At 37.6% G+C, this 102,364-nt stretch overlaps 1 protein-coding gene across 2 annotated transcripts; it reads right to left on the bottom strand.

Annotated features, from left to right (window-relative positions):
- Positions 1-13,492: 13,492 nt before the first annotated feature.
- Positions 13,493-84,536, bottom strand: UHRF2 (ubiquitin like with PHD and ring finger domains 2). 2 transcript variants are annotated; one of them, XM_020904573.2, is made up of 16 exons: positions 84,083-84,536; positions 77,448-77,681; positions 69,017-69,276; positions 49,170-49,388; positions 39,248-39,357; positions 37,198-37,384; positions 31,638-31,761; positions 31,149-31,256; positions 28,809-28,913; positions 26,845-26,951; positions 23,290-23,452; positions 22,469-22,609; positions 20,581-20,674; positions 20,091-20,248; positions 15,513-15,611; positions 13,493-14,514 (listed from the first exon to the last, which is right to left on the bottom strand). In XM_020904573.2, exons 1-16 carry the CDS (start codon positions 84,233-84,235, stop codon positions 14,368-14,370), a joined length of 2,409 nt encoding a protein of 802 aa, XP_020760232.2. In that variant the 5' UTR covers positions 84,236-84,536; the 3' UTR covers positions 13,493-14,367. The 2 variants fall into 2 exon arrangements, with proteins under 2 accessions (XP_020760232.2, XP_070336559.1); XM_070480458.1 differs by lacking the exon at positions 49,170-49,388.
- Positions 84,537-102,364: the final 17,828 nt, after the last annotated feature.

Below are 102,364 nucleotides of genomic sequence, written 5' to 3'. Positions count from 1 at the left end.
TAAAGGGTTTAAAGAATCCCTGGGAAATAAGGTAGGAAGAAAGAAGATGAGGAATAAAGGCTGGGGTTGAAGAAAGGTGTTGGGAGTATTTCTGAAATCAAAAATGGGAAGGAGGGATTTGGGCCTACAGTCAAGATCATAGGGGATGAAAATGGGGTCCAGAGAGAGAAAAAAAGGGGCCCTGGCTCAGGATGGAGGGCTTTGAGGGAAAAGGAGAAAAGGTATGGGGGTGAGGGGTGGGGTTTGGTCCTTAGGTCAGGAAGGGAGGGAAGGATTTGTAACTGGGGAAGTGGGGAGAGAGAAATGAAAATGGGGGAAAGATGCAGGTTAGAAATAGGAAGGAAATGGGGGAGGAGGTGGTAAGGGCCTATAGTGGGGACGGGAAGGATTCATATGCGGAAGGGGAAAGATCATTAGCTCAGTGCAAGACAGGTAAAAGATAAATTGACAGGAAAGAAAAGTCAGATGACGGGGTAGGGGAGGTGGGTGAAAGTGCTCCAGGGTGAGAAGGGAGTCAAGAGCATGAGCACTAGGCCCAAGTAAGCAGGTGGGAAGGAGAGGAAATCGAGAGAATGGGAAGGGGGATGGTTAAAAAGCTGACTTGAGAGCAGTCTCATAAAAGGAAGGGGTGGAGGCAGGAGACCCAAACTTGGGAGGGAGGCAGGCTGACAGAAAGCAGAGGAAGACGAGAGGAACAGTCATGAGGGGCAGGCGGCACATGGAGGGGGCAGAAGAGACCTAGGGTCCAAGTTCTCTGGATGAGAAAGAGGCTGGGAGGAGGGCCCAGATTAGTAGGGTGGGGAGGCCCTTCGATAAAAAGGGTGGAGGGAGGACCCCATGAGTAGGAGGGAAATGTGTGTGGGAGGGAGGGCCCTGAGAGAAGAGGAAGGACAGGAAGTCTTTCTTAGAAGCCAACTAGGCAGCAAGATGTCTGAATTGAGGAAAGCAAGTTAAGAGTGAAACCTAAGGCCAGAGGTAAGGAGGTAGGCAACAGAGGAGTGACTATCTTAGGGTTAGAATATCTGTGAAACTGAAAACTGAGAGTCCAGAGAGTGGCCAAGCCCTGAAGACAGGGCTAGTGGAAACTTCCCAGGAAGGGAGTCTGAGGGGCTGGCTGTGGCCACAGAAGTAGACAGGGCCCTACTGCACCTGTGTGGGCGAGTGATGTTCTCCTACTGCCGCCTCTTCTTACCACTTGCTTCATTGACTACTTGATCTCCTAGTCCTCCCCATTCAGAAGGGCCTCCCAGCTGTGGCTTTACCTGGCCAACCAACTTCAGAGCCTTAGCACACATTGTTCTTCTGGAGGTTTTCCCAGGTCTCTGTTCCACCTCTCATATGTATAACTCCCTGGGAATGGGGAATAAGTCCCTGATATTAAAGAAGCTACAATACCTGTTCTCAGATGACCCATCTCAAAGTTTTGGAACACATCGTCAATCTGGGGGAGGGGGCAGTCTCTGGTGCCTGGAACTGGGAAGGGTTACTAGATACCTTTTCTGTGAAAGCAGTGCTGCTTAACTATGGTTTAAGAGGCCTTTGAAGGCTAGCCTGGAAATCTACCTCTTTCCTCTGTATCATTGTTCCTACAGGAAATATTTATAAAATTCATGAAGAGATTTCATTTTCTACTTACATTAAGGTACAGGTTATGGCCATCATTCTTTTACAAATTAAGTTCTAAAATGCAGGTTGGAGAGTGCCTGCAACTTCTGAATTCAAGGGAATCAATGAATAATGGAAGGTTAAAAAAAAAATCAACTACAAATTATTTTTTTAATGGACCTCGATGACTCTCTATATGGGTCTGGATCTCTGGGTCTGGTCTAGGATTTTCAGAACCAATGCAAGAGAATTTTAGTGTGCTTCTGATCCATTTATTGCATTGTACTTTAACCTCACTAGTAAAAGCTTTTATATAGTTGGGAGTATGACATCTGCAATTTCCTACAAAAGCACGTCTGAGGAGCATTTGAAAAAACAAAACAAAATCTTGGTGAGATTCATAAGATTTAAGTGTTTTAAGTCAGAGCCAAAGTCATAAATTCCCAGAAAACAGGGTGGAATCCAACAGTACCAGGAGTGATGTCAGTCATTCCCCAAAAATGCAGAATTTCCCCCAACAGTGCTGCCACTGGGAACTTGATCCAAAATTGCTACTCACTGCAGTAGGAAGCAGCCAAAGCAGAATTAGATACAAACAGATTCTTTCTTAAAACTCTGGCATAAAGAGTGGAAAAAGATAACTTGCTTGCATTCAAGACATTTTATCCAACGTGAACTACATAAGAATATTAAAGTTCCCTAAAATAGAAGAACTAGATGTTTTTATTGGTTAAGAGAAGTGGCTTCAAATGCATTCCAAAAGACAATGAAGAAAATACTTTCCATGGAAGGAGACAGTTGGGTAGGCTATTAAATAAACTTGCAAATAGCAAAGGAGTGAGTATAGTGTGTGGTGCTAGCCATGTTGTGGGGAGGAGCGGGGGAGAGTCAGCACTATTTCTGTATTTTGTCAGAAAGACTGCCTTTAGCCTGGGACAGTGCCTGCCATTCACAGAAGTGCTGTCAGTGTGGGGTGGGTCTAACTCTCCTGAGGAGCAACAGGCAGTTTGGAGACAAGAGGCTGAAACAAGCCAGTTAAGCAACCTCAGTACCATCCTTATACAACTTTGTTATTTCCCAGAAATTAGTTGCATTTAGGAATGAAGTCCAAGGCTTTTATATGAAAATGAGAAGAGTCTCTAAAAAGAAACAAGTGCCATGCAACAACCATTCAAACATTTTCAGATGAAATTCAGTCAGGTTACACACAGGTTCTCTTTAAATTAGTGTCCAAACCTGGTTTTCAAAGAGCAAAAGGATTTAATATAAAAATACTGGAGTTAATAATCAATACAGTGAAGCAGATAAAGTAGTGGTTAAGTAACACAGCAATGAGTTTCAATTCTAAGTCTGTTCCTAACTACCTTTAGTGACTAAGGGTGAATAACTCTCATCTCCAGTAAAGTGGAGATGATGCCATTCGCCTCACAGGGTGTGTATGAAGAGTGAGCTGGCATGAAAACTACCAATGGTACTCAATTCTTTTTGGACACAGAATGAACATACATGGGAATAGCTGCTATCCCTGCTCCAAAGACATGGATATGCAGTGAAAACCTTCTCTTCCCCCCGTTTAAAAAAAAAAAAAAAGGTTCCAGGAAGAGAAAACCTCCAGGTGGCAGAAATGAAGAGGGAACCGAAAGGACCTAACACTGCGAGGCCAATTGAGGTGGCTGGACTGGATGTGTCTTAGGAATTGGCGTTCCAAAGATGCCAGGGAAAAGAGATGTTAGGAGTTGAGGCTGCAGGTATAGTGGATAGTAAGAAGTAGAGATGGGGTATGCTTAGAATCGGGAAAGTTCTGTCCCAGTAGGAAGACTGAAAACTTAGTATCTCTAGCTCAGGGTCACAGCAGGAAAACAAGCTTTCCCTCCCAGGCCATGGGTGGAAACAAAGTCACTAACAAGAAGCTTTGCTACATGTGAACACGTAGGTCAAATTCATACTAGCTGCATTGTGAAACAGTCCCATTCAACAAAATTAACAACTGGTTCAGTTAAACAGTGGCCTAGACTCAGAAAATTCAGTAAATTAGAAGATCTAAGGAAACTACCAGACTGTAGCACAGAGTGGGTGAAGAGATAGAACCTGTAAGAGATATCAAGGTATGGAGAGTAGACTGCTCTGAACTTCTAGGAGGCTGAGAAAAAATGGGAGGAGCAATTATTTTTAAAGGAAAAATTAAAAATTCCAGAAATGCATTTTCAATTTAAAGGAATACAATGAATCCCAAGCAAAGCAAATAGAAATTAATCCACACCTAGATAGATTTTAGTGAAACTCAGAAGTTATTAGAGAGAAAAACATACATCCTTCAAAGAAATGATCAAAATGACATCCAACTTTTTTCAGCAATAAAAGATGTCAGAACACAACAGAATACCTACAGGATGCGACAGAAAGATAACTGGGAACCTACAAGTCTAAACCAAGACAATTTATCTTTCTAAAATCAATGTGGAAAACAGACACTTTCAACCCACGAAGAGAAAACTTAATGTTCACAGACTTTCACTGAAAAGTCTGGTACAAAAACATCTTGTTTTATTCAACAAGAAACTGAGTCAATAGACAAAACTTATCAAGTAAGTCAGTAAGTCATATTTAAAATAACTGGAGTTTTAAAAGTAAGTTATAACAAATATTAAATATTAACATGGAAAATAGGTCAGAAAAGATAATTTGGAGACAAAAATATACTTTTATTCAGGAAAAAACTGAGCTATTGACTATTTTATAAATATTAGTATCAATATGCTCTTGTGTGTAGGTACACTGAAAGATTAAGGATGATCACAAAATGATAGAAACATTACCTTTTTGTCGTGGGTGTGTGTGTTGGGGGGTCAGGGGGAAGATAAAATCTGCTTTAAATGTCAGAATAAGGAGGAAAGACAAGAATCATTCCTGCATACTCCATTACAACAACTGCAATCACAGGAATATACATGCCAGGATAATAAACACAGAGATACTAAGTTTATCTATTAAGATAGATAATGTATTAAGATATTAATATTAGATAATAATATTAAGATAGATACCCCAAAGCATCAAATCCTATGAAATAAAGTGTCAGATTTCAACATCTGAAATACTATATTTTGTTTATGAATACCTAAGTATAAAAATAAACAGAAAAGGCAACACTGAACTCATAATTTCTTAGGGGGGGGAATGGGCAAGCTGATTGATTAAAGTACGTCTTTGTTTACAGTATTTTATTTAAAATCTTAAGAATGATCCTAAAATGATCAATACTAGATAGCTTATATATATGCTAGTTTTATACTTTTTCATACTTTAAAAACGAACAGGAACTTCCATGGCAGTCCAGTGGTTAAGAGTTCGCCTTCTAATGCAGGTGGTGCAAGTGCGATCCCTGGTTGGGGAACTAAGATACCATATACCTCAGGGCCAAAAAACCAAAACATTAAAAAAAAAAAACAAACAAACCAGAAACAGTATTGTTAACAAATTCAAAAAAGACCTAACAATGCTCCACATCAAAAAAATCTTCAAAAACAAACCCCAATAGGTATAGAACATAGCATAGATGTTACTTTCCTTCCATTTCCTGAGCCCATTTCTTTGTAATAAAAGGGAAATGTCTTCTTTGTTGGGTTGCTGCAAAGTTTCAGTATCACTCATAATGTCTGACACATAAATGCTTAAAAATGTGAGCTTTCTCTCAAGAGTTCCTTTATTGTTAAAACTGTTTCGTTTTCTGAGTAGATGAAAATCTGTTTTTGAAAGGCTTCTTGGTGGGTATGGCATAAGCCCTCTTGGAGGAGGTCACCATTAACCCCACCACAGAGCAGCCAGAACTTACACAAGACTGGGAAACAGACTCTTGGAGGGCACAAACAAAACCTTGTGTGCACCAGGACCCAGGAGAAAGGAGCAGTGACCCCACAAGAGACTGACCCAGACTAGTCAAGTGTCCAGGAGTCTCCGGCCAAGGTGTGGGTCGGCGGTGGCCTGCAGGTTTGGGGGCACTGCATGCAGCAGTGAGAACATGCGATCTTTTGAAGAAGGTAGTCTTCATTACCTCCACCATAGTGTGGCCTCAGGTCAAGGAACAGGGAGTGAAAACAGCCCAGCCCATCAACAGAAGATTGGATTACAGATTTGATGAGCAAGGCCTCACCCATCAGAACAAAACCCAGTTTACCCCTCAGTCAGTCTCTCCCATCAGGAAGCTTCCAATAGCCTCATCTGTATGCAGGTCAGGAAGCAGCAGTCAGAACTGGACATGGAACAACAGATTGGTTCCAAGTCGGGAAAGGAGTACATCAAGGCTGTATATTGTCACCCTGCTTATTTAACGTATATGCAGAGTACATCATAAGAAATGCTGGACTGGAGGAAGCACAAGCTGGAGTCAAGATTGCTGGGAGAAAGAGCAACAACCTCAGATATACAGATGACACCACTCTTATGGCAGAAAGTGAAGAAGGACTAAAGAGCCTCTTGATGAAAGTGAAAGAGGAGAGTGAAAGAGTTGACTTAAAACTCAACATTCAGAAAACTAAGATCATGACATCTGGTCCCATCACTTCATGACAAATAGATGGGGAAACAATGGAAACAGTGACAGACTTTATGTTTTTGGGCTCCAAAATCCTGCAGATGGTGACTGCAGCCATGAAATTAAAAGACGCTTGCTCCTTGGAAGGAAAGTTATGACCAACCTAGACAGCATGTTAAAAAGCAGAGACATTACTTTATCAACAAAGTCTAATCAAAGCTATGGTTTTTTTTCAGTAGTCATGTATGGATGTGAGAGTTGGACTCTAAAGAAAGCTGAGTGCTGAAGAATTGATGCTTTTGAACTGTGGTGTTGGAGAAGACACTTGAGAGTCCCTTGGACATCAAGGAGATTCAACCAGTACATCCTAAAGGAAATTAGCCCTGAATATTCATTGGAAAAATGAAGCTGATTCATCATCATTCATTGATGATGAAGCTGAAACTCCAATACTTTGGTCAACTGATGTGAAGAACTGACTCACTGGGAAAGATTGAAGACAGGAAGAGAAGAGGATGACAGAGGATGAGATGGTTCGATGGCATCACTGACTCAATGGACATGAGTTTGGGTAAACTCCAGGAGTTGGTGATGGACAAGGAGACCTGGCGTGCTGCATGCAGTCCATAGGGTTGGAAAAAGTTGGACACGACTGAGTGACTGAACTGAACTGATAAGCCTCTTATCCTTCTCCATCAGAGGGCAGACAGAATGAAAACCAGAGTCACAGAAAATTAACCAATCTGATCACATTGACCACAGCCTTGTTTAAACTCAATGAAACTATGAGCCATGCCATTGTAGGGCCACCCAAGATGGATGGGTCACGGTGGAGATTCCTGACAAAACATGGTCCACTGGAGAAAGGGAATGGTAATCCACTTCAGTATTCTTACCTTGAGAACCCCATGAACAATATGAAAAGGCAAAAAGATAAGACACTGAAAGATGAACTCCCCAGGTCGGTAGGTACCCAGTATGCTTCTGGAGATCAGTGGAGAAAATAACTCCAGAAAGAATAAAGAGATGGAGTCAAAGCAAAAACAACACCCAGTTGTGGATGCGACTCGTGATGGAAGTAAAGTCCGATTCTGTAAAGAGCAATATTGCATAGGAACCTGGAATGTTAGGTTCATGCATCAAGGCAAATTGGAAGTGGTCAAACAGGAGATGACAAGAGTGAACATTGACATTTTAGGAATCAGCAAACTAAAATGGACTGGGATGGGTGAATTTAACTCAGAATACCACTGTATCTACTACTGTGGGCAAAAATCCCTTTAAAAAAATGGAGTAGACATCCTAGTCAACAGAAGAGTCCCAAATGCAGTACTTGGATGCAATCTCAAAAATGACAGAGTGATCTGTTTGTTTCCAAGGCAAACCATTCAATATCACGGTAATCCAAGTCTATGCCCCAACCAGTAATGCTGAAGAAGCTGAAGTTGAACGGTTCTATGATGACCTACAAGACCTTCTAAAACTAACACCCAAAAAATATGTCCTTTTCATTATAGGGGACTGGAATGCAGAAGTAGGAAGTCAAGAAACACCTGGAGTAACAGGCAAATTTGGCCTTGGAGTACAGAATGAAGCAGGGCAAAGGCTAATAGAGTTTTGCCAAGAGAACGCACTGGTCATAGCAAACACCTTCTTCCAACAACACAAGAGAAGACTCTACACATGGACATCACCAGATGGTCAGTACTGAAATCAGACTGATTATATTCTTTGCAGCCAAAGATGGAGAAGCTGCATACAGTCAGCAAAAACAAGACTGGGAGCTGACTGTGGCTCAGATCATGAACTCCTTATTGCCAAATTCAGAGTTAAATTGAAGAAAGTAGGGAAAACCACTAGACCTTTCAGGTATGACCTAAATAAAATCCCTTATGATTATACAGTGGAAGTGACAAATTCAAGGGATTAGATCTGAAAGACAACTGCCTGAAGAACTATGGATGGAGGTTTCTGACACTGTACAAGAGGCAGGGATCAAGACTATCCCTAAGAAAAAGAAATGCAAAAAGGCAAAATGTTTGTCTGAGGCGGACTTTCAAATACCTGTGAAAAGGAGAGAAGTGAAAGACAAAGGAGAAAAGGAAAGGTACACTCATTTGAATGCAGAGTTCCAAAGAACAGCAAGGAAAGATAAGAAAGCCTTCCTCAGTGATGAATGCAAAGAAACAGAGGAAAACAACAGAATGGGAAAGACTAGAGATCTCTTCAAGAAAATTAGATACACCAAGGGAACATTTCAAGCAAAGATGGGCACAATAAAGGACAGAAATGGTATGGACCTAACAGAAGCAGAAAATAGTAAGAAGAGGTAGCAGGAATACACAGAACTATACAAAAAAGATCTTCCTGATCCAGATAATCACAATGGTGTGATCCCTCACCTAGAGCCAGACATCCTGGAATGTGAAGTCAAATGGAACTTAGGAAGCAACACTGCAAACAAAGCTAGTGGAGGTGATGGAATTCCAGTTGAGATATTTCAAATCCTAAAACATGATGCTGTTAAAGTGCTGCACTCAATATGCCAGCAAATTTGGAAAACTCAGCAGTGGCCACAGGACTGGAAAAGGTCAGTTTTCATTCCAGTCCAAAGAAGGGCAATGCCAAAGAATGTTCAAACTACCTCACATTTGCACTCATCTCACACGCCAGCAGAGTAATGTTCAAAATTCTCTAAGCCAGGCTTCAACAGTATGTGAACTGTGAACTTCCAGATGTTTAAGCTGGATTTAGAAAAGGCAGAGGAACCAGAGATCAAATTGCCAACAATGTTGTACCATCAAAAAAGCAAGAGAGTTCCAGAAAACATCCATTTCTGCTTTACTGACTATGCTAAAGCTTTTGACTATGTGGATCACAACAAACTGTGGAAAATCCTGAAAGAGATGGGAATACCAGACCACCTGACCTGTCTCCTGAGAAATATATATACAGGTCAAGCAGCAACAGAATTGGACATGGAACAACAGACTGGTTCCAAATCGGGAAAGAAGTATGTCAAGGTTGTGTATTGTCACCCTGCTTACTTAACTTATATACAGAGTATATCATGAGAAACGCCGGGCTGGATGAAGCACCAGCTGGAATCAAGATTTCTGGGAGAAATATCAATAACCTTAGATATGCAGGTGATACCAACCTTATGGCAGAAAGTGAAGAACTAAAGAGCCTCTTGATGAAAGTGAAAGAGGAGAGTGAAATAGTTGGCTTAAAACTCAACATTCAGAAAACTAAGATCATGGCATCTGGTCCCATCACTTCATGGCAAAGAGATGGCAAAACAGTGGAAACAGTAACAGACTTTATTTCTTGGGCTCCAAAATCACTTCAGATGGTGACTGCAGCCATGAAATTTAAAGACACTACTTGGAAGAAAAGTTATGACCAACCTAGACAGCATGTTAAAAAGCAGAGACATTACTTTATCAACAAAGGTCCATCTAGTCAAAGCTTTGGTTTTTCCAGTGGTCATGTATGGATGTGAGAGTTGGACTATAAAGAACGCTGAGAGCGGAAGAATTGATTCTTTTGAACTGTGGTGCTGAAGACGACTCTTGAGAGTCCGCTGGACTGCAAGGACATCCAACCAGTCCATCCTAAAGGAAATCAGTCCTGAATGTTCATCGGAAGGACTGATGCTGAAGCTGAAACTTCAATACTTTGGCCACCTGATGTGAAGAACTGACTCACTGGAGAAGACCCTGATGCTGGGATTGATTGAAGGCAGGAGTAGAAGGGGACAACAGAGGATGAGATGGTTGGATGGCATCACCAACTCAATGGACATGAGTTTAAGTAATCTCTGGGAGTTGGTGATGGACAGGGAAGCCTGGCGTGCTGTAGTCAATGAGGTTGCAAAGAGTCCGACAGGATTGAGTGACTGAACTGAAGTTGGTGGACTCTGAGTACCATACAAGATGGAGTATATATATTTCACCTTATTCCTGCTGCTAAATATAACTAAAGACCATGGATGAATTCTATAAAGCTATCTAAAGATCTTGAATGGTAGGGAAAAGGTGGTCACCTGGGTAGTCACTTTGGAACTTGAGGAATGAACTGGAAGTTTCCTGGGTGTTTTCTTGTTTTTTTTAACCTGGGTGTTTTCTTATGCCACATTTTTACTTTCCTTTGACTTGGGTGCAAAAAACATCTAAAACCTGAAAACATCAGTGGGTGCAGATGAAGAATACTAAAAGCCTGCTCTTATCAACCAAAGGATGGGAAAAGGGTGATATGTATGAAATTATTAATTTGATTATACCTGCCCCACTCCAAGTGAACATACATTCCCCAGTCACTGGATGTGGGCAAGACTATAGGAGGAGCCCTGTGGACCTTCCTTGCCCTGAACTGAGTGACCAGCCTCAAAAAGGCAGCATCTCAGCCATCCTAACTACAGAGACTGAGGGAGGATTACAGAGACAAAGAAGCTAGAGAAAGGGTTCCTTTAAATGTGTTAATGAAGTCCTGGGCACACCCTCAACCAGACCACACAAGAAAGTCACCATAATCAACATGGCAAAATGAACTATGAGTGGACTGCTGCCCAGGTTTCAACTGGCATCAGGTAGCATCCAAGTTGAAGAGGACCAGAATACCACTGCAAAAGCCTTGAAAATTGACACTGAGCCACAAAAGTGGGGCTGAACCCCACTGAACCTGAACAGTTGGCCTTATAAAATAGAAGATTTAATTACAAGATTTGCATAATACTCAAACTGTGTAGGATCCAATGCAAAGTTACTCATCACATAAACTTGAGTAAGAGATATATGGAAGACCCAAGCAGGAAGTTTGGAACTAAAAAATAAAAAAAAACTTACCGAATGGGTTCAACTGCAGCATGCAGATGACAGAGGAAATCATCAGCAGACCTAGAGATCATTAAGAATTACCTCATTTGAACGATTAGAAACTATAAAGTGAATAAAAACAAACAGAATTGCAGAGACTTGTGGGACAATAACAAAACCAACATTCATGTCATTAAAGTTCTGAAGGAGAGGAAAAAAATGTTCCGGACTGAAATCACACTTGAAGAAATAATGGCTGGAAAGTTTCCAGATCTGACAGAAGATAAAATCTAGATTCAAGAAGCTGAAAGAACTTCAAACAAGATAAACCTAAAGAAACCCAAGCTCAGTCAGATCATAATTGAATTTCTGAAAATTTAAAAGACAGAGATAAATCTTAAAAGAGGGTAGAGAAAAATAACTACCAATAGGGGATGAACAATGTGAAAAACAGCATATTTATCAAACATATACTTGAGTCATAGAGGCTCAAGCCTTGGGTGGAGGAGAAGCCATTTCCACGCTCACCTCCTTGCTGGCTGTTGGTTGGAGACATCCGTTTCTTGCCACATAAGCCTCTCTGTAAGGTAGTTTAAAACATGCCAGCTAGCTTCTCCCAGAATGAGTAAGAGAGGGTGCCCAAGAGGAAGCCACAGTACCTATCTTTGGAAGTAACACCCCTTTGTTCATTACCTTACATGAACAAGATGAAAGCATTCCAGCCCACACTCACAGAGGGGAGATTACAAAGGGCATGAAGCCCAGGAGGTAGAGATCACTGGGGACCATCGTAGAGGTTGCCTACCACACTACCAACCAATTTATCAATAGCTTTATCAACTAATTTGGATATTTAGGAATTTAGTTTAAAAATAGTAGAAGTTGTAGTTCAAAAATATTAAAAAGATCAGTTAAATTCAATCTCCTATCTACTGGTTGCCTGAGGAGTTTAAGGATGCTATTAGTCAGCAAAGGCTGGGTCATGTGTTAGAAACTCAAAAACCTTAGGCTCTTAAACTGTACTTCACACTTGTATTGCGTGTATATCACAAGTTGGCTGGGGACCCCACTTTGATACAAAACATTTATCTGGATGCTACTTGCCTCCATGGAAGGGAGAAAAAGCTCTGGAGGGCAATTAAATGGTCTGCCCAGAAGTGACACAGCACTTATGTCACAACTAACTGGTCACATAGTCCCAGCCAACCACAAGGAGGCTGGGATATATAATCCTAACATATGCAGTTGAGCCGGAAACAGCTGGTGGAAAGTATAGCTGATGGTCACCACAGTCATTCTGGTCACTGAAGTAAGTTCTAAAACTAGAGGCTCTGCCTACTCTAATTAGAAAAAAGAAAATTCCTAAACTCTTGCCCTTAAGAAAGTGGCTAAGTGCTTAGCAGTCGCTATAACTTACTAAGTGTAATGGAATCCAGTAAAAATCTCATTATTCAAACTTATGCCTAAGAGACAACCAAATATGCTCCACCTTCCTGATGGACAACTCCAACACTCATGAAGAAGTCTTGCTGCCTACCCAGCCACACTTTTAAGTCTAAATCTGGTCACTCTTGAATTCTAACTACTAACTTACAGAAAATAAAGGGAAACAGGTTAACTGTACCACATGGTTACTACTGGCAAAATCTATTCTGTTTGAAAGGCTTTTGACATTTCAAAATGCAAATTGTAAAAGGCAAAGAAAAAAAAAAGATTCAGGAGATAAACACAAATTAAAGATACTAAGATAGCAATTAGTAACAATTTAAAGTCTGTTTGGGTCCTGAATCAAACAAACTTAAATATCCATGTATGATATTTGAGACAAGAGAAATTTGAACAAATATTTACTAGATTTGAGGATATAATTACCATTAAATTTTTTAAACTTCCTATGCTTTATATTTATGTTAAAAAAACTTGAAGTCTTTAAAAAAAGCTTGAGCAACATAAAACTGTTTAGCTTTGAGACATTCTTGACACTTCTGAACATGTTAAACTGTAATCATTTTTTTATTCATAGTCTATCATTCTATAGCAAAGTTAAATAAATAGATATCATAAATGTGGGAATCCTTTATTTTCCTAATAAAAGTAGTAAAACCAGATCAAGTAATTGAAACTGGAAGGCATTCCCCACTCTTCATGCATCAATATGATCAACACCAGATGATGCAATTTAATGATTCATTTTCAACCTAATTTATTCAAAATAAAAATGACTCCAATGTTTAAAACTAGCCCTCACTGACAGTAGCTCCAATCACCGTGTTTGAGCTTAAACCACTACAATATTGTAATTAGCCTCCAACTAATAAAAATAATTGGGGAAAATAAAAAGAAGATCAAATTCAGGGTGAAATCTGTCCTTGAGTACTTAAGATTTCATACTAGTTCTCAATACCAAAAATCAAGAGTAAAAAATTGTGCATAATGTCTGTTTCAGTAAAAACACACACTGAAATACTCTGGAAGTGACTGATTCTTAAAGATACCTACAAATATAAGCCAGACAAATGTAAAAAAGCAAGATGAGCTATTTTTTTCTGATCATAAAATATTTATTAAGGTATACTTTAGGGAATATAGTGAATATAAAATTTAGGATCACAATATGAAGCAATTTCAATCCTCTCAAAAACTCAGCCCAGTCCTCAATGCTCTGCAGATGTAAAACCACTGGTGAGACTCACTAAAAGCAGTTTGACTAGTACAGAAGAGGCTTTTCATGAAATTTACAACTAGATCATCTGAATACCTCTTTTAAGTGCAAAACCACACCACATTACACTAATGCAGCAACAATGCATTCATATTGTTTTCATTAGTAGTCAACTTGCATAAAACACCAGAAAAAAAGCACAATGGAGCTCACAAAATGGGCTAAAAAATGAACCTGTTCTTGCAAAACACACACTGTAATGGAAGAAGACATTAAAAATGTATTATGCACACTACAGAAGCTGCGTTCATTCCAACAATCTCAAGTGTCACTTCCTTTTCTAAAATCAAATTACATGAACCAGGCACAACTAATATTTGGGAGGCAGTGTGTAGCTAAAATTTCATTTAACTAATTTCTCAATGATTTAAAAAATCCCCATAAATCTTTTCTGTCCTGAGGTAGTTGCAAAATAAATCATAACTTGGATATCAACTAGAGCTGAGGCTTTGTCTTCTTACTCATTAAACTAGTTGTTAACTGACAAGAACTACCTTTTGATATTTAAAAGACAGTTGAGAAATGGGCCTCTTACTACACACACAAGATGATGGCTATGTAGGAAAGAGGATTAGCTGCTTCAGAACGTGAGATATGGTCCACCATTGCTTCCACCCCTCCCAACCACCCCCAACCATTTTAGATTCCTTATTGTCCAAAAAGCCACGAGGAGCAACAGAGTAGTGGATAGATCATCGTCCTTTGCTGTAGCCAGGGAAGAAAAGGTCAAGTAGAGTCTGCAGAACCGCATTGGGAATCATGATGTAATTCTGGCCAAGATCATGCCGGCAAGCAGGACAGGAGAACACCTGAGCCTTAAAGGAGCGCTGCAAGCAATCCTAAGGCAAAACCAAAAACAAAATGAAAAGTAAACACATCTGATTTCATCAAGGGTAAAGCATATAGAAAATACTCAACAATTTAGGCTTTTGAATAGAACTAGAAACTTACTGTTTGGAAACAAGAGAAACATAAAAGATGAACAACTGTCAAGGCCTGAACCTGCAGTATGAAAATGAACTTACAGACAAGGCTTCAGTTCCACCTCTAACACATGCTGTGAGACTTCAGGCAAATGACAATTTTTATATAAATTTCCACATTCAGGGAAATGAGTGTTAGAATTCTGCATGGTTCCCACTAGCCTCACCTAGGTTGGATTTTAATCCTTATCTTTCCTGATGGGGCACGAAAGAAAAAAAAAAACAACTCAGGAATTCCCTCCTTAAAACTACATTATCTATTTTATATAATGTGTTTTCCAAAAAGATATTATTTAACTGACTCAAGGTCAGATACAAACACTTATGTGGAAAGTCTGTTTCCATTTTACAAAAGAAACTAAACCTCAGAAGTTAGGTCAGGACATATAACCACCAAGCAGTTGAACAAGATTCCAACCTTGGTTTGACTGAAATTCAAATTCCTTTTATACCACACTGATAAGACAATACACAACTCCTCTGAGCATGCTGCCAGACAGAATTTGTTCTAGATTCTGTTAAGTACACAGAATTATTCCAGTTTGCACTATAATATATGAGACATACGTAAGTTGTAATAGAAGACACCAGCAACACCTTACCTTCTTTTCCATTTCAACTCATCTTCAATAATTTCAAATGTGATAGAATATAGAGACTATATAGATTTGAACTGCTGTAGAATTAAAATATGCATTCACCACCAAGATGAAATTAAATGCTTCCTATCCAGCAAGGTTCCTTATCTATTCTGCTTCCTGAAAAAAACTGCTTTTTCATGAGCTAAAAACAGGTTTGGAGGTTAGTGTGCCTCCTAGCCTAATAAGGGAAAATGAGAAAGGAATTCTACTTACTTTACAGACATTGTGGAGGCAATCTGTTGTCACAGGCTGGTAAACTAGCTCCTGGCAGCATACACACATAAAAGATTGTTCCAATTTTTTCAGAAAATTCTAAAATGGTACCCAAGCGGAAGAAAAAAAGGTTAGCATTTCATAATATACTAATAGAATTCCAAATAATTGGGGGGAAAAGTGTCAACCGCATTTAGTATATATGCTTTCTATCAAGGAAAAAAAAAATCAAGTAGTGGTTGTAACTACAAGCAAATGTGTAATAGGAAACTGCAGAAATCTCATCCATAAGATAAACATATTAGTTTTAAATCTTAGGATTCAGTTGCAAAGGTTGCAAAGTCAAGATATGACTTTAAAAAGACAACCTTATATTTCAGAGATTACTATTTTTCACTTGAAAAAATCATGAACAACTTGTTTCAAGGTCATTACATACAGATCTATTTTCAAAAAGCTCCATGGTATTCTAATGTATCTATATATATTCTAATATATCTATTCACCCTTCTCTCTTATAAACCTTCAATACTTATTTTTTATGCTGAAAAAGATGAAACTACTTGGCGATAATACTCTAGTACAGAAAACCCCAAAGAATCAATGTATTTATATTCCTAGGATAATTTTCTGTGATATTTTGCCCCAATCCAAAAATCCCCTATTTTCCTAATGCTAACATTTACTCAAACTGGGACTAAATTATAGAAGGTCAAGCTTTCTAAAGCAAACATGATCAAATGAGTACTCTATAATCTTCAAAAGCCATTACTGGGTTCTATTTTACCCAAGCTGTTTAACCTAGAAGGAAAAGTAGTTTTTTGAATAGTCACCAAGATAATCCTCCACTCAGTTATTTTTTGGTAGTAGGGGAGTGTCTTTTATATTTGTTCTTTCCATTAGTAGAAAAAGTAGCAAGAATTTCAGGTAAAAAAAAAAAAATATTACATTTTATATTTATATCTTGATACTAACTTTTTTATAAACCTGAATTATAAAGGTCAAGTGAATTATCAATAAAGTATTATCCAACACACTAGAAGAATATACCGGTTCTGGGGAGATGTGGAAAAAATTTTAATACCAAGTCCCTCTCTCTGTCAAATGACTTTATTTCCCCAGTACCTTCACAGTGTAATATAAGCATATGTAGTATCAACATTTGAGTTCCTACAATGTGCTAGGTACTCATCTACAAAGAGTAAAGAAAACGCCAAGTCTCTGTTCTCATAGAACTTTATATTCCTTTAGGAGAGCAGATTTTTAAGACTTCAATTTCAGATAGTCATAACTGAGGAAACAATGCAAATTAAAGCAACAGAGTAAGGGGGATCTTCTTTTAGAAAAGATAGCTTGGGAAGCCCTCTTTGGGGCGTGTAGTACTTTGTGGAGACTTACAGGATATGAAGGAATGAGCTACATGAAGAAACAGAGAGGAGGATGCCAGTCAGAGAGACAGTGTATGTGTGAAGGTCCAGGAACAGGTTCCGTGTGTTTAAACAGCACAAATGCCACTGTGGCTGAAGCAATTTGGAGGGAAAGAGAGGCAAGAGGGGAATGCAGAGGTTGGTAGGGATGTCAGATCAGGTAAGGCCTTGGGAAGGTGTTTGGATATAAACATACATATGTAAAATATGCACTTATTTAAAAGTCACATCTGGCTAAAATCTGATTTGTTGTTCTTGGTTTATCTGAAAAGAATGGGCATGAAACCTATTCAGGGTAACCACTAGCAGCAAGGTTACAGTCACCTGACTCAGGTATGTAAGATCCTGCCACCAGAGGGCAGGGTTTTCATTGTTTGTTTGAGAACTGTCAAGTGGTGACTCACATAAAAGTTACACTGAAAGAAGAGATTGAAAAGTATGCTTGATTTGCACATATCTAAGAAGTCCTGCAGGATTTGACAACTTTGATTATTTTTTTAAATTGATAAACAGGATATATCAAAAGCCTCAGATTGAAGCCTAATACACATGTTCCACCCAGACAACAAATGTGCAAAACAGAACTTTCATGTGCACCCAGATGTCATTATCCTTCACCTGTATCTGCTACTTTGTCTTCTGCCCATTCACAGCTGGGACTCACCTGAGTTACCACTAACCCAGCGTATCCTCTCCAAATAGAAAATCAGACCATAATCAACAACTGCTTGTTGTTTCTTACTTGCTCCAGGTGAAAATTACTCTTATGCACCAGAGTCAAGATTCTATATGCCTGAGTCTCTGGGCTAAAAAGCAAGTGAACACTTCTCACAGAGCTAACTCACTTTTCTCTGTCCTCCAAACATGTAAGTCTCATTCTACCCAAGGACAATGAAAAATATTACATTTATAGATGAAACAAACAAACAAAAAAACTCTCCAATATCAATCCTAAGGGTATTTCATAAACCCCATTCATTCCAAACCGTGAACTTTCAGATGTTCAAGCTGGTTTTAGAAAAGGCAGAGGGAACCAGAGATCAAATTGCCAACATCCACTGGATCTTCGAAAAAGCAAGAGAGTTCCAGAAAAACATCTATTTCTGCTTTATTGACTATGCCAAAGCCTTTGACTGTGTGGATCACAATAAACTGTGGAAAATTCTGAAAGAGATGGGAATACCAGACAACCTGACCTGCCTCTTGAGAAACCTATATGCAGGTCAGGAAGCAACAGTTAGAACTGGGCATAGAACAACAGACTGGTTCCAAATAGGAAAAGGAGTACGTCAGGGCTGTATATTGTCACCCTGCTTATTTAACTTATATGCAGAGTACATCATGAGAAACGCTAGGCTGGAAGAAGCACAAGCTGGAATTTAGATTGCCGGGAGAAATATCAATAACTTCAGATATGCAGATAACACCACCCTTACGCAGGAAGTGAAGAAGAACTAAAGAGTCTCTTGATGAAAGTGAAAGAGGAGAGTGAAAAAGTTGACTTAAAACTCAACATTCAGAAAACTAAGATCATGGCATCCGGTCCCATCACTTCATGGCAAATAGATGGGGAAACAGTAGAAACAGTGGCTGACTTCATTTTTGGGGGGCTCCAAAATCACTGCCGATGGTGACTGCAGCCATGAAATTAAAAGATGCTTATTCCTTGGAAGAAAAGTTATGACCAACTCAGACAGCATATTAAAAAGCAGATACATTACTTTGTCAACAAAGGTCCATCTAGTCAAGGCTATGGTTTTTCCAGTGGTCATATATGGATTTAAGAGTTGGACTGTAAAGAAAGCTGAGCACAGAAGAATTGATGGTTTTGAACTGTGGTGTTGGAGAAGACTGTTGAGAGTCCCTTGGACATCAAGGAGATCCAACCAGTCCATCCTAAAGCAGATCTGTCCTGGGTGTTCACTGGAAGGACTGGTGTTGAAGCTGAAATTCCAATACTTTGGCCATCTGATGTGAAGAGTGGACTCATCTGAAAAGACCCTGATGCTGGGAAAGATTGAGGGCAGGAGGAGAAGGGGACGACAGAGGATGAGATGGTTGATGGCACCACCGACTCAACTGACATGAGTTTGGGTAGGTTCCGGGGGTTGGTGATGGACAGGGAGGCCTGGAGTGCTGTAGTTCATGGGGTCGCAAAAAGTCGGACAAGACTGAGCAATGAAACTGAACTGAACTGATTCATTCCTTAGTCTAAAAATAGTTATCAGGAAGATTTTTCCATAATAATGACTAAAAGCAACACAAAAAATATGAGAGTTTCCCCTAAATCCACGTAAAAGGCACATATAAGATATGCATTAACCCCGTTTCAAACACACAGAAGTTCTGGCCAATGCCCTCAGAAAATGAAGAAAACATAGGAAGGAAGGAACTACTAAAAGGTGATCAAATGGAATTTCAAGAGAGGTTACTAGAGTTCACCCACAACACCCACACATCACATACTTTGAAGGAAAGGAAACAGAAGAGTAATGTACTACACCTGACAAGGGGCTAATAACTAAGAAAGTTGAAGAATCAAATTTATAAGCAAACTGAGAGACAAAAGCAGTGAGCCAAGAATGAAGAGACAATTTATATTTGGAACCTTTACCTTCTGGGATTTGATAATAAAAATTCATTGCAAAACACAGCTTAACACAAAACCCAAACATCAGTTAAACTTGAAATTCCTTTCACTTTAAAATGTTATGATTATCAAAGAAAACAAAAAAAAAAAATCAAAAATGTAGGAAATACTTAAATGCTGGTTTTTATTTTACTCCTAGGCTGAACATATGAGCACTGAAAATTGTGCTGAACTGCTTAAGACTTATTCTATTAGGTAACTTTGAAAAAAATTTTCCTGATGAGTTTTAGATTAAATTGAATGTGTTCCACAACTGAAAGTTCTACCTATGAACAGTACCTCATACAGTTTAAGCACAAAATGGTCAAAAAACCACATCTAAGAGGCTTAAAATCAACTTAAAAGCATGTGAGTGTTGCCGCATTTCTGAAAGGAGCACTGAGTGAGAAGACTGGATAAAAGGATTAAGTTTTAACTGCCTTGTGAAAATGATAATTCATAGGGAAATTATTTTTCATCATTTGTTAATATTAGAAACTCTTTTAAAAAATCTTTACATACTGGTCCTTCCACAAGAGATGCAAGAACTTCATCCCATAGCTTCTGGTTTTGATGATCTTCTCTGATTAGATGTTGCTGCTGAGGTGTTAGTTGGAAAGCCTCAACTGCTTCTGCTGAATCTGATGGTTTGAGGACTTTGGAGGCACTTGGACAATCATCTAGATTTATTTAAAAATATATCAGCAGACTACAAGTGGTTCTAAGCAGAAGAGTTAATTGGCACCAATTATGCTTAGCATGAAGATGACAGCATAAAGCAGCATCTAACTTTCCCATAGTTTAGGATACTTCGTGGTTTAGGCTCTGACATTTTTCAAATACACAAATATCCCACCCCACTCCACCCCCACCATACACACACACACACACACACACACACACACACACACCCTTTTTCTTTTCATTTCTTATGAGTTTTCAACTTACTTTTAGTATTTCCCTTTATTAAAAACTAACTTATTTGTATTTATGTTCTTAGATCATTACCTACCATCTGCAGATGGCCTTTTTGAGGTTCCTCTGGCCTTCTTTGACTGTCCTTTAGTCTTCTTCCCTTCCTTATCAGAAGGGTAACCTACTGGATACTGATGAGGGGAAAAAGTGCAATGTAGATTTAACCTTCATAGAGAAGAGAGGTTAAAGGAAAATGGGGAGGTATCTATACTTTCCCTAAGTTAAAAGGATTTATATAAAGGACACAGACATCGAAAGAAACAGAATTCAAAGGACAAAAGATTATTAAAAATCCCCCAATTCAGTGTAAGATTATATAGTTTTGACTGTTAAGATATTCCATTTTACAACGTCATGATTTTAGTTTCAGACTGAAAAGAGAAAAGAACAGTTTACAAGTTGTGACTAGGGGGCTTAAAAAGTTTGAAGAAAAATGTAGAATTAGATAGCAAGGTAAGTTTCTGTCTCCTAAAATTAACAGGCAGATAGGGTGAGGCAGGAGAGCTTTTAGAAGACCTAAAGCCACTACGTTACTGAATTCTTTATCAACTAAAAGGTAAGACTTTAAGTAATAAATTCTACCCAATTACCCTTGTGTTTTATTGGCTATACATTTTTTTGGACATGCTTTGTGATAACACTCATATTTAAAGCTCAAAATGTTACAAATCTCAATGATATTAACTTATCATAGATGACTGGCTTACATGCTTCTTTCTGTTCAACTGTTTCACAGTTAACCTATCTAGAATACTGCTCTGTTGAACAGTAGACCTGAAAAAAAAAATCTTCTGAAAATGGATTTAACAATAGGTTTTGAAAATATTTAGTTATAAAAGGAATGATTTTGGCAGTTATTTTAGCAGCTGACAGATCTCATTTAAACAATTCCACGAGTTTAAAAAGAAGAAACAAAACAAAAAACAGACTTGCACTAGAAGAGACACACTCACCTGCCTGGGTGGTCAGACACTTGCCCATAGTTCAGCCCCTACACATGCAGTGTGGGCAGAGCCAGGGGAAATGACAAAGCTGGTAGTCTTTACGAGAAGCACAGTGATGGGCAATGATGGAGGATAAACTCAAACCATGCTCTGAAGTCAGTGTCAGGGACAGAGTCTAGGGTGTATAGGCAGTGGAGGGGGAATGTAGCCATACCATCCATTATGCACACAAAACTAACGAAGTCTTACATGGGTAAACAGCTGAGCATGGGCAAAGAGAAAAAAAAAACAAGGCAAAGCACTAAAGGTGGTGACAGGACAAGGAAGCAGCTTGGAGGGGGAAGAGAGAAAAGGGGTGAGGAAAAGTGAGAAGGGTAGAAAGCAGACCACTCTTATAAGCCACCTCCCCCCTTCCCCTACCAGAGACACACCCCCTGTGCCCTCTAGCATAAAACTTCCCTTCTCAAGGTCTCCTATACCTCAATTTCAGGTATCCCTTTCCCTCATGCTTAAAGTCCAGAGTGAATCAGAAATACAGTTGACCCTTAAACAATGTAGGAAGTTAGGGTGGGGCCAATTGTACAGAAGTAAAAAATTCCTGTGTACCTTATGGTTGGCCCTCTGCATCTGGGGATTTAACCAACAGCAGAAATATACTGCAATATTTGCTACTGAAAAAAATCCGTGTGTAAGTGGACCCAGGTAGTTCAAGCCTGTGGTGTTTAAGGGTCAAATGTATTTTACTTTTCATTGTCAAGCCCAGTTTTCCCCAAGCACAATTCTTGGTCTTAGGGCAGTTTGACACCTAGGAGGCTGCTTTTTTACTTCTTTTCCTTTCCTATACTTGTGTGATCTCATTCCTCACCCCTTACAGTCCACTGACCAACTGCTGTGGGTTATATCCAGTGTTAAGGCACACAGATAGTACACAGGCATACATTTTAATGAACATACATGTAGCCTAGACAAACGTAATCTAACCTGTAAACGTAGACATAGTCTCCTTGACCGTTCTATTCCTTCTGAGGTCCATGGAGCAGGCTCAACATCATCTCTCCTTAAAAGATAGCGCCAAACCAAGAATCCATGGCTTGATGAAATCTCTGGCCAGTATTTCACCACCTAAATCATAATATTTCAGCTAGTTTGAGATGTACAGTTTAGACTTATTCATAATGTCATGTTAGTGTTTTAAGTAAACTTGGCAGAACTAAATGCAACTTTGAAAGATACTGGCTTTGCTGGAATATTAAGTAAAAAGTATGCACTAAAATATTGTTTTGACTTTATTTCCTAATTATGATAATTCCCATAAGGGCAGACTGCTATAAATTTCAAGTTGTAGCAAGATTATGCTCATCAATATAATTTTACATAGTAGATTAAAATGGTGGCAGTAGATGCCTTCATTTTTAAAACAAAGAATGCATCCTATTTTAAAATTATAATGTGCTCTACTTTGAAAAATCTATTACAGTTAGAATCATTCTGGAAGATATAAGAATCCAATATTTACAACGGCCAAGTTATTTGAACAGTTTTATCATAAGAGTGTATCACTTATAAAAAGCTTAACCCCAAATATAACTCTGCCTTTAGGGACTTCAGGTAAGTCTTAAAAGACAAGTATCAAAATTAAGAGCTTGTTTTGTGCATGTTCTATTTCTAGAAAACAGAGAAAGACCAACTAAGAAGGTCTATTGTTTCCTTTAGCCCACCCACAGTAGAGCAGTTCCCTGTGGCAACCCTGTCTTGAAAGCCCAGGAAGAATGACTAACAAGATGTCATGCCAGATAGAGCACCTTATAAATGCCATCATATCTGTTGCCTTCTTCAGGAGCATATTTGCTGATCTTCCTCCCTTTAAAACTGCGTATCACTCTGACTGGCTTACCAGCTCTCCAATTCCGAGACTCTGCTCCAATTTTATCATCCAATGGAGCATCACAGTTTAGGGCCAATGCCCTAAAAAAATAAAACAAAGTCTTTATACCAAGTAATCTTTCTTCAAGTATATAATCACATCATTAGCTAACTTAAAAGGTGAATTATGCCTTACCTGATGGTTAAGATTCTATGATTCTTTCCATATTATTCCAGATAATAGGATTATGCTTTCCCCCACCAGCAGAGAAGACAAATCAGTTTTCTGATGTCACCCCCAAGCCAGGGGATTGGTTCTCAGATAGCCTGTAGGGTTCTTCTGAAAGTAATAACATCTGTGCCACGTATAATAGAAAACAACTAGAAATACATGGAATTTTCTTTAAATAACGTTGTTGAGGGGAGGGAGAAAGTTGGAAGACTAAAGCAAGTTGACTGCTGTAATCATTATTTTTGAAGAGGGAATAAGGTAAACTGTGGGAATAATGTAGAAAGAAATCCAGAAAAATAAATTTGTCTGCAAGGTACAAATGACCTTTCTTGGTCTACTTTCCATATTCCAGACAGAGATTCCTTAAAGTTTAGAAGATAATAAAGAACAATTTAATATGAAGATATCCTTTAAAGATTTCCAGTAAAAAGATAAGTTTAAATAAAACTGAAGCATTCAAATACCTGTGCTAAATCATGACAATAAAGATTTTTGGCTGCTCAAGATCACTACATTTTACTGATGACACATGATGACGAGGAGGAACACTGAGCTGCAAGCGGCACTTGATTTAGCTGAACCTTCCTTAGTATGTGTTCTCATCTAGTGGTAACTAATCAGTAAGGTTATTAGATGTTAGAAGACCTTTCTTGGGGAAACACAGTCCTGCCCTTCAAAAGACAAACTAGAACTATTTAAAGTTAGTATTTTTCCTCTAAGATAGTGGTAGCCAACCTATTTGGCACTAGAGACCCATTTCATGGGACACAATTTTCCCATGGAATGGGGTTGGAGGAGGATAGTTTCAGGATGATTCAAGCACATTCCATTTATTGCACACTTTATTTCTATTATTATCACATCAGCTCCACTTTCAGATCATCAGGCATGAGATCTGTGAGGTTGAGGATTCCTTCTGTAAGACACGTGTATTCTAACTTAAGTGGAAAGAATCCACTGAGAACACTTAAGGTTAAAAAAATATACACAGACACCCTCCCCTGAAATCTGGTAAAATCAGATATGAACAAAATGCTTTTTTCCAGAGTATAGTTCTTTTTATGTAGGCTCAAAAAAAAAAAAAAAAATTTAAGACTAAATGACTAATCTATTATAATCTCTATCATAGTTAAAGTAAATGAACTTAAGTGTTTTGTTAAAAAAATTTTTTTAGGTGTCATTAAAGCTCATTATCTTTTTTTTTGTTAAAATCTCAAATGGGAAATGCATTAGAACTCTCTCAAGTAGAACAAACTGTAGCCATCAATTCCAGCATTGGTATTATTTATGGAATATCTACTGAGGTACACATACTTCATCCCCTAAAAGAACTGAGATAGAGATATGTACTATCTCCCCGTTAATGAGTAGAATGCTTTGGTGCCACAGGTACCTTCCATCATAATGAATGCCACCACTAACTGGCATTATGAACTCACTTCCAGTTTCATGTAAGTGTGTAGTCTGTTCATGTCTGTGTAGAGTCTAAGAGGATGAAACGAGGCAAAACAAAAGGCTTTTCCATTACTCTGTCCACAGCTCAATCGGTTGCCCCTAATTGTCCTGATAGAGGATGATCAGGTTACCTGCTGCCCTTTTCAGTTTCATAAAGTGGAAGAGCTGAGAAGAAATAGGAACAAACTTCTTAAAAGCAAGGAGCAGGTATCAAACTACCTCTCAGTAGAGAAGCAAAAAGGAATTAGACCATATACCCTCCAGGAAAGAATATACTATGGGTTAAAGCTAAGGGTCTTTTACTTGACTTTTCATGTTTATAGTAAGACACACAGGTATCTTTGCCTAAGAGGTCTTTACAATCACAAAGTATATGCACAGTTTAGTGTATAAATTAACTGAAGAAATGTTAGCATCTCTGTGATAAGTTAATCCTGAATTGTTCTGAGTTACTATTTCATTTTCACTACCTTCCTTATTAATATAGACATTTTTACTGCCTGTCAATTATTTTCTGAGATTGTAACATATGATAAACAGGGTATACTTATTAGATTCTTCCAAGCTTGAAAAGAAATTCTCATGTACATTACAAGTGCAGGTAGTTACAAAGGAAGTTTCATTCAAGTCAAATAATCTTATTATTTAAAAAAGCCCTTTTGCAAATCAAGATACATTGACAATACACATCAAAATATTTCTAATTCTTTTTAAGATCATTCCTCCTAAAGAATTGCTTCCTCATTAGAAAAAGACTGCATAGGTACTAGACTTCTACCTCAACAATGTTTTCACCAGCAAATCTGATCTGTCTCCTCTGCTGGTTCAATATAATAATCCTACTGTCAGAAATAATATAGAAGGAAGACATAAAAACAGATTCTATATAACTTGGAATACAACAAAAGTCTTCAAACCACAAAGTATATTCTTTACACAGTAATCAGAAATTAAGGGCACACTACTTAAAACTGAGTCATTTAGACTCAGGAAAGCGAAACTCACTTTTATTCAATAGCCCACAAAATATTCTTAATAATAAAATACAAAAAGTTTCAACTTTATCATTGCAAAATTTTCACTATGACAAGTACAGCATGGTCACTGCTATCTGATGGTTTGGGTCACTTAATCTATTTCTAGTGCTAGCATGCATTTACAAAATAAAACATTTGAGTTAAACTTTCTATTCCCATGGAAGCTGGAACATCATAAATTCTTCTGTAGGATAAAGCTGGCACAAGGTGGCTCTTTCATAATGATGCTTTTTTTTTTTAACCACTTAAAAGACATCATAAATTCAAAAAGCACCTTGTGTAGTTCTGATTAAGTTATCTGATGTTTCATGCACATAAATGTGGCTTTTAAACATAACCCTATTTCACATTAGTCTCTTCTAATAAGAAGTTTCTCATTTTAAAAGATAAATTTGTGTTTAGTAGAACAAAACTCTGACCTATGCAGTAGTAGGCAAGCCACCTTGCCCTTAATTTCACTTAAATTATATGGGTTTCTTTTCTTCAAAGTTTTCAACATGTTTCCAAATGCAAAGCACACGTATTAAGACTGGGAATTATGTCATTTAAAAAAGAATAATACTAAGTTAGAAAGCTTATAAGTATTTATATAATACTTATTTATAATTAATTTATATTAATCAGGTAATAAGATTCTTATTTTAGCTATATTAACTTACACTTTAGGATTCTTCTCTACAGTGTAAGTTACAAATTACAGTCCTATAGTCCAACTGTTAATACAAAGCCCAAATTCTAAAGTTTTTATAAACTCCAACAATAAAGAATACCTGTTCATGTTTGTTAACGTTTGATCAGCCGACGGTGCACCAATTCTTTTATTACCAGCAAGATTTTTACCACCACTCCCAGTGTATGTGAATTCATCACCTCGGTCCTGCAGAAGAACATTTTTGGCATTAAACATCTAAATCCAGGTATGATTTTACCAATTCTTATTTCATTGCCAGAACTTTGGTTAGGATGTTATAAGCTGACATGTTCTCTCAAGGTATCTACCAAAATAAGGGAAAATTCAAATATAGTCTTGTGTGTAATATACCTTCAAGCTCCATCACTTGATCTAAAGATTTCATTTTAATATTATAGCTTCCAACACCTCCAGACATAACTATTCTTGTAATATACAAATAATCTATAGAATGTTACAAAATAAGATCTTATAGGTTGGCAATATTAATTTAATTCAATGTTATTAAAATAAATATATCAATACTATGTTTGTAGGTTCTTTACAGGGCATCATTTTAATAAATACTCCAAAACTGATTTCTCAACAGCAATCTATACCACAATCCTAATAGCACTGTAAGTTTCTCACATTTCAAAATCTATGGGTTTAGCCAGGTTATATTTGGGTAAGACAACTGCATATAATTAAGAAGAAAGTTAGAAAAGAATTTAACTACAGATTTATATTGTTAAGTTTCTACCTGATTCAGTACTTAAACGAAGAAAACCAGCAGTATGTAAATTACTTCTACTAACTCTATCTTAATAGTGGTTCTTCAATGCAAGATTATTTTAATTAATTCAGACTGAATATAATGACTTTTTTTACTTCATTCTTGCTTGTAATAAAGGTTTTTCATCTAATTTTTCCTTTGGACTAAGAATCAGAACTAAAATTTCATGATTTTAAGTGTTTTTATACGTCCCAAAACTTTAGGGACCCTCTGCATATCCAAACTGAGGTTTGGGTTAAACACTTTGTTGATTCAACACTGAGGTTTATATTTTAAGGAATAAGGCATTAAGGAATTCATCTTCAGTGTATACATCATTTGAAGAAATTCTAATAAAAAGTACATATTAAAAATTCCAGAATACTTAAATTGATCAGATACGGTCTTTCAGACAGTATCTGGATTGACTTCACAATGGCAGTTTGACAGTTTTTTTTTTCCTCACCATTTTTTTGAGGGGTAAGCAGTTTCTTAAAGAACTAATCATGCAACTACCATACAACCCAGCAATTATACTTCTGGGCATTTATCCCAAAGAAACAAACACTCATATTTACACACACAAAACCCCCTGTACACAAATGTTTATTGCAACATTATTTGCTGCAATGGGTGAATGGTTACACTGTGATACACCTATATCAATGGAACACTACTGAGCAATAGAAAGGAATGAACGACTGACACATGCCACAATGAGGATTATGCTGACTGAATAAAGCCAATCCCAAAGATTATACACTATATGATTCCATTTATAAAAAATTTTTAAGTGACAAAATTATAGAAATGGACAACAAATTAGTGGTTGTCTAGAGTTAAGGGGTATTGGGAAAGCAGAAATAGTATGGTGACTAAAAAAGGGCAATGTGAGGGACCCTTGCAGTAAGGAAAATGTTCAGTGTTCTGAATGTATAGCAGTGTCAGTATCCTGGTTGTGATATTGGCCTAGTGTTGCAAGATGTTACCATTGGCTGAAATTGAGTAAAGGGCACAGACATTTCTGTATTATTTCTAATGCTACATGTCAATCTACAATTATGCCCAAATTAAGATGAGCTCTAAAGAAAATGTGACTATTTTCATTGCAGTAATCAGCACATGCAATGATTAAAGACGCTGACTGATTTACTATGTTACTTGTATAGAACTGACCACTTCAACACAAAAGTGATGCTAAAAGAGATGGGATTTATCCTCGACAACGCTTTGTATTTTACTGAATAATCAAGACAGGTTCTAAAGAACAAGGTTGCATCATGACTTACTACTTCATCCGCAAATCCACCAGCCAGGACAAGAGAGTAAGCGCCATCATTACTCCGACCATGAATTCCACCAACATGGGGTCTATGGACACCTGCTTCGCTCACCTGTAACATCAAGTGAGACTCAAAATACCTTCAAACAGCTCATTAAGTTAATTTACAAAATGGTTTCACATATGTTACTGTATCCTAAAAGCTTCCAACTAAGAACCGAATGTCACCCAGAATTCTACGTTTTGCTCAGACTTTACTTCTCCCCAACTATATATTCCTCAGGTACTGAAGTAATGACTCACAAAACTGCTCAGGCCTAGAATTTTGAGTTTCAAGCAACTATTAAATAATCATCATCCTGTGCTATTGGTAATTCCAGCTCAATTCAGGTGAAAAATAATTTACTATCAGTTTTCCAGAACTCCTCTTCTCATTTCTCATCTTTCATTATGGTACTGTTTCCTAGTCAAGTCAAAGTGAAATTGTTAGTTGCTCAGTCATGTCCGACTCTGCGACCCATGGACTGTAGCCCACCAGGCTCCTCAGTCCATAGAATTCTCCAGGCAAGAATACTGGAGTAGGTTGCATTCCCTTCTCCAGGGGATCTTCCCGACCCAGGGATTGAACCCAAGTCTCCTGCATTGCAGGCAGATTCTTTACCATTTGAACCAGCAGGGAAGCCCAGTCAAGTCAGACAGACAACAGTAATTTCAGCCTCATTTTTCTGTATTCTTCAAACCCATCTGGTTGTAAACATTGCTGATTTGATTTCCTAATCTTCTCAAATCCATCATTTTCCACAGTCACTGATATAATTCTAATTTGAGTCATAAATACTTAAAACATACCCTTTTTCACTGCCTCCAGCTTTGTTCCTTCAATTCCTTCTACCCATCACAAACAGAATAACCCTTTTAAGAACAAATCTTCTTTTAATTTTCAAATGCTTAACATGTATTAAATGGTCGTAATAGATCAAGCCCAAGTTAAGTATTATATGTTGCCTTCTCTCAACTGGGCTCCTACCTACTTTCTCATCCTTATATCCAGTTTCTTCTTTATGGAATTTATACATCTGAGCCCAATTACTCAGTAAAACTCAAACATAGCACTCATTTTTAGTTTATTACAATGGGCTTACTACATTTCCCCATATACCTTTAATTCTGGCTCACTTAAACTAAGTGTCACTTCTTCATGTACTTCAAACTCCCCAAGAGAAGTATTCTGATTTACTTGTTTATTACACAACTGTTCTCAGAGTAAAGCAAACTGAAATCCAAGCCTGTACAGTGGGCTGGGTAAAGAGGTACATTAAGTCAATGAGAAGCTGATAAAAACAACAGAACCTGGATTGAGGCCTTGGAAACACCAAGTATTTTAGAAGCAAGGACCATCTGACTCTCAGCTTCATGAACAACCCCCAAAATAAATCTGTGCTGAATCTTCCCTAGTTCCTAAACTGCAAATCTATCCTTCTAGTTATTCAAGTCAATGGCTTCAAAGTCATCTTAGACCATATTAATGAGGTTTTTAGAATTGGGGAATGAATGATAGGTATACAAAAAGGAAAAATTAAAAACAAAAAAAATAACCAAAGAACAAGACAATTAAGTGGGAGTTGGTGATGGACAGGGAAGCCTGGCATGCTGCAGTCCATGGGGTTGCAAAGAGTCGGACTCAATTGAGTGACTGAACTGAAATGTATTTTATAACTTATTTTATATATAAATATTCTCAATAATGCATAGCATAAAAAATAAATATGATTGTACAGGCATACCTCAGAGATATTTCAGGTTTGGTTCCAGACCACTGTAGTAAAGTGAATATCACAATAGAACAAGCCACATGAATTTTCTGGGCTCCCAGTACATATAAAAGCCACTATTTACACTATATTGTAGTCTTAAGTGCTTGATAGCATTATGTCCAAAAAATGTACATATCTTAATTTAAAAATGCTATCAGAAAAATGGCACCAATAGACCTGTTGGACAAAGTGTTGCCAAAAACTTTCCATTTGTAAAAAACACAGTACTTGTTAAACTAAATGCCTATTCTTCAGAATACTGAATAATAACTTTAACTACTATAACAATAACAGAAAAATAAAACAAAGTGATACAAAGGCTTAGATGATGCCCAAGTCCACGATGTTATGTTCCTGTCTGCTAAGCTATGAGGAAGTGCCTAATCATCCTACAGGAAATCGTTCACTTTAACAAATGAATGCCAAATGATAACTACCTACATCACTTCACTTAGAATCAACTGACATTAACACTGCTACAATGTGAGGTATACCCAATTTTACTCTTTTGACTAAGTCAATCTAAAACATACCTGAACTCTAAATCTCCAAGTTGATCCAACAGGAACTCCAGGAATAGGTCCATAATGATTGGAAGGAACAATAGTACATTCTCTAGTGCGACCAACACAGGCCATTCCCTACAAGGTACCAAACAAGTTGTTTGAGAAATCTTAAAGAAAGCCCTTAATCCCCATAAAATGCAGATAAAATAAAACCCTACAACTTATGTGATTAATATTTAACTTTTTTTTCCCCTTTTTTTGGGCCACACTGCTCAGCATGCAGGGTCTTAGTTCCCCAACCAGGGATCGAATTCACACCCTCTGCAGTGGAAGAGCAGAGTCTTAACCACTGGGCCATCAGGCATATCCTAACAATCTATATGATTAATCAATATCGTTATTTGTTAACATTTCAGATGATCACTTATACCATTACTACTACTGGAATCGAAACATTGTAACTTGCATTACAGTTATAAACATTATAGCTAGGAAGAAAAAGACTTCCTTCTTTACCCTGCCCCAATCTCTTCGGCTTTCAGTACTAGCTGATGGCATCTTGGCTTTCTTTTTACTCATCTTGAGCCTTTCACCAGCCTTTACAACTTCACTAGAATCAGTTTTACAGGAAGGACAATACCTTTAAAAAAAGAGAATTTTGATAATATTATAGTATCGTCAATAACAAATAATGGCCTTTCTGGTTTAATTTTTGAGATGTGTAATACTTGGTGTATATTAGAGTTTCAGTGGGCATTTCAGTACTAAACTTTCCAAAATATTTACATGATTAAGCTTGCCATTCTTTTAGAGAACTTAATATTTTATTATCAAATTCAGTGCACAAGCCAAACAAGGCTATCCAATCCAAATGGCACCATAAACTCTGATCTTATCACTAATTCTCAGAGCAGACATCATTCATCTGAACTTTTTACCATTAAAACAAAAATGGTAAGAATAGATGATTCCAGACTGAACAATGAACCATGGAAACTGATATATCTCCCCATCTGAACTGGTTATTAGAATTTTCAAAGTAAAGAATCTATAGCCAATTATAACAAGTATACCGGATTCAAGGATGTTTGTCTCTAGCTCAACTTTAATTCTCTACAGTTGTTTATCCTTTAGCCTATTTGTGGTTGTTACGCTACTATAACTTGAGTTGTTTGTTGTTGTTTAGTCACTAAGTCGTGTCCCACTCTGAAACCCCATGACTATAGCCCACCAGGTTCCTCTGTCCATGGGATTTCCCAGGCAAGAATACCAGGGTGGGTTGTCATTGCCTTCTCCAGGGGATCTTCCTGACCCAGGGATCAAACCTGTGTCCCCTGCACTGGCAGGCAGATTCTTTACCACTGAGCCACCAGGGAAGCCCACTGTAACGTATATATCATTATAAGCTGCCCTGTTATAATTTCTGAAAAGCAAAGCATAAGTATATATATACAGAATGAAATGGGGCTATTTTTGAGTCACAAAGAAATGGAAACTTTGGGTATATCCAAAGATCAACTTGCCATTCCACCCATTAATCTTATATTTCTTTTCTATATTTTCACAAAGATAATGACATCTATACCCACTAGTTAATTTTGAATACCTAATTATGAGATGTTATATTTAGTACTACAGACAAGATATGTAGACAATTCAGACTTTGAGAAAATTAGCTGGGCAGTGAGATATAGAAATAAATCCAAGGCAAAATTATGTATGATAAGGCAATGAATATTATCAAGTAAAATCCCTACTAATCTGAAAAGCAGAAACACTTCCAAAAATTAATTTGTTTTAAGAAAGACTGTTTTACCTGATATGCTAACCTTCTAACTATAATTTTATCAAAGATCTTATGATGAAAGCAGGTATCATCTCTAATGAGAAAATGAGTTCAGAGACTAAATATTCAGACAATGTGATTTGGAAAAGTAGAAAAGATGTAAGGTTAAGGAATTTCAGATGACGTGAAGGACCTCAACATGAATGTAGAAATACTTCACAGAGTAATCTAAGACTCCTGTAATTATAGTCATCCCTGGGATCAATCTCATCATCAGGTTTGTTATGAGTCCAGGCACTATTTTGGCACGGGGTAGGGATAAATGCTTGTGATTAAAATATTTGTAAATAGTTAAGGAAAATTAGTACACAAAAGGAATCAATTTCAGAAAATGGTTAAGTGCTATAAAGGAAGTATAATGGTATAAAAGAAATACCTGGAGTAACAGGCAAATTTGGCCTTGGAGTACAGAATGAAGCAGGGCAAAGGTTAATAGAGTTTTGCTGAGAGAACGCACTAGTCAGAGCAAACACCCTCCTCCAACAACACAAGAGAAGACTCTACACATGGACATAACCAGATGGTCAACACTGAAATCAGATTAATTATATTCTTTGCAGCCAATGATGGAGAAGTTCTATATAGTCAGCAAAAACAAGACTGGGAGCCGACGATAGACTCTTTACTGCCAAATTCAGTTAAATTGAAGAAAGTAGGGAAAACCACTAGACCATTCAGGTATGACCTACATCAACTCCCTTATGATTATACACTGGAAGTGACAAATAGATTCAATGGATTAGATCTGATAGAATGACTGAAGAACTATGGATGGAGGTGTGTGACACTGTACAGGAGACAGGGAGCAAGACAATCCCTAATAAAAAGAAATGCATAAAAGCAAAATGGTTGTCTGAGGAGCCTTACAAATAGCTGTGAAAAGAGAAGTGAAAGGCAAAGGAGAAAAGGAAAGATATACCCATTTGAATGCAGAGTTCCAAAGAATAGCAAGAAGAGATAAGAAAGCCTTCCTCAGTGATGAATGCAAAGAAATAGAGGAAAACAACAGAATGGGAAAGTCTAGAGATCTCTTCAAGGGAATATTTCATGCAAAGATGGGCTCAATAAAGGACAGAAATGGTATGGACCTAACAGAAGCAGAAGATATTAAGAAGAGGTGGCAAGAATACACAGAAGAACCATCCAAAAAAGATCTTCATGACCCAGATAATCATGATGGTGTGATCACTCACCTAGAGCCAGACATCCTGGAATGCAAAGTCAAGTGGGCCTTAGGAAGCAACACTACGAATAAAGCTAGTGGAGGTGATGGAATTCCAGTTGAGCTATTTCAAATCCTAAAAGATGATGCTGTGAAAGTGCTGCTCTCAATATGCCAGAAAATTTGGAAAACTCAGCAGTGGCCACAGGACTGGAAAAGGTCAGTTTTCATTTCAATCCCAAAGAAAGACAATGCCAAAGAATGTTCAAACTACCACACAATTGCACTCATCTCAGATGGTAGTAAAGTATTGCTCAAAATTCTCCAAGCCAGGCTTCAACAGCAAGTGAACTGTGAACTTCCAGATGTTCAAGCTGGATTTAGAAAAGCAGAGGAACCAGAGATCAAGTTGCCAACATCTGATGGATCACTGAATAAGCAAGAGTTCCAGAAAAACATCTACTTCTGCTTTATTGACTATGCCAAAGCCTTTGATTGTGTCGACCACAACAAACCCTGGAAAATTCTGAAAGAGATGGGAATACCAGACCACCTGACCTGCCTCTTGAGAAACCTGTATGCAGGTCAGGAAGCAACAGTTAGTAATGGATATGGAACAACAGATTGGTTCCAAATTGGGAAAGGAGAACGTCAAGGTTGTGAATTTGTCACCCTGCTTATTTAACTTATATACAGAGTACATCATGAGAAATGCTGGGATGAAGCACAAGCTAGAATCAAGATTTCTGGGAGAAATATCAATAACCTCAGATATGCAGATGACACCACCCTTATGGCAGAAACGAAGAACTAAAGAGCCTCAAGAGGAGAGTGAAAAAGTTGGCTGAAACTTAACATTCAGAAAACTAAGATCATGGCATCCGGTCCCATCACTTCATGGCAAATAGATGGGGAAACAGTGGAAACAGTGGCTGACTTTATTTTGGGGGGCTCCAAAATCACTGCAGATGGTGACTGTAGCCATGAAATTAGAAGACGCTTACTCCTTGGAAGTAAGTTAAGACCAAACTAGACAGCTTATTAAAAAGCAGAGATATCACTTTGCCAACAAAGGTCCATCGAGTCAAAGCTTTGGTTTTTCCAACAGTCATGTATGGATGTGAGAGTTGGACTAGAAAGAAAGCTGAGCTCTGAAGAATTGATACTTTTGAACTGTGATATTGGAAAAGACTCTCGAGAGTCCCTTGGACTGTAAGGAGATCCAACCAGTCCATTCTAATGGAAATCAGTCTTGAATATTCATCGGAAAGAGTGAAACTGAAGCTGAAACTCCAATACTTTGGCCAACTGATGTGAAGAACTGACTCATTTGAAAAGACCCTCATGCAGGGCAAGATTGAAGGCAGGAGAAGGGGACAAGAGAGGATGAAATGGTTGGATGGCATCACCAAGTCAATGGACATGAGACTGAGTAAACTCCGGGAGCTGGTAATGGACAGGGAGGCCTGGTGTGCTGCAGTCCATGAGGTTGCAAAGAGTTGGACATGATTGAGCAACTGAACTGAACTGACTGATAAAGGAGATACATCACGGTTAGTGCTATTCCAGATGAGATTAGAAGAGCCAAACCTATCAAGAGTCCAAGCAAAGAGACATTAAGTGTAAAGGTCCTGAGGCACAATAAGGAATGGTATGTTCTGAAGAATACTGAAAGTAGGCAGAGGTTGGTTCATGGACAGCAAGGGTTTAGATTTTATCCTAAATTCAACAGTTAGACATTAGGGGTCTTAAACAGGTGAGTATTCTGATTCAGGATTTAGATCATTCTGCTGCTATGGCAAGAAGGATAGCTGGTAGACAATGTGAAAGCAAGAAGACTAGCTGTGCATTCACTATAGAGTTCCTAGTGACCCAGCTGGTAAAGAATCCATTTGTCAATGCAGGAGATGCCAGAGACTCAGGTTCAATTCCTGGGTTGCAAAGATCCCAGAGAAGGAAACAGCAACCCACTCCAGTACTCTTGCCTGGAAAATTCCATGGACAAAGGAGCCTGGCAGGCTACAGTCCATGGGGTCGTAGAATGAGACACAACTGAGCATACATGCACACATGCATACAGTTCAGGGTACAGATGGTGGTTGAACTTGGTAATGAGAGTAGAACTGTACATCCAATAACATTAGCAAATCTTAAAAGAGTATGTGACGAAGGAGAAGAGAGAAATGAAATGAAATTCAGCTTTTTCCTCAACAGGTGGATGAAACAATGGTATTATTTACTGAAGACTGAGTGAGGAGTAAGATTTCAGAGGATATGTTTGTGGAAATCAAGATCTCCACTCGGAGTCACTAATTTTGTAATGCTAGTCAAGCAAGCAGTTGAATATAGGAACATAAAGTTCAGGTAAGACTGGGTCTGAAAATATAAATTCTGAACCATTTGCTCGGTATTTAAAGTCTCATCATTGCATGAAGTCATATAGGGAGCACTTTGGAAAATAAAAGAGGAAAGTGGTAAGAGATACAGAAGGAAAAATCAACTAAAAAACACTGTGCAAGGCTCTCTACAGTAATGTAAAGCATCTGAAGCAAAGGAGTAATTATCAAATTTGCATTTTTGAAAGAACACAGACTCATATTGGAGAATGGACTGGAGGGATTAAAAAACACACTGGGAAAACCCAGAAGGATTGGGTGGAGAGGGAGGTGGGAGGTGGGGATCAGGATGGGGAATACATGTAAATCCATGGCTGATTCATGTCAATGTATGACAAAAACCACTACAATACTGTAAAGTAATTAGCCTCCAACTAAAAAAAAAAAAAAATGGGAGTGAGAGATCAGTTCAGAAGCTGTTGTAGTAACTGAATAAAGGTACCAATGCCAAATAACCATTAGTTATACAATTTTAAGCACTTCAGTATATACTATGTAGGCCACTTGTCTTCTGAGATGGACCGCATCTCTGCCAGGAGAAGACATGTATCTCTCTCAATAAATCCACCCCTTACACATTTGTATCTTTAGAAATCTACTTTCGGGGCTTCAAATACATATTGCACATTCAGTTCTTACATAGTAACAACAAAAATCCCCTGATAATCATACCAGTATTCCTCTTCAGGGACCTTATCCAAAGGAGGATTCAGGCAGTAAATATGATAGGCCATGTTACATTCATCACATAGAACTTGCATGTTGGGTTCCTGTTTTCCACCACATACATGACAGGAGCAAGAACGGCATTTCTTATTTGGGTCTCCACCACAAGAGTCACATTCAGGGTCATTTTTCCCTATTAAGAACAAAATTATAGCAAGCCCAGTCTTAAAATCATTTTTATGTCTATGAATTTTATAAAGAAAAACCCATGAGAATAGCACACAGCTTTTTTTTTTTAAACAAAAAGAACCATATAGAATAATTCAGTTCAAGACTTTAATATTCCTCAAATGTGCTTCAAGATGCATAGGGGTTATACAGTGAACTCATGGGGCATCATAAGATAGATTAAAATTTCCAGTGAAATAACTGAACAAAGTTGTTCGGAAATGGAAGTGTTAGGTAACACCTGTTCTGCGGATCCAAACCTTTCCCTAGGTGGACTAAACTAGGAGGGGTGCACCTGTTAGAAGTCAGCAAATCTATTTTGGTTTTGCTATGCACCCAACATACTCTTTATTAGTAAATACAGTACCTAACAGTTGATTTTTTTTAATCTTGTTTATCTGTTGGTTCAGAATTCTGGCAACTAACAGGTTCCACTTATTGCCCACCCCTCCTCTGCCAGTCTCTTCCATCTAAATCCAAAGTACTTTTTGCCAAAATGTTCATCTGAAATTATAAAATGAACATATATACACAAAAGTCTTATAGTAATGCTAACAGCAAAAGTTAAATTTAAGTATCAAAAGAGTAACAGTTGGATAAATTTTATGAAAAATGAGGTAAATTTACAATAACTATAATATAGAGATCACCAAAATGAAACTGCAGAATAAATTTTTTATACAAAACTGTATAAACACACAAAGATGAATTATATAGATAAAGAAAGATGTCTAGAATGACATGTTGCCAAAGGTATGTTTAGATTTCTGGCTTAGAGAGATCAATGGCAGTCTGGCTGTGGCTCTAAAATGGTTTCCTTACACAGGAGTTCAAAGTTGTAGCTATAACATGATTAGCATTGGGCAAAGAACATATATATGCAGATATACTGAGAGAGAAAACACAAGAAAAACCTAGTCAATTTTTCTTTTGTGTTTTACTGACAGCAAGTCACATTAAATAAGTTTACTCAACAAGTTACCCTTATTCCTAGAATACAACCATACAATCATACACAGTATGCCTTAAAGTTCTTAATTCAAGTCTAGATGTATTAGCACTGCAGTCTCAAAAAATGAGTATGGCTTAAACCAGTAACATGGAAGTCTAATAATTAATCTGTTAAAGGACTTGTCTTGTTCTAATTCTGCACAACTGTGGTTAAGAGGATAGGCAGGACTCTTTAATCTTGAATATGTCTTTTGCCAGAATATATGAGACATTGACATGGACACATGGCAAAAGGTCAATGAATTGTTCTCCACACACACACAAATCAAAATTAACAGAGTATGAAACATTGCAACCTATTTGGAAAGATAGCAACTGAACTATGAAGGAAAAGATATAGAATTTAGTCCTACCTTTGTTACCAACTAGCTGCATGAAATTATGTTACACACAATGAGGAGATGAGGCTACATTCTAACGATTACATAAACCATCCATTACCTCCCAGAAATTCAGGGCTCAACCAGCATTATTCTTCTCAGGCTCTACTAGTATAAAAATAAGCCTCATTATTAAATATTAATCTTAAATGGCCCCATTACCAAAGTGGGTTTTTTTATTAGGACAGACTCTATAATAAAGGAAACAGCAAGAAAATGGCAATAAAATCCCAAGATGAGAAAATAGTCTTTGAAAACAAATTTTATCATTTGAGAAAAATCCATTAAACCAAAATGATCTTATATCAAAATGGCTGTCTTGAAAATAAATTTGCATGGTCTTTAGTTTTGTACTTCCTCAAAAGTCATTCCCTGGCCAGTCAAAATGGCAATCCTGAACAATACATGCAGTCTCGGCCCGTAAGAAAGATCCATACTTAAAAACTTTCCATCTGCCAATGAAAGAGGATGGGCTCCAGGTTTCTCGATCTTGAAGATTTCATTTATGAATCTTATCTGACAGTCATTTAATTTTCCTTCAGAACCCCTGTTTAAAAAAGGAAGAAAGGTCAGCAAAATCTAAACCATATGCAAATAGTAATTAAGTCAGTTTCAAAACTCACTGAACACTACTAAAAATGGGGTAGTAGCTAATCACTGAATTATTGTTTCCAGCAGTAGGAAAAGTCCAGTGATTAATATTTGAAGTTAAAATGTAACTTTAGTTTAATATTAGAAAAAAAAAAAATCAAGACTTAGACCATTTGGTGAGAAGACACCTATTTTGTAAATTTAAAGATAAGGTAAAATGATACCCCAAATTAAAATGTAAGATTTAAACATATTTCCAATAAATATGCACTTTTCTGAGTAAACAGATGACCTCATTACAAAGAAAAGTCTTTCAAATACTAAGCCATATTTTTCACAGACATATTTATAGCTATTTGCATATACTTCTTCAAAGTTTCTTGCTGTAACTATAGATTTATATAATTCTCCTTTTAATCTATCAACTTTTGCTTTATATTTTAAGATATATTATGGGGTACATACAGACTAAGAATACTTAAATGTTCTTATGAAATGTCTTTCTATCTCTAGTAACGCATTTTGTATCACAAGTGTACCTTTGGTTTTTTTGGTTACTATTTGCTTGGTGACTTTTTCAAATATTTCAACTTTCTTTTAAAACTTTTAATGTCGAATGCAAACAAATGCAGAAAATTTATAGATAGATGTATAGTTTAGCCAATTAAAAGGCACATATCCTTGTGCCTTTTAAGAGACATGAAAAGAGACAGGACTATCAACTCCCTCAGCACTTCACAGCCTCCCTCCCAAGTCAAAACCTCTTCACTCCCTCCCAAGAGCCATATTTATGTTAATTTTCTTCAATCTTCTCACCTGTCTTCCTCCCTAAGTATATGATATAGTTCTGAGTTTCAAAAACTAAATTCCCAATCTTTTCCCTTATAACTTGTTGACGAACCCCCACCATTTGTCCTACAGTTTCCCATGGTTTTGATTTTGATATCCACATTCCCTAAGTTTATTTCAGTTTTTTCTGTCATTTATGATTCCAGTAAATCAGTAGTTGGTCTGGTGAAAAGGTCAAAAACCGTTGCTTTGAGGCATGTTTTTAAAAATAAAGTTTTACTGGACACAGCAATGCCTATTAGTTTATGTATTCTCTACGGCTGGTTTCATGATACAGCAGCAGAGTTGAGTTGTGACAGAGACCATCTGGTGGCCAAAGGTTAAACTATTCACTATCTGGCTCTTCACAGAATAAAATTGCTGACCCTTCTCTGTGTTTACTCAAATAGGTTCATTTTTTGAGTAAAATCATCTACAGGTCTATTTTCATCAGTAAGCACCTAATTATTTAGTTGTCTTTTCCTATGATGATAGCAGCCACAGACGCTCAATGACTAGATTAATTCACTGGGGACTGGATAATGTTGATATTCTAGTTCTTTCACTCCCTTTTCACTTATTTGCTGAAATAATTCCATAAAGAGAAACATGACCACATCAATTATTTGGTAACTCAGTGGTATAGCGCATATAACAAATACTAATGGAATACTTTCTTTAGCAGTTAAAAAAAAAAATAGCTCTCAAACGTTCTATGTATGTGACCAATCAGCTTAGCAGTCTTTGTGGGCTTCCTTGTTAACTGCGAGACATGATGTTCCTAGTTCTTCTTGTACATTTCAGCCTCTGGCCTGTCATCGTATCTCCAAGGAAGCCAGGTTTTTTAGGTGTGTGTGTGTGTGTGTTTAGTCGCTCAGTAGTGTCTGACTGACTGTGACTTCATGGACTGTAACCTGTCAGGCTTCTTTGTCCATGGGGATTCTCCAGTTAAGAATACTGAAGTGAATTTTTATTTTATTTATTTATTTCATTTATTTTTATTAGTTGGAGGCTAATTACAATATTGTAGTGGTTTTTGCTCAACAATCCCTTCACCTCCAAAAAAAAAAAAAAACAAAAAAGAATACTGAAGTGGGTTGCCATGCCCTCCTCCAGGGGATCTTCCCAACCCAGGGATTGAACCCAGGCCTCCTGCACTGCAGGTAGACTCTTTACTGTCTGAGCTACCAGGGAAGCCCACAAATACTGGAGTGGGGAGCCTATCCCTTCACAGGGGAACTTTCCAACCCAGGAATCAAACCAGGGTCTCCTTCATTGCAGGTGGATTCTTTACCAGCTGAGCTATCTGGGAAGCCTTCTTTTAGGTGGAAATGGTTATTTCAAGACCACAATTTAGGCACTAAAAAGCTTACTGCAACTGGACTGATTGCTATTTTCAGGTATTTTTAGTGGACAAAGCTACAAAATTGAGACACACACATTAATACATATGTAACATACCTCATGAGATCATGCAAACACTTTCTGTTCAAATTCAGGACTGAAGGGTAAGTTTGCTTTTGACAAAACAATTATTTATCTGTTTCTCTTTTCTTTCACAATCAGAAAACTAGAATCTTTCTTTCACGATCCTAGTTCTCAAAGACACCAGGGATGCCTAAATGAGAATGCTACAAGTACTTCTTTGCTTTACTCCACATTACACATAAGACATTTTCACCAGTTGTCATCAGGATTATAGAAAATACTTTAAAATTTCTTTGTATATTTCTTCCATGTGTTACAGTTATAGCTATAGTGTCAGACCATAAAGCTGTTACATACTATCCATAAAGCCATTACATATTATACTTTCTCCTTTATGTACCTCCTTTAGTCCTATTTCTAGATATAGAAATTTTAACTTCAAGTTAGATGGCACTCCAAGGTGACTAGCAGAAGTAAAATCAAGTATCTCAAAGAACCCAACTTCAGTCAGTCCAATAGCAATTTTAAGATACGCCCTAGTTTCATAGATGTTAAAATACAGAAAAGTTAATTTCAGATTCTATGAAATACTGTATTTCGTGAGTATCTATTCTAACTAGTTCTTAGAACAGGGTCTGACACACAGCAGCAAACAGCAACAAAAACAAAAATCAAAGCATTAACATTATAGTGGTATGATTGGCAAAATAATAGGCCCCAAAGATATCTGTCATCAGCCCAGGAACCTATGAATATATTACCTTACATGGCAAACGGACTTTGCAGACATTATGAAGTTAATAACCTTTAAATAGGATTACCTAAATAGACCAAAGGTAATCATGGGGGATCTTGAAAAGTAGAAGAGGGAAGAAAGACCCTGAAGGAAGATGTGACTAAAAACAAATAGTCAAAGATACAACTTTGTTGGCTTTAAAAATGGAGGAAGTAGGCCATAGGCCAAGGAACTGGGAGATCCCTAGAATCTGAAAAAGGCAAGGAAGTAAATTTTTTTTTCAGAGTTTCCAAAATGGAACACAACCCTGCTGATACTTTTAGCCCAGTGAAATTTGTAAGTCTTCTGCCTTACAGAACTGTAAAATAATAAGTTGTATTATTTAAGCTGCTGCTGCTAAGTCGCTTCAGTCATGTCTGACTCTGTGCGACCCCATAGACGGCAGCCTACCAGGCTCCGCCTTCCCTGGGATTCTCCAGGCAAGAACACTGGAGTGGGTTGCCATTTCCTTCTCCAATGCATGAAAGTGAGAAGTGAAGTCGCTCAGTCGTGTCCGACTCGTCGCAACCCCATGGACTGCAGCCTGCCAGGCTCCTCTGTCCATGGGATTTTCCAGGCAAGAGCACTGGAATGGGCTGCCATTGCCTTCTCCAATTTAAGCCACTAAGTCTGTGGTAATTTGTTATAGCAATAAAGGAAACTAATACAAGTAGGGCAAGAGAGAATAATAAATGTCAGATGATAATCAGTATCATAAAGAAATTAAGTTACACTAAAGGAAGAATTTAAGTAACCCATGCCGGGTGTGTATGATTTCACATAGCACGATCAATAAAGTTGTCTTTCAAAGTGATGTGTGAATAAAGAAATAAAAGACAAAGCCAGTCAAATGAATACTGGTGTGGTGTAGACCAGTAAGAGGAAACGGTCAAGGGCAAAGGCTCTGAAACAGGAGCATGTCTGTATGATTAATCAACACAAGGAGGCCAATAAGGTTGGAATACATTGAACTTTGATTTATAATTTGATATGGACATCAAGTTTATATTCTGTAAAAATGGTACATTCAAAAATAAGATCATCACTACAGATGTTATGATAAACAAGTACAGATAAAATTTAGTAAATGAAACCCTATAAAAAAGATGCAAAATATGGTAAGTATATTCATAGTCTGAGTGAGGTTAAATATTTTTTTTTTGCTATAGGATTCAAATTCTACTTACAAAACTAATCTAGTATAATTTCATGTAGTATTAAGTATATTAAAGTAAGCGAACAAAATTTTGAAAAATGGATTTAAACCCTAGACTTCTATTTTCTTCAAAGCTCAAACAGAAACAGAAATGACAAGTGAAAAATAGAATATGTTAACTAGAATTAGATAATTTAAGCATATTCACTTTTTGGTACTCACATATTAAAAATTAGAAACAATAAACTTTAACTCCAAGTTCCCTTATCAAATCTCCAAGGCAGATTAAAAATCATGTCCTCTATTTGCTTCTTCCTTTGTACCTTATAGTTCTATATAATCATTACAGGAAAAAAACAAAAAAACAAAAAACTTTGTACAAAGAAAACTCAGCCCCAAAGACCTTAACTGATAAGTTCTAATAAACATTCAAGAAAAGGACACAAAATTCTACCGTAAAATAGAAAAATATTACAGCACACTATTTTTTATAAAATCAACATAATTTGTAAAGGATAGCTAGATAGGAAAGATAATGCAGATTTCACTCATTAACCCAAATGGAAAAATCTTACACAAAATACTGTCAAGCCAAATCCAGGAAAGCATACCTACAAAATACCTGTCAAACATTGTAAGTACTGGTAAAATGTTCAACAAAGTTTCTTCTTGGCGATCAGGGTGGGAAAAAAAAAAGATACCTATTCTCACCACCTCCTTCTAACAACATACTAAGTGGCAACTGGTGAATGAAGACAAATGTTAAAGATCAAAGGAAAAAGAACACATAAATGTAATTCATGGAGAAGGGAATGGCAAACCACTCCAGTATTTTTGCCTGGGAAATTCCAAGGACAGAGGAACCTGGCGGGCTATAGTCCATTGGATTAAGAGTCGGACACAACTGAGTGATAACACAAATATAATTCACAGATTATGATTACAATCATAAAAACCACAGAACAATGTACATGGAAATTAAAATTAATAACTATAGTAAAGCTAATGGATCCAAAATCAAAGGTTATTTACATACCAGTAAGAAAGCAAAAAGAAATTTAAAAGGATTTATTTATAACAACAAGTGGTACCTGAAGCTAAATAAGAATAAAAGACACATAAGATTACACCTCTGGAGAGAATTCTACCAGGCCGAGTCATGTAACTGTCTACATTCAAACATTTTGAATTTATAAAAACATTTCATACGGTCCAATCTAATAAAAAGGGCTTCCCAGGTGGCATCGGGCTAAAGAATCCACCTACCAATGCAGAAGACACAGGGACATGAGTTCAATCCCTGGGTTGGGAAAATCTCCTTGAGAAGGAAATGGCAACCTATTCCATTATTCTTTCCCAGAAAAGCTCATGGACAGAGGAGCCTGGGGGTGGCTACAGTCCATGGGATCACAGAGTCAGACACTACTGAGCGCACATGCCTAACCTAACAAAAACATGACAAAATCATATTAAAGACCTAAATAAATGCAAAGAAATCACACTCATAGATTAGATTTACTCCTGTACCTATCAAATTCCTAATGGTTTTATGTAGACGTTACCAAGATGACTAGAATGCTCTGTCATATTATGAAAGTACGAAACTTATGTAAGGATATACAAAATAAACCAATGATACAAAATAGAGATCAGATGGATGAATCAAATATAGACATTCAGTGAGATGATACTGAAAATCAATAAAGGGAAAATCGCCTTTTAAATGAATGATGCCAGGAAAAATGATTATTCACATGTACTAAGGCAAGTCTAATGTTTACCTCACATTGTACCAAAAAACCTACTTCAAGTGGATTAAAGAGCTAAAGAAAGGTGGTATTAAGCTTTTATAAGGTAATAATGGAGGATATCTTCATGTTCTACGAGTAGGGAGAAGTTTCTCCTCTCCACTCCACTCCATGTTTTACCGAGATATAACTGACATACAACTGTCTAAGTCTAAGGTGTACCAGACCACCTGACCTGCCTCCTGAGAAATATGTATGCAGGCCAAGAAGCAACAGTTAGAACTGGATATGGAAAGACAGACTGGTTCCAAATAGGGAAGAGTATGTCAAGGCTGTATATTGTCACCCTTCTTATTTAACTTATATACAGAGTACACCATGAGAAATGCTGGGCTGGATGAAACACAAGCAGGAATCGAGATTGCCGGGAGAAATATCAATAACCTCAGATATGCAGATGACACCACCCTTGTGGCACAAAGTGAAGAAGAACTAAAGAGCCTCTTGATGAAAGTGAAAGAGGAGAGTGAAAAAGTTGGCTTAAAGCTCAACATTCAGAAAACTAAGATCATGGCATGTGGTCCCATCACTTCATGGCAAAGAGATGGGGAAACAATGGAAACAGTGACAGACTTATTTTGGGGGGCTCCAAAATCACTGCCAATGGTGACTGCAGCCATTCTTCCTTGGAAGAAGTTATGACCAACCTAGATAGCTTATTAAAAAGCAGACATATTACTTTGCCAACAAAGGTTCATCTAGTCAAAGCTATGGTTTTTCCAGTAGTCATGTACAGATGTGAGAATTGGACTATTAAGAAAGCTAAGTGTTGAAGAATTGATGCTTTTGAACTGTGGTGTTGGAGAAGACTCGAGAGTCCCTTGGACAGCAAATAGATCCAACCAGTCCATCCTAAAGGACATCAGTCCTGAATATTCATTGGAAGGACTGATGTTGAAGCTGAAACTCCAACACTTTGGCCATCTGATGTAAAGAACTGATTCATTTGAAAAGACTCTGATTCTGAGAAGATTGAAGGTGGGAGAAGGGGATGACAGAGGATGAGATGGTTGAATGGCTCATCACTGACTCGATGAAATGGGTTTGGGTGGACTCCAAGAGTTGGTGATGGACAGGGAGGCCTGGTGTGCTGCAGTCCATGGGATCACAAGGAGTCAGCCACGACTGAGCAACTGAACTGAACTGAAGGTGTACAACATGACTTGATATACAGAAAAGTGATTACCGCAAAAAGATTAGTTAACATCCATCACCCCACAGTTACAAATTTTTTCCATGTGATGAAAACTTTTAAGATCTACTCTCTAAGCAGCTTTCAAATATACAGTACATTATTAACTATAGTCACCATGCTGTACATTATATCCCTAGAACTTATATATCATATAACTGGAAGTTTGTACCTTTTAATCACTCTCACCCATCTCCCACCCTGACCAACCCTCAGGTTTCTTAAATCAAGACACAGAAAGTATTCAACCACTTAAAATTAAGACTACTATTCAAACATAGGGGAAAAAAAAGATAAGCCACAGAATTGAAGTAGGTATTTTCTCCACATATAAGTGAAATGGTCAAGTCACCATAACTAGAACTCCTAAAATTTCAATGAGAGACTACCTAATTAACTACAACATACACCAATGCTTGAACAGGATCCTTAATGCTTGAAACAGGATTCTTACAAGAGATATCCAAATAGCCAATAAACATATGGTTCTCAATCTCATTAGTAGTCAGGGAAACATATATAAACACCACAACAGTATATTATTAGAAACTCAACTGAGTACCAAAAACTCAAGTCTGACAAAATTAAGTGTGGTTAAGAATGCAGAGCAATTTGAACTCACTATGGTTGAAGTAGAATCTGGAACAACCACTTAAATATTTGGTACTATCTACTAAAGTTAGAGATGCACAAGTTCTACAATCAAGTGATTCTACTTCTAGACAAGACCCACCCAACAGAAACTACACGCATAAGCACCAGGACAGGAGTATAATGTCATGGAAGCACTGTCTGTAACAGCACCAAACTCTTTCCAGTGAAGGGAAAAGATTTCTAACAATGAAAAAAAATTCCCATCCACAAGCCAAAGTGACTCCTTATTTGGCTCTTGTATCCTTAACAAGTCTAGTAAAAACCTAAATGACAGCAAACATAAGCCTTTATAGGACAGTGTGTTTTATTTTGGGACAGCCCTCAAATACCACCATTTTCTCATGAGTCAATATTTGCCTATCTATAATTTCCACTCAATCTTATCTCTAGTCCCTAAAGCCAGAGTGCTCCACTCTTTAATTTACCTCAGAATTACTCAGGAAAATGTTTTAAATAGCAAGCTTTTTTAGCTCAATGTTATGAGTATTGCTGTGTATACATGCTTTTTTTTCACTTCCTACACCTATGTATCTCTATATAACTAATTTATGTAGATGCTTTCTCCTTTCCTTCATGATTTGTATCCATGTCAGAATTTCAAGCTATTTAGAAATCTGTTAATTGAGTTACTACATCCTTAGCCTGACAACAGAATCACATTTGGGTTTGCACAAAGTTCTGAAATGGTTTTCTAAAATAAAAGCTCACAATCTTTTTATCTTAGGAGTCAGCAGACTTCTTCCATGAAGGGTCAGAGAGTAAGTAGTTTAAAATTCTGTAAGTTTCATGTTTGCAGTCATGCAACAATGCTGTTGAGCACACAGAGAAAAAAGCCAGTCTTAGCTAAAACATAAATGGGCACTGCTGTGTTCCAATAAAAATTTCTTTTCATAAAACAGGTAGCCAATGGGCCATAGTTTACCAACCTCTGCATTATATTACTCATCATAAGCAGATGCTTAATCTTAGATTTGTCACCTCAATGTTAAACTAGATATATATGTATCCCTCATATATATGTACAATGCATTTAACCAGAATTTTAACCAGAATTTAACAAGTATGTTAGTTTGGCTGCTTCTCTTAAGTAAAAGAAAACTGTCAGGGTCATTCTAGTATCTGCAATGCTCAACACAACAGATGTACTTTTAAGAATTCACTCTAAAGAAAAATGTACAAAAATGCACACAAGGTTTTTACTTAAGCATCGTGATAAAGAATTGGAAATACTTTAGCAGACTTTTTTTTTTTAAGTAAATTAGTGACTATTTATCCAATACATTTTATTCAGAAGAACTGAACACAAAACAGTGTTGACAACATTTTTCCAAGTGTAAAAAGGCAACTTGGAAACAATGTATAGTACTTGTATCACTTGAAGGAAATATCTAAAAGTATTTCTTAAAGAATTAACAATGGAAGTATCTGAGTGATATGAAATCTTGGGTGACATTTTACCTTTTAAATTCTTTTCAAAGGTGGTTTTAAGTTCCTAAGTTAAATAAAATTACTATAAAGGAAAATTTTTGCTAGTCTTGCAAGTACAGCAGACAGCTGGCTAGGTAGACATTCATTTCTATTGTATCAATAGATCTTCACAGCAAACATAGCTATTGAAACACTTCTGTATATTATTGGTTTAGCCTAGTAGAATCCTGTACAGTAGGCAAAAATTTCTCTAATAACCTGTTCAATTATTTCCAAGGTGCTTTTAAATAATACCTCCAGCCTTAAAGTAGCAATGGAGATTTAAGGGTCATTCTTAATAAAAAATTCAAGAAATTTATTAAGAAGTTTTCTTCTAGTATGGAAATTTCCATCTTTCATGGATTCCATCTTTTTTTTAAATTAAAGAACATGTGCTTAACACTTAAAAATTACATTCCTTAATTCAGTAATTAAATGGCATCAGTGAAGAGAACCTTACCCCAAGAAAACAGTCACACGAAGTTCTTTTTTGGTCCTTGAGATTGTCTTCAATGTAGTGATTTCTGCATCAAACCAAAATCCTCTATTACTAGGACTTTCTACATTGTAATTAACCATTACCACATCACCAATATTTAGTTCATTCCATCTCAAAGTGGTTCTAGCTCGTGGTCGAAGATCCTTGACATTTATTTCTACAGTACCACTTTCCGGATATCTGAGGAGAAAGAATCACAGAATACTGCTTATGATTATGATTATCAGCATGGAAGACTAAAATTATATGCAATATGTATAAAAGCCTAATACTTTTATTCTTAATGGCACTTAAGTAAATGATATTTATTTCTGATTTTAAATGCCAGAATAAACAAGTCTTGTTAAAATCTTAGTAAGTCATTCATAACTAGCTTGAGGAGGGAGTTGGTGGGGAATGATGAGTAGGGGTAGGTAAGAAAACCAAGTTCTTCTTTTCTACATTTTCTTAACCCACATTTAAAAATTACTTCAGTAAGACTAGATGCTGATCTCTTCCTGAACATGGAACTAGTTTATCCAGCTCTGCCATTTGCTTTATGCAAAATAAGAACATGCATGAGTGCTAAGTTGCTTCAGTCATGTCTGACTCTGTGCAACCCTCCAGACTGTAGCCCATCAGGCTCCTCTGTCCATGGGATTCTCCACGCAAGAATACTGGAGAGACATGCCCTCCTCCAGGGATCTGCCTGACCCAGGGATCGAACCCGCGTCTCAAAGTCTCCTGCATTGGCAGGCAGGTTCTTTACCACTAGCGCCACCTGGGAAGCCCATGCGAAAGAATTCCAGTAGAATCTTGATCTTACTTGCATTTCTAAAGGTTTAACAAACCTAAACCTGACTTGAACTTAAAAGAAGGTTCCTCAAATTGGGGCCTAACACCTTGTATCCACAGGCAAAAACAGTAATGTAACAGTCCACAGTGGTTTCTATAACATTAATAAGATCTGTTGTCTTTATGTATTGCTTGCTAATAGAGGGATAAGGAAACAAGTAATTTCTGGTTCGTGCTCTTGGAAAACTCAGTCTCCTGGGGTAGGTCAAACTACTGTAGCAGTGGTTCTCAAACCAGTGGTTCCATTTGGGAACATGCTATAAATGCAAACTCCTAACTCCACTTCTGATCTGACTCAAACTCTGGGAGTGAGGCCCAGTGGTCTATTTTCACAAATCCTCTCAGCAATTCTCAAGCATACTCAACTTTGATAAGCTACTGTGCTATATAGAAACACAAGAATTGTTCAGTATCACAGTGGTTTTTGAGGGCATTAACAAGGTATTAACTAAGGGAAGAGACCATTAACCCTTAACCAATCGAGTGACCTACTCAAAATGTAAGTGAGCCTGAAATTGGAAGCAGCTCTAGCAGCTTGTCTCGGTTCGTCCAAATCAAACAAGTACTATGCAGGCCTAGGACTCTCACAATATGTCTAACTTATTTATAATAAATGGGTATTAATCCTGGTGGGATTTTAGTTAATCGCTCAGTTTAATAAAACTTCTTCAAATTTTAGTTAAGCAGAGAAGAAAAAGAAAAAAATCCTCAGATTAGCAAGGGGCCTTAAAAAGGATCCGGTCCATTTACCCTCAGTGCTACAATTCCCTTTTACCACAAGCCTCCAAGCAACCTCTGCTTGGACAGTAAGTGAGAAGAGGGCAGCTCTAACTCTAAAAAAAGTCACTTTGTTTTTGACATAGGAAAGAGATACTAGACCAAAGATAAACACAATGAGTTCCACAGCTGAAGTGCCAGGAAGAAATCTACACATTGTCTCCACTAAACACCTAATCCTTGACGGTCTAAGTTGGTCACCCTGCCACCCTTTAAGTATAAAACATTATAAATGAATTTCCTTCAACTTACATAAGGTTTTGAATCCTTTATCATCCTGTCTCTACACTCAAAATATGTTCTATTTTCAACCTGCCTGGGTTTAAATTCAATTTTAGCTTCCTACTACTGTGTATCCTTGGGAAAGTTACCAAACTTCGCTGTTTTAGTTTTATCTGTGTTTAGTTTACACGTGACTATCTCTCATGTATAAAACATACCTAATGGTTAACTAACTAGCCCATATGGTTGTTTTGAAAACTAAAATGGTGAAGAATTTTAACCACCTATTTCAGGGCTTTTCTAATTCTAAAGTAGTGAAGGTGTTTCCTGACTCAATATTCTTAAGGCCATAAATGATAGAATAGAAAACTATTCTTTTATAGGAGATCCTTTTCTCAGCTGTAACATGACTTTTACATCCTGACATTATCATATACTCCTGTATGATTAATATAGGGAAAAAAAGGGTATTTCACTGGCAAGAACTCTCCATTTGCCTATGATTGCCAAAGTTAGATACCAAGAATGGAAATATTTTAAACAAAAGTTTTAAAATCATATATAAAATCATGTTTACTGGAGCTGAGTCAAAATAAACCATTCCCTACATCAAAGGAATTTAAGCTATGTTTGCCCTAAGTCTGTATGACTTCAGAAAAGAATTACATTGTAGAACATACAAATACACAGTCCTTATGTATGGTGTGTAAAAGTCCTGAAAACGAAGTATAGCCAGAGATGCTAAGTCAGCTGCTCAGTAAGAAGACATGGAAAGGACCCATAAAACTATTTTTACCAAAGTCATGAACATGCTGGGGCTCAATTATCACTTCTATTCTTTTCCTCAGCATCATCATTTACACATATCTTAACATCACACGGGGATGACTAAAATGCTCTAACCCAAATTTCTCTTCGGATTCATATATCCAACTACATCTCTAACATGTATTTCAGGAGCGCCTCAAATTCTAGAAATTCCCCCATCCTCTAATCTGCTGATGCTCAATATTCTTTACAGTAAATTTTTCATACTCCCAGAAACTGAAGTTATCCCCAATTTCTCCATCATTACTAAGTCGTCCTTACACATACTGTCCACACTTCTTTAATGTAACTCTATATCCTCAGTAAAGGCCTGCATTTCTCTGAGGCTGTCAAGGCCAATTCATCTCACTGTTTTATTAGACTCCTTAGACTCCACCATACTTTTGCCAAAGACTCTAAAACACAGATCTACTTAAAACATTTTGTGAAGCCTGATAACAATGTGTTCATAGGCTGTAGGAAAACAGGCATTCTCAAACACTGCTGATGGGAATACAAACTGGTACGGTCTCCTTGAAGAGGGGAATTTGGCAATACCCAGCAAAACTGCCTATGTATTTACCTTTTGATCCAGGAATTCTACTCTAGGAATCTGTCCCAAACATTAAGAAACAAAATACCCCATGAAAAGACACATACACAAGACTATTTATAGCTGCACTATCTGTAACAGCAGGACTAGAAATAACCAAATGTCCACAATAGGAAACTACTTACTACAAGATAGTTATATAATGGAAAGGAATATGACATTTGCTGGAGTGATACATATATATGGAGAGATATATTAACTCATAAAACCCAAGATGCAAACAATATTTATCTTCTACCAATTAAGTATGTGTTGAAATAAATATATCTGTACATGGGCTTCCCAGGCAGTGCTAGTGGTAAAGAACCTGCCTGCCAATGCAGGAGAAACAGGAGACTTGGGTTGAATTCCTGCGTCAGGAAAATTCCATGGAGGAGGGCATGACAACCCATTCCAGTATTTGTGCCCAAAGAATAGCTTCCCAGGTGGCTCTGTGGTAAAGAGTCCACCTGCCAATGCAGGAGACACGAGTTTGATCCCAGGATTGGGAACATCCCCTGGAGGCGTAAATGGCAACCCATTTCAGTATTCTTGCCTGGAATATTCCATGGACAGAGGAGGCTGGTGGGCTACAGTTCATGGAGTTGCAGAAGAGTCGGACACAGAACTGACTTATATGTGTACATATATAAGTGTGTATATATGTGTGAGTGTATATGTAATCACACACACAAATACTTATATTTTGAGATAAAAGGATAAACCAAAACTCATTTACCACAAAAAGAGACAAGAAATAGGCTAGCAGGAACCAAGATGGACACTGCTTTTCTTAATGTACTTATTTCAATGTTTTTCCTTTAGAACCGCGTAATGTTTCATATGAAATTTCATATGAAATTTACAAAATGTGATAAATCGCTAAAGATCAAAAGCAAAATGAAAAAAGTAGCTTAAATACAAACTCTTAAGTGACTTGAAAATACACTAAATTAACTCTATATTCCTAGTGGAGTTATATTTATCTACTAAGGACAAAGTAAAAAATACATCAACTTTTCACTAATATTGTTTGCAATAGTAGTAGCACTGTTAGTCTGAAACCATCATATGAGTAGAATAAAGCAAGGTAATGCTGACATTATCAGAACTATGATTCTCGGATAAGAGAAGAAATAAAAGATTAAATGATAGCCTTTCAACTCTAAAATTAATTGGAAGTATCAGTACAAACTTCCTAGCTGTTTCCAATGGGAAGACCTAGAAACACAATCAAAACAAGTATCAATGAACAGCCAACTACACACTCTAAAGAGCCAAAGATCGTTAAAGAAATGGCTGATACAGGGTGCTTGGGGCTGGTGCACTGGGATGACCCAGAGGGATGGGATGAGGAGGTAAGTGGGAGGGGGGGTTCAGGATGGGGAACACATGTACACCCATGGCGGAATCAAGTCAATGTACGGCAAAACCAATACAATGTTGTAAAGTAAAATAAATAAATAAATTAATTAAAAAATAAAAAATTTTAAAAAAAGAAATGGCTGAATCCAGTCCTGGGCAGGAAACAGGGGAGCTTGGGGCATCCTGTTGTACCTGAATGTAAAGAAATCCTCATTAAGTCAGGTTCGACTTGAAGGAGCTTCCACAGGCCAGACAGAGATGAGACAACTTGGGCACCACAAAGAGCTGAGTTAGATTAAAGCAAGTATTAAAATTTATTAGTTCACATGATACTTAGTAAAAATCTCACTGACCTTGGAGGATCCTTTGGAGGATGCTAGGGAATTTACTCACTCTGAACACTGAAAAAGTTCAACAATTGATCGTTTATTCTACCTTTCGTATATGAATCAACTGTTAAGCAAAGTCCTTTATGAAAGAGCTATAGGTAACAAGTGAAGGAAAGAGAATGAAATGTTACCATTTTTACATTTCATTATATAGCAACTATAGGCAAAGGCTGTGTGGGTGCTCAGTCACTCAGTTGTGTCCAACTCTTTGTAACCCCATGGACTACAGCCCCCGAGGTTCCTCTGTCCACGGGATTTTCCAGGCAAGAATCCTGGAGTAGGTTGCCATTTCCTACTCCCAGGGGGTCTTTCCTGGCACAAGTGATCAAACCTGCATCTCCTGCATTGGCAGGCAGATTCTCTTCCACTGCACCACCTGGGAAGGTAAAGGTTAATGGCTACTAAAACCATTAAAAGCTGGCAGGAAATTTCACAATGTATTTATCAGACTGACAACACTTAAATCTTACCACAAGAAAAGAAAGGGGAAGCAGGTATTATACGTTTCCCAATGTCATGCAATAGGTAAATAAATACCATCTCTAAACCAGCCTTATCAAATGATGAAATTTAAAACCTATCAAACCTCTAGGTACATATATATGGATGGTTCTGCATCCATAGAGTCAACCAATCACTGTTGGAAAATAACCAGAAAAAAATTCCAGAAAGTTCCAAAAAGCAGTTCAATTTGCCAGGTTCCAGCAACTATTTATACAGCATTTTTTCCCAAATGTTTTATTTATTGGACACACAGCATGTGGGATCTTAGTTCCCCAACCAGGGATCAAACCTACTCCCTCCATCGGGAGCTCAGTCTTAACCACTGGACCATCAGGGAAGTCCAGATACAGCATTTACATTGTATTTGGGCTTCCTGGTGGCTCAGACAGTGAAGAATCTGCCTGCAATGCAGGACATGTGAGTTCGATCCCTGGGTTGGGAAGATTCCCCTGGAGAAGGGAACGGCTACCCACTCCAGTATTCTGGCCTGGAGAATTCCATGGACAGAGGAGCCTGGTGGGATATAGTCCATGGGGTCACAAAGAGTCAGACACAACTGAGCACTTTCACTATATAGTATTTACAACTATTTACAGAATATCTACATTATATTAGGTATTACAAGTAATCTAGACATGATTTAAACAAAAGGATGTGTATAGGTTATACCCCAAAAAGTCATTTTTTATAAGAAACTTAAGCATCCATGGATTTTGGTATGCACCGGGTTCCTGGAACCAATGCCCTATGGATACCAAGGGATCACTGTATAAGCTTTCAGGAAACTAACATTAAAAGAAATGTAAACTCCCAACTGTGGGAAAACTGAATAAACTGTCACCTGCATAAACAAATAGTAAGGAAAAAAAAAGTAGGGGGGATCTGTAGGTTGAGACTTAACATGCAATGGATGAATCTTAATTTTATCCTTATCTGTACATTCCAAGAATATGTTTTAAAAACAAAGAAGTCTGAACATTGACTGGTTATTTGATTTTAAGGAACTATTGTAAATTTCAGGAGGGTTTTTTTTTTTTTTTAATGTACTGGGGTCCCCTCGTCAGGTTCAGTGATTTGTTGGGGGAACTCACAGGTCTCATTCTCACAGAAGAGCACACAGTTCTTCCCATGGCTATGATTTACTATAATGAAAGGATACAAAGCAAATTCAGCAAAGGAAAAAAAAAATAAGGTCAAGTCCAGAGGAATGCAGGTACAAGCTCAAGCAGTCCATTTCCCAGTTGTCACATAAAATGTGCTTAATTCCTTCAGCAACAAATTCTGACAACATATGTGTTATAATGTTGTCTACCAGGGATGTGCAGTAAAGAATGCTCAAGAGTTTTATTAGGAATTGATAACATCAGCACTCAATATCTAGTACATACCAAAATTCCAGACTCTCAGAAGCAGGTATTCAGCATAATTCATATTTCTTTTGTAGAGCTTATGCACAGTATAACATTTTTATCAAGGAATGAGAGTCCTCCTGAAAGTTAGCTCCCCAACACCAGCCACAGGTCAACCCCACACAGACCTTTCAAAGAGTAGTAAATCTCTGGCTTGATATTAGCTCTCTTCTGCACACTTTAAAAGAATCCATTTAGCTATTATTTTCTCAGTTGAATGCTCTTAAGATGTCAACAACAAGATGAACCAGGAAAGAGTGTGGCCTTGGCTCAAACACTGTAACAAATCTTAAAAGTGCTGTGATTAAAAGTTGTCAGTTAACTGCAATCATTCCCTGTGGGTCAACAAGTCTTATCTTGAAGATCTGAGCAGTGTGCCCACCATAGCTGTTAAGGCTATTTCTGGTTGAAAACACTTAAAATTTGGGACTTGCTCCAAAATAATCCAGTGGTGGTGCCTGGGGATGCTGGCAGGGATTGAACAAGATTGGCCAGGAGGTCATAATGAGTGAAGATAGGTGATGAATTCATTATACTTTCTCTCAACCGCTGCATAAGTTCAAAGATTTCTACAATAAAAAATAAAATGCTTTGGGCTTCAGAAGTTCAAACAAAAGGATCTTCCTACTTTTTTGAAGTTTTCCCACAGGTGTACGAAACTCAAAGTTAACACTCAAGGCTTACAATGAGGACAAGCAGCCTCCAGTTCCAAGCCATCACATTTCTGATTTCCATTCCTCAGATGCAACTGTTTAACTTTTAGCTATTTTTGTTCACCTCCACATTTACATTTAAGCAACATGCTTACACTGCTTTTTACTTCAAACTTATTCTACCCACCCCTCATGTACAGCTCATTTGCCTCCATCCTCCTCTTCCTTAAACTTTACTAACACAAGGCATTGCTCTAAGTGTTAACATTATTTACCTCTTAGGACAGAGATAGATATTATTCTATCCCCATTTTACAGACAAGGCAGAGAGGTTATTTGGAAAGAACCAGCAGAAGCATGACTTAAACTGATCACCTGGCTCTAGACTCTTGCAAAGATTGATGAACCTGCCTGCTCTTAAGCACATTAAACAAACTGAGTTGTTTGCACATATCAGTATTTTTTTCTATATATCTTGACTAAATATTAATAAGTGTTCACAGCTAACTAATGAAGTATGCTTTAATTATACATCTGCTCTTCCACAGCTTTTGTTTTCTATTGCATGCTTAAGTTTTCTTTTTGGTTGTTAGTTGCTTAGTTTTCTATTTACATATGGTAAAGAATCTGCCTGCAATGCAGAAGATCCAGGTTTGATCTCGAGGCCAGTAAGATCCTCTGGAGAAGGAAATGGCAACCCACTCCAGTATTCTTGCCTGGAGAATTCCTTGGACAGAGGAGCCTGGTAGGCTATAGTCCACAGGGTCACAAAGAGTCAGACACAATTAAGTGACTAACACTCTCACTTTCACCATGAATTATCCCCATTCTGCCACAGCTGTTAAAACTTCACTGTGTTCAGACATTTCAGGTATTCTACTTATCTTCTGGGTTGCAAAACATTTTCTAGATACCTCTGTCCTATTCTTATCTGGACAGCCTGCTGATATCAGTCACTGATATCACGCTGGGATCTCCTATCATTACTTCCTGTGTTGAATTCTATTTCCCAAATACCATGTTTTCCTCTTTCTTGGCTTAAGCCTTGAATGTGGTAGAAGTGATTAAAATGCTCTTTCATATAAAAAATCTTTTTGTTCTCAGTTTTTTCCATATGTGTGTATGTGTGTGCGCTCTATCGCTTGTGTCCAACTCTGTCACCCCATGGATATGCCTACCTCCAAAGCAAAGCAAAGTCGCTCAGTCGTGTCCGACTCTTTGTTACCTCCAAAGTACCTGGTAAATCCAAGATCTGAACCTTCCTAAGGTTCTTCAACACCAATGTACTTGCTTGTTGTTGGCTTACACTCAGGTTTCAGCTCTTCATGGCCTGCTAAGTTAGGCATCATTTACCCATTAGCTTCTTACCTTTCAAAAGTTTGTTGTTTTCTCTTCTGTGTCTTACTTCTACCACATTTGTTTTTTGTCCTCAGGGGCTTATGCCTTTATTCTTTTACTGTCTTCTAGGAGGGTTTAAGAAGGAGTGGAGACAAACATGCATCTTAATCTGCCACATTTAACTGGAAATCTTTATTCACCTTTAGTGTGGTTTCTTACTACTAACCAGGTATTTTCTACACTCCACCCATACTAGTCTACCCTCAGGTAACACCATATTTACTACCTCCTTATCCTGGTATCCTAGCATTCTCCTCCTTCAGGAATACAGAATTATCTTCTCTACCTTATATTCTCAGAACTTAAGGTATTCTGAAAGTTAGGTGTGAATACTTCTATCACAACTTACACCTGTAAAATACCAAGTTTTCATTAAGAAGCAGGTACCATGTTCAAACTTTGGTGTGTTTGGGATGTAACAGGCTGACAAATGTTTGGAAACATGCAACTCATTAAATAAAAAAAAATCTTTTATAGAACTAAAGCTCTTGAAAAAATGTAATAAATCAACTATGACCATTGTGTTTTAGGATAGTTAAGAGGCAATGAAGAACTCTATACAGAGATAAGGAAAAGGTACTTTAAAGCAATGTCTAACACAGCATTCCCTGCCTCCCATGGCATCAAAGGGCTGAAGATAAGCACTACAAATTGGTCCAAGCACTGAATTCTTCCAGCACTGGCATTGAGGAAGACTGCAGGAGACTGCATGAAATATTCTGGAAAGTGTTGGAAGCTTAAAAAAAATTCTAAAACAGGGCTCAAGATATCCCTCAAAATCTGAAGCAGAGAGGTAGGAACATATCAAAGTTGACTTTATCTAGACTGTGCCATGAGCCTACATACAGATATGGAAAGATGAGACTAGGGTCCTTTTTTTTCTCTTACACTTCATGCCCTCCTGTTCTCAGAACCTGAAGTCAAGTTATTACCCTAATAGAGATGTAAGACAGATTATTCTAGCTAGCTATTTTGCATCTTTGAGAGTAGAGAAACACTTTGGTGTTATACAGTCTATATTCTCAGATAAACCTTAAATATCCCTAAGTATTTCTTCCCAGAACATTTTCACTGCTCTACATACTCTTCAGGTATCTTTTAGAGCTATCCTTCAGTATATGCTTTTGATGATCCTAAACTATGTGACATTTTAACAAAATCCAACTGTGTTCTCAATTAGCAAATCACTGAATAAAACCTGGGGAATTAAACTACAAGGAAATTGATTAAGCACAATTTTTACAACAGGTTTGTTGTAAGAAAGTAAAAGTACATTTCCTTAGATGATTTGTAAGCTAAGTGATCATTTTATAAGATTCAAACTGTATTAAGCAAAGTACTATCACTGCAACCTTCTTTCAAAACATGACTTCCTGGGGTTAAAATGTTTAAATAAGGACAACATTCATCTGGAGGCATGTTCTAGATTAGCAAATCTTTAATGTCATACTACATGCAAAAAGAGAGCGTTTTTTAATCTAATAAGTAGCACTGCTAACTTTCACACCTTAAATGTAAAGCTTACTCACAGACAAAAATAACTTACTTAAAACTGCTTACAGTAGGACTTAAATACATACACAGAAAATAAAACTCATTTGTACAACATGTTAACAATGGTGTATAACTTTTAATTGTTAAAACAATGTAATTAGGTTAAAAAATACCTATGCCAAAGGTAAATTATTTAAGAGTACTTACCAAAATAACTTGGTCTTATTAATAAATTAAAAGCAGAAAGTTTGACTATTATTACTGGATACTTTTCGAGGTTGTTGGGGAAAAAGAGAACACGGTCAAGTAGATATTTACAAATGAAGAAATTAAAGCTCAAAGTTTAAACCAAGCAAAGCAAAAAACGTAACCAAAGACCTAGAATTCAAACCAAATTTCTGATTCTAATACCTGAAAACTATGCAGCCTATAACAGAACCAATGATCTGTATACTTAAGGCCCTGGCTGCCTGTTTGAAAAGCAGATTCCTGGGCTCTACTCCAGGCCAACCCAAAGCAGAGAGTGGGGCTCTGATAGCCCTCAGGAAACTGCACTACAGACACCTTACCTGGGTGAATCCGCAGTTTTGCTGACCATCTTTGAGAAATACTACTATAAAGGAATGACGTATAAATTTGAAAAAGTGAAATCAACTGATATCTGTAGTCATTTTAACTAATATTTGTAGTTATTTTCCTAATCACTAGTTATCTTTTAACACAAGAGAAGAACAATAATAAGGTTAAACATCTAACTTCTTCTGCCCTCCTTTTGATTTTTATCCATTCAGAACACTGCAAGTCATACAGGAAATATTCTAAGTTTTTGGCAAACATGTCAGTAACAACCAAGAAACAATGAAGCAGACTTGTCACTGCACCAAGGTTCTGAAACTTAACTTCTCATTTATAGCTCCCTACTCAAGATCAACATGACACTCTGACCTGATTTTTAAAACTCATACTCCTTTCCTCCTGTGAAAACCCAGAAATCATTCAAACATTTTTGACACTCTTTTAGAAACAGATCACATCAGTACATTCAAGAAAATCAGTTTTGTTACTTTATAGAACAATTTTTACTTAAAAATACCACTTGATTTTATTCAAAATTGGCTCACTGGCTTCTATTTGTAGTAGCCATAATGAAGGCTACTCAAAAGCATGCACCACAAGCTCAGAATAACTAAAAAAAAAAAATCTTAAAAAGACTGCTGGTGGCAATGACAACATTATTCTAAGACATTTCACCAGATGGGTTTTTAATTGTAGCCTAGCATAAGTTACCCTCCAAGTCCTAAGTGATGCTCTTAACAGTTTCATTTGATCTCATTCCCATGGGTAGAGCCTTGACACTGTGTTAAAAACAGCAGTTTAATAATCTATTTTTCCTTACAGAAAAAAAGAAAGCACACAGGAATTTGTTTATTGATTTAAGGTTTCTGTTCTGTGAAAGTATAACTGGAGAGACTGACAGAAAAATTTTAAATATGTAAACACAACTGCTTTACGGTATTATATATTTATTTATATATTAAAATATTTTATAAGAAGGCTTCTCTCAAAGTGAGAGGTAGTCTGGTAGCATGGTTCTAAGTATGTGCTTTTCCAAATTTCAATCTACCTCTTATCAACTATTCAATACTGGGTATGTTAACTAACTTATCCAAATCTCAGTTATTTCCTCTTTACACTTAGAAAAGTATCTACTCCATTGATTGTTTAACGAGGATTACATGAAATAATCCAAGTAAAGGACTTGTAGAGTACCTGGCACATAGCATTGTTTTAAGAAGAGAATTATTAAACTATACTTTAAAAAGGGTACTTCAGAATAATTTACTAAAAATTCAAAATAAGAAGTTTCCGAGGTAAACCGATATTTCTATTCTAAATGTGAATACTATGGAACATGAAAGCTTATATGGTAATTTTCACATCATTATGAAAACTCTTAACACTCACGTTTCAAGATTTCAACTTTGCCTAGCCATAGACAATTATTAAGATATAGAAATAAAGTAACTTTCATAAACATTTTCCTTCTTTAGATATATACTTCCTAGTTCAAACTACTAGAGGTTTCTAACTTACATTTCTCTTTATAGAAATCAGCTCCAATTTATAAACCAAGATCTCTAAATTAGACCACTAAATTTAACAGAGCAATTAAAAAAAAACCAGTAACACGACTAGTATTCCCAAATTCACCTTTTCAAATGAGTTATAAAGGTACATGTTGAAGTCTTACAAGCAGGAAAATATATGGGAAGATTCTGAGATCTAATTCAACGTGAAGCCAAATTCAGGAAACTTGTCTTAAAACCACAGATGCATTTTAGAGTGTAATTCAAAAGGAAAGCCAGGACTAGATCTCAGAGCAAATATTCAACTACTATAGAGTGTTGTCTCCCACTCCAGAATTTACCAATACTTAATGGTTGATGGAACAGAGAGAAGAAATAAAGTATACTTTTAAACAGTCGTTCTGGAGCTAATTCTGCAAATACTACTACCATGTTCCTTTTATATGATCTGGGTTGAGAAGTGGAAGTTTGGGGAATTCAGAGAAATTATCACATCAAAAGAAACAGTATGTGAATGATGTTAATATACTAAAATTGCCACAAAACTCAAAATAAAACATTAACTGGCTAAAAAAAATTACCAGTGGAGAAAAAGACAGAGAATAGACTTACAGACATGGGGAGAGGGGAGGAGAGGGTGAGATGTATGGAGAGAGTAACATGGAAACTTACATTACCGTATGTAAAATAGTAGCCAAGGGAAGTTTGCTGTATGGCTCAGGAAACTCAAAGAGGGGCTCTGTATCAGCCTAGAGGGGTGGGACGGGGAGGGAGATGGGAGGGAGGTCCTATGGGAGGGGATATAAGTATACCTGTGGCTGATTCATGTTGAGGTTTGACAGAAGACAACAAAATTCTGTAAAGCAATTATCCTTCAATAAAAAAATAAATTAAAAAAAATATATCTATATAAAGAACAAACAAAATAATTACCAATATATCATAAAAGATAAATTCTCCACAAACATATTATGGACATTGCTTCCCTATGTTAGCCAAGTTGGCACACATAAAGACTGCATAGTGGAATATGGGCCTCATTTAAATGATATAGATCATTTAGCTTGAAAGAAATACAATTCTTTTATTAATAGAAAAAAGACAACTAACAATTTTATCTACATGAAAACAAAAATGGAAAAATCAACAAGCCATATGCCACCTATATAGGTACTAAAAGATGAACACTCAGGTTCCTCAGGTATTGTATATCATCTCAAGTCTTTAATATATTTACTATATTTAAACTGTCATGTCAACCCCTTTCCCTCATATTGGTCTTTAGAGGCAGGTGTGTGATAGCAACTGATTAGTCTGGATAAAAGGCAATGAGTGAGTGGTTCTTAAATTTGAGTATACATATGAACCACCCAGAGGACATATTAAAACCCAGATTGTAGGGCCACCTACAGAGATCAGTTTATTATATCTGGAGTAAGTACAAGGAACTGGATTTCTAGTAAATATAATGCTGACATTCCCAGCCAGGTCTACACTTTGAGAACCACTGTTCTAAGGCCATAGTTCTCACTATGGCTACATATTAGAATCCCAGAGGAACTTTTTAGACACCGATGCCCGGAAGTCCCAAAGATCAATCATACAGGAAGTCCTGGGAGTAGGTCCTAGGCATTGATATTTTTAAAGCTTCTTAGACAACTAACATGGAAGTAAGGTTGAGAACCACTAACCTAATTAAAACGAATCTAAACCAAATCCACAAGGAAAAGATGTTTCTTAAAACAAAAGCAGGGTAAGGATTTAAGCCTTTACCTGATGATAAAGCAGCCAAGTGATGAGCATAGATTAAACTCAGCAGTGCGCCCTCAGGTGCTTATATACCCAGGACTGAGCTCAAAGTTGTATGAGTGCTGTCTGCTTTAAAACCCTGGCAAAGTCGAAAGCAAGTCTTTAGGTCATACAGAATGGTTGACCTTTGAAGTCATGTAGGCTACTACCAACTACATATACCATGTTTAGGCACAGTGACAATAATGCATGTTGGTTAACGCTTAAGCTCTGGAGTCAGAGCATTTAACATATGTGACCTCTAGCAAGTTACATAAGTCTTGGTCTCTTCATATGGGAGTTAACGTAACATTATCGTTATGTTAAAGATTACATGAACATTCAAGTAAGAAGTTAGCTCAGAGTCTGGTACATAAAGAGTTAGTATAATTAAGTAAACCTAAATTTAAAAAAGAGCTAATCTAAGTAAATACCTGTAAGCTACACTATAGACATATTAAACTACTAGAAATGCTAAGGAACTGACTGCCCCTTTTCAAGTCTACTTCCACGTCAGTCAAGGTAGTGGCTCTTCATCACAATAGCTTTGGGATCTCTATTCTCACAAGACTGCAGTTGTAGCTTGGTGAATTTAAATGTTTAGGACCCTTCAAAATTTTAAACCTTAAATAACTACAGAGTAACTAATGGGAATAAACACAACTTTTAGAAAGCTATCAAAATATACAGCACAATATTACTAGGAAAGAAAGGAAATTTTCATGTTCTCTTTCTTTGACCATAATGACTTCATGCATTTTTAATTACCTGTATTACCTTCCTTTTATTTTCTGCCAAAATATCACTAGGGAAAAACAAGTTTCAATCAGGCATAGTTCTCCAACAAACACACTTTAGGAGTAAGATCATTTTGTGATGTATAGAAATACTGAATCACTATATTCAACACCTATAGCTAATACAGCGTTGTAGGTCAATTATACCTACAATACTATAACATAACAAATATATATATATAAAATATGCAAATATATATAAACATATACATATAATACAGTTATACTCCAACACTACAGGATGGCTCTAATCGAGAAGTGGTTAAGCTTTTGGTGAGGATATGGAGAAAATGGAACTTCCATACGTAAGTTGGGAATACGTAATATGGGAATATAAAATGGTGCAGCCATCTGGAAATAAATCTGGCATTTCTTCCCAAGGTGAAACATAACGGCCATACAGCCCAGCAATCCCTCTACCACATACAAACCAAAAAATTAAAATGCCCCCACAAAAAATAGTACATGAAGGTTCATAGCAGCAAAAAGTAGAAAACACCAGTGCCCATAAACTGATAAATGGATAAGTAAACTGTGGTTTGGCAATAAATTATTTGGCAATAAAAAGGAATAAAGTACTGATACACAAGCTCCAATATGGATGAACCTTTTTACTTTTACTAAATAAAAAAAGCCAGTCACAAAAGACCACATATTAGATGGTTCCATTTATATGCAATGTCCAGAATACACACATCCAGAGTCAGAAGATTCCTGATTGCTGATGGCTGATAGGGGTTGAGAAAAGGGCTGGTGGAGGTGGGGGCAGGAGTAGGGGAATGGAGAGTGACTGCTAATGGGTATGAGGTTTTTGGAAGATGAAAATATTCTCTATTAGACTGTGGTGACTGTTGTACAATCCTGTTAATACACTAAAAAAAATTTGAATTTTACACTTAAATGGGCAAAGAGAATGTTATGTGATTTGTCTTAACATAGCTGCTTTTAAGAATTTAAAAAACTTTACAAAAGATTTAAGAATCCTTTGGATCTAAATCTCTAAAGTCTAGATTTAATATTTATACTGCCAACTCTTTGTCCCAAAGTACTTAATGGGTTGGTTTAACTCTAAAAATACAAAACCCTTGCTCAGACAAGGGTGATGCTAGAGCAGTCAGAACAATCATTAAAAAAAAAAAAAAAAAAAAAAACCACAAATAAGTTTTTTGAATCAGGCACTCTGATGTTAACTCCATGATTTTGCTTTACATTATTTGTAGTTAAGAAGCTCTAAATTCAGTCTATGTTCATCAAAAAATCTATAGAAAAGGGACTCTTACAAACAGTAAAACTCTTAAACCTTAAAACATTTCAAATACATCTCTTACTATAACCTTTTTATGAACTTAGAATATTTGTAGCTATAATTTTGAGGAAAAATGAAGTTAAGATTAGGAAACAAATGATTTCATTTAGATTCTATAACAATGTTAACTATTAGATGTGGCTTTGGGGGCTAGACTGGTGTAACCGTGGACCTTATATCATAAATCTGTAATGCCTGTCACTTCTCATAGATTAAAAATTGTTTTCAACTCTGGTCTGGTTAATATGTTAGGACCTGTAGGTCATCATAAAACTAACTTCTCAACACCACCATTTTAAACTGACAAATACTGCATATTCCCAAAAAACTCTTCTGACAGATTTCTTGGTCCCAAGTACCATATCTCTCTGCTATGGCTAAATGACAAGTTGTTCAAAATGCACTGCCGCACTCAGAGTTTGGAAATAATCAAGCAGATTAATCTCAACTTATTCTATGAAAAAAATGAAATTAATTCATTGAGAAATGATAGTACTAGATCAGAATCATAAATGCAGCCTGTATGTACTTAGAATCTATTAAGTACAAAAAAAATTGTCTGATAAATACTGCTTTGAAAGTGAAAATTAAAGTTAGAATGACTGGATTATTTGTTTGCAATGTAACATATTTAGTAATGCCCATCTAAGATTGAAGATGGTCAATGCTTGTTTTTGTCTGCTTCTCAGGATGACCATTCTCTATCTTTAGAGATCTGGCTGGCAGGAAGTTTCTGTTATATCCTAAAGTGTACTGTGTGCATGCTCAGCCGTGTCCAACTCTCTGTGACCCCATGGACTGTAGCCCACCAGGCTCCTCTATCCATGAGTTTTCCAGGCAAGAATACTGGAGTGGATTGCCATTACCTCCTCCAGGGAATCTTCTTGACCCAAGGACTGAACCCATGTCTCTCGTGTCTCTTGCATTGGCAGGTAGATTCTTTACCACTGCGCCACCTGGGAAGCCCAGGTTATCCTGAAACCTACTTTCCGTGTGGTACAGAACTTCCTCCCAGAGCAGCTAAAATACAAAAGCTATCTTGATCCTAGTCTTTTCAAGCTAAATACTTTGTTCTTTCAGCTATTCTTCATGATGGTTTTACATTTTACATTTTGAGTTCTAAAAATATCCAAGTAGAGAATAATCAGCCCAGTACAACAGGAACACCACCAGTCTTAATCTAGGTATCTTGTTTCTAATCAAATACCCTACAGTGTGTAACTATTTGACAGCTACATTCTATTGACTAAGTTGGAGCTTACTACTCAGTAAGAATCTGTATTACTACTGCTAAGCCATATATGCCAGTCTCTTGTCAATGCATCCTCCATCCAAGAAAGTAAGAACTTGTTTAATAAGTTACTGAAATTAACATGAACTTGACTATAGTTTTTAACTTCTCTGATAACCATGAAGAATGAAATTTTAACAAGATTTGTCATCACATCCATATGGGGTCATGGGTCTTCCTAGGTGCTTACACCAGCCTTTTGTTATTTGGGACTCTTATCCAGAAACTCATCTATTTAATTTCAGACTTTATTTCATATAGTCCTTTGTTCTTTTTGAAGATATAAGTGATATTTACCACTAAGCTCCTGATACTTTATTTCTCAAAGAAAGTTCAGATACTGTTTTCCTTAAGTTGCCAGTACTGAAATAATTCCATCCTGTGACATTATTTTGAACATATAATTTTAGTCTTCTCATGCATTCTGGGTTTACACTCCCTTTTACTAACATTCACTCTATTCAAGAAAAATTTCTCCTACATTAAAAAATAGCCAGGGACTTCCCCGGTGGTCCATGGCTTACGCTACCAAGGCAGTGGGCCCAGGTTCCATCTCTGGTCAGGGAACTAGACCCCACATGCCACAGCCTGGTGCAACCAAATAAATAAATAGTCAAATAAATGCTAAGATACTGTGCTTTATGCTTTAATATTATACCAAACTCAGGCCTAGCCCTTGGAAAAGTCTTATTCCAAAACCAACTAACGGCCCCTAAACCTGTAAAAATTTAGTAAGCCTTAGTTCATTTAGTGTTTAAAACTCACCCTATTTCTACACTGTGTCATTCTATACAATTATTAATTTTTGGCCAAATAATAACTCCTTTATGGGCCAGAATCAGACCCCAAGTAGCTGGTTTCTGAGTTCTTTTCTCTAAGAAATAAACAGTAGAAACAAATCAAGAACTCTCCTTGTTGACAGCAGATACACAGATAGCTTAAGTCCCCCACTAATGTGGTATCTTGCCTCTTTGCCACGGTACTCATAAACCCAGAGATTGGTTACTGTTAACCTACCAACTTCAATCCCTTCCTATCCCAGCCTTGATTTACCAATATTACAAGTCCTGGCCAATCCCACATTTTAATACTCATTTAACTGTCGGTTCTATTATCATCTACTGTAGTAAAAAAAAAAAAAAAAAAAACAGTATGATGGCCCATTTGAAATAAGCCATGCTGGCAACTTAGAGCCATAAGAAGAATCAGAAAAGATAAAAGGGATCCACTTTCAAGTCCTTTCCAGGTATCCTGGAAGTATGTGTCAACATCAATGTCTTTTATACTATTTTTGTAAAAAAATCACAACCGTTTTAGAATCTTGAACTCACACTTGATAAAATATTTGGTTGCGTATTTTCTACACATATGAAGACGTCACTTGAGTGAAGACTTAAAAGTTTATGTAGTGTTGAATAAATACTAAATCTTTCACCATAGTAAATTTTATTGTAGGATTTTAAAAATAGGTAAGGAAGATGATAATTCAGTGTTAAGAGGCCCTTAGGCCTCTAGGGCCTCTCAATATGGTTTTCACATGAACATTTAAAAACGTTTGGTTGGGAGACGGAGATTGGGAAGTAATTGCTGCTGATATAGTTTTTTGGAGGGAAAATAAAAGTATTCTAAGATTAGTTTGCAATAATGCTCAATTCTGTGACTATATTAAAGACAGTGAATTGTACCCTTTATATGTATAAGTTTTATGTGAATTAACTCAGCAATAGCTTTCAGAAAATATTTCAACTCCATTCTAAAGACTATTACATTCCATGTTATTATATATTTTCTAAAATCTTAAAATGCATAGCAAAAGCCCTAACATACCAGAGGACCAGAGAGAGAAACCTTACATATTAAATTAAGCCAGGTATTAGGATACCAAAAACAAACTACTTATGAGCCAAATGCTGAATGTTAAGGAGCTCTTATTATATTATAACCACTAAACAGAAACAAAACAAATGGTACTAGACCAAACATGACTCCTAGATGATCTCTTCAGAAAGACTTATTTGAAAACAATCTTGAAATGGGAGATTTTGCTTCTGCAAACAAAAACATGAATGAAGTCCTCAATATCATGAGCACTTACTCATCATACTCGATATGATAAATAACGTCTTCATCAGCAGCAACAGAATCTGAATTAGATGTAGAGGGTACATTGTCCAATTTTTTTGTGTTCTCTTTGGAATTATGATTTACATTTCCATTAGTCCTTTTACAAGAACTGCCATTCTTCAGTGGAGTTTTGCCACGTGAGTGTCCATCAGAAGCTCTAGTAACACTATGTATACGTGCTTCAAACCAAGCACCAAGGGCGACATCTCTGGCATCCACCAATTCATTTACCTAAAAAAGTTTAAAATCAGTTAATGAAGCGTAACTTCATCTATTGCTTCAAAAACCTTAATATAACTCAAGTTATTTTGAGAGTTATCACTGTTAATATTTGCAGATACAAAAGTTTAAAGTAATTTCAAAGATTAGAACAAAACTATTCTTTTGGATTGTACTGTCAAATCTGTTATTTACTAATATGAAAATTAACTTTCCTCCCAATATCCTTCAGTGAAATAGGTAGTTTCTTTAACTATTCCTATCCTTACTGTGTACCCAAGAGTCATCCTGGCATGTTATTCATTAAGAATGTCACTGACAAAAAGCCAGAACTTTAGATTATCGTGACTGTGAAACTAATTTGTTCCATTAATTTCTTCAGAATCCTTCAGACAGCTTACAGTCAGACCAACCAGAAAACAGTGTATTAAGCAAAAAATAAAAGAGGGACTTGTGCACATGTACAAAGGAAAGAATTTAATGAACCTACCTATACAAAATGGGGTTAAGTTTCACCAACAGTAATTCACTAGCAAATGCATTATTTACTACCTCAAAGGACAAATATAAAGAGAACAGAGCAATAAAGATGCAAAAGATAATGTAGTCAACTCTAGTGGATGATTCATAACTAAACCATACAATCTAACAAAAGGTATAAAACATGGTGTCAGAAAACAGGTACACCAGAGAAATTTAGATTTACCTAAAGAAGCTGGTTTTTTAAAAAATTATGTCATCCAAAAAAAAAAAAATTATGTCATCAAGAAAGCTAAAGGAATTGGTCTAAAGGTTAAGGCCCTTTCAGGAGCAATAATCAAGAGAAGTTCCTTCAACTTCAAGTCTTTAAAAACAAAAAAATAACAAGATCATCACCTAATCAAGCTAGCTTTTTCTGAGAGTCTAAGATCACTTTAAGGTATCATATAGGGTGGGGTGGGGGTGAGTATATAGTAAAAGTTAATACCTATATACTAGATATTATGCAAGGCTACTTCAGTTAGGTTTAACAATCTTAATAAATCATATTTTACAGGATAAGGAAACAAAAGCTCGGACAAGTTAACCTGCTCCAAATGGAAGTTAATAAAATGCAAAACTAGGATCTGAAGACACCTTAACCTTAAAGCTTATGTTCTTGCTACTGCACATTGCTATACATTATGTAAGGATATAACTACCATAGTGATTCCATCTATGGATCTCAGCAAAGTTAACTGAAAACCTTCTGGGAAGGACGGAGGATTCTAGATGCCATTAAGGACATTTGCAATTTATGGGAAGAGGCCAATCTATCAACATTAACAGGATTTAGAAAAAGTTGATTCCAACCCTCACGGATGAACTTGGAGGAGTTCAGGACTTCAGTAGAGGAAGTAACTGCAGATGTGATGGGAATAGCAAGAGAACTAGAACTAGAAATGGATCCTGAGGATGTGGGTGAACTGCTATAATCCCACAGTGAAGCAAATAGATAAGGGGCTGCTCCTTATTAATGAACAAAGAAAGTGGTGTCTTGAGATGGAATCTATTCCTGGTGAAGATGTGGTGAACACTGTTGAAATGACAAATGATTTAGAATACTATAAAACTTAGTTGATAAAGCAGTGGCAGGGTTTGAGGGGGTTAACTCCAATTTTCAAATAAGTGGGTAAAATGCTATTCAAAGTCTTGCATGCTACAGAAAACTTGTTTATGAGAGGAAGAGTCAATCAATGTGGCCAAACTTCATTGCTGTCTTATTTAAGAAACTGCCACAGCCACGACCACCTTAATCAGTCAGCAGCCATTAACATGGACACAAGACCCTCTACCTGCAAAAAGATCATGACTTACTGAAGGCTCAGATGATGGCTTTTTTTTTTTTTTTAGCAATAAAGCATTTTTACATTAAGGTATGAACATTTTTTAAAGAAATTATGCTATTGTACACTTAACAGACTACAAAATAGTGTAAATGTAATTTTCTTATGCACTGGAAAACCAAAAACTTGTGTTACTTGCTTTAGTGAGGCTCTTTTTTGCAGTCATTTGGAACCAAACTCCTACTATCTTTGAGATATACAGATAGCCACATTTAGAAAAGTCTTTCATGTTGAAGTATTTGATTAAAAAAAAAACACCCCAAACAAAAGCTCCACACATGAGAGGAAAGGAAAAATTATTAAAAAATAAAATAGCACCAACAGCAAATACTTGAGGATTTACCATAGTGAGCTACAGTTTTGTATATTCTGTGGAAAACATACAAGCTCTGCACATAAACCTAGGTTTAAGTCCTTGCTTATCACCTACTAAATGTAATGTTGAACAAATTCCTTAACCTGTTCCAGCCTCAGCTTCTTTTACAAAGTAACATACTTTGCAGTGTATTGAGATTAGGTGACAATTTGTATAATGTGCTAACTTAGCAACCATACAGTAGCAACAAATGAAAAAACTCTCCTTCCACTAATTATCAATATATGTTCAAAGTTAAGACTTATTAAAGCTCATAGTTCAGTCTTATTATACCATGCTTAGGAAATACATTAGCCATTTAATGCTATATACATTATCTCCTTTAAAAATTACAATACAAAGTCATTCTTATTTCCTAATTAGGTTCAGTAGTGAAAAACACTTGCCCTCAGGAGATATACAGCTAGAAGTGAAGTGAAGTGAAGTGAAGTGAAGTTGCTTCAGTCATGTCCAACTCTTTGCGACCCCATGGACTATAGCCTGCCAGGCTCCTCTGTCCATGGGATTTTCCAGGCAAGAATCCTGGAGTGGGTTACCATTTCCTTCTCCAATACAGTTAGGAGTGGGAGCTAACAAAGGTTTCTCTAACTCTGAACAGGATTCCTCTTTACACCATGTTTCTTCAGAGTTACAAATCAAAACACAATATGGTTCTATTTACATAAAGTTCACATGGAGAAAAATTAGGGATGGAGACAGGTTAAAAGCTATTATCAGGTTGTTTAATGGTAATAATAGGATAAAGTTAATAAAAAGCAAAGAAATGATTACCATAGAAGTTTGGGTAGTAGTGGTAACTAGGGAGGGGGGAGTTTAACCAAGAGAGGGCACAGGAAAAGTTCCTGGGGTACTATTATTCTATTGCTCAATTTGAGTGGTATTTATGGACAATGACTTTATAGTAGGTTGTTAAGTTTTACTTGTATTTTTATTGTCTATTACATTTCATGACCAAAAAGATTTTAAAAAGCAGCATAGTACTTTAGACAAAAGACAGGAAATACTAAGAAATCCATGATGTTTACTTAGTAATTACTGATAATTTTCCATTTCCTTTATTTGCTAAAATGAGCATAGACACATAAAAAAGTTTAACAGTGCCACACACTTAGGTAAACCCCAAAAGCTTACTATCAGCATGCTAAACAGTCATTATTTAATGAGTTGTTTCAACAGCGAGACCTGATGTGAGTCATACGAAGCTTCCACAAAAACCAGAACACCAATTTAGGCATCAGAAGTCCACCTGGTTTCAGAAAATAAACGACTTCCTAGAGTCAGTAATTCAATGTGTTGTACAATGGGAATAAAAGGACCCCCGCCCTCTGCATTACTTTCCAAAGGCTCTTCAAACACGATAGTGATATCTAGTTTCTTACTACACATGAAAAGATAGCTACAACTGACCAAATACTGCTCAAGGTTACCAAATAAGGCAAAACAAGACTGACATTGGATAATAACTTCAAATTAAAATTGCATCTTAAGGTTTAAATGTTATAGTCTGTTTTATGTATGCTTACCTGAAAATATTTAATATACTTTTTGTGCCTGCTAATCGTGAGGTCCAAAAATATTTTTAGGCAAAAGGGAAAGCCCCTAAATCTGTTTGCTCATCCATAAAGCAAAATCTTTATAAACCAAAAATTACATAGTTAAGAATTCATGAAAAGAAAAAAAAAATTTCCTAAATTTTAAATAATTCAGACACAACAATGAAATTTTGATATACTTACTATTCAGAGACTTGCTCTAAGGAAACAGACAAAATTCAAAGCAAACTTAAAATAAATCAAAAGAAGCAGCCTCTAAGCATTTTCAGGCTAGCCCAAAAAGAAGTTAAGATCTAGTATAATTCCATGAATTCCATGCAACGGCAATATCATCTGTTTACCCATCATTTCTAGTACCTAGTACAAATACATACTAAATGTCTTCATATTCAATGACTGAATTATCCAGAAATAATTCCTTCTATATGAAAGCCACTAGTTAAAATTTCAAATACCTATAATAATTACTGAGCTTCATCCAAAATACCAAGTAAATCTGTACTGGCACTCTTTAAGTAACAAGGAAGGTTAAATGTGGCTTTGACTAAACATATTACTTCACAAATAACTAGCCTTTGAGAGTTTAAGTGCCTGATCCCAGGTGTATTTCTAAATGAGGAAAGGGAGACAATGTACTTACTTGCCAAATTTGTCCAACTCATAAGATGGCCCAATTGAAATCTGAAACCAGGTCTGATGAAAGTTGAAAGCTCAAGTCCTTAACATCTATGCTATGTACTAATATGAAATATAAGAGATGTTTAAAAAAAAAAACAAGTACTTGGAGTAGTTGACAGCAAAGTGCTAACACTGAAAATAAAACACAAAGATCTGCTAAGAGAAGTAGTTTCTCATGATGCTCTTCTAAATTAGATTGGAGGAAGGCACACAGTTGGGTATTGAGAAGTGTGCTAAACAGAGAATTTAAATTGACCATAACAGTTTAACTTTGATTAATCTCAGACCTGCAGACATATAAGCTGGTCCTCCTATGAAAACACATTTATACTTACATGGCCCAAAACAAACCAGGTCAAACATAGCAGCTTCTAAACTGTTACATTACATTACAAAAAGTTAAAATGTAATAATGTAAGCATAATATATACAAAGATGGTTACAGAAATATTTATAGATATGTGGATATACAGAAGTTATTACACATACACACATGTACTTCCTTGCTGTATTTTAGGGCCCTAAAAATAAGGACATGCCAGAAGCAAGGAGCATATCTAAAGCCTAGGTATTAGCTTCCAATATCATTCTCCAATTAAAGGAACTAAGGCTCCTTAGAGAAATGGTTGACTGCAGGACTGGGGCAGAAAACACACAAGATGAGCCCGGAGCACCTTCTAGTGCCAGAAAGAAAGGTTTTAACAAAACAAAAATCAAAGAAACCCCAAATGGGGACACATGGAAAGGACACAGGAGAAAAAATATACATACTAGTGTAAATATATGACTGAAAAAAATGAAGAAGAGACAAGTCTCCCACATAAAAGAATTCCTAATAACTTTTGTAGATAATCGACCTTAACTATGGAGAGTCTTAACTCTCCATTCCTTAACAACTTATTAAACACAGATGCAGAATATGTTTTTTGTTACCTGAACGGTTACTGACCACAGCAGGGATGTTTCAATATTCACTCGCATAACAAATTGCCAGTCACAGGCCTTAGTTGCTGCAAAAATCCCCTAGTCAGTAATGTGTTAAGAGTTGGCTACATATAGTGACTTAATCTCAAAGAATACAGTATGCAAAAGGGGATGGGGGAGAGTAACTTGACAGTGAAGAAACGTGACAAATACTACCTTAGCCAGATGATTAAGGTTCACAATGCTAAGTTACTATTCATTTAAAACTTAAATAATGACAAAATAGAATGTCAACGGTATAGTGCCCTAGACACGTCATTGAAAATAGCACTTTACCTCTGTGTTCTTCCTCCCCAAGTATTTAAATTCAGTCTAAAGATGAAGAAAACATATTCTAAGGTTGCATTTTACAACTACCTGACCAATACACCTCAAAACTGTCAAAGTCATCAAAACAAAAGTCTGAGACACTGCCACAGCCAAGAGGAGCCTAAGGAGACTATTGTTTAGTATAAAACTAATGTAAATGTAATGTGGTAACCTAGATGGGATTCTGGAACATAAAAGACACTAGATAAATGCTAAGGAGAAATAGTTCATTAATTGTAACAAATGTGTCACACTAATGTAAGATGTTAACAGAGCAAACTGGGTGTGGGATACATGGGAACTCTGCAGTATCTTCCCTACTATGCTGTAAATCTAAAACTGTTCTAAAATAACAACTTGATTCTTAAAATAACGTGAAAAATCATCAAGTAGAAAGTTTTGGTAACTGCAAGAGGGATGAAACCAATGAGTGAAATAGACAATTTGGCAAGTGGGCTTTCAATATTAACAATTCGATCTGAACTGTGAGCATTATATAAGGCACTAATTTATATGTTTTGTATATATCATCTAAGTTTATTCCCAGACTTTTGCTTTGTTACTATAATTTTTTTTCTTTTATTAAATGACCATAGTAAGGAAAGCCATTGATAATTTAAACAGCCACTTTGCTGATGGCTCATAATGCTCTTATGTATTTTCTCAGCTTACCAGGTAATTCCTAAGTATTGACTGCCTTCTCCAAGATTTACAATATTTTCTTTTTTGCTTATCTGTATTATCTAGAACTTCTAGAAAGATGTTAAACAATAGCATTAACAGGCTTCTTTGTCTGGTTCTGTCTTTAATGGGAATGCTTGTGGCTTTTCCCCACCATTAAGCATAATGCTGGATATGGTTTAAAATATTCATCTATTCCATCTGTTCCTCTTAGCAAGGATTTTTTTTTTAATCAGAAATAAATTCAAATTTTTATTTAGATGCAAAAAACGGATTAGATCATTTGTTTTCTTTGGTTATATTAATATGATGAATTATATTAAGATGTTTCCTAACAATAAACTATCCCACTTCCTGACAAACCACACTTGGTCAATGTATGTTCCTCTAATATATAGTTATTATTTTATTTGCAAACTGTAACTTAGATTTTACATCAATATGTAGTGATACTAATGTGCTTTTATAATCATGTTTTCAGTATCAGTGTTATACTAAATTTATAGAACAAATGAAAGCTTTCCTTTTTTAAAATCTTGTGGCTCAATTTAGATATCATTATTATTCTTTATGGGTTTAAAGCAATTCAGTGTAGTGTAGCCAGGCCAGGTGCTTTGATACATCTCTTTACCAGTTTTGATTCTTTCTGTTTTTATGGATCTGTTTGCATTTTTTTCACAGATCTCAATTTGCATTTCTTAAGTAATTCATTTTATCTACCAATCTTTAATTTTTAGTCTTGAAAAAGCTCTGAAAAATTAAGTTTGGGTCCCAGTTTACCTCAACCATTAAGAATTATGAAAAAATATAAGGATAAAGATGAGGCAAAAGTGTCAGTTATTTCTACAAAATTTATTAGAATTTGAAGAAGTTACTAGATAACAAAGGTCAATAAATCAATCACATTGCTATATAGCAAACAAACAAATTTTAGAAGGTAACCATTTATAATAGCATCAAAAACAAAGCTACTAGAAATAAATCAAAGGTATATAAAGAAGAAAGTAATTGAGAAAGATGTCAAAAATCTAAATTAATGGAGACATCTATCATTTCAATAATGAAGGACTCAACATTGTAAAGACGTCAATTCCTCAAGCTGGTCTACAGATATGGTTTCCACTGAAATTCCATGAGTACTTTTATTTCTAGGCAAAAATTCCTAAAGAAATTCTTGAACGTGTGTACCAAGATACACATAGTTGGCTCAAAACAGCACTGTTTATAACAGCTAAAATTGGAAACTATCCAAATATCTATTCATCATGGGTTAAGATAAATGTATTATGGCATGTTAATAAAATGGAATAATACAGTGAAAAAATATAGCCATATGTGAAAATTTTCAAATATAGGCAAAACAAAATGTTGTTTAGAGATACATAACTAGTAACACTAAAGAAAAATGAAACGATCATGGACGTCAGAACAAGTAGTTTAACTTCTGAGGGAGGGAGAGTGAGATGTACTATGGTAGGGGCATACAAGAGGCTTCAGAAAGCAACTACTTAACCTTGGTGGAATTACACAGGTGTTTGCTTTTATGCTCTGAACCACTGAGTATAGTCTGTCTACACAACTTTCACTGTTTTTTCAATATTACTTTTAAAAGTTAAAACATTAACAACCCCAATCTCTACTTTCAAATGGCAATCAATGTTTACTTATTCACAACATCCTGAAGAGAAGACATCTATATTCCCACAATTAACAAGAAGTCTGAGGAAGAAAACATACCTTATATAGTCCAATGCCAGGATCAATAAGAAAATCGCGAGTTGATGTAGATGGCTTACTGGAAGGTCCCCCCCTTGGGGTTTTCTTTACTTTAGGTGGACTATTAGAACAGGGTTTGGCCTGTACATCAGTCTGTTTTGATGTGCTAGGAAGGTCAGGGTCTGGGCGAACTAGTAGCTGAATTATATCATTAAGTCCAACATCATAGTCAAATAAAGTATATCCATTTTCCAACTGGAAAAAAAAAGGACAGAAAAAGATTAAAATGCTTCTCTCAAAACTCCATCTTTTTACATCCTTAGTTACCCAAATGCTCTAGTCAGATTATTAATATAAAATTCCCAGCATTACAATTTAGTGATCTTGAAGCCATTCCTATGGCCCCTGATGTCAGCATCTTCTCAGTTTGTCTGTGTGTGCAGTCAGTCATGTCCGACTCTTTGCGACCCCATGGACCTGCCAGGTCCCTTTGTCCATGTTATTTTCCAGGCAAGAATACTAGACTGGATTGCCATTTCCTATTCCAGGGGATCTTCCCAACCCAGGGATTGAACCCGCATCTCCTGTGTCTCCTGCACTGGGAGGCAAATTCTTTACCACTGCGCCACCTGGGAAGCATCTTCTCAGAGCCTCAATAAACTCTTAGGAATCATTCTATGTCAACTATAGGGAAAACTGACAGCCACTGAAACCAAATATCATCACTGCTGCTGTGATCTCATCATCTAAGCAGAAAAACTCATCTTCAACAAGTTTTATGTATTTTAATGAATCCACTACAAGAAACAAAAGGTGAATTTTCAAAGTGAATTGTTTTATAATGTGGTGTTCATAAAGACATTTAGTTAACCATTTTATCTTTCTGAAGCAGTAACTTTAAAAACCAAGTAGAAAAAAATTCAAGCAGGAATGATTACAATGCTTTCTCATGCTACTCCAACCTGCTCAAAGTTTTCTGTAAAGGTGATCAAGTTGAATTATGCAAGGTATTCCAGGATGACTAGTGAATAAATTATTTTGTAACTTATCCATATTTTGGCAAGGTTTCTATAAAGGACTAAACTGCATCCACCATTCCCACCCTAACTCCTCTCAAACATGTAGAAGTTCTAATCCCAAGTAACTCAGAATGCGAACATATTTATCTGGAAATAGGATCTTAACAGCGGGTCATCAAGTTAAAACTAGATAAGGGTGGACTCTAATCCATTATGATATGTGTCCTTATAAGAAGTTGAAACTTGGACAAACATGGGGAGAAAACAGTAACATGACTGGAATGATGTATCTACAAGCCAAGAACACCAAGGATTGCTATCAAAACATCAAGAAGCTGTTTGAAGGAAGCAAGCAAGGATTCTCCCCTAGAGTACAGCATGACCCTGCTGACAAGTTGACTTTGGGTTTACAGCTAACAGAACTGCGGGACAAAATTTGCCCTCCTAAGCCACCTAGGGTTTGATACTTTGTTATGGAAGCCCTAGGAAACTAAGTCTCCATTTTGTTTCTTTATACAATTCAGTTGGCCATTTCACTAAACTCCTTAAAGCTCAGAACTATCATTTCCCAGGAAACACAACCAATTTAATCCCTAGTCATTTTTCCCTTTGTATGTAATATCTGTCACCATCCACAGCTCTAACACAATAAGGCCATATGTGAGAAGTCAACTAAAGAAACCAAAATAAAAATCTGTCTTTGAATGACAAACTTACTAGTGTATTAAATAGGTACCTTTAATTCAAGCAATCCAAAACATACTTAGAACAATCCAACACATTACAGGACTGCAAAGAGATCAAATCAGTCAATCCTAAAGGAAATTAGTCCTGAATATTCATTGCAAGGACTGATGCTGAAGCAGACACTTCAATACTTTGGCCACCTGATGCAAAGAACCGACTTACTGGAAAGACCCTGATGCTGGGAAAGATTGAAGGCAGGAGGAGAAGGGGACAACAGAAGATGAGATGGTTGGATGGGAGATGGTTGCATGGCATCACCGACTCAATGGACGTTAAGTTTTAGCAGACTCTGAGAGTTGGTGACAGACAGGGAAGCCTGGTGTGCAGTAGTGCATGGGCTCTCAAAGAGTCGGACACGACTAAGTGACTGAACTGAACACATCACAGGTGTTCACAACTGTTAAACAGAACAAGGGATTGAGAAATTAAAATTTCCCAGTAGTGGAATTAAATGGTACATTATCTAACAGACTAGCTAACACTCTTCTTTCAGATAAGTCTAAGGAGTCTCCCAAGTCAGTAAGCAGATAGGCCCTTATCAGGATAGGATGTTAACATGGCTTATCTAATTAGAAAAACAAGAACTCTTAATCCTCAACTACTGGAAAACCTCAATAAGCAAAAAACTACACGTTCACACCTTCATTTTGCCTGTCTCCAAAAGCATCCCCACCTCATCAACCCCCCCCCCCCCCCCCACACACACACACACAAAACTAACAGCACAGAACATGAAAATTAACTGGTAGGGCATTCCCTAAAATGAAGATACCTGTATGAAACCATATAATAGAAATCAGGCCCACAGTGTAACCACTTTTCTTCAATCAGTCATGCTTGCTAGGATAGCCACTTTTACCCAGATGATGAGTCCTTTCCTAATTCATAGGCACTCTCAGAAGTTTTCCTGAAATAGTGATTACCCATCCACTGCATAGCAAGTTCCACAGAGTTTTGCTATTGTGCAGAGTTGTGAAGACTGTTGGAATGATTTGTTATTTTAAAAGCACCAAGAATTCCCTGGTGGTCCTGTGGTTAGGACTCTACCGACAAGTGCAGTTCTCTCCCTGTTTGGGGAACTAAGATTCCAAAAGTGAAAGTCATTTGGCCATGTCTGATTCTTCAGCACTCCACGGACTGTAGCCCACTAGGCTCCTCTGTCCATGGGATTCTTCAGGCAAGAATATTGGAGTGGGTAGCCATTCCCTTCTCCAGGAGCCATGTAGCCAAATGAATAATAAAACTACTAAAGTCCTCCCAAATTTAACAAAAGTATAGACTGAAAATTACCTGCACTTAAATTATGTTGAGTAGGGGAGAAACAGATTGGTAATTTGAAATTTACACTTGGGAGTTTCAGGCATTTAAATAATGAATGTCTCATAGCAGAAAATGTTTGAGAACTGCCATTCCAGAAGATGTGGCTGAAGAACTTATATTAGAGAGGCGGGGATAGTCCTAGAATTTTTTTCTTTGAATTGGGTTGAAGTCAAGAAATTATAGGTAACAGTAAGAATTACAACTGTGATGCAAGGGAAAACTAGGAGGCAAACACCAAATGGCAGTGGCTCAGAAGGCAGAGAAGTCATTCCCAAGAGGCTACTGATGAGGGATGCAGGTGGAGACCATTACTAACTTTCATCCATCTTTCACAGCATATATACTACAAACACACACACACACTCCAAGTAGGCAAACACTTTTACTTTGTACTGCATGTGAAAACGGTACAGGGGCAAAAGGAAACCGTCTTTCTTCTGGTTCACGCTTCACACCTACAACCTACTCTAGGAGTTCCTACAGTGGTGCAGGGAAGAGAAGAGGGAAGAGAATCCTTTCAGAGTAGGAAAAGCTCTGGATTCTCAAAGATTTAGAGATCCACCAACACAACTCTTTCTTAAACAAACCCCCAGGGAGCAAACTCAACCTCTCAAAGAATATCTAAAAGAGGTTACCCTACTTTAACTGGAACTTACAGCCCTGGATTGCTGCTCTCTCTCCATTCTGACTCTCAAAAGTAGAGTCAGTCACACAATTACAGTGCTGCTCAAGCTTCATTTGCATACCAACCACCTGGGGACCTTGTTAAAATACAGATTCTAGTTCAGTGCGGCTGGTCAGGTGAAGCTAATGCTGCTGGTCCTGCTGATCCAGGACCATACTATGAATAGTAAGAAACTAGTATGAGGCTGAGTTCCTACAATATGCATTTTCAAATTCTGGTGTTCATCAGTATTTCCCATGGGGTCTTGTTAAATTCAACCACTTGTAATTTTAGGGTGAGGTGAGCATCTATAACAAATATCCACCAAGTGATTCTGATGTTTATCAGAGATTAAAAGCAGGAGACCTAACATACAAAGATGGAAGGGGAGGTAATTTACATCATGGACACTCTAAGTGTTGTTTTATTTATGACATTTTTCACTATGTGGCAGTAAGGTATCTTGAGGAAGGAGTGTGTTTTCCTAATAAGCACAAAACTCTTTCTCAAAGATTTAGAGATTCACCAATATAACTCTTCCTTAAAAAAATTCCTATCTCCAGGGTGCAAATTCAGCTTCTCAGAGAAGCATATCCAAATGAGGTTACCCTACTTTACCTGGAATTTACAGCCTTGTTCTCTCTCCATTTTGACTCTCAAAGGTAGCATCAATCTATTTTGCCCTCTCTCATTTTGACTCTCAAAAGAGCATTTTACAGGATAAGGGCAGGTCTGCGACACCAATCCAATAGAAGCCTACTACAGACACACTATCCTGTCCAAGGACTGTAGACCGTATTTCCAAAGGAGAACAGAGATAATAATCACTCCCATGGCTACTTGTCCGCTTGTAAACAAACACCTGGAGCACTATCTCTCTTCTGTCTCCAACTAAGTAGTAACCCATGGTCCATTCCTAATTCCTACTTGTCTACGGTTATAGAGAAATCAAAGCAGAGAGTTATCAACTGTCCTGGGCTAAGAGGTACATAAGGTTGTTATCCTCAACAGTTTTCCCATGAGCCTGGAATAGCTTCGTGGTGTCCTGAAAATGTACTCTGTTGTCTTGAATTTATCACAATCCCTTCCTTTCCCTCAAGACAGCCAGGTGCACATTTTCTTTTTATCGTATTTTTATTATTAGACGGTAAGAGGTGTTGCCTGGGAATACATTTTCATGCTTCATTTCTATCTCTGGTGAAGTTAAAAGTATCCCGGGAATTTATGTACTATTGTCCCTAGCTAGAAAATAAAATTCAATAGACTTGATTACATGCTTTTCACTTTTGATCAAAAGATAAAAAAGGTATTAGCCACAGGAGGCACAGTGATATAAAGTTGCATAGCGTTTAATACACATACATTTTTAAAGCCAAGTGTAAACTAAATCGAACAGTTGTTTTTGTAAGTCAAACACTAGAAGATCAGTATAAAACTAACTACTATCAAAGATGCCATCTCTTTCTGTTGCTGTTTAGTCGCTATGTCGTGTCCCATTCTTTGTGACCCAATGGACTGCCAGCCTCCTCTGTCCATGGGATTTCCCAGGCAAGAATAGTGGAGTGGGCTGCCATTTCCTCCTCCAGGGGACCTTCCCCACCCAGGATCAAACCGTGTCCCCTGCATTCCCAGGCACCTGGGAAGCCCATGATATTTCTTACTTAAAACAATCCGTGGCTCTTTCTCTCTCGGAGTGTAATCTCATTACTCTAAAATTTCTGGACAGTTTCAAACGGTAAGCCTACGAAGGGGAGAAAAATATTCCTTTCAAACACTAAGCTGTAGGGGAAAAAGGCTACTTCTACCAAATCAAAGAGAGTTACACTTATTTCAAACAAGAGGATTGGAGCCAAACTATGATCAGCTGGAGGAAGCCAACTTCTTTAGTTGATTAACATTTTTTAAAAAAGAAAAAGATAAAGATTGAACGGGTCTGAGTCTCTTGATACAGACCACGTGAGAAGGAAAAATCTTCAATGGGCCAGACCAAGGCCATACGGTTCAACTACCTGCGACGCCCACAGGCAACCTCACCGCCAAAAAACACTTTCAGCCTTCAAGTGTGTACCGCTGGCTATGCTCCAATTACTGTATCAAAAGCCTGAGTGAGGGTTCTATTAGAAGGTGAAGGATAAGAGCAAAACAAATCTTTTGTACTGCTTTGAAAAGCAGTACTCTTCGAACAACCCCCTTGGCCCAAACTGGGCGGTTTAAGCCTGGTCCCGGGTTACACCAACAGCTTCTTCAGCAGGTCTCTAATCTCCCCTACGACAGATTCGATTCTAGGAAAGGAGGTGGGGTGGGGAAGCAGAAGTTCTGGAAACCCTTCGAATCTTCAGTGTATACAAATCCCTTCCACAGTGAGGAGGCGAGCTTAGAATCTTGTGCCCCATAAGCAACAATATGTAAGTTTCCCCTCCCACTTGGGAGTCGGCAGCGCGGCTGAGGTACGGAAGCGATAAGAGCCGTTAGCCGGGTCAGCACGGCCGGGAGCCGGAGCCTCCTGCCCTCCCCACCCGCACTTCGGCATGGCCGCCAGAGCCCGCTGCCCTCCCCGCCCTCCAGGGGCCACGGACCCCACCAAGCGCGGGAAAGGAGGGACCCCAGGCACTCTGGCGGGCTGTGCCCGCGGCTGCTGACCGGCTTGGCGAGGGCGGTAGGTCTCGGCGCTCGGGGCGCCCCCGCCTCCGACCCCGCCGAGCGCACCTGCAACTCGAGTGGCCGGGCCCCCGCTGCGCCCCACAGGAGGGCCCAGGGCCGCACTCTGAGCCTCGCGGGCTGCCCATCCGAAGTGGAGCCGGATGCGCTCTGTGCGCGCGGTACACCAAGCCCCTCCGGCCCGCCCAGCCCATGCATCCTGCTGCCCTTGCTGGGGCTTCCAGAGAAGTGCGTTGGGCGCGCCTTACCTGCTTGCCCCGGTAGAAGAGGCGCTGGCACTCGGGCCGTACGTCGAACAGCGCCCACACCCGCTCGCGCAGTTCCTCAATTGTGGCTTTCCGAGACACGTCCTCAATGGTGCGCGTCTGCGAGCCGTCGATGGTGCGAACCTGGATCCACATCTCGGCGCCGGGAGAAGGGGCCGGCTCCGCTTTGTCTCCCCCTGCGCTCCGGGCGCCGCGCCCCGCCCGGCCCGCGCCGCTTCCCCGGCTCTGGCTCTCAGCGGCTGGCCGGCGAGCGCGCGCACAAGGGAGGAAGACTGACCAGGCGCCGGGCCCGACAGGCGGCGGTGAATCCTAGACCGTGCGCCCACCTAACAGAGCTGGAGAGGGAACGAAACCGAAACCAGTCGGAAGCTCGGTTGCTATTGCAGCCCCCGCCTCACAAATAGGAAGCAGCCTTGTCTGCGCTGCGCGGAGTGTTTACTTATAGAGCTCTAGCTCCCACATGGAGGTCACGGCGCCAACCCGGATCTCGCGAGATCTACGCCGGGCTCCGCCTTAAAGAGGTAGCGACTAGGGAAGTGGCTGTAGACCAGAGGGAACTAAAATGGGAGGGTGCAGGGAGGACGGGACAGAGGGGCGGGGCCGCCGAGAGCCGTTACTTGCGCCTCCGTCTGCACCTGGGCCTTGGACACGCCCTCTAGCCTTCGGGTGTCTGGCGGTTACAAGGCCACCCACACGGGTTCCCGCTTTGGTCCAGGTTTCGCTACCCAGGGCGCCAGCGACTCCTCAGGCTTAGCGGATTCGGTTCTGTGGTCTAAAAAACGCACCAAAGATAAGAAATTCTGACGTGTACTTGTGTGATCAAGAAAAAGGGGAGTGCGTGCGGGTGCAGCCTAAATTTGTGAGAAATCACGTCAGGAAATGAACCCGCTCTTTGCCAGACCCTGTCAGCCACGCGGCCTGGCTGGGCCGGCCACCCAAGAAAGACCCTGGGGAACCTTCTGCTTCGCGAAGTCGTTTCCCGCCAGGCCCGAATGCTGCCTTCGCGCGGAAACCCGCATACTGGGGTTTCCCGCCCCTGAGCTGAGGTGGCGGCCCTAGGCGGGCAGGCTAAGGGCCTGCTGGGATCGTCCTCTTCGGGCCCGCTGCTCTCGCAACCGTACCTCAGACCTCGGAAGTGTTGGTGCCGCCGCCCGGAGGGCCCTTTGTGGTTACCGATTGTGGACCTGAGTTAGCGAGCATTTGGGCTGAGGGTCACGGATAATGCTTTTAAAGGATGCAAAATTACACACCTCAGAAGAAGTCCAGAGATCTACTAGGAATAAATTATCAGATATAGGCCCAAAGCACGTTACCTAAGACATCAGACAGTGCGCTTACTTCAAATAAGAAGGAAGAGAGCATATAAAGGTAGAAGAAAATTATACATATATAAAAGATTTGAACTTAATATTTGCCAAAATCCATAACTTGACTGTTCAGACTGGTGCAAATTATTAGCATAAAGGCAGAGCAGCGTTTTTTTTATAACCACTTGAAATAATTGCCAGTACGGAGATCCAGTAGTATGAAAAAAAAAAAAAAAAAGTGGCCCAACAGGGGAGGGACAGAAAAAAATGGAATACCTATACAGACTTGGTCTCTGCTCTTGTTGGAAATTTTACATTCGCTGTATCTTCTAGATATAATTCATGTTGTCTCCTCCTAAGTAAAGCAAATACTGAGTATTCATTACATGTGTAACTATTAAGCACGCTTATAACCTGTCTCAATAAGGGATAGCTATTTGCTATTATAGGATATTCTATGCCATTGTGGAAGCATATTAAGACATTTTTTCCCTAATTCTCTGCTTACAAAGCATTTAAAATCCAATTGAGATAGGATTTAGAAAGCATGAAAATATTAAAGAATAATTTAGTACTAAATAGTCTGCTTTTGATTAAAGCAACGATTAGACATGAGACACTAGAGTTAGAGATGAGGGACTAGAATAATCTGTGAGCTTAAAGACAGCGGTACAACTTGACTTGAGTTAAATGGTATACTATAAGGAAGATGGTATTTAAATGATCAGTTCAAAGATTGAGATAGGCCTGAATTGTAAACTCAGTTTTGCCCTTTACTTAAAATATGATCTTGGAGAGACTGTTTACTTCAGTTTCTTCAATGCAAAATGGTGCTTGTGATGTCTAAAGAGTGTAGAGAGTTCAGCATAGTGCCTATTCCAGCTGGCACACAGTCAATTATTTTTGTGCTCTTATTATGGAGAAGATTTAGTTAAGTACAGAATGCCCTCAGAGGAGAGAGTGCTTAAGCAAAGACTGAAGGTACGCATTTTTCAGTCCAGTAGGAATTGCATGTAAGAGAAAGTTTGACTAAACGGAGAAGAGCAGAGTGTGAAGCTTAGCATTCAAAGCAGTAGATTTTGTGGGCCCCAGGGAGAAATTAAGGTTTTTACAGGAGTTCACTGATGTGATTAAATAGGCCTTTGGAAAGACAGCAGAAGGAATGTGGAAGGATGCCTTAGGGGAAATGTAAGTGGGGGGCAGGGGGTGGAATGCTGTCAGAAAGCTTACTGAAGAGGTAATTGTGTCAGTTTTGGTGAAATTTGTGGCAGTGGGTGAGAGAGGAAAGGGTAGATTCTAGAGTATTCTAGAAAATCAAGCCTATCAGGCTTGCAGAATGTGCAGATATGAGGAATGAGGAAAATGCTAAGAATAATGCTCATTTCTAGTTTGGGAGACATAAATGATGGTTTTGGTAGATGGTAATGCTCATAACTAGAAGAGAAAGCAAATAGGGAAAATAGGGTGAGTTCTGTTTGCACTGTATAGCATTTGAAATGCATCTAAAATATACCTAGATGGAGATATCTATGTGACAGTTGGAAATACAAGGCCACACTTTTGAAGGGAAGTAAAAAAGCATCACGATGAAAAAAAACTAGTGGATGTGATGGAATTCCAGTTGAGCTATTTCAAATCCTGAAAGATGATGCTGTGAAAGTGCTGCACTCAACATGCCAGCAAACTTGGAAAACTTAGCAGTGGCCAGAGGACTGGAAAAGGTCAGTTTTCATTCCAATCCCAAAGAAAGGCAATCCCAAAGAATGCTCAAGCTACCACACAATTGCACTCATCTCACACACTAGTAAAGTAATGCTCAAAATTCTCCAAGCCAGGCTTCAGCAATACGTGAACCGAGAACTTCCAGATGTTCAAGCTGGTTTTAGAAAAGGCAGAGGAACCAGAGATCAAATTGCCAACATCCGCTGGATTATAGAAAAGGAAAGAGAATTCCAGAAAAACATCTACTTCTGCTTTATTGACTACGCAAAAACCTTCAACTGTGTGGATCACAATAAACTGTGGAAAATTCTGAAAGAGATGGGAATACCAGACCACCTGACCTGCCTCTTGAGAAACCTGTATGCAGGTCAGGAAGCAACAGTTAGAACTAGACATGGAACAACAGACTGGTTCCAAATAGGAAAAGGAGTATGTCAAGGCTGTATATTGTCACCCTGCTTATTTAACTTATATACAGAGTACATCATGCGAAATGGAAGAAAGGCTATGACCAGCCTGGATAGCATTGCAAAGCAGAGACATTACCTTGCCAACAAAGGTCCATGTAGTCAAGGCTATGGTTTTTCCAGTGATCATGTATGGATGTGAGAGTTGGACTATAAAGAAAGCTGAGTGCCAAAGAATTGATGCTTTTGAACTGTGGTGTTGGAGAAGACTTTTGAGAGTCCCTTGAACAGCAAGGAGATCCAGCCAGTCCATCCTAAAGGAAATCAGTCCTGAATATTCATTGGAAGGACTGATGCTGAAGCTGAAACTCCAATACTTTGGCAACCTGAGGCGAAGAACTGACTCATTGGGAAAGACCCTGATGCTGGGAAGGATTCAAGGCGGGAGGAGAAGGGGACCGACAGAGGGTGACATGGTTGGATGGCATCACCGACGTGATGGACGTGAGTTTGAGTAGGCTCCAGGAGTTGGTTATGGACAGGGAAGCCTGGCTTCCTGCAGTCCATGGGGTCACAGAGAGCTGGACATGACTGAGCAACTGAACTGAACTGAACAGTAATTGTGTTTCTCTCTTACTTATTTCACTAGCACAATACCTACCAAGTTCATCCATTTTGTTGAAAATGGCAAAATTTCATTCCTTTTTATGGCTGAGTAATCTTCCACTGTGTATATGTATGTATGTATATATATATATGTATATATATACATATATATATACACACACACACACATATATATATCACTCACATCTTCTTTATCCATTCATCCGTTGAAGGACACTTAGGTTGCTTCCATATCTTGGCAATTGTATATAATGCTGCTATGAACATTGTTGGGAAGCATGTATCTTTTTGAATTAGTGTTTTGTTTTAAGAAAAAAAAAATCTAAGAGTGGAATTGCTGGGTCATATGGTAGTTCTGGGATTCCCTGGTCGCTCAGTGGTAAAGAATCCACCTGCCAATGTGGGTTCGATCCCTGGGTTGGGAAGATCTCCTGGAGAAGGAAATGGCAACCCTCTCCAGTATTCTTGCCTGAGAAAACCCATGGACGGAGGAGCCTGGCAGTCTACAGTCCATGGGGTCATGAGTCAGATACAACTTAGCAACTAAACAACAACAACACATTTGTTCTATTTTTAATTTTTTGAGGAACTTCCATACTGTTTTCCACAGGCCCACACTAGTTAGTTCCTTGTGGAGGAAATAAACATTTAAAGTACCTCAAGGGGAGATTTTCTGTTATAATTCCTAATGCTATTTTATCCTGTATGGGACTCTTTGTGCCTCTTGGACTTGACTGACTATTTCCTTTTCCTTTTTGGGGAAATTTTCAACTATAATCTCCAAAAATTTTCATACCTTTTCTTTCTCTTTTCTTCTTCTGGGACCCCTATAATTCTTCTGTGTTTGAGGTCTCCTTTTCCCAGGGTTCAAGGTTTTTTGGTTTCTGCCCGTCGACTGTTTCCAAATAAGAAAAGGAGTATGTCAAGGCTGTATATTGTCACCCTGCTTATTTAACTTATATGCAGAGTACATCATGAGAAACGCTGGGCTGGAAGAAGCACAAGCTGGAATTAAGAATGCCGGGAAATATATCAATAACCTCAGATATGAAGATGACACCACCCTTATGGCAGAAAGTGAAGAAGAACTAAAGAGCCTCTTGATGAAAGTGAAAGAGGAGAGTGAAAAAGTTGGCTTAAAGCTTAACATTCAGAAAACTAAGATCATGGCATCTGGTCCCATCACCTCATGGGAAATAGATGGGGACACAGTGGAAACAGTGTCAGACTTTATTTTTTTGGGCTCCAAAATCACTGCAGATGGTGACTGCAGCCATGAAATTAAAAGACGCTTGCTCCTTGGAAGGAAAGTTATGATCAACCTGGATAGCATATTAAAAAGCAGAGACATTACTTTGCCAACAAAGGTCCATCTGGTCAAGGCTATGGTTTTTCCAGTGGTCATGTATGGATGTGAGAGTTGGACTGTGAAGAAAGCTGAGTGCCGAAAAATTGATTCTTTTGAACTATGGTGTTGGAGAAGACTCTTGAGAGTCCCTTGGATTGCAAGGAGATCCAACCAGCCCATCCTAAGGGAGATCAGTCCTGGGTGTTCATTGGAAGGACTGATGCTGAAGCTGAAACTCCAGTACTTTGGCCACCTCATGCGAAGATTTGACTCATTGGAAAAGACCCTGATGCTGGGAGGGATTGGAGGCAGGAGGAGAAGGGGACGACAGAGGATGAGATGGCTGGATGGCATCACTGACTCGATGGACATGGGTTTGAGTAAGCTCCAGGAGTTGGTGATGGACAGGGAGGCCTGGCATGGTGCGATTCATGGGGTCGCAAAGAGCTGGACACGACTGAGTGAGAAGGTTAGTCTGGTGGTTTGTGTCTTAATGCTATTTTAAAAAGAACTACATGTTACAAGAATTGAACTAGAATTTCCATTGACTAAAAAACACTTCATATTGTGATTCATTACTTAAGTTAGCCATATTTTAAAGAATCACTTATTTGTACTAGAATTTTTTTCTATTTTTAATAGAATCACAGATTTTTACTATGGAAATATATTTCATAGGTCATTTTGCTCTAAGCTCTTTAACAAATGAGAAAATGACTTGGACAAGAACATGAATCAATGACTGACAGTGTTAGGACCCTAAATTTCCCATATCCTTCCTGTTAGTCAGAGTTCTTTACCCTTCAGCTGTCCCTCTTGTTTCTCTGGAGGCCTTCCCATTCACTTTGTCCAGAGAATAATCCTCATTTTTCTTGAAGTGAGTTCTCTGGTTCTTTGGAATACCTGATGGTTCAAATAGGAGTGAGGACCTGAGATTCTCATTAAACACTTGCAATTTATTCTGTTTTCAGTCACATTCCTTCTCTTGCCTTGTGAGATTGGTCCTTCTTATTGTTCAACCTCTCTTGAGAGTTTTGGGTCAATCTGCTTGGATTTCTCCACTGAAGACTGTTAGCGTTCAACTTCCTGATGATGGGTTCAAATTATATTCTAACAGTGAGAATACCAGCCTCAGTCCTTCTAATGAATATTCAGGGTTGATTTCCTTTAGGATTGACTTGTTTCATCTCCTTGTTGTCCAAGGAGAGTATTCTCCAGCACCACAGTTCAAAAGCATCAATTCTTCAGTACTCAGCCTTCTTTATGGTCCAACTCTTACACCCATACATGACTACTGGAAAAACCATAGCTTTGACTATATGGACCTTTGTCAATAAGGTGACTTCTCTGCTTTTTAATACATTGTCTAGGTTTGTCATAGCTTTTCTTCCAAGGAGCAAGCATCTTTTAATTTCATGGCTGCAGTCACCGTCCACAGTGATTTTTGGAGCACAAGTGAATAAAATCTGTCACTGCTTCTACTTTTTCCCCATCTATTTGCCATTAAGTGATGGGACCAGATGCTGTGATCTTGGTTTTTGAATGTTGAGTTTTAAGCAATTTTTTTCACTCTCCTTTTTCGCCCTCAGGGCTTCCTTGGTAGCTCAGCTGGTAAAGAACCCACCTGCGATGTGTGAGACCTGGGTTTGATCCATGGGTTGGGAAGATCCCCTGGAGAATGGAAAGGCTACCCTCTCCAGTATTCTGGCCTGGAGAATTCCATGGACTATATAGTCCATCAGGTCACAAAGAGAGGGACAGGACTGAGTGACTTTCACTTTCATTGTCATCAAGAGACTCTTTAGTTCCTCTTCATTTTCTTCCGTTAAAGTGGTATCATCTGCATATCTGAGATTGTTGCTATCTTTCTTGATAATCTTGATTCCAGCTTGTGATTCATCCAGCCCTTCATTTCTCATGATGTACTCTGCATATAAGTTAAATAAGCAGGCTGACAATATACAGCCTTGTCATACTCCTTTCCCAGTTTTTAGTCAGTCCACTGTTCCACCTCTGGTCCTAACTGTTGCTTCTTGACCTATAAACATGTTTCTTAGGATATTGGTAAGGTGGTCTGATATTCCCATCTCTTTAAGAATTTTCCACAGTTTTTTTGTGATCCACACAAAGACTTTAACATAGTCAATGAAGCAGAAGGAAATGTTTTTCTAGAATTCCCTTGCTTTTTCTATTATCCAATGGATGTTGGCAACTTGATGTCTGGTTCCTCTGCCTTTTCTAAATCCAGCTTGTACATCTGGACAGTTCTCAGTTCACATACTGTTGAAGCCTAGCTTGAAGGATTTTGAGTATTACCTTGCTAGCATGTAAAATGAGTGCAATTGTATGGTAGTTTGGACATTCTTTGGCATTGCCTTTCTTTGGGATTGGAATGAAAACTGACTCTTTCTAGTCCTGTGGCCACTGCTGAGTTTTCCGTATTTGCTAGCATATTAAGTGCAGCACTTTTACAGAATCATCTTTTAGGATTTTAAATAGCTCTGCTGGAATTCCATCACCTCTACTAGCCTTGTTCATAGTAATGCTTACTAAGGCCCCCTTAAATTCATAGTTGAAGTTGTCTGGCTCTAGGTGAATGACCACATCATTGTGATTTTCCAGGTCTTTAAGACTTTTTTTTGTAGAGTTCTTCTGTGTATTTTTGGCACCTCTTCTTAATCTCTTCTTCTGTTAGGTCCTTGCCATTTTTGTCCTTTATAGTGCCCATCTTTGCATGAAAAGTTCCGTTGGTGTCCCTAATTTTCTTGAAGAGATCTCTAGTCTTCCCCCATTCTACTGTTTCCTCCGTTTGTTTACACTGTTCATTAAGAAGGCTTTCTTATCTCTCCTTGCTATTCTCTGGAACTCTGCCTTTAGTTGGGTATATCTTTCCCTGTTTCCTTTGCCTTTTGCTTCTCTTCTTAGCTGTTTGTAAGGCCTCAACAGACAACCACTTTGCCTTCTTGCATTTCTTTTTCTTTAGGATGGTTTTGGTCACTGCCTCCTGTGCAATGTTATGAATCTCTGTCCATAGTTCTTCAGGCATTCTGTCTACCAGATTTATCCCTTGAATCTATTCATCACCTCCACTGTATAATCATAAGGGACTTGACTTAGGTCGTACCTTCATGGCCTCATGCTTTTCCTTACTTTCTTCAATTTAAGTCTCAATTTTGCAATAAGGAGCTCATAATCTGAGCCACAGTCAGCTTCGAGTCTTGTTTTTGCTGACTTTATAGAGCTTCTCCATCTTCAGCTGCACAGAATAGAATCAGTCTGGTTTTGGTACTGACCATCTGGTGATGTACATGTGTAGAGTCGTCTCTTGTGTTGCTGGACGAGGGTGTGTGCTATGACCAGTGCGTTCTCTTGGCAAAACTGTTAGCCCTTGCTGTACTTCATTCTGTACTCGAAGGCCAAACTTGCCTGTTAATCCAGTGTCACTTCTACCATATTATTTTGACCAGAACATTCACAAAAGCCCATTCAGTTTCAGGGGGTGGGTATAGAGACCTTGCCTCTCAATGGGAAGGGTTTCAAAGCTACATTGTAAGAGTATACAGGACAAAAGATGTTGCAGCCATTTGGGGGCAATAGAATCTGAAACACAACTCCTCCATCTGATTTTTTTCCCTTTTTTTTCTTTTTTTGTATGACCAAGAGTTTTTAAATTATGAAATGCATCAGTCATACAAGAAAAGTACAGAGAATAATGTAATAGACACTTTTGTATTCACCACCTTGCTTTAGAAATAAAACATTTAAAATAGTTAACATTCCTCTCTGTTTACAGTCCTCTTTCCATTTTCCAAAGAGATAAACATTATCTTATTTGTTATTGTTATGCCTGTCTTTACACTCCAGTATTTTTGCCTGGAAAATCCCATGGACAGAGGAGCCTGGCAGGCTAAAAAGAGGTCAAAAAGAGTTGGACATGAATTAACCACACGCACACACACACACATACACACAGCTTTATACAAAATGATTCTTTATAGCATTGAAACTTGTTTTTAAACTCAGTATTATTTTTCTGAGACTTTCTCATGATATAAGATATGTAGCTTTAATACAAAGTTTCTTAAAGGCTCAGATGGTAAATATGTTAGATTTTGTGGGTAGACAATCTCTGTTGCAACTACTTATTCTGCAGTTGTAGTACAAAAGCAGCTCTACTCAATATGTAGATGTATGGTGTACCTGTGTTCTGATAAAACTTTAGTTATAAAAATAGATGACACAGTACAGAATTTTGCCTGTGGATCATAGTTTGCTGACCCTGTGCTCTAGATTGCAATTTATGACACTTTAGATATCTTGTGTTCACTGAAAGCTATTCCCAACCCCATCCTTATCATGCTTCTTTGCCTTAAGAAGAAATTTTGAGACACACTAATTTAGGAATAAAATTGACAGATTTACTAAAGTTTTGATTTATGAAAAGCCACACTGGACTCCACTTTTCATCATTTATTCTTGAGAGTAAAGGTCAATGAACATCTACCTTTAGACCCCTCTAGTCACCCTCTTTTGAACTCAGACTGTCTTCTTCCTATCATGCCTTTTCTGCCTATATGAATCTATTTAATTCATATATTAAGATTTTCCACAAATGCCACTTGCTCTAGTATGCCTTTCCTGATACCTCCCAGCTGAAGGAAAGACTGCTTCTGTGTTCCCATACTTAGTTCATACATCTAACACTAAATTCAGAGCTGTAATTATTTGTTTACATGATTGTCTTCTCCACTGAGACAACAGAGACTTATTCTATTTATCTTTGTTTCTAACACAGAATTCAGTGCTTGGTACCTAGTTGTACTTAACAAGTGGTTGTTGCAAGATGGAAGGGAGGGAGGAAGGAACTAGTATTTAGGTGTCTGCTTGGAAAAAAACAAGTTCGCTTAATATGCAATTCTCTAAAAGTAGACACCCCTCTTCATCATTCTACCTCACCTCACCTGAGAGTATTTCTTTATGCCCTCTCACTTCCTCTTTGCAGGGGGGCAGATAAATTGTGTCCTTTATGTGGTTATAATTTTTGCATAGAAAAAACTTGCCTGTACATTTTCTCATGGTCTTAATTCCTAGGTTCTAAGGTATTGAACACCCTCAAAACTATTACTATTTATGAAGGACAAGAAAATTGAGATAATAAAAAATGGACTTTATTTCCTAGACTATTTTGGACAAAAAAATAATAGTGTTTCAGTCTCACTAATATAATATTTAGCTTGTTATAAGGATTATTGCCTGCAAAGAAGAAAATTTATTGACCTTAAAATATTGATACTTCCTATAGAAAAATATGTCCCCTCCTCATTTCCAGTTAAAAATACATGTTAAATTTATTTTGCAGATTTGCATAAGTAAGAAATACTGTATAACTTATCTATATCCATTTAGTAATTATTTGTTTGATACAGATTTAATGACATTATATAGCATGATGGAAGCAACAGGGACTTTAGAATTAGATAGACCTGAATTTGAATCTGGGTTCTGCTCATTACTAGTATTATGGCATTGGGTGACTTACTTAATTTCCCTGAGCTTTGATTTCTGTATCTGAAAAGGGTATCATAATCCCACTCATGCTTCCCGAGTGGCTCAATGGTAAGGAATCCGCCTGCCAATGCAGGAAGATATCCTGGAGAAGGAAGTGGCAACGAATTTCACAACAATGGCAACAATACAGTATTCTTGCCTGGGAAATCCCAGAGACAGAGGAGCCTGGCAGGCTACAGTCCGTGGGGTGGCAAAAGTGTCAGACACAACTTAGCAACTAAACAAAACAAACTTCTAAAATGCAATTTATACAATGTAAGTAAACCAGATACCTCTAGCAACCCCTTCCCAAACCTTACTATTAAAATCACATTTTATAAAGTTTCCACACAGGGAAGAAATTTTGTTATTCCTTGTAGGTTTTTGAAGAGAATTTTTCTAGAATATTTAGCTTACATATTTTGTTTACAAACTACCACAATTTTTTTTCATAAGCATTAATGCAGTTTATAGACTACAAAGAGTTTTAGCAAAAGACTATATTATACTGGGAGTTAGAAGGAACTGCTTTGGGCAAATCATAGCTTTTCTTGGCTATCAATTTTCTATATGTAAATCAAGATGAGCAGGAAAGGTAGTATTGGGTTAAACTACTTGCTCTCAGCTGATGATACAATGGTTCAGAACTTAAGCTTTGGGTTCAGTTTTGGAGTCAACTGTGAAGCAAATTTCAGTTTCATCAACTATAACTGATTAGATACCTAGTAGATCTGTGGTAAGAATAAATAAGATATCACATAATAAATAAGATACATATAATACTTAACATTACCATTTAGGGAATGTTTACTGTCACTGTCAGCAGCAGCTGTTGGCAGGGTTCAGAAGTGTGAGTTTCTTGGAGTAATAGTTAATAATAATTAAGAACCCTTCCCCATCAAGTACTTGAGATATACTTCTTGTATATCTCTATATTTATTTGCTGCTTACGAGACCATCTCAAAACTTTGGGCTTAAAGCAAAAGCCATTTATTAATATTTAATTCATTATTCTATGTGGTAACAATTTGGTCTAGGCCAGTTGAGCAGTTATTCAACTCTCAGATGACTGCTGGCTGGATCTAGAATGGCCTCACCTGGGATGACCTGTCACTGCACCATATGGGTCTAGCCTGGGCTTGTTCACATGGTGGATGTGCAGGGTTCTACAAGAACCAGGGAAAGCCACCAAGGCCTCTTGAGATCTAGACTTGTAGTTGGCACAGGGTCAGTTCATCAGTTTTATTGACCAAAGCAAGTCATATCAGCCCAAGCTAAAGGAAAGGGAAAATTGACTCCTTCTCTTAAAAGGAGGAGCTGCAACGACTCATTGCAAAGGGATAGAGAGGGAAATAATTATGGCCATTTTAAAATTAATCTGAAACACCATCTCCTACCAATCCTAGTCAAAATAGATTACCCATTAATAATATTTTATGGCTTTAGTAATTTTGTTACTCTGCTTCTCATAATCTTCCAGTATTTCAGTCTAGCACAGATTATTGCTATAAGTGTGCACATATATGTGCTGGTACAGGCTGAAATTTTTTGTCACATTACTGGGTGATGCTCGTAAACTGATCTATCTGAATTTGTGGTCAAGTATCATTTTATCTAATTGTAAGATAAAATTAGATAATTTCTTGAATGACCTCTCAGAATATATTATGATAAAATCTGAAAGACTTCAGAAAATTTTTTTTCGGTTTTTATACATAAAAATAAAAACTACTTTTAAGAATATCACAATATTTAGTTTCTTAAAACTTATCACAAGTCTCAGTAGAATGGACTCAAGATAAAAAGATTGAAAATGCTGAGTGTTAGCCAGAATATAGAGCCACTGGATTTTAATACATTGTTGGTTAGAGTACAAATTAATTCAACCAAATTTGAAACCTGAGCATAGAAATTAGTGTATATGTTTAAAAAAATGTATATAAGAACGTTTATAGTAGCTTTAGTTATAATAGTTCCAGATTGTAAATTGCCTGAATGTCTATAAATAGGAGAATGGATGAAAAAAATTGTAGTGTCGTCCCCTTCTCCTCCTGCCTTCAGTCTTTCCCAGCATCAGGGTCTTTTCCAATGAGTCAGTTCTTCACATCAGGTAGCCAAAGTGTTAGAGTTTCAGCTTCAGCATCAGTCCTTCCAATGAACACCCAGGACGGATTTCCTTTAGGATGAACAGGTAGGATCTCCTTGCTGTTCAAGGGACTCTCAAGAGTCTTCTCCAACACCACAGTTCAAAAGCATCAATTCTTCAGTGCTCAGCTTCCTTTATAGTCCAACTCTCACATCCATACATGACTACTGGAAAAACCATAGCTTTGACTAGATGAACAAAGTAATGTCTCTGCTTTTTAATATGCCATCTAAGTTGGTCATAACTTTTTTTCCAAGGAGCAAACATCTTTTAATTTCATGGCTGCAGTCACCATCTGCAGTGATTTTGGAGCCCCAAAAAATAAAGTCTGACACTGCTTCCACTGTTTCCCCATTTATTTGTCATGAAGTGATGGGACCAGATGCCATGATCTTAGTTTTCTGAATGTTGAGTTTTAAGCCAACTTTTTCACTCTCCTCTTTCACTTTCATCAAGAGGCTCTTTAGTTCTTCTTCACTTTCTCCCACAACGGTGGTGTCATCTGCATATTTTAGGTTATTGATATTTCTCCTGGCAATTTTGATTCCAGCTTGTGCTTCATCCCCCCAGTGTTTCCTATGATATACTCTGCATATAAGTTAAATAAGCAGGGTGACAATATACAGCCTTGACGTACTCCTTTTCCTATTTGGAACCAGTGTGTTGTTCCATGTCCAGTTCTAACTGTTGCTTCTTGACCTGCATACAGATTTCTCAAGAGGCAGATCAGGTGGTCTGGTATTCCCATATTTTTAAGAATTAAAGCAGAAATAGATGTTTTTCTGGAACTCTCTTGCTATATCTATGATCCAAAATATGTTAGATCATATAAAGCTCAAGAAGATGCAAATTTAGTCCATATTGTTAGATGTCAAACCTTTGGGAAGTAAAAGAATTTGTAGTGTTAACTGTTAAGAATAAAAGTGAAACTTCTGGGTTTTGGTATTATTCTGTGTTTTGATCTGGGTAGGAGCCACAGCAGGGTTTAGACATGTAAAAATTTAGTGAACTATATACTCATGATGTATTCACTTTACCATACATAGAAAGTATACACATACTTATATAGATGTTCTTTTTAGAAAAAGTGGATTTTAAAATTCTATCTAGTGGTGTTATAAATGAAAACATAAATCTTACTCATGGCCTCAAGTTGATCTGTTTATCAAAATTAAAGTTTTATGCTATTGCTCCTCCTCTTTCAGAGATTAATTAGGAGGAAGTCCAGTATAAGAATTTGATCGAGTCAAAATTATAAGACAAACTAAATTTAAAAGCTTCTTAAAAGACAAAAACACCCCCCAAAATAGCACACATACAAAATAAATAAAAGCTTCCTAAGTGTTCTACAGTTTCATGAATTAAGAATATTGATGAGAGATTGGTTGTTCTATTTATTGGGAAAGGTATGGCACATATATGCATGTATGAATATGTATGCATTTGTGTAGCCATGTGTGTTCATATGCTCTGTGCACACTAATGTGTACATGTATGCATGTGTGTTTTCTATTAAACTCCCTTAGGAAGAGTGAGGAGGCATAGCTGTTTTCTAAAACAGCAAAAGTTTCATGAAAGGGTGTAGGCTTTGAGTCTCAAAATTCTGCTGAAGATCCCAAGGGCTATTATTCTGGCTAACAATGCAGATTTGGGGAAGTGTTCAGCTTCAGATGAATTGCTCTAGATGGAGGTGAGATACAAGGCAGAGAGCCTAGGACTAGGAAGTCACTTGTGTGTTAGGGACTAGAATATTTCTAAAGTAGGATTAATACCACATTGTGAAGAGGAAAGGAGGGTAAAAGTGAACTATGAAGGAGGGTAATCAAAGCAAGTCTAGAACTAAAGTGCTGGTCCAAGGGGACCCTTATTTCTGTTCCTTTAGACCTATAGCATCCAGTTCTATGTCTTTTCCTATATTGTAATTCGCTCTATATTTCCCACAATTTTTCAGGAAAGCATAGTACTCATTCTGCAGCCTTACGTGCTTGGTGTTGTGGGGACAGTGGGCAGGGAATTAAGAAGACAAGGCAGTAAACAGAAGAGCAGCCTTACCACCTCACTTCTCCCTGGGGCCAATGTAACTAGAAAAACAGGATGTAGTGAGGGAGGATGGTGATCCTAGACTTCACAAAGCCACCAGTAGTGAAGTGAAACAAACCTCACTGTGGAGGTGGTAGTTAGGAGTTACGTGACCACAGAGAAGCTGCTATAGCATGGACAAATGCAGGAGGGGATGAGAGACCAATCTCCTGAGGTGAGGCAGGAGTGAAAAAGCTGGGGGAGAATGAGCAGACGCTTGGCTCACAGTGTGGTATAGGATCTTTGATAAAGAGATTGGGATGACATGTGAATGAGAAGATATGAAAGAATAAGAGCTACTGGATTTTTTATTTTTTCCATGTGTTGAGATATCCCATGTGTATAGTTTTAAAAAGTCAAAAATTAAAAGCCAAAATACATTTGCATTTAGCTTCCTGATATCATAATTATGAGGACAAACTGAAGAAAAGTGTGAATTTTTAAAAGTAGGATCATATTAAAAATATATTCCTTGAGGTTTTTCAGCTATTCTGAATTAGTCATAGATCGGTGGTGGAAAATAATGGATTAGGAACGAATGTGACTGAAATCATTGCATTGAAATTATCTTCAACAACTTTATCCAAAGTCAGCATATATGCTGAATGAATTATAATTGTCAAAGAGGTCAAAAGAAACTCAAGGACAGTGGATGCAATTGAGATAGGGTCATGGCCTTGTCAGATTTTGTACTCAGTAACTTTAGCAAATCAACCCTTAAAATATTGCTTGAGGGTTTTTATATGTCTCATAGTTTGGGAATCTAAGTAGAAATAGAATAGATGCCCCTGCATGTCTCCTTTGAAGAAAGAAGTCCAATCAAAACAATAAGAGAGGTACTAGTGGTTCACAGAGGAAGTAGGATTTCTCTGTATCTTTTCTGGGCTGAGTCCCAATCCATATATGGTGATTAAGTTGGTTACTCTGAATGTAGCCTAGCTTTGGAGGAATCAGTTTAACCATGGTATAGTCATTAAAGCATCTAGACACATGGTCTTTCTATTTGCTATTGTGTATAGAACCAGTTTATTATTTTTCTGTTAAATTATTTGCAAGATTCCTGTGGGGTTTTTTTTTCTTTTATCATTTGTAGACATTTATCTGTGACTTAAAAGTACTTGGTGATTTAAATGCCTCAGATGTTGTATTAGTTTTCTAAGGTTGTCATGACAAAACACCACAAACTTGGGTAACTTAAACAAAAGAAATTTATTTTCTCACAGTTAGGATAGCAGATCAAGGTGTCCAAGGTTTGGTTTCTCCTAGGCCTCTCTCCCTGGCTTTCAGATAGCTGCCTTCTCACTGTATGTTCACATGGTCTTTTTTTCTGTTTAGGTGCATCCCTGGTGTTTCCTTCTTTTCTTATAAGGATGTCACGTTGGATTAGAATCTTACCCTTATGACCTATTTAACCTAGTTACCTCTTTAAAGGCTTATCTCCAAATACCATCACCCTGGGGATTAGGACTTCAGCAGATAAATTCTGGGGAGGATACAATGAGTCTATGGGATGATCCTATACCATGAACTTAAAATTGTCTTGTTATCCACTTTCCTTTTAATATTACAACTTACTACTAATCACAAGCAGTAAAATACCTTAAATAAAGGGTGAATTGCTATTTAAAAAACAGACAAACCAGTCCAGAACTAATTTAGGAATTTAACATTTGCTTCAGCCAGGTAGAACTTCAGATTGCTAACAGCTGAATGAAGTATAACCACCACCTCATGCGAAGAGTTGACTCATTGGAAAAGACCCTGATGCTGGGATGGATTGGGGGCAGGAGGAGAAGGGGATGACAGAGGATGAGATGGCTGGATGGCATCACCGACTCAATGGGCATGGGTTTGGGTAGACTCCGGGAGTTGGTGATGGACAGGGAGGCCTGGCGTGCTGCGATTCATGGGGTCACAAAGAGTCGGACACGGCTGAGCAACTGAACTGAACTGAATCAATATTAATCTTAGAAAACACAATTATCTAAAAATGTTAGCACACTGGCAAGTAGATAACAAAAAAAACACTGCATAGAGAAAACACTGTGAGAAAGAATACAATGGTCTTGTCCTTTTTACTTTGCAAAAAAACTCTAAATGAGATTATTCTCAGAGCTCTTTTTCCTTTTAATAAATCAGATTAAATCCTAAAATAGCTTAAATAAAGAACTTTGCTTTCTAAAGCTAAATAGTTAAGATGAAATGTTTTCCTTAAAAAACAAAAAACTCAATAATTCAAATTAATAATTTCTAAAAATAGGTGGTAAGGAAAGAAAGAGTTTTCTATATATAACCTAAAGAGATAGAATCTATTGTATGTTTTTTCTTAAGAATATCTTAAGAATAGATACTGGCTTTAGAAAAATAAGAAAGAGTATACTGAATCTCTTTGAAAAATAATTGTTCTGATTTGGCCTTCATGATGTGCATACAAGCAAAGAAGCCTGTGGTTGCTTGGCTGGTTTGTCCACAAATCTGGAGTGGCTCCTGTGTGTTGGCAGGTTTTGGTGTGCTTGTTCTCAGAAATTCTCCCTATTTTGAAAATCCAAACCTTTCATTGAGGTTTAAAATATGATATCATGATCACATAAAGTTACAGATATAAAAGAAGTTTTTAATTTGCTTTTAAAAATTCAGGTTAGAAAAATTTACAATCTGTTCCTTTTCTCCAAGCAGCTATAACCACAGATATTATCTACTGTAAATATTGTAATTTTGTTGAAAATCATCCAGGAAAGATATTTTTGCTATTGCTGCTCAATGATGTTTTCTGAGGCAAAGGAAATGGTTATATACCCATATGCTTCACTGTAATAGCTTCTAGAATGGCTTATGAAAATCAGGAGAAAGTCATTCCCATTTCATTTTTTCCCACTCTGACACTGGTAAATAAATGCACTTCAAAAGCCTATAAAGCAATAATAAAAAACCTATTGCAGGGAGTAGCATGATATGTCAAAGTCCTGAAAAGGGAAAACCAACAAACCAGGGTGCTCTTTCCTAAAAGATTATCATTTAGAATAGAAGGAGAGAGAAATAATTTCTCAGACAAGGAAAAAACTGAAAGAACTCAGCAACAGT

The sequence above is a fragment of the Odocoileus virginianus genome, chromosome 18 (assembly GCF_023699985.2).
Source record: "Odocoileus virginianus isolate 20LAN1187 ecotype Illinois chromosome 18, Ovbor_1.2, whole genome shotgun sequence".
Lineage (NCBI taxonomy): Eukaryota > Metazoa > Chordata > Mammalia > Artiodactyla > Cervidae > Odocoileus > Odocoileus virginianus.
This window is presented reverse-complemented; position numbering and strand designations above follow the sequence as displayed.

What these genes read in the sequence shown, in the direction of transcription:
- UHRF2 (XM_020904573.2), bottom strand. Translation starts at nt 84,235, where the DNA reads ATGTGGATCCAGGTTCGCACCATCGACGGCTCGCAGACGCGCACCATT. An exon ending in GACTATGTCTACGTTTACAG is followed by an intron (nt 20,675 to 22,468) that starts GTTAGATTACGT and finishes TCCCCTCATCAG; the next exon opens with TATCCAGTAGGTTACCCTTC. An exon ending in CATCTCTTGTGGAAGGACCA is followed by an intron (nt 15,612 to 20,090) that starts GTATGTAAAGAT and finishes GTACCATTTTAG; the next exon opens with AATTTTCTGAAAAAATTGGA.